Below are 144,179 nucleotides of genomic sequence, written 5' to 3'. Positions count from 1 at the left end.
AAACATAAAGAGCTAATAACAGTGTTTTATCATGTTAGCTATACATAGCAACAAAACATCAAGTTAATAATTTAAAAAAAATATACAACATCACCATAAAAAAAATCATAGTTATAATATCTGATATCAGAACATACTTAAATGTCGTTGTTAAACTGAGGTAACTTGATTTAATACGATCTTCTGTTGCGAAGACACGTATGTGAAGTGCAACATATCACCAAACCTCAAGCTATTCTCAGTCATAAACTTTCACCAACCGTCCAACGCATAACGTGGCTTCAATTCATTTAACTCCGACTTAACATCATAAACCTCCACAACTCCAACCATGTTTTGAACTTTCAAAGGATGAAGATCAACAGAAAGACCTGCTCGCCTGTCAACTTCAACAGGAAGATGCTACATGTATTGTGTAGAAAAAAAATAATAGTCAGACAAATAAACATAAATCATTAGTTTGTTATAAAAAATGGTATACCAGCCTATAGTCTCCTTTGTGGTCAAAATGAAAGAACTCAGGGTCGAGAAGATGTCCAGAATGTTTTTTTGCAGTCTTCGTAATCTTATTTCTACAGTTAAGCTTTTTCTGAATGTTGGCGGCTCTCTTCCCCTTGATGAAAAAGTAAACATATACATGTGAATTAAAGGAATGTTGAATATATGCACAAAAAAACAGTTTATATAAGATATACTAATTAAGTGGCGATATACTAATTAAGTGGCGAGTATAGATAACTTAACTTTGTGAGCAGATGAAGAACATCCAATATGATCACTTGTGTCGACAGGTAAGGCAGCATTTCCTTTAGTCCTATTCTTGACCGTCTCCTTTCTCTCAGAAGTAACTTTACCTTTCTCCTTAACCTGTTGTCATAGAGTAACTTTAATAACCATATTAATATAACAATCTTTAAGATGGTAAACTTACATCTTGTGTTTTATTCATTCGTGAAGACATACGTCTCTTCAACGTGCATTCGGCATTGGTTGGTAACTTCTTCTAAATAATACATTATTGGATAAATGTAACATCAGTAAACAACGTTACTAATAGTTGTAAAAACATTAAATTCTTATATGTGTTAAATTAAAAATAAATAATTTTAATAATTTAGTAAGTACCCGAGTAACGGTTCTTCCTTCAGCTACAGACACAACTTCTTCATCCTCATAGATGTCCTGGTCAACATTAATGAAATAATTAATATAATGCTAAAATAATTAAAACTTTTACTGCTAATGCTAAATACATACGTACCTTGAATACATTCTTAACATAATCAGCCTTCGATATCTCAAGTACACTATCATCGTCAGATTCAGGTTTCTTCAAAAAGCAAATCTCAGTCTCATCTCTATAAATTACTACCTCAAAAACAACATCATCAATTCTGCTAAACACAAGCAAATAATCCTCAAGTATCCCAACATCGTTGCACATTTCAGGCCATCCTCTAGCAAATACAAAGTTTGTATCAACCTTAGACACCTCAACATTCCAATAGGAACCCTTATAAAAGATTTGAAATTTGCCACTTGGTGGGCTATTTAGGTAAAATTGTTTAGAGAAGCAGTCTTTGATTACCTGCATAAAATTAAAAATAATGAATACTATACGTGAAGTATGTAACTTATGAGAATAATTGTTAACACGTTTAAGATGCAAAAGGATTCAAGTTAAGATCAATAGTCATACCGTAAAACCAAATCTTGCATAACAATTAAACATGAAATAAGATTCACCACACATGCCATCAACAAAACATGAAAGTTCAAGCCCAAGATCACCTAACGGTCTGAAAACCAACAAAGTATCCCTCGGCAAATTGAGATCTTTAACAACACTGTCCCAACCGTCAGTTATTATTGGCATTGAATTTTCTGTTCTGACCCTCACAACCCATTTTTTACCAGACTCATGATAGATTCGCAACTTATTTTTTTGCTAACTATCTCCCCACTTTTGATTAGCAAAGGCTCTAGGTACATCCTGTATATAATTTTTAAGTAGTGTAAGAAAATATAAACCATAACAACTGTTAAATATATATCTCAATAAAAATCAATTATATCTATAAAAACATGTCATACCAGTTTCAAATATTCTGGGTTATCAAGTATAACAACCCTCCAAAATATTCTCGACGCCCTAAAATATATTAAAATATCCATATATGTCTCAAAATACACCCCGTATGTGAAAACCGAGCCAAAAATACAATATATCATTAAAAATAAAATAAAAATCAAAATTTTATGTCGCTCGCGGGCCGCGTAGACCCCTTAGGGATCTTACGCGGGGCGCGACAGCTCCAAACTCAAACGAAACCCTAGCGTGCCACGTGTCATCATCGTGTCAACCCTAAACTAAAGGAATCAACAACCCTAGCCCCTATTACTCTACTACGCAGGCCGCGTAGACCTTGGTCTCACCTTACGTGGGCCGCGAGAAACCCAATTTCAGCCCCTATAAATTTGGAGCTCGGGCCTTCAGTCGAAACTCGCTCACGATCTTTTCTTTCTCTCAAAATTCACACAGTAGGCATAATTCTCGGGTATAATACCCCCTAAATAGCGAAGTTCTGCTCCGATGTAAGTATCATAACCCCTGGATACGTATTAGATACGCTGCCCGATTGATCTAGGGTTCTGTAACGGCTGTCGTGGTTCTGCCCGACGTAGTCGTTGGAATGCCGTCTTGGGGAGGGTATTACTAATGTTAAAATGAGTTATTATACTAACGCGTGTGCATTTGTATAATTTATAGATAAGCACCAGGAAACCCTTACAAAAAACCTAAGACAACAATGTGAGTAATCTCCTTTTTGCAAATTGTTTTTACAAAACCTCACACGATCAATTATATATTAAGCAGTTATTGAGTATTTGTAAGGATACAATTATCGTCGGTATGTTGGGGTTTTGTATACAAAATTTGTTACTGCATTGCGAGGAGTAACATTTCCACAAGTCGGGTTGACGGTACCGTGGGTGGTAATTAGTATGACTTGGAAACAAATATAATTGCGCGAACGCCCTCAATACTGTACAATGGTCTTTATTGAACTTGATTAAACTGGGATTCACTCACCAATATTTCCCACTGAAAAAATGTTTTTAAACGCGTTTTAGGTAACAGAATGTGAAATCCAAGTAGAAGCCAGTTGGACAGCACTGAAGGCTTGGAAAAGTGGCAATAAATTTACCTAAAATAAATAGATGTTTTCATGAAAATAAAATAGGGTTTATCCCTATGGAAATGTGTGTACTTAAAACTTGGGATTATTCCCACGTGTTTAATATTATGAAAGTGCGGTATTTTACTCTGATAAAATATTTCCTAACTACGGTCCTGATGAAATTTCCACTGCCAAAATGGATAAACACAAGATACCACCGAAACTGGCCGCGATCGCCCGTTCCCGGGTTGCTAGGGGACAGGGGTTGCGACAGAAGGTGGTATCAGAGCTAAGCCACTGATTCAGCCACTGAAGTGTTCTGATGACACCAAAATATTATTCAAAGTGTTAGGAAATAAATTACGAAAATACGTGCATAATTATATTTTATTGTTATGTGTTATTTGACTATTTGTTAGTTTACAGTATGAGCGACCAAGGACCATCCGACGCGTATCGTCAGTTATCTAGTTCGCCTAGAAGCGAAGGCGCCTCTTCACAGCCTGCCCTCTCAGGGTATTCTGCTGATAATGAAGAAGGAATATTCGTGTTTAAGGCTCAGTCTGAAGAGCCATTCCCTCCTAAAAAGAGAGGATGGTTCAGTAGGGGAGCACATGAGCGTAGGAAACGAATGAAAAAGTTACAAGAAAAGAGGGCACTTGTCACGGCCCTTGGCCCCGGTTTGACCCGGTCCAGAGCCGCGAGGCAGGAAATCCCATGGTATTTAATTTAGGCGACAGCGAAAGTCTTTAATACAGGATCTTTTAATATTAAAAATGCCTGTTTACTTTATAAAAAAACCCCCGTAATTTACAATAAAGTGATTTCACTGGGAAATCTTTATTTTGCAAAACATGTTTCTTTACTTATTTATATTGAGCCACTTCTCTAAGCTTTGTAGTGCTTCACGGCACTTTTCTTTGCTCACAACAGATCACCTGAAACATGTTTGAAAAAGGTTTTGTCAGCGGGGAAATACTGAGTGAATCATTCAGTTTACTGAAAACGACACATTTGTTATAATTTACAGTATTAAGAGCGATTACAATGTTTCTGATATCAACCAACTACCCACAGTATTTGTCACTCGACCCATTGGCCCATTCGTCCAATGGTGTCTGTGACTATGGTCATATCACCCCTTGGCTAACTCGTTGTCCAATGGTGAAGATTATCAAGTAATGTATACAAAACCCCACATACCGGCTGTAACTTGGTGATTACAAAGACTTAATCCCTGTAATTATAACTTTGAAAATAACTTGGAGTTTTGTAAAATAGTTGATAAAAAGAGAATGACTCACATTGCAGATTTAACGAGCAGAGTATAAGCCTACTGATTAGCCTTATTTAACCTAATTTAAATAATAATGCACACAAACTGGGTTAGTAACTAATACAGCAGTTACGACAATTCACGAGATTAAACCCTCACAACGATTGACAAAGTGCAATACTTAAATATCCAGCAGATTCTCAACGAATGACAGAGTATAGCCCGAGTTCGGGCAGCACTCAAACATCCTGTCGAAATCACGATGAATAACAAAGTATAAACCCAATTTGAGTAGCACTCAAACAATCGTTGGATAGTTTCAATCGATCGGACGTTGAATCGTAATAGCGATCGAGTTATTACCCTGTTACTGCGGCAGCGTTTCGAGATTTGTGTGTGTTGTTGGACTGTTTCGACTATAACTCGGTGCCTACATCGACTTTTTACGTCGTTTTAACTCCAGAATTCAAGTCCCAAAGTCCCCTATTTATACACAAAATTTGACCCCCCTCGCGTGACGCGAGGGGTACCCCTATGGGTGTCGTGTAGCGCGAGGGGTCACCCTACTCCATAGGGTAGCCCTTTGCGTGTGTAGCCTTGCTGAGTTGACAGTTTCTCAAAATTCGAATTTGACAACAAGTTATTTAGATAATCGTTAGCTAGGGTTTACCCCCCCCCCCTGAGTTTTAGGGGCCCTGATCCTGATTCTGATTGTTATGAAAATTTTAGGGTTTATGTAGAACTATTTGGGTTTCTCAATTAGGGTTTCCTTATTAGATAATTAACATAATAAGTAATGTTTTTAGTGAGAGTTGTTACATTCTCCCCACCTTAAGAAAAATCTCGTCCTCGAGATTTATTGGAATAGGTGAGGATATTTCCGCTTCATTTCTGATTCTAGTTCCCAAGTGTATTCTGGTCCTCTCTTTGAATTCCATTTGACTTTGACTAGCACTAGTCGTTTGTGCTTGAGAAATTTAACTTTCCTGTCTTCTATCTGTAGTGGTTTTTCTATAAATTTTAACTTTTCATTTACCTCTACATCTTGAAGAGGTACTACCAGGGATTCGTCAGATAAACATTTCTTGAGATTGGATACATGAAATACATCATGTACTCCAGCTAGTTCTTCTGGTAGTTGTAAAAAATAAGCAACTGGTCCTATTCGTTGCATTACTGGAAATGGTCGTACGTATCTTGGACTTAGCTTTCCTTTCTTACCGAATCGTACTACTCCTTTCCAAGGAGAGACTTTCAAAAGTACTTTGTCTCCGACTTGAAACTCTAGTGGCTTGCGGCAATTGTCTGCATAGCTTTTCTGGCGATCTCTAGCAGTGTTCAGTCTTTCTTTGATTTGAGTTATCTTGTCTGTCGTCTCTTGTACAATTTCTGGACCTGATAATTGACTTTCTCCTATTTCTGCCCAACAAACTGGAGTTCTGCACTTGCGTCCATACAGTGCTTCGAATGGGGCAACTTCGATGCTTGAATGATAACTATTGTTATAGGAGAATTCAATTAAGGGTAAGTGGTTATCCCAATTTCCACCAAAATCAATTACACATGCTCGGAGCATGTCTTCCAAGGTTTGTATCGTCCTTTCACTTTGTCCGTCTGTTTGAGGATGATATGCGGTACTTAAATTTAGTTGGGTTCCCATTGCTTCCTGGAAACTAGTCTAGAAATGGGAAGTGAAACGACTATCCCTATCCGATACAATGGAGAGTGGAACTCCATGTAAGGATACTACTTTGTCTACGTACAACTTGGCTAACCTTTCCATGCTAAAGGTTTCCTTCATAGGTAGAAAATGAGCTGATTTGGTTAATCGATCCACAATTACCCAAATTGCATCATTACCTTTTCTGGTTTTGGGTAACTTAGTAACAAAATCCATTGTTATGAGTTCCCATTTCCATACAGGCATTTCTAACTGTTGTAGTACCTGAAGGTTTCTGATGTTCTGCTTTTACTTATGAACAAGTAAGACACTTAGATACGTATTCAGCTATGTCCTTTTTCATTTCTATCCACCAAAAATTGTTTCTTAAATCTTGGTACATCTTCTTGTTTCCTGGGTGGATGGTATACCTAGATTTATGAGCTTCTTCTAAAATCTTATTTCTTAATTCCTCCTACTTAGGTACCCAAATTCTTTTCTTGTGGAATCTCCAAATTCCATCGTTTCCTTTTTCTAGTTCCTTTTTATATCCTTTCATTCCTTCATCATCGTCTTTGATTGCTGTTTCTTGAACTTTCTTCAATTGCTCCATTAAATTAATTTGTAGATTTAATCTGAGAGCACGGACTCGCTTTTGCTTTTCATGATATTTACGACTTAAGGCATCTGCAACTACGTTCGCCTTTCCTTCCTGATATTGGATATCACAGTCGTAATCGCTTAGGATTTCCATCCATCTTCTTTGCCTCATGTTTAATTCTTTTTGCCCAAATATGTACCTTAGACTTTTATGATCTGTATAAACAGTAAATTTACTTCCATACAGATAATGTCTCCAAATCTTAAGGGCAAAAATAATGGCTCCTAATTCAAAGTCATGCGTTGTATAATTCTCTTCGTGCTTCTTTAATTGCCTGGAGGCATACGCAATTACCTTCTTGCGTTGCATCAGTACACATCCAAATCCTAATTTTGAAGCATCACAATATACTTCAAAATCTTCTGTTCCTACGAGCAAGGCTAAAATTGGAGCATTTGTCAACCTTTGCTTTTTTATCTTAAAAGCTTCTTCTTGTCTAGGTCCCCATTCAAACTTAACTGCTTTACAGGTTAGCTTAGTCAAGGGTACAGCTATTTTAGAAAAATCCTTAATAAATCGTCTATAGTATCCAGCTAAGCCTAGAAAACTTCTAATTTCCATAGCCGTTTGTGGGACCTTCCATTTGGTGATTACTTCTGTTTTAGCAGGATCTACGTGAATACCTTCATGATTCACAATATGACCTAAAAATTGCACTTCTTGCAGCCAGAATTCACAGTTCGAGAATTTGGCGTAAAGCTTTTCCTTTCTTAACAAAGTTAAGAGTGCATGCAGGTGCTCGCAATGTTCCTCCTGAATTTTGGAATAAATAAGTATATCGTCGATAAAGACAATTACCAATTTATCCAGATATGGTTTACAGATTCGATTCATCATGTCCATGAATGCTGCAGGTGCATTTGTTAATCCGAAGGGTATGACTGCAAACTCATAATGACCATACCTAGTTCTGAAAGCAGTTTTAGGTATGTCTTCTTCTTGTACCTTCAATTGATGGTATCCGGATCGTAAGTCAATCTTAGAAAAATACTTAGCTCCTTGCAACTGATCAAAAAGGTCATCAATCCTAGGTAATGGGTATCTATTCTTAATTGTAATCTTGTTTAATTCCCTATAATCAATAAACATTCTCATGGATCCGTCCTTCTTCTTAACAAACAACACTGGTGCCCCCCAAGGGGATGAACTAGGTTGTATAAATCCTTTGCTTAATAATTCATCTAATTGCTTTTTCAGTTCTAGCATTTCAGTGGGTGCTAATCGATAAGGTGCCTTGGCTATTGGTGTAGTTACAGGAATTAGATGAATTCTAAACTCTACTTCTCTATCGGGTGGTAATCCAGGTAATTCTTCCGGAAAGACATCTGGGTATTCTGAAACTACCGGGATGTCCTGAAGTTCCTTATTCTTAGTGTTAATGATTATACAAATCATATACACCATTTCTTGTTTTCTTGTGTTGGTGCAGTCATTTGTCGTCTTCGTCTTATGTCGAGTATCGGGTTCGTTGCCGAATTGATCAAGCATGATGTCATCATATATGATGATGACATCATATTGATGACATCATATATTGCATCATCACATGTCTTCTACAAGAAAGTCAAGTCAATCATATTTGCAAATCAGTAAACGACAAAGAAATATTTAGATTTGAAGTAGCCATTTGATGATTGGACCATTTGAAGGTCCAATGAGGTGCTTACATTTGAAGGCCCAATCACATAAAAGGGTTCGCTTGAAGGCCCAATCATAACATAGGAGGTTCGCTTGAAAGTAAATCTGTTTTGGTTCGCTTGTAAACATATTTGGAGGTTCGCTTTTAATGTAATTCATGTGGTTCACTTGTATGGTGTGTGTCATTTCAAGCGAACCAGCATCAGTATAAATAGGCTAGTTGTCATTTCATTTGGAACGATTTTGGTCAAGTGATACCGAAGTGCTGCCGGTATTTCCTCTCATTGTAAACACTGTTATTTGAATATTCAAGAGGATTAAAGTGTGAATCAAGCTGTTCTTACATCTGTTTCTTAGTTTCCGCCTCTGAAATGGATTTGAGCTCTTCCGAACGACTCGTTTAGGTCACAATCCGATCCTACATCTTGAATAACTGACCAACTTCATTACTGAAATAAATTTCAGTGGCTTTCGAGGTTTATCTCCTATAATTAAAATTACTTCTCCTGTAGGGGTACGAATTTCTACTGAATTCTTATCACAGAGGATTCGAGCATGGTTGGCTACTAACCAATCCATTCCTAACACTACATCGAATCCAACTAATTTCATAGGTAACAGGTTTGCAGAGAACTTATGACCTAAAAGTTCTATCTTTCCTTCTTGCAAAACGTTATCTATGTTAACAGAATTCCCATCTGCCGTTTCGACTGTAAAAATCTACTTAAGGGTGGTTAAGGGTAATTTAAGAGCTTGGCAGAATGAAGTATTGATAAAGCTTTGGTTTGCACCAGAGTCAAATAATACTTTTGCAAACACGTTGTGAACTAAGAGCGTACCAGCTATCACATCTGGAATGAGTTCTGCTTCCTAGGTGGTCAGCTGGAATGCTCTGGCATTCTTCTTAGTAGCTCCGTCAGCTGGCTTGCCTTTGTTATCTACTGGTTTAACCAATTTAGGTTCGGGTTTGAAATGCCCAGCTTCTCCACAGTTATAGCAGATTATAGTTTTCTTTCTACAGTTTTCTTCACTATGTCCTACAGATTTGCAAAAATTGCAGGTTGCATTGCATCTTCCAAAATGTTTCCTTTTGCAATTTCTGCAGAATGGCGGGGTTGAAGATTGCCCTGTTCCTCTTCTTTTAAAGCTGTTATTATTACCCGTACGAAATCCTTGGGTAATTTTCTGAGTCAATTCCTTCTTCCTGTTTTCATCTCTTGTGCGCACCAGTTCATCAGTTAGGGTATTAGCTAATTCCACAGCATCGTCAATAGTGCGTGGTCTCGCTGCTTTAACGATGTTACGGATTTCACTAATTAATACCCAAATATAACGGGAGATGAGCACCGGTTCTGGCAAAGCCAGTGTTGGACTACTCTCGCATATTCAAAGAATGTCGAAGTATATCCTCGACAATCTACGCCTACCATACGATGGCTTAGGAACTTATTCGCCATTTATTCCTTTTCATATTCGGGACAGAATTTTCTTTCTACAAGACTCTTAAATTCTTCCCAGTTCATATCATAGGCCATCCTTCTTCCTTTTGCTTGTAATACCGTCTTCCACCATTCTAGCGCCCCTTCTTTGAACAAATTGGACGCATACATGACCTGATCGTCCATGTCACATTTGCTTATTGCAATTACTGCTTCGGTTTTTTCAAACCAACGCAGTGCTGCAGTTGCCCCTTCATTACCTGCAAATTCTGCTGGTTTACATGCAAGGAATTCTTTGTAAGTGCAACCAGGCGTTGCAGCTTTCATTTTCTTAGAGAGTGGGGCCTGTCGTGGATTATTATCGTCATGATTGCCGCCTCCATCTATGCTGTTACTTCCGTTATCTTCAGGAGTACGTTTACTAGGAATAATTTGTTGTGGTTCAGCAGGTTTCTGAGCAGCAGCCATGATTGCTGGAATAGCATTGGCTATCCGTTGAGCAACAATGTTCTCGATATCTTGCCTAGTCATATATTTTCCTGATTCTGCTCAGATTGGTTTACTTCATTAACTGGTTCATTATTCACGTTTTCCATCTAGTAATTATTATAAGTGTAAATTATTAGTATCAAATAATTGATAATCAAATACATAGATTAAACACACAACTTTTACAACATGCATATATAGCCAAAATTGTCGATTTCTCGACTTCTATTTTTATATAGATTATATAGGCATCCATACACACTGTTTATCTTACAATGTTTTATTTCCTATTTTACAGAGTTATATTTTACTACTACTGTTATTATACAGACATACTTCCCAACTCCACTATTCTTTGATCAACTGGCAGTTTAGTAGCGACGCTCCCTCTCGTCGTATTTCCAGGAGATTTGTTCCCCCATTTCCCGGATCCTATTCCCTGTACCTATCAGTTCTTCACCAAACTGACGAAGTTCGGCTAAGTTTTCGTTACTCATTGGAGGGTTGGGGATAGGTTCGGGATCAAACTGTGGGAGAAAGGTATAAGGACTATTGATTATGTTTTGAAATTGCCAGTCGTTCGTCCACCACTCTTCCATTTCGCCTAAAGGTCGAGTGTGGATCAGAGGGCCTGGAATAGCTGGTTCCAGATTTACTGGAAGTTGGATTTCGGCCGGATAAGGGTAAAGATTGTTATTGATAGGGCTAATGACATCACAGCTTGCCAGTAGACGAACTATTTCTTCTTGGAGTGTGATTTCTTCAGTTTGTTTAGAACTCTCTCCAATTTCTATTTCCTTTTGCCTAAAATTTTCCCTGATTTCTATCTCTGCTGGCTTAGAACTCTCTCCGGTCTCGATTCCTTTTCCTTTATCCATAGGGTTTTCTACTTTTGGAAGTTTCCTAGTTACTGGCTTCCTCCTACGTACTTTCCTCCATCCTACATATCTTCTTCTTTTAGGCTTTGCTTTCCCCGGAGGTGGAGCTTGGAATTCCATAGGTTCTTCTAGATCAGCAAAATAACCAGTAAAGTCGTTGGAGACTTCGATTGGTACTGGATAGAGATTGAGATCCTGAAATGCTTCAGATAGCTCACTCATGCTGGTTTAGCATAAATGCAAAATGCACAAAAATGCTAAGTTAAAATCTTATAAGGAAATTTAAATAAACATTCTGTTTATTGCATAACGAAAGACTAACTTTACAAAGGATAACGGGAAATTTAAAACACACTAGGATTTATTTATTTATTTACGAAGTAGTGTTTTTCTAGATAGAGATGCTAATACTTGATTAGGCTTCTTGGTAGTTTAGAGGTTTGCATTCTCTGCTACGGTAGCTAACATATAAAGATCTGCCCATTTTTCATCTAATTTATCTTCCCAAGGTGGATTATTGCCTATTTCCTGGATTTCTGGATTAAACCTCACTATCTTGTATTGGGGTTTCTGACTTTTCCTAATAATCGAATTTTTTTTTTTCTCTGGGGTAAGAGGATTCTCATATTGTGCTTTACGGACAAAAATCCCTTCTTCCAGATCTGCTGGGTATTTGGAGGGAGAGGTTCCTTTTTTCTTTGGGTGCAGTATCTAATTTGTGGTAGATGGCAGAAAGTCTTTGTTTACCCATACTGTAACTTAACAATTAATCAGTTAATAAAATACATATTCACAGAATGGCAATTAGAAATTTTTAAGTATTCCTTAATTACTTTATTAGGCTAAAATCAGTGATAAGCTTAAAACAGTGGCTCTGATACCACCTTTTCCTGTCACGGCCCTTGGCCCCGGTTTGACCCGGTCCAGAGCCGCGAGGCAGGAAATCCCGTGGTATTTAATTTAGGCGACATCGAAGTCTTTAATACAGGATCTTTTAATATTAAAAATGCCTGTTTACTTTATAAAAAAAAAACCCCGTAATCTACAATAAAGTGATTTCACTGGGAAATCTTTATTTTGCAAAACATGTTTCTTTACTTATTTATATTGAGCCACTTCTCTAAGCTTTGTAGTGCTTCACGGCTCTTTTCTTTGTTCACAACAGATCACCTAAAACATGTTTGAAAAAGGTTTTGTCAGCGGGGAAATACTGAGTGAATCATTCAGTTTACTGAAAACGACACATTTGTTATAATTTACAGTATTAAGAGCGATTACAATGTTTCTGATATCAACCAACTACACACAGTATTTGTCACTCGACCCATTGGCCCATTCGTCCAATGGTGTCTGTGACTATGGTCATATCACCCATTGGCTAACTCGTTGTCCAATGGTGAAGATTATCAAGTAATGTATACAAAACCCCACATACCGGCTGTAACTTGGTGATTACAAAGACTTAATCCCTGTAATTATAACTTTGAAAATAACTTGGAGTTTTGTAAAACAGTTGATAAAAAGAGAATGACTCACATTGCAGATTTAACGAGCAGAGTATAAGCCTACTGATTAGCCTTGTTTAACCTAATTTAAATAATAATGCACACAAACTGGGTTAGTAACTAATACAGCAGTTACGACAATTCACGAGATTAAACCCTCACAACGATTGACAAAGTGCAATACTTAAATATCCAGCGGATTCTCAACGAACGACAGAGTATAGCCCGAGTTCGGGCAGCACTCAAACATCCTGTCGAAATCACGATGAATAACAAAGTATAATCCCAATTTGAGCAGCACTCAAACAATCGTTGGATAGTTTCAATCAATCGGACGTTGAATCGTAATAGCGATCGAGTTATTACCCTGTTACTGCGGCAGCGTTTCGAGATCTGTGTGTGTTGTTGGACTGTTTCGACTATAACTCAGTGCCTACATCGACTTTTTACGTCGTTTTAACTCCAGAATTCAAGTCCCAAAGTCCCCTATTTATACACAAAATTTGACCCCCCTCGCGTGACGCGAGGGGTACCCCTACGGGTGTCGCGTAGCGCGAGGGGTCACCCTACTCCATAGGGTAGCCCTTTGCGTGTGTAGCCTTGCTGAGTTGACAGTTTCTCAAAATTCGAATTTGACAACTTCTCAAAATTCGAATTTGACAACAAGTTATTTAGATAATCGTTAGCTAGGGTTTACCCCCACCCCCCCCTGAGTTTTAGGGGCCCTGATCCTGATTCTGATTGTTATGAAAATTTTAGGTTTTATGCAGAACTACTTGGGTTTCTCATTTAGGGTTTCCTTATTAGATAATTAACATAATAAGTAATGTTTTTAGTGAGAGTTGTTACAGCACTAGCAACCGCTTAAAGAGAGACGGATGCCCATGCCCAGGACATGATTAATAGGGGTTTAGCCAATTTCCATATCCTAGCAACCATAGCTGCCGACCCTAACTTGGAGCAACTGATAGCACCCCAACCCTTACTCCCAGCTCATCCAATAGAAATAGATAACCCAGAGAATCAAGTTGAAATGCATGACTTTAACCCGAAGGAGATACCTAGGGTACCAGCACCTAATCCTTTAGACCCAGATTACGAGCCATGGTGGGATGACAATAGGGATTATGTACAACGATACCCAATAGCAGAAAATGAACCCATGCCGAATCTAGGAGCTTACCCAGGTTTGGACCCTCTAGATCCCTACTATGATAACGATGTATTCATTAGGGAAATTTAAGAAAATCCTTACCTGTACCAGGAACCTGCACCCCAATTTCCAAACCCGGTACCCGCACCTGCACCCAATGAGTGCAGAAAATGTGCAAGAGCTCCGAACTTTCGAAGAAGAGATTTTAGAGAGTAGCGAGAGAATAAGACAGGTGGGAGAGCGACTCGTCTGGAAGTATGACGAGCGCAATATGGATTTCTGGATGAATCCATATCCGTGAAGGTGATAGTGGAGGTGGTAATAATAATATAATACAATACAATACAATACAATACAATACAATACAATACAATACAATACAATACAATACAATACAATACAATACAATACAATACAATACAATACAATACAATACAATACAATACAATACAATACAATACAATACAATACAATACAATACAATACAATACAATACAATACAATACAATACAATACAATACAATACAATACAATACAATACAATACAATACACTACAGTACAGTACAGTACAGTACAGTACAGTACAGTACAGTACAGTACAGTACAGTACAGTACAGTACCGTACGATACGATACGATACGATACGATGTGGGAGAGCGACTCGTCTGGAAGTATGACGAGCGCAATATGGATTTCTGGATGAATCCATATCCGTGAAGGTGATAGTGGAGGTGGTAATAATAATAATACAATACAATACAATACAATACAATACAATACAATACAATACAATACAATACAATACAATACAATACAATACAATACAATACAATACAATACAATACAATACAATACAATACAATACAATACAATACAATACAATACAATACAATACAATACAATACAATACAATACAATACAATACAATACAATACAATACAATACAATACAATACAATACAATACAATACAATACAATACAATACAATACAATACAATACAATACAATACAATACAATACAATACAATACAATACAATACAATACAATACAATACAATACAATACACTACAGTACACTACAGTACAGTACAGTACAGTACAGTACAGTACAGTACAGTACAGTACAGTACAGTACAGTACAGTACAGTACCGTACGATACGATACGATACGATACGATACGATACGATACGATACGATACGACATGACACGACACGACACGACACGACACGACACGACACGACACGACACGACACGACACGACACGACACGACACGACACGACACGACACGACACGACACGACACGACACGACACGACACGACACGACACGACACGACACGACACGACACGACACGACACGACACGACACGACACGACACGACACGACACGACACGATACGATACGATACGATACGATACGATACGATACGATACGATACGATACGATACGATACGATACGATACGATACGATACGATACGATATAATATAATATAATATAATATATAATATGTGTGTATGAAAAAAAATCATTATAGCTATGGATGCCTACTAGTAGTGTAATTTTTATTTCAGTTGTATTGTAATTTTAAATTTCAGTGTTGGTTTGTATTAGATGCATATTATATAAAAAGAGTAAGTTGCAATGCTCGACATTTTTGATCAACATGTGTGTCGTGTGATTGTTTGTATTAAATATTATTTTGTGATATTAATACGTGGTAAATGTTGAAAATTCAGATGGACAACGAAGTTAACCAGGAAAACCAGAATGATAATAACCAGAACGACAATAACCCGAATAATGAAAATTCGAACCACAATAACAATGGAAATCAAGTGGATAACAGTGACATCCAACACATAGTGGCACAAGGAATTATAGATGCAACGCCATTTATTATTCAAACTGTTAAGGAAGCTGATAATAAAAGTAAGCATAGCAGCAAACGACCAACTGAACCTGAACACAGCGTAAACAATGGACCTGTACTTCAAGCGCCCATTCCCAAAAGAAGAAGAACCATGCCTTATGGTTGTTCTTACAAAGAATTCTGGTCCTGCAAACCAATAGAATTCTCGGGCAATGAAGTACCCATTGCAACTCTACGCTGGATAGAAAAGGCTGAGGCTGTCTTAAAAATAAGCAAATGTTCGGAAGAGGATAAAATAATGTTTGCTTCTAATCTCTTTAAGAACTCAGCCTTAGAATGGTGGAATACTATCCTCCAGTCTAAGGGAAGTGATAGGGTTTACAATATGGAATGGGAGGAATTTAAGAATATGGTAGAAAGGAAATTCTGCCCTCCCAATGAAAAGGAACAAATAGCAAATAAGTTACTAAACCTTAGAATGACTGGAGTAGATAGTAAGGGTTATACTACTACATTCTTTGAATATGCTAGAATAGTACCAGCCCTTGCATCACCAGAACCAGTATTAATCTCCCGTTACATCTGGGGATTAATTGGGGAAATTAGGCATGTAGTCAAGGCAGCGAGACCCCAAACCATAGAAGAAGCTGTAGAACTAGCAAATACCTTGACAGATGAGTTAGTGCGTACTCAAGAAGAAGACCAGAGGAGAAACCTAGCTCAAAGACTTACCCAGAAATTTCGTTATGGAAATTCCTACCGTAGGAATATAGGTTCTACCTCTGCACCTTACTGTAAGGCTTGCAAGAAGAAGCATTCAGGAAAATGCTCCACTTACTGCAATTTATGTAAGATACCAGGACACAAGGAAGAAGATTGCAGGAGGAAACCTAATAATGGAATGTGCTTCAACTGTGGAGAAAAAGGTCACATCAAGCCCAACTGTCCGAAACTAGTTCCAGCCATGGGCAACAAGAACACTAAAAATGCTAGAGCATTTTTTCTGACGGCAGATGAAGCCAAGATGATTCCGGACACGATAGCCGGTACATTTTTAGTTAATGATGTTTTTGCTAAAGTATTATTTGACTCTGGTGCAAACCAAAGTTTTATCAATACTTCGTTTTGCAAACTTCTCAATCAACCATTAACTAAACTCCCACAAGAATGTCTAGTAGAGACCGCAAATGGGGAAACCATTAAGATTTCTGAAATCTTGCAGGGAGCAAGAATAGAATTTTTAAACCAAAACTTAATGGCAAACCTTTACCCAATGAATCTGGCAGGATTTGATGTTGTATTAGGAATGGATTGGTTAATAGTCAATAAAGCCAGTATTTTATGTGATCAAAAGTCAATTCAAGTAAGTTCACCAAAGGGTGAAAAGATCACAATTAAAAGAGATAAGCCATCTAGATCCACGAAATTCATCTCTGTAAATAAAACAGCAAGTTATATAAGAAAAGGATCTTTAGTGTATTTGATTTCCATAATCACTAACTCTAAAGGAAAAGAACTAAAAGATATTCCTGTAGTATCTCAGTTTTCAGATGTATTTCCAGAAGAATTACCAGGACTACCACCACACAGAGAAGTTGAATTCAGAATCCATCTGCTACCAGGGACAACACCGATTGCCAAAGCACCTTACCGTTTGGCACCCGCAGAAATGCAGGAACTAAAGAAACAATTGGACGAATTGTTAGGAAAAGGATTCATACAACCAAGTTCATCGCCGTGGGGAGCACCAATTTTGTTCGTCAAAAAGAAGGACGGATCAATGCGTATGTGCATTGACTACCGTGAGCTGAACAAGGACACAATTAAGAACAGGTATCCACTACCAAGGATCGATGATCTTTTCGATCAACTGCAAGGAGCTCGATTTTTCTCTAAAATCGATTTAAGGTCAGGATATCATCAATTAAAGGTACAGGAAGAGGACATTCCTAAGACCGCATTTAGAACAAGGTATGGTCATTATCAATTTACTGTCATGCCATTTGGTTTAACCAATGCCCCAGCCGCATTTATGGACATGATGAACCGAATATGTAAGCCATATTTGGATAAATTCATAATTGTTTTTATAAATGATATTCTTATTTACTCTAAGCGTAAAGAAGAACATGCAAAGCATTTGCACGCACTTCTAAGTTTACTAATGAAGGAAAAGCTTTATGCTAAGTTTTCAAAGTGCGAATTTTGGTTAGAACATGTACAGTTTCTTGGACATCTAGTCAATCATGAAGAAATCCATGTGGATCCCACCAAGATCGAGGCAACTACCAATCGAAAAACCCCTGAGTCACCAACCGAGGTTAGAAGTTTCTTAGGATTAGCCGGTTATTATAGAAGATTTATTTGAGATTTTTCTAGAATAGCCATTCCCTTGACTAAGCTAACCTGTAAATCTGTTAAGTTTGAATGGGGACCAAAACAGGAAGAAGCTTTTAAAATTCTTAAGCAAAGATTAACCCATGCACCCATACTAGCGTTACAAGAAGAAACTGAAGACTTTGTAGTCTATGGTGACGCTTCTAAATTAGATTATGGATGTGTGTTGATGCAGCGTCTAAAGGTTATAGCTTACGCATCTAGACAACTTAAGAACCATGAAGAGAATTATTCAACCCATGATTTGGAATTAGGAGCCATAATTTTTGCCCTTAAAATTTGGAGACATTACCTTTACGGTAGCAAGTTCACCATTTTCACTGATCATAAGAGTTTAAGGTATGTCTTCGGCCAAAAAGAATTGAATATGAGGCAAAGACGCTGGATGGAGATTCTTAGTGATTATGATTGTAATATCCAGTATCATGAAGGAAAGGCAAATGTAGTGGCTGATGCTTTAAGTCGAAAGTACCATGAAACACCAAAAAGGGTACGTTCTCTTAAATTAAATGTGCAAGTAGATTTAAATGATCAGATTAGAAAAGCACAAGAATCAGTAATCAAGGATGATACTGAAAAATTAAAAGGAATGATTAAAGAATTAGAACAAGGAACGGATGGAATTTGGAGATTCCATGAGAAAAGAATGTGGATACCTAAACTAGGAAACCTACGCCACCGTATATTAGAAGAAGCCCATAAATTTAAGTATACGATTCATCCTGGAAGTGATAAGATGTATCCGGATTTAAGAAAGAATTTTTGGTGGATAGGGATGAAAAAGGATATAGCAGCTTACGTTTCTCAGTGTTTAACCTGTTCACAAGTCAAAGCTGAACATCATAAACCCTCAGGTTTATTGCAGCAGCTAGAGATGCCAGTGTGGAAATGGGAATTGATAACAATGGATTTTGTTACCAAATTACCCAAAACAAGAAAAGGTAATGATACAATCTGGGTGATTGTAGACAGGCTCACTAAGTCAGCTCATTTCCTACCAATGAAGGAAACTTTCAGCATGGAACAGTTAGCTAAATTATATGTAAATGAAATAGTTTCATTACATGGAATTCCTTTATCAATTGTTTCTGATAGGGATACCCTTTTACCTCTCATTTTTGGGCAAGTAAGCAATGGGAACCAAGTTGAATCTAAGCACAACTTATCATCCTCAAACGGACGGTCAAAGGGAAAGGACAATTCAGACAATGGAGGACTTACTTAGAGCTTGTGTAATTGATTTTTGAGGTAATTGCGACGATCACTTACCATTAATAGAATTTTCTTATAATAACAGTTATCACACAAGTATCAATGCTGCACCATTCGAAGCACTTTATAGACGAAAGTGCCGAACCCCAGTCTGTTGGGCAGAAGTTGGGGAGAAGCAATTATCTGGACCTGAGATAATGCAGGAAACAACCGATAAAATCATTCAAGTTAAGGAACGACTGAAAGCAGCACGTGATCGACAAAAGAGCTATGCGGATAACAGACGCAAGCCGTTAGACTTTAAATTAGGAGATAAAGTATTATTAAAAGTCTCTCCTTGTAAAGGAATTGTACGATTCATCAAAAGGGGAAAGCTAAGTCCCAGGTATGTTGGACCTTTTGAGATTATTAGAAGAATAGGACCTGTAGCCTATCAGCTACAACTGCCAGAGGAAATGGCAGGAATACATGATGTATTTCATATATATAATCTCAAGAAATGCTTAGCTGATGAATCACTGATGGTACCTCTTAAAGATATAGAGGTAAATGAGTAACTTAAGTTTATAGAGAGGCCTCTACAGATTGAAGACAGGAAAGTCAAGAATCTCAAGCACAAGAGATTAATTCTGGTCAAAGTGAAATGGGATTCCAAAAGAGGACCAGAATACACATGAGAACTTGAATCAGAAATGCAAAGGAAATATCCACACTTGTTCCAGTAGATCTCGAGGACGAGCTCTAAATCAAGGTGGGGAGGATATAACAACCCTCCAAAATATTCTCGACGCCCTAAAATATATTAAAATATCCCTATATGTCTCAAAATACACTCCGTATGTGAAAATCGAGCCCAAAATACAATATATCATTAAAAATAAAATAAAAATCAAAAGTTTTATATCGCTCGCGGGCCGCGTAGACCCCTATGGGATCTTACACGGGGCGCAACAGCTCCAAACTCAGACGAAACCCTAGCACGCCACGTGTCATCATAGTGTCAACCCTAAACTCGACGAATCAGCAACCCTAGCCCCTATTACTCTACTACGCGGGCCGCATAGACCTTGGTCTCACCTTACGCGGGTCGTGAGAAACCCGATTTCAGCCCCTATAAATTTGGAGCTCGAGCCTTCAGTCGAAACTCGCTCACGATCTTTTGTTTCTCTCAAAATTCACACAGTAGGCATAATTCTCGGGTATAATACCCCCTAAATAATGAAGTTCTGCTCCGTTGTAAGTATCATAACCCTTGGATATGTATTAGATACGCTGCCCGATTGATCTAGGGTTCCGTAACGGCTGTCGTGGTTCTGCCCGACGTAGTCGTTGGAATGCCGTCTCGGGGAGGGTATTACTAATGTTAAAATGGGTTATTATACTAACGCGTGTGTATTTGTATAATTTATAGATAAGCACCAGGAAACCTTTACAGAAAACCTAAGACAGCAATGTGAGTAATCTCCTTTTTTGCAAATTGTTTTTACAAAACCTCACACGATTAATTATATATTAAGCAGTTATTGAGTATTTGAAAGGATACAATTATCGTCGGTATGTTGGGGTTTTGTATACAAAATTTGTTACTGCTTTGTGAGGAGTAACATTTCCACAAGTCGGGTTAACAGTACCGTGGGTGGTAATTAGTATGAGTTGGAAACAATTATAATTGCGCGAACGCCCTCAATACTGTACAATGGTCTTTATTAAACTTTATTAAACTGGGATTCACTCACCAGTATTTCCCACTGAAAAAATGTTTTTAATCTCGTTTCAGGTAACAAAATGTGAAAGCCAAATAGAAGCCAGCTGGACAGCACTGAAGGCTTGGAAAAGTGGCAAAAAGTTACCTAAAATAAATAGATGTTTTCATGAAACAAAATAGGGTTTATCCCTATGGAAATGTGTGTACTTAAAACTTGGGATTATTCCCACGTGTTTAATATTATGAAAGTGTGGTATTTTACTCTGATAAAATATTTCCTAACTACGGTCCTGATTAAATTTCCGCTGCCAAAATGGATAAACACAAGATACCACTGAAACTGGCCGCGGCCGCCCGTTCTCGGGTTGCTAGGGGATGGGGGTTGCGACATCAAGAAACTTGACAAATGTAGTATACATGATAAAACCTGAATCAGTAAAGATGTTGAAAGATTGAAATTAAAAAGTTGGCTTCGAAGATGAACATTAACTTTTTGTATTAACAGAGTATCTACTGAATTTAATCATAGAAACAGAGTATTAGTTAAAAATTTTCTGCAAATAATAACTATTTTAATATGTTCTCAACAAATGGTTCAAACACCTAACTAAACCCTTCTTGAATGTATAACAATAAACGTTTAAAATCGTATCTGTAGCAATATAGGATTTAAATTAGAATCGGTTAAACAATATAAAGTTCATTACAATATGAATGTACATACCAGTTGCTGAAGAAAAAACAATAAAACCTCCAGTAATTGAAGTGTAGAAGACGGAGAATACGAAAGTTGAAACCCTAGAAAATGACTGGGAAGAAGAGATTTTTGAAAGAAGTCAGATGATAGATGTTTGATGTGTAATGATGCTAAAGAAATAATGACGGTTGTGTTTTCGTTTTCCCATATTTTCAACAGATGAAAAATATTTACACACACACCCCTTATTGAATTTGTTATTTACATTTACATTGAAAACCATGCATAACACATATTGATAGAACATATAGATACATGTATAGATATTGTACGAAAATGTGTTATCTATTATAGTTAAAAGACAACTCTAAGTAAATATAAAAGATATTTAACAAACTTAATAAAAGATGTCTAAAAGATGTCTAACAAAATGTGTTTGGAAACCTCTGTTGGTCGTTGGGAACAGTGTGAGTCAAACAGTCGTTAGATAAACAGAAGTTATGAGAACAGATGATAACTTTCAGCAGTTGTTTTATTTTTAGCTAACATCTGTCAACGTCAGAACCTCTGTTGTTTTTTGTCTTTTAAATTCTTCCAAAAAACTGTTATTGACATACAAAGTTATATAATAATACTTATAGCAGACCTTATATAATAATACTTATTCATCATTAGCCCAACTACTGTTAATATCAAATCCTCTGTTAAGAATTTTAAGATTGAATATCATCTGTTGTTCGTTAACATCTGTTGACCGATAGCAGACCTTTGCCTCTTCAGACATTTATTCATCAGCAGATGCTCTCTTTTGTCAGACTTTAGCTACACATCACCTTTTACAACACTAAAATATACGGTAAATTCTTCCAAAAAACTGTTATTGATAAACAAAATTACATAATAATACTTAGGAATGACTGAAATAATTAAAATGAAGATGCGACAACAAAGATTAATACTATTAAAATTTAATCATTTAGTCAACAGTGGTAAATCAAACAGTCGTTAGCATACACAGTTGTTTCATCATCAGCAGATTTTCTCTTTTACCAAACTGTCACACCCCGATTTCCACGTGTCTCACCGGTGGGCCCGGTGGGGGATTACCGTGACGATGTTGGCAACAATATAGTCAAACCACACAATTATATAATGCACAGCGGAAGCTTAAAGATAAATATATAAACTTCAACCTCTGGTTGTAATATCAAATGTATTACAGAAGTTGAATATATCCACAGCGGATCGTAATTAAACATAAAGTATTGTTCCATCAGATACTGCAATCAAGCTTGCGAGACTTATCACGACGCTAGGGAGCTAATACCAGCCAATTTACGTTTAGGTACCTGCACTTAATCTTTTTGGGGAAAATACGTCAGTTTACACTGGTAAATACATTCAACTGACACATTTGAAAATGTTTATTTAAAATTGATTTGAATGCACAAGGCACAAACTCTTTTATAACTTGGGAAAATTATAATAAAATCTTGTGAACGTTTTACATGTTCTTTTATGCGTTCAGTAGCCCGGGTCGTGCCGGGTTAAAGATTTATAGACACACCACGTTTGCGTAAAACCGTAGTATAAAAACCAACGGCTACGTCTTTTAATTTAATGTCGACACTTTATACCGGGTGTACGCCTACACCGGGATGTCGATGGTCGTGGCCATTTCGTAAAATGATGCCAAGGATATCCGGGACAACGGTCATTAAACCCCCCAAAGGCTTATAAGCAACAAAACTGTTTAAATGAGCCGATCATATTATTTAATTAACCACCTAAGCGATGGAAGAATATAATGCTCAATCAAGCGGTATTAATATACCGTAACCCAAGCCCATATAGGGGAAATAAGTTAAAGTATTTACCTTTGCAAGTATATTTCCTTAATTGGATTAAATCACCGATAGCTTTTACTGGGGCTCCTAATCTGGAACGAAGGTTTTAATTAACCTCTTAGAATCCTAACGGGTCGTTATAATGGCCGTAGCCTAGACCGGTTGGTTCCGATATATATAGATATGGTTTAATCGCGCGAAAAGGCGAAAACCTGAGAATGGAGTGTGATTCTGACCCAACAAGTTCAGAGACTTGTTTTATATGGGTCAATGGTTCACACTCTGGATTTTGGGGTTCAAATAATATAATTTGACCCGTATCGGCTAATTTATGAAAACTAGTTTCATAAGCCGAACCGTGCGCGCAATAGGCGAAACGGTTAACCATGAGAGTCGTACGCTTATTTCCTAAGTCAATATGCCTTAAATGGGTTGTGGTATCAGTAGGATACCTTCCGTGATGCCCGTAACGAGTTTAAGTTAGTAATATGCCCCGTAGGGGCTTTTCGGTCATTTTAAAGACTTTAAAAAGGCTTTTCGAGTTCTACAGGAAATCTGAGTTTCCCGAACAGCTTATAAAGCTTAAAATACTTTATTTATCATTTAAAACCAGTAGCAACTGGAATCGGGTCAAAAGACCTTGTAGAACTCATGTTTTGGCCAAAAAGGGCATATTCGGTATTTACCGAACCGTAGCCATAACCGCAGGTTATGAGCGAGGTAAAATTTATTAAAAATCTTTAAAATTCCCAAAATATTATTTTAATACAGTGGGTAAAAGTTTTGGTGACGAAATCTTGGTTTAGATAGGTGTTATGCTAATTGCGCCGTTTATTACAAAAGTTTATTTAAATTGCGCTAATTAGCATAACTCTCATTCTAGACCTCGGATTGACGTGAAACTTTAAGGACATGCTTATAATTTAATAAGAAAGGTTTTGGTCCATTCACGTGTCCGAAATACTCGTTTTAATTTTAAAAGGCCGTTACGGTCAACTTTTAGGCGAATGACGGAATTGCGCAAAAGACTCGGATAACTCATGAACCGACCACAGAGGTTTATACCATCATGTAACCTGGTCCTAAGAGAGTCCTAAGGTATATTTATACCTCACTAAAACGGGTCAGAACTGAAGTCAAAGCAAAAGTCAAACTTTTGCGACATTCGGCTCCGAACCGGTTCAATATAGCAAATGGTCGATTCAAACGAGCGCAAACAAGTTTATATACTTAATATCATGTTTTATAAGTGTCAAAACAGGTTTCATAACATATACATTACAGATTATGCATAAATCGCTAAAATAGCTTTCGGTTGACTTTTTAACCGCACGTTTGACTCGATTTTTGACATAGTTAGAGTGGTGATCAGGGGGAACCCTTTTAGAGGTTTATTACCCACATAATTACCTACTCAAAACTACTTTTGATCCGTCATAAGACCGAACCATTTGCAAGTTATGGTAATGACAACCGTTAGTTACAACGGTTGTGTTTATGAGCTATAACTATGGAAATGTGAAACCACAAAGGGTTAGATCACTTAGAGAAGTTTAAGGCAAGACTTAAGAACACAGAGGAACACTTTAGAGCTCTTGGAATGATCAGATGAATGAGTTTTGAGGTGTGTTCTAAGTTGTGAACAAGTATGCCTATTTATAGTGCAAACCAAGCTCCAAGATCATCACACATTGGTCTACAAGTGACCATGGATGATGGGCAGGTGGCCTAGAGTGTTATGGGTCGAGCATAGAGTGCCCATGCCCCATTAATTGGTTGTTGGTCGTTCAAAGGGTCCCAAGGTCAAGTAGTTACAATGTTTCTGCATCTGGGCGTCTAATGCGGCCCGCATGGGAGTTCCATGCCGTTTTAATGCGGGTCGCCTAGGATTTGAATATCAGACGCGTAATACAGGAGGCTCGCGGCCCGCCTCAACTTAACCATAACCTTCACGCGGGTCGCGAGAAGTTAAGAGTTCAGAAATTTTAAATCTTTTGTCATGATTGCGAAATCCTGGTAATTAATAACGAAATCTTTCGTAATGATTTACCTGACCTTTCGGGTTTGAAGGGGTAACTTTGCGGTTTGGCCCTCGGTTATTTACCGATAGGGGCCTCGTGTTATTTACCCGCGCTATTAAGTCCCCGGTTAGTTAATTTAATTATTTGGAAAGCCTTAACTTTCACTGTTGACGCTTTTAACCCTTCTCATACGAATTTGAGTATAACTCTTTCGTTTTAAGACGGAACTTCGCGGAATTTATACAGTATATTCTAGTGAGCGTATAATATTGTTACGAAGCCTTGGAAACGTTAAAGGGTCACTCAGAGGTAATATTAAACATGTTGACACAGTTAACCCCTGTAGCTCGTAATCTCTCACTTTCTTCCGCGTTTCGCTTCCGTACGATCTATGATTTATTCGTTTGAAGGTTCAAGCGTTATTTAGGGTTACTATACAGTATATTTACCCTTGTTGACATTTATAACCCTCGAATTTATATACTTTCAAGGTTTGTCAAAATTAGTCCTTTATTTATTATAGACGCCACGTGTAAACAAATGACACGTGTTAACACATCATTGGACACAAAAATTCGAGGTGTTACATCCTCACCCCCTTAAAATAAATCTCGACCCGAGATTTACTCAAATAAATAGGGGTACTTTTCTTTCATTGTAGCTTCGACTTCCCACGTATATTCAGGACCTCTACGAGCATCCCATTTGACTTTTACAATCGGTACGTGCTTTCTGCGAAGCTTCTTCACCTGTCGATCTTCAATCGACAAAGGTTTTTCTATAAATTTTAAGCTCTCATCTATATGCACATCTGTGTGTGGAATCACCAATGATTCATCGGCGAAGCACTTTTTGAGATTGCAGATGTGGAACACATTGTGAATTCCATTGAGCTCTTCAGGCAAGTTCAACTTATAGGCGACTGATCCGACCCGTTCAATGACCTCAAAAGGTCCTATGTATCTCGGACTCAGTTTGCCTTTCTTGCCGAAACGCATCACCCCCTTCCAGGGTGACACCTTAAGTAATACCTTTTCACCTACTTCGAAGTGAAAATCCTTACGCTTTGGATCAGCATAGCTCTTCTGCCTATCGCGGGCAGCCTTGAGACGTTCCCGGATCTGGACAATCTTGTCCGTCGTCTGGAAAACAATCTCTGGTCCCGATAATTGGACCTCTCCTACTTCCGCCCAACAAACAGGCGATCTACATTTCCTACCATATAATGCCTCGAAAGGCGCAGCCTTTATGCTGGTGTGGTAGCTATTATTGTAGGAGAATTCGATCAGGGGTAGGTTTTTATCCCAGTTACCACCTAAATCGATCGCACATGCACGAAGCATGTCTTCTAGCGTTTGGATAGTACGCTCACTTTGACCGTCCGTCTGTGGATGGTAAGCCGTACTAAAGTTTAATCGCGTGCCCAAAGATTGCTGGAAACTTTTCCAGAAGTGAGATGCGTATCTAGTATCCCTGTCGGAGATAATAGACACAGGTATGCCGTGTAAGGCTACAATCTTATCAACATAAAGTTGGGCTAACATATCGGAGCTATACGTCTCCTTGATGGGTAGAAAATGAGCTGATTTAGTCAGCCTATCGACTATGACCCATATTGTATCGTTTCCTTTCCTGGTTTTGGGTAACTTGGTTATGAAGTCCATAGTTACGCATTCCCACTTCCACTCGGGAAGTTCAGGCTGTTGTAGCAAGCCAGACGGCTTTTGGTGCTCGGCTTTGACTTGAGCACAAGTCAAGCACTTTGCTACATGGGCGGTAACAGACTTTTTCAAGCCTATCCACCAATAATTTGCTTTTAAGTCTTGGTACATTTTGTCAGCACCAGGATGGACTGAATATCTGGAACTATGGGCTTCCTGGAGGATAACATCTCGTAGTCCTCCATAAATCGGAACCCATATACGTCCGTTCAATCTAAGAATTCCATCCTTGCTAAGAGTCAACTGCTCCTCAGTTACTCCCAGCTTTTCATTTGGATAGTTAGCTTCCAACACAGCCTCTCGCTGTGCAGCTAATATCCTTTCAATTAGATTGTTCTTGACTTCAATGCTCTTGGCATTGATTCGAATGGGTTTTACCCTTTCTTTTCTGCTCAAGGCATCGGCGACTACATTCGCCTTGCCGGGATGGTACCTGATTTCGCAGTCATAGTCATTCAAGGTTTCCATCCAACGGCGCTGCCTCATGTTCAACTCCTTCTGGTTGAACAGGTGCTGGAGGCTTTTGTGATCAGAATAAATCACAAATTTAATACCATAAAGGTAGTGCCTCCACAACTTCAGTGCAAATACAACGGCACCCAATTCCAAATCATGGGTGGTGTAATTCTTTTCGTGCACCTTTAATTGCCTTGAAGCATAGGCAATCACCTTGCCCTTCTGCATAAGCACACACCCCATGCCTGTGTGTGATGCATCGCAGTAAACTACGAATTCATCTGTACCTTCTGGTAATGTCAGCACAGGTGCGTTGCTTAGCTTTTGCTTCAGTATTTCGAAGGACTCTTGCTGCTTTGGGCCCCAAATGTATTTTTCTTTCTTCTTGGTCAAGGAAGTCAAGGGCGCAGCAATCCTCGAAAAATTTTCAATAAATCTCCTGTAGTATCCTGCTAACCCCAGGAAACTACGGATTTCGTAGGCGTCTTTGGCTCTTGCCAGTTCATGACTGCCTCTACCTTAGCGGGATCCACTTGGATACCACGCTCACTCACAACGTGACCTAAAAATTGAACCTCTCTTAGCCAGAATTCACATTTCGAGAATTTGGCGTAGAGTTTCTCACGCTGTAGTAATTCGAGAATGCAACGGAGGTGCTTCTCGTGGTCAGCTTGGTTCTTGGAATATATAAGGATATCGTCGATGAAGACGATGACGAATTTGTCCAAATACGGCTTGCAGACGCGATTCATGAGATCCATGAACGCAGCCGGTGCATTTGTGAGCCCAAAAGGCATCACTAAGAACTCGTAATGACCATAGCGAGTCCTAAATGCAGTCTTATGTACATCTTCATCTCTGACCCTTAGTTGATGATAACCCGACCTTAAGTCGATTTTTGAGAAGTAGCTTGCTCCTTGCAGCTGATCGAATAGATCATCGATCCTTGGTAAAGGATATCTATTCTTTATGGTAACTTTATTCAATTCACGGTAGTCGATGCACAACCGCATCGATCCGTCCTTCTTCTTTACAAATAGGACTGGTGCTCCCCAGGGAGATGAACTAGGTCTGATAAAACCTTTCGCCAGCAGTCATCCAACTGGGTCCTCAGTTCTTTCATTTCCGTTGGAGCTAGCCTGTAAGGTGCTCTTGCTATCGGAGCTGCTCCAGGAATGATGTCTATTCTGAACTCCACTTGTCTATCTGGTGGCAAACCAGGTAGTTCTTCGGGAAAAACCTCGGGGTATTCAGAAATGACAGGAAGATCCTCGATCTTCGGCTTAGGTTCTTCTATTATCACCTGGGCCATGTAAATTACGCAGCCTCTGTTTAAACACCTAGACGCTTTGAGCATAGATACGTCCTCGGGTAACCCGTACTGCGTATCTCCTCGAATGGTAAGCGATTCACCACTCGGAGTCTTTAGAACTATCTGCCTCTTGCCGCAAATGATTTGGGCCTGATTACGGGATAACCAGTCCATGCCTAGCACAATGTCAAAACCCGCTAATTTGAAGGGAAGTAGAGATAAAGGAAAAGAATGGTTCCTAATGGACATTTCGCATCCTTCTAGAACAGTTGAGACGGTTTCTATCGTGCCGTCTGCTAACTCTACTTCGTATTTCACGTCAAGGGTTTTGATAGGCATATTTAGTAGTTGGCAAAATTTCTGGTCTACAAAGGATTTATCAGCGCCAGAATCGAATAGTACTCTTGCAAATATATTATTTACGAGAAAAGTACCTGTAAGCACATTGTCGTCCTTAACCGCTTCCTTTGCATCCATGCGAAAAACTCTCGCATTTGACTTCTTTGTCTCTTCCGCCTTCTTGGCATACTTAGGGCAGTTACTCTTGATGTGCCCTTTTTCATTACAACCATAGCAGGTTGCATCCTTGATTTTCTTGCACTCCACAGTCTTATGATCCTTGGACTTGCATAGTCCACAGGAAGGAGTCTTTGATTGTGACTGTGAGTTTGATGCAAATATGCACTTCCCAGAGTGGGGTTTCTTGCAGATCTTACAGTTGGGCCTTTCACCAGCTTGCCCATCCTTCTTTGCCTCCGACCCTCTTTTGCCTTCACCGCTTCCACGGTGCTTCTTCCCTGATCTTCGTGAGGTATCATCCTCACGTTTTCTCTTCTCAGCCTCCTTGTTCCTTAATGTCCTCAGACGGACAGCGTCTAAAGTTAGAGACAAGGAGAGGTCAGTAACTGACCTGAAGGTCGTCGGCCGAGAAGCCTTTACGCTAGCCTTTATTGCAGGCTCTAATCCCCCAATGAAACGGGCGATTCTTCTGGGTTCTGGTGTCACCAGGTATGGAACTAGACGAGACATGGTATTGAAACTCGTCAAATACGCCTGGCAGTCCAGGTTCGTCATCACCAGTGAGACAAAATCAGCCTCTATCTTCTCAACCTCGTGCTGAGGACAGTAGTTTTCTTTAATGAGAGCAATCCTCCCATGTCATCTTGTACAAAGCAGACTTACCAGATGCCTGCACCAACGCCCTCCACCATGCCAGGGCCTCGCCCTTAAAAGACTGGGACACATACTTCACCACATCCCTCGCTGCACACCCACTGATGTCCACAATAGTGTCCATCTCGTCTAGCCAGGTGATGCAATGAACAGCACCTTTCTCCCCTGTAAATTCCCGGGGCTTACATGATACAAAGTATTTGTAGGTGCAACCCTTAGCACTGGATGCATCAGTATATTCTCTATCGCGATGAACGCTGTGCTCAGTGGACGAGTGTTTGTCGTCATCTTTCTTGGGTTCAGAGGGTGGTTTGGAGTGTGTCTTTGGTTTAGAGGGTGGCTTTGACACGGTTCTGCCTTGGGACTCAGTATATTGACGATCAATAGATGCCTGAACAGCATTGTCAATCAGAGCCTTCAGTTGTGCGCCTGTCAGATGCACTGGCGTATTGTCATAGTCATCTTCATTTGTGTGGCTGTTCTCTCCATTGGGATCCGCCATTGTAACTTGAATCTGTTACAGAAGATAACAAAATTTTATTTAGGCGATTATTATATAATTGTCTTTTATGACAATTTGTCAACCATGGTACAGAGACCATATTTGGTTAACTTATTTCTTCATTAAATATTAGGATTTGAATATATCCTATTTCAGCTATGTAAATAGTATTGGCGGCATAAAGCCTAATCATGATGATGTTTTATAATATTAGCCGAGATTTCAGAGAATCAAAGGCATAGAGAATTGAACCGTAGTTCTTTTATCTCTTTCTGACAGAGAGTCATAGACTACCACTGTCTTTTGTCTTTATAAGACAATTATTACGGCCCATAGGCACTACACCTCTAATGGATGTTTTAATATGGTTGGCCCGTAGGCACTACATCTCTAATGGATGTTTTTATAATACTGGCCCGTAGGCACTACATCACTAATGGATGTTTTTATAATACTGGCCCGTAGGCACTACATCACTAATGGATGTTTTAATAATATTGGCCCGTAGGCACTACATCACTAATGGATGTTTTTATAATACTGGCCCGTAGGCACTACATCACTAATGGATGTTTTATAATACTGGCCCGTAGGCACTACATCACTAATGGATGTTTTAATAATATTGGCCCGTAGGCACTACATCACTAATGGATGTTTTTATAATATTAATCACCTTTATTGGTGATTTAACCCACGATTTATAAATCATTTAGTTGGGTTTTGAAATCCTTAAAGGATTATTGTGTAAGAATGATGTGCGTGATTTTAACGAATCACATCTGCCATGATTGTTAACATGCGTACAGAGGTTAACAGGGAATCAAAATCTTTTTAATTAGGTCGTACCATCTTGACTGGATCTTAAAAGACACCAAGCTAGGTTTCACCTTTTTAAGATTCTTTATTTAGGCAGATCAATATAAAAGGAATGGTTTTGATTTATTTTATATATATTAAAACAAAACTCATAACATACATTCCATAATCTCAAATACAATTACATATTGCCCTAAACGGGTCTTTCAAATAGTACATACCCCCATAGAGGTTTTTAAAATAAGTGACAAGTCCACGCAGGGACTAATACAAGATAGATGTCCATGCAAGGACTAAAAATAAGTCCACGTAGGGACTGAAATACGATAAGTTGTCCACACAGGGACTTATTTCAAAGTAGAAATTACATTCGTACAACTATTAAGGGCTAATGGTCACGTTTCTTCTTTTTGCCCTTTAGTAGGTTCGCCAAGCCTTTGAGAAATCCTCGGTGGCTCTTTTTCTCTTCTTCGAACTCTCTCTCCACACGATCTAGTCGATGGAGTATTTCTTCCTGTTCAAGAGGAGAGAAACGTGGTTGTGGCGCTTGATGCGGAACTGGAGGTCTGGGAGGTATTGGATACCCATGAGCTGAGTAGTCCGGTGGTCCCATGTTTCCATGTGCTCCGTCAGGGTAGCGCGCATTATATCTAGCCGACACCACATATGGGTCGCGCTCATAGCCGTAGTTGTATTGTGCTTGTGACGGTTCGAACGGGTTGTAAGCCGTTGGACCCGTGTAAGCTGGTATGGGTTGGTCATACCCAAACGGTGGCGAATTTTGTGCAGCTGGTGCGGAGTTCGCCTCCTGTATAGGACTTGAAGGTCCTTCTTCTCGTAGTGGCGGATAGTGGCTACTACTAGAATGTCGAGGAGTGCTGAAGTGGATACCCCTCCTCCTCGTGTAGACATACGAGCATTTGTCCTCCTACGCCTTGGCGGATCAGGTATTACTGGTTGCGCCGGTGGCGGAGGTGGTGGCGTAACTGCCACAAAGCGTGAATCCTCAGAGGGATCTTGTGGATGTCGCGGTTGTTGAGATGTCTGTTGAGGTGGCGTGTAGTACCACTCATGTCGGTCAAACAACGCTTGGAAACTGTCAGGTCCTTGATAGGGCGTTCCATGGAAGGATGACCCATCAGAAACTTCTATCGGATGCGTGGGCGTACCACGAGCTGGTTCAGTAGGATCCTCATCTTCCTCCATGGGATCTTCAGAAAAGTGGTCTTGTGGTCCTAGTGGAACAAAACCTGAAGGTTCCTGTATGTAGTCAGCCGGATTAAACTGACCTATGTAGTATGGAGTAGGGTCGTCATAATTCCGGGTCGATACCGAACGTTGTAGAGGTATGAAGGAAGGTTGTGGGTTATTGGGATCATTTTCTGAGTTTGGTCCAAAGGAGTGCCGGTAGGATGGCGTCGAACTGTGCGAAGTGGAATGCCTCGCGGGTTCGTAAAGATCTCTTCGTCGTTGTGGCTCTTCGCTCCGTGTCATCGAAGGATGTCTTGTACCAGATGGTCCAGCTTCGTTATCGTGATGTGTCACGATTTCTCCTCTGCCTCTTCGTCCCCTTCCTCTTCCTCGGAATATAACAGGTGGCATTTTCCTGCTCCAAAACTTATCAAAAATTGAAATGAAAAATAAAGACAAAAAGGAGTATTAATCCGAATTTGTCCTAAGTTTTTTTGTCTAGACTCAAGTATGTGCAATTGTGTCATTGAGATTAAACACAATAGGGTAGTGTTTAACTCACCCAATGTTGGCTCTGATACCAACCTGTCACACCCCGATTTCCACGTGTCTCACCGGTGGGCCCGGTGGGGGATTACCGTGACGATGTTGGCAATAATATAGTCAAACCACACAATTATATAATGCACAGCGGAAGCTTAAAGATAAATATATAAACTTCAACCTCTGGTTGTAATATCAAATGTATTACAGAAGTTGAATATATCCACAGCGGATCGTAATTAAACATAAAGTATTGTTCCATCAGATACTGCAATCAAGCTTGCGAGACTTATCACGACGCTAGGGAGCTAATACCAGCCAATTTACGTTTAGGTACCTGCACTTAATCTTTTTGGGGAAAATACGTCAGTTTACACTGGTAAATACATTCAACTGACACATTTGAAAATGTTTATTTAAAATTGATTTGAATGCACAAGGCACAAACTCTTTTATAACTTGGGAAAATTATAATAAAATCTTGTGAACGTTTTACATGTTCTTTTATGCGTTCAGTAGCCCGGGTCGTGCCGGGTTAAAGATTTATAGACACACCACGTTTGCGTAAAACCGTAGTATAAAAACCAACGGCTACGTCTTTTAATTTAATGTCGACACTTTATACCGGGTGTACGCCTACACCGGGATGTCGATGGTCGTGGCCATTTCGTAAAATGATGCCAAGGATATCCGGGACAACGGTCATTAAACCCCCCAAAGGCTTATAAGCAACAAAACTGTTTAAATGAGCCGATCATATTATTTAATTAACCACCTAAGCGATGGAAGAATATAATGCTCAATCAAGCGGTATTAATATACCGTAACCCAAGCCCATATAGGGGAAATAAGTTAAAGTATTTACCTTTGCAAGTATATTTCCTTAATTGGATTAAATCACCGATAGCTTTTACTGGGGCTCCTAATCTGGAACGAAGGTTTTAATTAACCTCTTAGAATCCTAACGGGTCGTTATAATGGCCGTAGCCTAGACCGGTTGGTTCCGATATATATAGATATGGTTTAATCGCGCGAAAAGGCGAAAACCTGAGAATGGAGTGTGATTCTGACCCAACAAGTTCAGAGACTTGTTTTATATGGGTCAATGGTTCACACTCTGGATTTTGGGGTTCAAATAATATAATTTGACCCGTATCGGCTAATTTATGAAAACTAGTTTCATAAGCCGAACCGTGCGCGCAATAGGCGAAACGGTTAACCATGAGAGTCGTACGCTTATTTCCTAAGTCAATATGCCTTAAATGGGTTGTGGTATCAGTAGGATACCTTCCGTGATGCCCGTAACGAGTTTAAGTTAGTAATATGCCCCGTAGGGGCTTTTCGGTCATTTTAAAGACTTTAAAAAGGCTTTTCGAGTTCTACAGGAAATCTGAGTTTCCCGAACAGCTTATAAAGCTTAAAATACTTTATTTATCATTTAAAACCAGTAGCAACTGGAATCGGGTCAAAAGACCTTGTAGAACTCATGTTTTGGCCAAAAAGGGCATATTCGGTATTTACCGAACCGTAGCCATAACCGCAGGTTATGAGCGAGGTAAAATTTATTAAAAATCTTTAAAATTCCCAAAATATTATTTTAATACAGTGGGTAAAAGTTTTGGTGACGAAATCTTGGTTTAGATAGGTGTTATGCTAATTGCGCCGTTTATTACAAAAGTTTATTTAAATTGCGCTAATTAGCATAACTCTCATTCTAGACCTCGGATTGACGTGAAACTTTAAGGACATGCTTATAATTTAATAAGCAAGGTTTTGGTCCGTTCACGTGTCCGAAATACTCGTTTTAATTTTAAAAGGCCGTTACGGTCAACTTTTAGGCGAATGACGGAATTGCGCAAAAGACTCGGATAACTCATGAACCGACCACAGAGGTTTATACCATCATGTAACCTGGTCCTAAGAGAGTCCTAAGGTATATTTATACCTCACTAAAACGGGTCAGAACTGAAGTCAAAGCAAAAGTCAAACTTTTGCGACATTCGGCTCCGAACCGGTTCAATATAGCAAATGGTCGATTCAAACGAGCGCAAACAAGTTTATATACTTAATATAATGTTTTATAAGTGTCAAAACAGGTTTCATAACATATACATTACAGATTATGCATAAATCGCTAAAATAGCTTTCTGTTGACTTTTTAACCGCACGTTTGACTCGATTTTTGACATAGTTAGAGTGGTGATCAGGGGGAACCCTTTTAGAGGTTTATTACCCACATAATTACCTACTCAAAACTACTTTTGATCCGTCATAAGACCGAACCATTTTCAAGTTATGGTAATGACAACCGTTAGTTACGACGGTTGTGTTTATGAGCTATAACTATGGAAATGTGAAACCACAAAGGGTTAGATCACTTACAGAAGTTTAAGGCAAGACTTAAGAACACAGAGGAACACTTTAGAGCTCTTGGAATGATCAGATGAATGAGTTTTGAGGTGTGTTCTAAGTTGTGAACAAGTATGCCTATTTATAGTGCAAACCAAGCTCCAAGATCATCACACATTGGTCTACAAGTGACCATGGATGATGGGCAGGTGGCCTAGAGTGTTATGGGTCGAGCATAGAGTGCCCATGCCCCATTAATTGGTTGTTGGTCGTTCAAAGGGTCCAAAGGTCAAGTAGTTACAATGTTTCTGCATCTGGGCGTCTAATGCGGCCCGCATGGGAGTTCCATGCCGTTTTAATGCGGGTCGCCTAGGATTTGAATATCAGACGCGTAATACAGGAGGCTCGCGGCCCGCCTCAACTTAACCATAACCTTCACGCGGGTCGTGAGAAGTTAAGATTTCAGAAATTTTAAATCTTTTGTCATGATTGCGAAATCCTGGTAATTAATAACGAAATCTTTCGTAATGATTTACCTGACCTTTCGGGTTTGAAGGGGTAACTTTGCGGTTTGGCCCTCGGTTATTTACCGATAGGGGCCTCGTGTTATTTACCCGCGCTATTAAGTCCCCGGTTAGTTAATTTAATTATTTGGAAAGCCTTAACTTTCACTGTTGACGCTTTTAACCCTTCTCATATGAATTTGAGTATAACTCTTTCGTTTTAAGACGGAACTTCGCGGAATTTATACAGTATATTCTAGTGAGCGTATAATATTGTTACGAAGCCTTGGAAACGTTAAAGGGTCACTCAGAGGTAATATTAAACATGTTGACACAGTTAACCCCTGTAGCTCGTAATCTCTCACTTTCTTCCGCGTTTCGCTTCCGTACGATCTATGATTTATTCGTTTGAAGGTTCAAGCGTTATTTAGGGTTACTATACAGTATATTTACCCTTGTTGACATTTATAACCCTCGAATTTATATACTTTCAAGGTTTGTCAAAATTAGTCCTTTATTTATTATAGACGCCACGTGTAAACAAATGACACGTGTTAACACATCACTGGACACAAAAATTCGAGGTGTTACACAAACTTTAACTACAACAGACCTTTTACAACTCCAAATATTGACTCTCTGTAATTTGCAGGAGCACAGATTCTTCAAAAACCTACTATTAATGATCAAATTCCGAACATTTGTTTTATCTTTGCACTCATCTGTTCACCATCAAACCAACCCTTGATACTATTAAACCTCTGTTGACTCACCAAACAGATGTTCAGACACAATTAAACATCAACATTATCTGTTCACCATCAAACTTACCCTTGATACTATTAAACTTCTCTTGACTTACCAAACAGATGTTCAGACACAATTCAACATCAACATAATCTAAATCAAACTCAAACACTAAATAAGTAAAACTAAGACGCAACATAGATTCATAAGATTAAAATTTATTCATTTATTCATGACATTAAAAGTCTAATAATTTGATCACATACAGAACAACATTAAAGTTCAAATCTAACAATAACAGCAAGAATTAAGAAACTTTAGCTTCAACTCCATCGATTGCTGAACCTCTCGATGTATGTCCTTCAGCATCGCCATGAACTCCACGTCTCTATCACCGCACTCTATATTACTGACAACACAAAGCTCATGAATGAAAGTTGAAGGCATCCGCATAAGATCTCTGGAAACCTGCTCTCTAGTGAACAGGCCAACTTGCAATCCATCAAAACATCTCTTCAGCTCTTGAAGAGTAGCCCTATCTTCATACACATGTTCCTCGATTTGCCTGACAAAATGCTGCTTTAAATCATCCGATTTTGCATTTGTGAATGACGCCATTTGAATAAACTATATTACTCGACTTTCCTGAATTATGATATCTTCGTAGGAAGATTTTCTGAAAAACGGGTGAAGTGACTATGAGTTTATATACTGAAATTTGTAATTGTGAAAACGTGTACGTTTAATATAAAAATATTAATGTATATTTAAAAACAACATTCTTTTAATGCAAAAACCTTCAGAAAACCCCAACTTTTATGGGAAAACTGTAAAATTAAATACCAAGAAACCCAAGGGACAAAATTTCGAAGTTCAAAGAATAAAAGCAGATTATCACAATTACAATTAACCTCTTGATTTACCATGTAGACGCGTTTTTAAACTCTATAAAAGACCGATGATTACTTTTGATTCAAAAAATCAACAAATTGTACTAAAAATCACGTTTGGTCAAAAATTGTTCCAAATCAGAAAACCAACAAAAAATCTACATGGCAAACTTCAGCTTCTACCACTGGTCAGACACCAGTGATGTTAAAACACAATTCTCGATGTGGTCACTCAAAGAACAAAGAACAGACGAAGAACTAAACAGGAAAGTCGACATAATGAATGACACTAATTACAACAAAACCTAGAACATCATAGCATTGCTCGATGAAGTCCTCCACACTCCTCCATCAGAGTTCCAGAAGAATGCAGAAGAGTTTCTGACACGACTTCTAAAACAGGATCAGAAAATCTATAACATGCTAACTGACCTGAAATTCAAAAGAGAGCATGAAATCACATGTAGAAAGGCCAGAGTCTACGGAATCCTAGCAAGTGTTAACTCTAGCGTGTAATACTTTATAAGTATTTCATTAAATTTCTATTTTTCTATGTAGCAGTTCATTTTAATAATATAAACATGCATCTTAACATATTCTAAAATGTCAGTGTAAATAAAGACTCTCAACATCATCAACAGTTAATCAAAATAAAAAACAAACCTAAAATGCAAAGGTCTCTTCTCAACTGTTGTAGCACATCTGACTTTTCACGATAGAAGATACATATCGTCCGTTCAAGTTGCAACTCTCCCATCAAAGAAGGTAGCACATGCAACTTTTCACGATGTTGCAACAATTATACTGCAACATCGAAATTGAAAGGTTGATGTGTGATCGGAAGTTTCACTGAAATGACGATGTTGGAACAATGATACTGGAACGATAACATGTAAACAAAATCATCAAACATTCGAACAAAAAGTGTAATCGGAGAATAGCGGCTGAATCACGAGAAAGATGCATTTGAGAGCGAGAGAGAGAGAGACACACTCGCAGATATGAGCGAGAGAGATTTGAATGTGGAGCCAAATAATTATGTCTTATTTATAGGATTAGAATTAGAATATATGGTTTGAATTTTGAATGTGGAGCCAGAATTTTGAATTGGGAACAGATGTTTGATTAGAAAATGTTGATGGCAGATGTGGAGGGAACTGGATTTGAATTTATAACATAGGCTTGAATTTTGGAGATAGGCAGTGGTTTGATGGAAGGCATTTGGAATATGAATGTGGGCCACCTTTGAATTTTAAAGTCTTTTAATATTAGGCATTATGATGTAATAATGACATAAGAAAAGCCTTGTTGGACAGCCTCTCCAGCTGACACATCGGCTTTTCTTATGTCATTGAAGTTTCTTCTTTTATAGAAAGTATAGATAGATTTATATAATATATAAATATGACATAAATATGATAAATGAGTCGGGTTAGAATTACATAAGACCAAACTTGATCATTAGACATTGGACTCAAAACAAGGCGAGCTTGAATCCGGGCTTGACTACGCTCATTTACACACGTAGTTGCAAAATTCGATAACCCTTTTCTATTTCTTAAATTCTTCTATTGGCCCATACTGTTCAGTTTTGGCGTGCTTTCTTCAAGCACGGTTCATCGATTTTGTTCAAATTTGGCGTGCTTTCTTCAAGCTAAGTTCATTGATTAAGCCATTCACTTGGTGATTCAAATTAACTAGTAATAAGCCCACGCGCGTTGCGGCGCGGACACATCACAAATATCGAATGGATTAGTCCAAACGTTATGTGATGCGTTAATCATAGGAAAACGTGTGTGTTCGAAGAATTCGACTGAACTCAGTATAAGCTATATAAGCATTGCGATTGGATCAAAACACAAAGTAAATCGAATTAATACCGTGTAATCATAATGTATTATATACATATTATATGTGATATATTAAAGGTTTAAAAAAAGGAAAAAAATACAATTTGACTCCACTCTTTCTGAACAAAATTTACGAAAACATACATAAAAATAAGCATGAAAACGTTTTATATTTGACCTGACTTGTTTCCCAAAAAAGTTTACGTCGAAACGTAGACCAACTCAAACTAATACAGACACATACATAAAAATATGCACGTAAAAATGGTTTTAAACGAAAACGTATTATAGTAGACCTGACTTGTCTCAAAAAAAAATTACGTCAAAAGATAGACACACTCAAATTTATATTGACACGTACATAAATATATGCACGTAAAAAATATTTTTTTAAAGTAAAAGAATCATAGAGAAAAACAAAAGAATTTAACAAACAAAAGTTACCGATGGAAAATTAAATAAGTAAAAAGATATGGGTTAAAAACGTCAAATACCAAAGTAGAGGGGTAATAGAAACATAGAAGAAGGGAGTAAAATGGAAAGCTCCAAAAATAAAGGAAGAACTAAAGCCGGTGGGCGGTGGAAACCCACCGACTTTGGTTTTTAAGATATAGTATAATATAATATAATATGTTTTTGTTACTCTTTAGGCTCACTTCAATATTTTTAATGTTTGGTAATGGTTTTTTCAAGGTAGATAATAATTACTCCGTTACCATCATCTACTTTCTTATCAACTCATAAGGGAAATATATCAACAAATAAAAACAACCAAGTTGATGTCCCAACAAATATCGATCTTGACTTCTTGAGGATCAACCCATGCCCTTTGACACCCCATCATTTAGTTGTGGCTCTATTCACATGGGTTGGTGCCCTTTAGCAATTTAACATCATGGGTCCATCCCTATTCCCTACTCCTTCCTCATGGTCCAAGGGTGGGTACTTTGTCCAACAATTGCTAGACCATAGTACATGGAGTCTAATGGTTCACATGACCAATCTACTAATTCCATGGATTATGTTTCCAATAAGTTCATTTTTGATAGTATTTGTGTCCATCTCTTTGACAATTGAATAAGATTGATGGTTTATGTGTCAAAGATACAAAATTTAAAACAATAATATATATTTAATTTTTATTTCGTTTATGTGTTAAATCTCAATCATTGAAACTTGATATGATGTAAATTGTATGGCCAGTTCAGTATCATCAATCATGCCAAAGTTTTATTTGGCCTTGCAAAATAGTGTCATTTATGATTTATGTTTGGGATGTTTCACTAATCATTTTGAAACAGTTTTCTAGGAATAAATTGTTCAATCATAGGAATCTATATGAAACATTAACTTATGGGAGAAGCACATGATACTGATAAATAACCTTTTATGTATTATATGATTTTTGTTGTTGTAAGTTTTTTATGAATCTGACCAGGGGAGGCTTAGATGGTGTGCGGGAAGGACTTTCGCACAGGGCCCTTGATTTTCGCAGGGCATATGGTTTTTAAAAAATCCAATATATTACTTTATTAGTTATTACGGTATGTAATGTAACTCATTGGAATACTATAATTTTCTCATTTTTCGTAATTGTATTGTTTATTGAATACTACGATTTTGTCATTTTCGTAAACGCATTGTTTATCGTTAAGGCATAAGGGCACATTTTTCGAGTTCGAACATGGTATATGAATTATTAGAGACACCACTGAATCCAACAATCGAATGACACTGGTTAACCAAACATGTTCAAAGGCTGACATTAATAAATATAGATCCGTCAATGATTGTAAATATTTTCTTTTCAGATGATTGAAAACTAGCTTTTTCTAAAGAAAATTTCACATAATAGTAACAAGGTTTCTAAAATGTTCAACTAAAGACAATGAAATTGTTCCTCTAATGTTACTTAACTTTCGTTTGGTGTTCAAATATTGTACATTTTTTATCTAATAAATTTCAATAGTAAGTGGCCAATTAGAAACGTATATAAATCTTGGTTACTATATACTGATTATTATTTTTATCCTATCTGACTTAAATTAAACAATTATAAAACTTGAAAATTGTTTAATATTTTTGTTTCACTATGACCTCCTAATGTTAATTGAAAAAAACAATCACTAAATAGAATTATAATATTTTTATATGTTTCATTTAGTTCACTTTTCTTTAAAAAAACATTTCTATAAAAAAAAACATTTTTTATAAAAAAAAGTTTACAACACACCTAAATGAAATTGAGTAAATTTAAAGAAAAAAAAATTAAAGTGAACCTTTAGTATACCACTTTGGTTACCATTGTGTTAATATTATCATACATCTTAAAGCACAAAGTCGGTGGCACAGCCACCAACAAAAGACAAGACTGCCCCGCTCTTTTGAACATTGAATGATGCTTTTGGGGTATTTAAGGAATTTCAAACCTGAACACACGTGCTGGCTTCTTCAATCTCCACCGTTTCCCCTTTGTTCTTTCCTTGGTTTAGAACGGACGATGGGCTTTAGATTCACTCAAACAATACTCAAATCGTTAAGAGAAGATTAGGAGAGCATCGTGTAACACCCCAAAACCCGAATTACCTAGTTGTTAATATGTTATCACATTAAAAGAAAAAGATGTGGTAACTAGATTATTAAACCTAGTTAAATGCTTTGATAAAAGGAATAAGGATATAAATTTGGGTTAAGTATGAACAAGGGAGAAACATGAGGGGTTGAAAATGGGCAAAGAGAAAGGCAAAATATAAAACAAAATTGAAAATCACACAACCCATTTCTGGGCGTGTGTGTGTACGAGCAGAGGAGAAGAAAAGAGGGGGGAGCCCTTCTCAAACCCTAAGCAACGAATTGGAAGGATTCTGGCCGAAATCGAACCTGCATGAACCTTAATAGTGATAATCTAAGCAAGATGTAACCAAGGTATGTCTCGATTCTCAGTTTTGGAGAACAACCGTGAAGTGGATTTTGATGAATGTATGAATTCGATCAAAAATTGGCATGAATACTTGCGAATGTTATCATGTTTAAATCGAATCATGGCTGAATTTTAGTAATCTTAGGGATTTAGAAGGAAACCATGTTTATAAGTATGAGAAAAACTATGATGAACATGTGTTTAGTTATGATTTTGATTATGTTGATGCATGTGTTATGTATTAGGTTTTGATAGTAAAATGATGTAGGTGACAATATGATTTTGTTTGAATGTAATGGTTCATGAGATGAATTCGGGAAGAACATGCTTAAACCACTTGTACACTATGCTTGGAAAGTAGATCGCACACCAAGTGTTTGATGAAATGCCTAGTATAGGTTAGTACGTGTTATCACTTGTATGGAATGTTAATTAAATAGTAATGAAGGTGATTATGTATTATAAGTATGAAAAGTGCTTAGTTATGATGTTGTGTACAAAATGGCATGCTACGTGTATCGAGTAACAAAGCTGATTAGAATTAAAATTTGTTGCGCAACAATTTTGCAAAAATCATATAAAATCATAGGAAGGACCTGTGAGGTCGAGCCTTATATGCTCAAAAAGCTATTTAAACATATTACGTTTTGTGTTTGAACATGTTTGTTGAATTCGGATGTTAAACAGGCCAAAACAGTGCCCAAAGTCGGCAATACTGTTTTGACAGCAAGCTGTTTGGAAGCATTTCAGCTTCTGTGCTGATTTTGTAAAAATCATATAAAATCATAGGAACGTCCGATTGTTACGATCTTTATATGCTTAGAAAGGTCTCTGAGTGTAGATCATTTCATATTTGAACATGAAGAACTGAATCAGAAGATAAATGGGTTAAAATGTGTCGTGAACAGCTGCTGCGCAGAAAGTTGCTGCACATTTTTAGTATAAATATTAAGTAAAAATAGTTGTATTGTTATGCACACTTGTATGAATCATGAACTACTGATTTTAATAAATTATTAGTAAGTTATTTGATTGTTTTAAATGTCTAAAACACTTACCAACTAGTTTATGCATATGATTGCACCAACGGGTCGAAACGGGTTGTTGATAGAAAATAGTAGAATGGATGCGTAAAAAAAAACCAAGGTGTTAAGAAATGGTATGAAATGTTTAACATATGAAACAAGTTGCCTAACTTAGAAAATGTTATCATTCTAAGTATGGAATTTTGAAAGAATAATGAACATGATGTAAATACGTAATTATGCATGCTAGAAGCTCATGTATGACTTTTGTGATGATGGAATGATAAATTGTTAGATTGATTAGCATTGTAGTATTATGATACATGTTGAACTCGTTAAGCGATTGACACGTGAATAGAAGTGTGATTAGTGATGCGTATGATTACGTATACTAATTATTGAATGGATGTAATGGAATGAGATAATAGGAACGTGTCAAGGAGAGCTCAAGCATAGGAGGCTAACGGGTCAAGAAGTGGCAAGAAAGCGGATATGAGCACGGATGCATAAGGTAAGTAATTTCCGTAATTACTTCTTAGTTGTTTATGTAAAGTTATGTGCAACTTAACTAAGTATGCTAATTGAGGTCATATAGGAATGAATGGTATGATATCGATAAAGTGTTAAACGGATCTTAGCTTTGATCCGAGCAAGGTAGGTGCGATTAGAATTGTAGCTAAGTGATAGGATTGGTTACTTATGTAAGATAGTACTTTGTTGTCAAGTGTGAAAGCAAAGTATAGGGTTTTGTATGTCGTAGACCTTTCTATGCACAAATACCCATAACGGGTCAAAAGGAGCTTTTGGGTGAAAATGGGTAAGAGGATGCAAGGCATCCGAGAGTTCTAATCTTTTATGATAGTCGTAAGTAAAATGATTAAGTTCATATGAAAGTGAGGTCATAAAAACAGATTATGTGGATAAATGCATGACGGGTCGAAAAATTCGTAAATGAATAATAAGCCGACAACATATAAGTCAAGAATTTCCTTAACCCGGATGTTGGATTTCAAGTTCAAATGATAGAATGTTAATTTACAATCATGTAGGAAAAAACGGGAGGTTAAACGGGTAAACGGTTTAAAAGTTATGCGAGTTTTAGTGCGTTCGAATGACGAAAACAACACAGCAGAAAAATGGCAAAAGCAGAGGCCGTCGCCGACGCCCCTATGGGCCATCACCGACGCCTCGTCCTTTTTAAGTTTGCTCCGACGCCCTATTTTCCTGTCTACGGGGTTTTTAAGCTACGGGAAAAACTAAAAGCCGTCGCCGACGCCCTGTAGGGTCGTCGCCGACGGCCTCCCCATGTCTAGAATGCTGAAATTTGTTAACTAAGTTGTTTTATGTATTGTAAGCTTCGGTATATTAACCGTGGTGTATGGTAAGCCTTCTAAACCTAATTTTAGGTGTTCTCTTGATGTTTCTGGGTTCTAAACCCAAGTATAAGCACCGTATAAATAATGTACGAATACGATAAGTGAATACGATCAAGTTAAACAAGAATTGGATGCAAGTAAAATATGCGTAGACACGAATATGTAAGCACGTAAGTACGTATGCAGGTATGCTTGGTTTCTATAAGTTTGAGTAAGGATCTCACTAACAATGTGCTTGAGATTGGTAGGTAATGCAGGAATGAGAATGACGGATTCTCGTGGAATGGAAGCTGAACTCGGAACAAGAGAATCTGAGAGGATAGTCGAATAAATCAAAGTTTACGTTGTCGAATGTTATACGATTTAATTTTATGTGAATTTAGTTGTACGATGTTGTCAATGACTAATGGTTAAGTTGTATGTGATGCCCACAGGTACTACTCGGACTTCTTCTACCTCTAAGGAAGATAAGCGGGCGTGGATCGAGTCAAAGAGCAAGAATTGTACGGAAAGAACGGCCACATAGTTTGGAATACGTAATGCTTTGAAGCGTTACTTTAATGTAAATATTGTAAACCTCTTCCAATAAATGCTTAACATTTTCGTATTTGAGCTTTTATATAAGTAATGTGTCTAATAAAGAAAGAAATTTCAAGGCTCGTATTTCCGCTGCGTCATTTTAAAGTTATTACATGATTAGGGCGTAACAAGTTGGTATCAGAGCCCTGGTTTGAGAGAATCAAGTAACAGGAGGTAAATACTTGAACTCAAACCGGTGTGCTCTCGTGACCGAGAACCCGTGCAATCCAAGACTCGGTCGAGGCCTAAAGGCAAAAGCGAATGTAAGTACGTATTAGATTATGTATTTGGAGGAAACTAATAGTATGTTTTGTGAAGGGTAAGCGCAATTGTTGGAAGAGATGATCCGTGAATGCGGTCTAGGACCGGCATTGAGGCAAGTAATGAAACAAATTGACCCCAGGTACGTAAACCTAACGTATGGGCGTATGAAATGGTATGGTTAAGCAAGTGAAAGAAAAATTTTGAACAAATTATGATAACGACATGGTAAATAAGTTTTGAAAATGTTACATGAGCCGAAACTAAATTCTTCGGACATAAGGTGGCAATTACGCGAAGACACGAAACTAGTACGTTTAATGTGTACCTGGCCAATACACAAGAAACGTATGACGTTCGTGAGACCGTGATAATTATTACAGGTATGTCCGATAGAGTTTGGTAGCAGCTAGGCGTGTGGGTGAAATGGGTAGTAAGACTCTCGGGGGATTGAGAGTACTTTGAAGGAATGAAATATGCGAATGCAATGCTTGAATCCGCGAGACGGATTCAAGGAAGGAAGTATGCGAATGCAATGCTTGAATCCGCGAGACGGATTCAAGGAATGAAATATGCGAACGCAATGCTTGAATCCGCAAGACGGATTCAAGGAATGAAGTATGCGAATGCAATGCTTGAATCCGCGAGACGGATTCAAGGAATGAAATATGCGAATGCAATGCTTGAATCCGCGAGACGGATTCAAGGAATGAAATATGTGAATGAAATGATTGAATCCGCAAGACGAATTCAAGGAATGAAAGAGGTGAATGTAATATTTGAATTCATGAGACGGATTCAAAGCATGAAAGGTACGAAAGGTATGAGTAAGGTGTTCGAATCCGCGAAATAGACTTAAGGTATAAACGACTAAAGCTAGTCTACTTGAGAAGAAGTCAATAGTCTGACCATAATTATGTCACACAAGTCATAAAAGTAAACGTAAAGCAAATGAACAAAAGTATGATAGGAGTGAAAATATCCGAAGGTGTAAGGAATTACGAACCAGACAAGTAAATGTTTCTTAAGTGATATGATTCAAACTATGCTTAAATTTTCATATATATATATATATTATATATATATATATATATATATATATATATATACATATATGAATGTATTTATGTGAATGCGTTGCATGCGAGAAGGTCGAAAGGATAAACGGGTCATGCGGGTCAAATGGCGATTGCCATTTGGGCTCGTTAGTTAATGTTTTGATATTTTAAGTTTTGTACTCGTAGGTGAGCTTGATGAATGGACATGCAATGTCACTAATCGGAAAGGCATGATCTTCGTAAGGTATGGATAACAAATCAACGGAATCTACTTCCGTCAGGTATGTATAAAAAGAGTTATAACTTAAATAGGAGGTTATGACTCGACTAGAGACTGATGTAATAGAATAGAATATATATATATATATATATATATATATATATATATATATACAAACCGAAATGCAAAAATGTAGAATGAATTTCAAAATGTTCGTAATGATCGTCAAGTGGTATAGAACTTGAATGCTCGTAACTATGGAAATCCTGATAGAATGTAAGAGATGACAAGTATCGTAAGAAATACTAACCTTGATGCTCGGCTTGTTGGCCATGTTCATTTGAACAAGACATTGTAGAAAAGATACGCATGGCATAAATAATGATAGTAACCATGGAAATAATGCTTAGTCTCCGTGGTAAGTACGGATAAGTAGGTTTGAGAGGCCGTAATAATAAGTCTTTGAAAGATTATAGTACGTGTATGATAATGTATCGACCCCTCCTAAGAGCTTAAGGGTAATCAGAAGTAATGATAATAATGGAATGTTTAGGATGGCTCATAGTGAGCAAAATGAAAGATAGCATATGATGTATGAGTAGTATAAAATAAATCGATTTATTTCGATTAGCAAATATATGAATGTAATATGCTTATATAGGAAGTTAGAAACAAGCCGCAGGCTTAGGTTCGTACGACTAATAATTATATACAATTGGAATGAATTCGATGAATGAAACGCTAGTGATGATATGTGCTAAGAGCCAGTATTATAAAGTAAAAGACACTAATAAGAGCTCTGGAGCATAATTTAAACATAAGTATTGTGGATGAACAACCTGAAAGGGGTAAGAGTAGAATAGGTTTGGTTTGAATGAGAAAGGTTTCGGGGACGAAACCTCCTTTAAGGAGGGTAGACTTGTAACACCCCAAAACCCGAATTACCTAGTTGTTAATATGTTATCACATTAAAAGAAAAAGATGGCCCATGGCTTTATAGCCTAGTGGCATCTTGGTGGTGGGATAAGACTTTGGGACCAATAGGTCTCAGGTTCGATTCCCACAAGGGGGGTTTTCCCATATTTATTGGGTTTCCTCCTGAATTGGTGTATAGGCATTATGCCTAGTGGAGATGGATATGATCGGGTGGTTCCACTGGTGGCACGATGATACTCCAGTGGTCCGTCAGTGATCCAAATTTGCCGTTCAAAAAAAAAAAAAAAAGAAAAAAAGAAAAAGATGTGGTAACTAGATTATTAAACCTAGTTAAATGCTTTGATAAAAGGAATAAGGATATAAATTTGGGTTAAGTATGAACAAGGGAGAAACATGAAGGGTTGAAAATGGGCAAAGAGAAAGGCAAAATATAAAACAAAATTGAAAATCACACAACCCATTTCTGGGCGTGTGTGTGTACGAGCAGAGGAGAAGAAAAGAGGGGGGAGCCCTTCTCAAACCCTAAGCAACGAATTGGAAGGATTCTGGCAGAAATCGAACCTGCATGAACCTTAATAGTGATAATCTAAGCAAGATGTAACCAAGGTATGTCTCGATTCTCAGTTTTGGAGAACAACCGTGAAGTGGATTTTGATGAATGTATGAATTCGATCAAAAATTGGCATGAATACTTGCTAATGTTATCATGTTTAAATCGAATCATGGCTGAATTTTAGTAATCTTAGGGATTTAGAAGGAAACCATGTTTATGAGTATGAGAAAAACTATGATGAACATGTGTTTAGTGATGATTTTGATTATGTTGATGCATGTGTTATGTATTAGGTTTTGATAGTAAAATAATGTAGGTGACAATATGATTTTGTTTGAATGTAATGGTTCATGAGATGAATTCGGGAAGAACATGCTTAAACCACTTGTACACTATGCTTGGAAAGTAGATCGCACACCAAGTGTTTGATGAAATGCCTAGTTAGGTTAGTACGTGTTATCACTTGTATGGAATGTTAATTAAATAGTAATGAAGGTGATTATGTATTATAAGTATGAAAAGTGCTTAGTTATGATGTTGTGTACAAAATGGCATGCTACGTGTATCGAGTAACAAAGCTGATTAGAATTAAAATTTGTTGCGCAACAATTTTGCAAAAATCATATAAAATCATAGGAAGGACCTGTGAGGTCGAGCCTTATATGCTCAAAAAGCTATTTAAACATATTACGTTTTGTGTTTGAACATGTTTGTTGAATTCGGATGTTAAACAGGCCAAAACAGTGCCCAAAGTCGGCAATACTGTTTTGACAACAAGCTGTTTGGAAGCATTTCAGCTTCTGTGCTGATTTTGTAAAAATCATATAAAATCATAGGAACGTCCGATTGTTACGATCTTTATATGCTTAGAAAGGTCTCTGAGTGTAGATCATTTCATATTTGAACATGAAGAACTGAATCAGAAGATAAATGGGTTAAAATGTGTCGTAAACAGCTGCTGCGCAGAACGTTGCTGCACATTTTTAGTATAAATATTAAGTAAAAATAGTTGTATTGTTATGCACACTTGTATGAATCATGAACTACTGATTTTAATAAATTATTAGTAAGTTATTTGATTGTTTTAAATGTCTAAAACACTTACCAACTAGTTTATGCATATGATTGCACCAACGGGTCGAAACGGGTTGTTGATAGAAAATAGTAGAATGGATGCGTAAAAAAAACCAAGGTGTTAAGAAATGGTATGAAATGTTTAACATATGAAACAAGTTGCCTAACTTAGAAAATGTTATCATTCTAAGTATGGAATTTTGAAAGAATAATGAACATGATGTAAATACATAATTATGCATGCTAAAAGCTCATGTATGACTTTTGTGATGATGGAATGATAAATTGTTAGATTGATTAGCATTGTAGTATTATGATACATGTTGAACTCGTTAAGCGATTGACACGTGAATAGAAGTGTGATTAGTGATGCGTATGATTACGTATACTAATTATTGAATGGATGTAATGGAATGAGATAATAGGAACGTGTCAAGGAGAGCTCAAGCATAGGAGGCTAACGGGTCAAGAAGTTGCAAGAAAACGGATATGAGCACGGATGCATAAGGTAAGTAATTTCCGTAATTACTTCTTAGTTGTTTATGTAAAGTTATGTGCAACTTAACTAAGTATACTAATTGAGGTCATATAGGAATGAATGGTATGATATCGATAAAGTGTTAAACGGATCTTAGCTTTGATCCGAGCAAGGTAGGTGCGATTAAGAATTGTAGCTAAGTGATAGGATTGGTTACTTATGTAAGATAGTACTTTGTTGTCAAGTATGAAAGCAAAGTATAGGGTTTTGTATGTCGTAGACCTTTCTATGCACAAATACCCATAACGGGTCAAAAGGAGCTTTTGGGTGAAAATGGGTAAGAGGATGCAAGGCATCCGAGAGTTCTAATCTTTTATGATAGTCGTAAGTAAAATGATTAAGTTCATATGAAAGTGAGGTCATAAAAACAGATTATGTGGATAAATGCATGACGGGTCGAAAAATTCGTAAATGAATAATAAGCCGACAACATATAAGTCAAGAATTTCCTTAACCCGGATGTTGGATTTCAAGTTCAAATGATATAATGTTAATTTACAATCATGTAGGAAAAAAACGGGAGGTTAAACGGGTAAACGGTTTAAAAGTTATGCGAGTTTTAGTGCGTTCGAACGACGAAAACAACACAGCAGAAAAATGGCAAAAGCAGAGGCCGTCGCCGACGCCCCTATGGGCCGTCGCCGACGCCTCGTCCTTTTTCAGTTTGCTCCGACGCGCTATTTTCCTGTCTACGGGGTTTTTAAGCTACGGGAAAAACTAAAAGCCGTCGCCGACGCCCTGTAGGGTCGTAGCCGACGGCCTCCCCATGTCTAGAATGCTGAAATTTGTTAACTAAGTTGTTTTATGTGTCGTAAGCTTCGGTATATTAACCGTGGTCTATGGTAAGCCTTCTAAACCTAATTTTAGGTGTTCTCTTGATGTTTCTGGGTTCTAAACCCAAGTATAAGCACCGTATAAATAATGTACGAATACGATAAGTGAATACGATCAAGTTAAACAAGAATTGGATGCAAGTAAAATATGCGTAGACACGAATATGTAAGCACGTAAGTACGTATGCAGGTATGCTTGGTTTCTATAAGTTTGAGTAAGGATCTCACTAACAATGTGCTTGAGATTGGTAGGTAATGCAGGAATGAGAATGACGGATTCTCGTGGAATGGAAGCTGAACTCGGAACAAGAGAATCTGAGAGGATAGTCGAATAAATCAAAGTTTACGTTGTCGAATGTTATACGATTTAATTTTATGTGAATTTAGTTGTACGATGTTGTCAATGACTAATGGTTAAGTTGTATGTGATGCCCACAGGTACTACTCGGACTTCTTCTACCTCTAAGGAAGATAAGCGGGCGTGGATCGAGTCAAAGAGCAAGAATTGTACGGAAAGAACGGCCACATAGTTTGGAATACGTAATGCTTTGAAGCGTTACTTTAATGTAAATATTGTAAACCTCTTCCAATAAATGCTTAACATTTTCGTATTTGAGCTTTTATATAAGTAATGTGTCTAATAAAGAAAGAAATTTCAAGGCTCGTATTTCCGCTGCGTCATTTTAAAGTTATTACATGATTAGGGCGTAACACATCGATCGTAAGTTTCCTTTATTTTCAGATGCACTTCGATTACGTATTCTGATAATCCTCTTTTTATTTGCCCTATTTTTTTTTTGTTTTGATGGTTGTCACCTGCTACAGCCATATATGGAGTCCGTCTGCGAGGATTCTGATGATATTTTAGCAGGGGTTTTAAATACGTTTTGATGACATCTCTTAAAGGTGCAACTTTCCAACTACTTATAATTAGATGATGAAGAATGATAAGTGTCAACAGCTCTTTCAGGTACTATTTTTAGGAGGAGAGAAATTGGAGAATCAAGGGTCAACAGCTCTATCAAGTACTATTCTTACCTATTTGTTTCTTCTAATTTTTGATCCAGCATCCGGAAAATATGAAATGATATGTTTATTTGTTAATTTCGGTATTTGATGTCATGTCTTCTAGGTGTTTGATGAAATGCTAGATATGTTAGAAGTAAGCGTTTGTTAAATTTCTCTATTTTATTGATTCTTATGTTAACCTTTGATTTGGCCTTTTTTATGTGAATACCAAGTGTGTTGCAGGGTGTTTAAGTGCATTTTTTGAAATTGAAATCCACATCCAAACAACTTCAAATAATTTTCGATATCACCTTGCTTATTTTTTTATGTTCATGGTTGATTTGGGGTTTTGGATAGAGATTGAGATAATGAAAGAAAAGATATGTCTGGTTATAGGAATGGGAATTGTGTTTTTACAACTTTGGCTATCTCGAATTCAATTGCAAATCTTTGTGGTAAGCCAGAATATTAACATATCAATACAAATTGTTTAGATGTATTAATTTACATCTGTCGGTGCAACAGTATTGTTTGGTTTACTTACGTTTTGACCTCCACAAAAGTCTTCTGCTTCATTCAAAAGACATCACACACTTACATTTGTTACAGAGAGTCACTCAGCGGTGAGAGACAGAGATGGTGAAAGGAAAATGACTTCCATCGGCCTCCGTCGTCATAGTATATAAGAGCGAAACCTCTTTAACAGTCCAAGGACCTACTGGAAGATCATCCATCTTCTTCACCACCAAGATAGCATCACAAACCCTAGGCAATGGCAGCTAGGATTTCAGCGATCCGATTGCATGTTAGTTCTCTTTCCCTTTGCTTAATTTTGCTGTAGTAGATATGGTACGCTCATTTCCCCCCTTTCTCATTGTTCAATTTAAATCGTTTTTGTTTACATTTTGATTTCTTGAACAAAATTTCCCTAGAAAGGGGTGTTGAATTTTGGGGATGATCACATAAATCGTAATTTCAAATTGCAGCCTCCTCCTCTTAACTCATATTAAGGAAAAAATCTTCAAACAAAAGCTAATTCGTGTTTTCACCAGCACTATCCATTGTTAGGAATCCACGTTAATAAATAAAAAAATAAAACTCCACATGCTCTTTATGTTTGGAAATTAGGCATACTAAATGTGTTGTAATGAAAAAGTCTTCCAGTTGTAAACTCATTATAGTTAATACGGTAATATGAAGTGAAGAAAAGGAACGACCACCTATTATTCATGTTATCCAATTTATGTAGTTATTGCTGAAGCTCTTAAGAAGTAAACAAAAGGTTTCTTCTAATTACAAAGTTGATAAATTAGTCTAAATATATTTGTAGGAATTTGTTTAGATTGCCATGTTTCAGCATGAATCTGATTAGGAAAAAGTGTATACAAAGTTACAAACTTAGAAACGATAAATAAAAGAAATACACTTACAACAGTTGCCTTTCTGTTTGAGGATAATCACATTCGTCCCGAATATTCACAAGGTTTGAATTTTTGCGATCGTTTGTGATTTTTCAGTATTGCTATGTCTGTTGTTTTCGCTACCAGTTCTTTTTACCTTTTTTGAACATCTAGATGGTATGTCTTTCTTTCAATAAATACGAGTTAAGATGCAGGCTACGATTTGTTACTGTTGATGCCTAATTGTTATTGCTGATGTTAGTTATTGTTTTCTTTTGTGAAGTGGGTTTTTGGTAGAGTTTATTATATGTACAAGTTGCATGGAATTGTGGCAATTCCGGTTGCATCACCACCGATGAAGCTGGCTATTTATTCTCATCAGAAAGGGGTCAGATCAGATCACAATCCATTCTTTAACTGTGTTATAAATTTTCATGAGTTTTGTGATTTTTTGATATGAAAGCTCATTTTGTTAGTTCGATTGTAGTTCAATTTAAATTAAGAGTTTTGTGATTTTTTTCCTTAGTATTAATAAAACACAATTTTAAATATCTATTTCTTTAACATTTATTTACACATTCTCTAGAATCTTAAAAAGTTAGCTGCAAAACTTTTTAAAAGGTCAATTTAATGAACTCACAAATTATAAATATAATTATGTCGAAATCATCATAACATGATAAAGCATCAGCTCATCCAGGCAAAAGGCTAGGCCAGCTGGATAGATTTATAGAGGTAATTTTTTCGAAGGTACAGTCCAGTTGACCAAATTTGGGTAATCAGTCTCGAAAACATTCTTCGTTCTGATGACTCCGGGAAGAATCTGGTTACCAATATGATTCCGACAACTTTGTAATTTCTTTCGCATACCTTGCACCTCTTATATAAATTTTCTATTTTTATGTATGTTTCTGTATATACTTTGTGATGACCGGTATTTCGCTTTTGGTTTCTGATTTGGATGTACGTTAAAATCACATTAAAAAACCGCCTCTGCAACGCGGGGGGTCATTCTAGCTATAACTTAAAAGACAAAGTCGGTGGAAACCTCACCGGCTTTGTCTCCCCTGCCCCCATACTTTTACGATATTGGAATTTTTGGCCTTGACTTTGATACTTTCAAAGTTTCATAAAACGGCAAATTTAGTCCCTAAATTACTACTCCATTTTACAAATAGTTTGCTTTTGACACCCCGACTTTGTCATAGTTTCCTTTTTAGCCCCAACTTTGTTATAGTTTCCTTCTTACCCCAAAACTTTATCAAATTTTTCTTTACCCTTTCTTAGCCCTTAAGTTTAGGAAATGCAATTTTTAACCACTTAACTTTTTATGAACTTTGTAAATGCCACTTTGACCCCCTCGAGAGTTTTTGGCTTGACGATATAAATTCGAGTTAGTCAAGTCACGTATAATACGTTATGATTGTACGGTATAAATTCGATTACGTTACGTTTTGATCCAATCGCAATGCAACTATAGGATACATTGAGTTCATTCGGATACGTCAAAACGGGCGTTTTCATATGGTTAACACATCATGTAACGCTTGGACTAATCCGTTCGGTATTCGCGAAGTACCCACGCCGCAACGCGCGCGGGTCTTATTACTAGTTTTTTCTTAAAGTAAAAATTTTAAAGTATAATCGGATAGAAATTATGCATTGTCGCATTGATTACAAGTTTTCTATGTTTATGACGAAAATGTAGAGATACAATATCTTACATCGTTAGCCTTTGTTTTTTTTAATGGCAAATGTTACTTCTGTTGTGAAACTTGCCTAATAGTAAAGAAAAGAAGAAAATAATAGACAGAAGAGATCTAATATTTTATTGATTGAGATGTATATTACAAGAGATACAAAAGATTATATATAATTAAGGAAAACTTGTGGAACAAGTCTAATCTATTTTAGGTGTTGATAACCACATTAATAATAAATATATTCATAACACTCCCCCTTGGTTATCAACATAATACGCTTGATGCTGCCTCGTTAAAAACCTTGCTAGGAAAACCTGGTGGGACAAAACCATAGCTAAGGGAAAAAGAGTGCAGCGTGTAATGCGTATTATCTCCCCCTGATACTTCTGTATCAGGTATGTTGCCTCATTAAAAACCTTACTAAGAAAACCCATTGGGATAAAACTTAGTTAAGGGAAAAAGAGTACAACTTGAATAAATTTCTCCCTCATTATAATATGTATCCTTTAAGTAAAGTGTGTCCATCATCCTCGAAAGTTGCTCAAAACTTTTGTAGAATGATTTTTCGTTTGATGCCTTGAAGTGCAATCCTTTATATTGAGTAATGTTGTAAAATCTTCTTGTGAGGCTTCAAGTGCTTCCTCTTGCGAACAAATACCATAATATCCAAGACTATTTCTGTTACATTCTTTATATCTACAAGACTAACAGAACTAGCTTTTATGGGTTAGTAAAATATAGACACATATCATTCTTACCTTTAGGTTATCGACATATCTGCTTTACCATTCAAATGTCTCCTCTTTGGACATGTGCTATATCATGTTGATAAATTCAGATAAAAATAGATATTATCTTGCATAGCTAGAAAGTTAAGTTAATGCACAATTGCACTTTAGCCATGGTACTTTTGAAATGAGAATCTCTACTTTGGTAGGAGATGATAATAATCATTTTTTATAAGAAGTGTCTGAACAACCTTTAACATACTATAAGGTTGAGCTGTCTACATACTAAAATGTCCCACCAACATCTTCTAGATGTAGTTTGATAGATGAATAAAAATATGATGACAAATACACTCTTGTAGGTCCCTCGGAGGTTGAGGATAAACCTATTCCTTGTTATGTTTAACACACTAGCAAGTGCGGAATCCAAGCTAGAGTGCAAACCGTAGTTTAGATGAAAGCAAAGATTACAAAGAGAAAGAGTAGACAAGCAAAGTATCAAAGTTTTCTCTTGTATTTCAGTGGACACGGTTACAGACCTTGACCAAACTGAAATGCTCTCTTACAAGACCTTGGTTCACTCACAAATGCTCTCAATATCTTTCTAAGTGTCTGCCAAGAACTAACTGTGAAGTGAAACCCACATGGATATATATACCCATAACAGTTGACATGCACGAAGGATAAGGTATTCTGGTCGAAGGATCATCTATCGACCAGAATATCCATCGAAAGATATCGAAGGATCCATATGTACCTCGAAGGATGATATATCCTTCGAGGTCCATAAGTATCCCACGAAGGATGTCTTTCGAGGTCATCGAAGGATACAATCCATCCTTCGATGACATCCTTCGAAGCATACATAATAAACACAAAGGTGTTGACTGTTTGGCCAAGTCAAACCAGGAGGATGGTTGACTTGGTCAAACATTACATCTCAACACTTAAACAATACACCAAAAGACGTAAACACGACAAGCAAAAGACATCGTTTTATACATAACAAAATACAGACAAAGTACAGACACAAGTGCACCAACAAACTCCCCCTTGGCTGTAGCTTTGTCTCGGTCTTCGTGTCTTAAGTCTCGGACGTCCTTTCCACTGTCAGATGATGTGATGACCATGCACTTCCTGCGTTGACCAGCAGATTGAAGCAGTATCGGGCCATCCTTTGAAACTTCATAGCTTGATCTCGATCCTGAACTAAGTAGTTTATCTCATGATCCTTCAAAACAATAATATCCGATCTGGACATATTTGTAATCCACATCGGATCTATTATCCTGAAGTTCTCCTGATTATCTCTGAATAGGATCACGGCTTCACAAGTATCCGCGTCATAGACCCAGCAACGGAAGTTTCCAAGAAAGTCGGTTTTCATCTTTAGCAACGGTATCTTCTTCATCACTTTGGGAGGATCATATACTAGACGATAACGAGCTGTGTTAGTCTCTGGATCAAGTGTAAACCTGATCTGCTCGTATCTTGGAAACTGTGGCTTGTACAGAGGATCCTTCCAACCCAATCTCCTTTCCAACCTGATTTTCTTAGCGAACAGATCCACCATCTTTTCTTCGCTCCGATTGATGACATCTAGTTGGGCTAACACTGCAACATCATAATATGGAAGTGTGAGAATACTGAGGAGAGTTCTGAAATACTGAAGACCCGTTTCTCTTTTCACGACCATGCAGTGAAGATCTTTGACAAACATCCAACTAATAATGCGACCCCGAGCCCGATTCTTCTCCAGCATCATATAGTTAACCTGTTCCAAAGGAGCGAGCGGAGGAGGATTCCTAGCAAGGAAATCCGCTCGCCATTCATTCACTGTTTTCTCACGGTTTTCTTGAGCTGATGGCGAATCAGAAGAAAGATCGGCGAACTCTGCAGTCTTTTCAGCCACAAAATCATCATCAAGGGCATTCACCTCCGCATTGTCCTTTCCAACATATACAGGACGATCAGGATCAGAACTGATGAAGATTTCTTCAATTGTAGAGAAATCAGTTTGATCCTGTACCAGCGGAGTAGCATCAATCATACACACAGCAACTTCATCCAAATCAGTCAAGATCAGAATTTGTTCATCAGACATTTCAGAAATAAACTCTCCCTCTTCTAGCAGTTCACCCGTCACAGGATGATACTTCTGAGCACCTGAGGGTTCAGAGAGATCTGTAAATGTTTCTGGCTCCAGGCTGATCTGTTCAGGGCCTGCAGACGTTTCCAGTGTTTCTGTCTGTTCTGATGGGCCAGTGGTAGCTGTCGGAGGAGCAGAAGGAGTATCCTGAGCTGTACCAGATCCACCTGCAGCACCGGATGCAGTTGCACCGGAGCCTGAGGCAGTTGTTTGATCTGGATTAGCTGCATCATCATCTTGATCATCCTCACGCCTTGAGGGAACTATCCCTAAGGTTTTGCACCTTTCATTCCACAATGTACCAACCATCGAATGAACCTTATTGAAGTTTGTATACATGGGTTTGAAGGCTTCCATCAGTCTATCATCACGACTACTAACCTTTTCCCTTAACGCCTTCGCCTGAGTCTCCAAGTTAGTACTATGCCTCTTCATAATTTCCACCTCCCTATCTCGTGCCCTGTTTGCCTCTTTTAACCTTTCGATTTCCTCAGCCTGTTCCTTGATCTTAATATTCTGAGCTTCAACAATTTTACACAGATGATTGTGTGCCATTGCATCCTGTTTACGCTGGACACGATATTCTTCAATAGTTCTTGTGTGTCGACCAACTATAGATCCCAATTCACTGACTTGTTCAATCAGGAATTGTATCTTGTCAGCTTCAGAAAATCCAGACAAGGTTTCTGCCAGAGTTGGCCTTGAAGGCTCAGGTCTGGAAGAACCAGACTGACCAGCCTGACCCGAGGCACCTGTAGGACCAGAAATAACGAGAGTAGGTCGGGCATGTGTACCTGAGGTGGGAGTTGCAGGCGGCTGTTGATCAACAGGCGCCGTGCGTGTCCCAGAAGACCTCTGAGGAGAAGACATTAGCTCCAACGTCTCTTTTTCAGTAAATTGATCACCAGAGGGAGGAAACTGCTGCTCAGGAGCAGATGAAGGCTGGACAGAGACAGGAACAGAGGTGTCATCAGCAGTTTTCTTCGATGAACGAACAGCCTGTCGTTTTGCCTTCCTCTTCTTAAGAAAACCCGGAGAAGTAAGCGTATAATCTTCATCCGTGTCAGAGTCTCCAGCATCACCTGTCTTCTTGATACGCACAAATCGGGGGTTCCCGCGTTTATCAAAGACTTTCATCATCCCTGGAGGAGGAGGATTATCATCCTCAGACGAAGAATCATCGCCATCAGAACCTCCTTCCTCTTCAGAAGACGAGCTGCTTTCATCAACTATCTTCCTCGGCTGATCTACTTTACCTTTACCCTTGTCAGTCGCAACAGTACCAGACTGACCAGCAACACCACCAGCACCACCAGCACTACCACCTGTTTCAACAACCACAGCACCACCATCACCACCAGTACCAGTACGAACATCAGGATCCACAGACATTTCCTGAACCTCTTCAGCAGCAACATTGACATCAACCTCAACACGTGCTGCAGCACTAGAACTGCCAGCAGACCTTCTTGTTGCTTTGATTCCATGTTTAGCTCCGAGCTGCGTATCAGCCAAAGCGATTAACTTTGGCTCTTCATTATCAGAATCGCTCGCGTCTCGACGCCATTTGTTGTGCTGCGGTGCCTCGTAGTTAGGAATATCAAGATGACCAATAAGTTTCCTAATTGGGTCTGATTCCTTATAAGCGGCCATAGATTTGAAGATCAGCAGAGTGCGTTCGTTCATTGGATTCACAGGAAGAACATCTGCCTCGGCTTTAGCAAGATCAGGAATCTGATCATCTATCATCATCTGCAGAAACCTGGGATATAACCAGAACTTGGTGGATGTTCGCTGTGTTGCAGACGGAAGTGGCCTTCGAGCGTTTTCCTTTAGGTTGTCGAAGATATAGCGAGATATGTTAAACGGCTTGTTCAGAATCAACGCCGTAAACAATCCAGTCAAATCGATCGGTGACAAGTCATACCCAGAACGCTTGTTGCTCAGGCAATGAATAAGAATATGCAGCATGAACTTATACCGAAGTGGCATATACTTCTTGTTGATTTGATTAGCCAGAACATCGTCGCTGTACTGCAGCCTCATCAGTAACCCCCGTTGACATTGTAAATCTATAGAAGTAGGATCTTCCGGTTGATCTCCAAGCCGTAGACGTTATCTGATAGTGTTTTCAGTAATAACCACAGGTTTTTCAGCAACAGTAGCCCTGATCACTTCCTTATTATCTACCGTTTCAATCCCAGCAGAACTCCAGAATGCCTTGATGTGCGACTGATAGGCAATGTATTGCGTTGTGATAGCATAATTGATGCGCGAGCGGTGAAGGTACTCCATGATGCCAGCAAACTCCGGACTGATACTGCCTTCCGGTTGTAAATATGCAGCCATATTATGTCTAGATTCAGACATAGCCTCAACTTCCGATTTCTCCTTCTTAGTTGGCTTTGCCCGCTCCTTTTTCACTTTCGGTGCCATTTCTGCACATCACATTGACACGTAATAAGAAAAAGGTCAAACAGTCAACATTGGAATTCCACACTTAGAACATTTTCAATTTCTTGAAAAATTCTAAGTGTTAAACTCTTCGAAGGATCCAATTATCCATCGAAGGATCCAATTATCCATCGAAGGATTCAATCAAGGCACGAAAGATGGCAATCTGTTTGAAAGATGACAGATGGTTCGAAGGATGTCACTTTCCCCGAAGGATAACAACCATATCGAAAGATCATCTTTCGAAGAATCAAGAAATTTGAAAGATGTCTTGATCCTTCGAAGGTTGATCAAATCGAAGGATGATCCTTCGTGAAATCTAACATCTTTCGAGAATTACCTCGAAGGATGTTGTTCAGCACATCTATCGAGGTGATGAGTCATCATCATCCTTCGCTCCGGCAACTGTTCAACGGTGAGTTTTTCCGGTGGGGTTCTAGTGTTTTCCGGTGATGTTTTAAATTTTGTTCAAGTGTGTTTTATTCCAAAACAACAACAACTCTACGAACCATTTCACACCATCAACAATTTTACCCAACCCGGACATGAACACAGACACATTCATCAAACTTTACCATAAACCCTAACCATTCCCCTGTTTATCCCAATCCAACCATTCAGACAACAAGATTCAAATACAACATGTTTCATTTGAACAAACAATAGCCAACAAACCTAAAACTAATCATTTTCAATACTTTTGAATATAAAAACTCATTTTAAAACATGATTTTGCAAACTGAAAATATGAACAGAAACCATGATCAATGAAGATTTTATAATGTTCTTGTTCGTGTTAATGTGTGTTCTGAAAAGCATGATTATCCTACCGTTGTTTGGTAAGGAAATCCTGATATCAATAAATTTTAGAGAAATTTCAGCAGAGGTTCGAGAGAAATGAGAGGTTTTTGATGAATGGATTTTGAAACTGATAATGTCAAATGAAGAAGAAGACACTTTATATACCCTGACCTCGAAAGTCCAACCGCCTCGAAGGACTCAAGACTATTCGAAAGATGTACAGCTGTCTCGAAGGATGACCTTTGGGTTCGAAGGATCCATATATGGTTCGAAGGATCCATATATTTGAAAGATCTGGATCGAAGGATACCAGATATTTTTGACATCCTTCGAAAGGTATCTTTCGATCTAAACCATCTTTCAAAGAGTCTGGTCAACTCGAAGGATCAATTGGTCAAATCCTTCGTTGACCAAAGTATCTTTCGACTGAAACAGTTGACTTTCATTGACTTTCTTGACCATCTGATCTTTCGAGGGCCATTGCTTCCTCGAAGGATCAGATTTCCCACCAACACTTTGGATTTTTTTGGGAATTTCAATTTAAACCCTTCACATTTTGGAGGTTTTTCAGAAATGACCATTTTGAAAAATTGTCCGTTATGAAGTTCTGCAAAGGTTAGTTTTATGAAGTATCTCGGCTTGTCAGGTATCGGATCGAGCACCAACATCAGTTAATCAAAAATAATATTAAATGAAAAATCTTTTTGGATTTTGTGGTTTGATAAAATAAAAGGCAACAATTTTGATATCCTTTGAGTGTTATCAAACGACATCACCGCTAATGTCGTGCTGATATGCACCAAACGACAAAAACTGTTTAAAAAATAAAGCAGTAGAAATTAAGCAGTAAGTAAATATGTACAAACACAACAATATTTTTGCGAGTTTCTGGCGAAGAGAATCATATCAGCTTGCGGTCTTTTGTCAAAACACATTTCCTTTTAAAAATTCTTTTACAGAAGTTGATAAGTATTCTACCACAATTACCGATATTGTTGTCCACTTAAACTCAGCGATCAAGTGTAATCATAATACACTGAGATACGTTTAAGGTATGATTTATACTTACCGACCGGTGTTCATCCACTCACGACACATTCCCGTATCAAGGTATGCACGAGAGTTCATCATACTGGGGAGTATACCATTTATCATCCGTTTTTAACGTATATATTTACAATGTGAACAAGTCACTTATTTGAGTTTGAAAACAAGCCCTATGTGATAGAATCACTTATTGATGAGGAACTTGATTTTCGATGCATGAGGGCACATGAGCAAGTCCGTGAACAGGTCAGTACTTCCGTACAGCAGAGAGACGAACTTGACTCCCGGATAAATGTGATATTTTATCACTTATTTTGATGGACATGTGATTGTTTATCACTTATTGAGGTCGAATGCAGTATGAGATATGTACACGTATGTATGGTATCATGGAAGAACTTAGACTTTGTCTTTTATAGAAACAACCATGATACCCAGATGATAAACAGCATAAACCCCGAATATCTCAGAACCTCGGCAATCTATCAAACGAAATTTCGGTACCAAGACCATATGCCAATGAACGGTTCCCACGCGGTTTTCAGTCTGTTATGTTTATATCTCCTGCATACTTTAAAATGATCGTGAGTCTACCGGTACATCATTAGTAGAGCTACTTATCATTTTCTTTTTCTTTTGATTTCTAGAAACATGTTTCAACCGACCTCTGATGTAATATCACTTTCTCTTATATTACCAAGAAACTCATTTTTGTTTTTCTATTGTTTTTGTGTTTTTCTGAATTTTCTCCCCCTTAAATGCAGAAAGTAAATAAATTAAAGACATATTTTTGTATTTTTGTGGTTTTTCAATGTTTTTGTATTTTTCTTGAAACTTTCTCCCCCTAAAATTCAAAAATAAAGTAAAGTAAAAATATTTTTGGATTTTTGGTTTTTAGAAAAATATTTACAAAAACGATTTCCCTATGTCGGTTACTCTTGCTTCACCTTAATGCCGTTTACCAAAAGTAAATAATCAAATCTTGATTTATCAAATGCTTTGGTAAAAAGGTCGGCACGTTGGTGGTCGGTATGAATATGAACCACATCGATAAGTCTCTTTTCAAAACAATCACGTATGAAGTGATATTTAATATCGATGTGCTTCGTTTTCGAGTGCTGTACAGGATTTCTAGTGATCTATAAGGCAGCCTCATTATCAACATAAATAGGAGTAGTTAGGAATTCAAAACCGTAGTCCCGCATCTGTTGTTGGATCCATAGAACCTGGGAGCAGCAACTAGACGCAGCAATGTATTCTGCTTCACATGTAGACGTAGCCACACATGTCTGCTTCTTGCATTGCCAAGTGACTAGGCGATTGCCTAAGAACTGACATCCTGCTGTAGTTCATTTTCCATCTTTCTTGCAGCCGCCGAAATCAGAATCACTGAAAGCTTTGAGATCGAAGTTATCATCCTTAGGGTACCATAACCCGGTGTCAGGGTAACTCTTCAGATAACGAAAAATCCTCTTGACAGCAGCATAGTGAGAGACCTTCGGATTCGCTTGATACCTAGCGAGAAGACAAGTTGGATACATAATGTCGGGTCTTGATGCGGTGAGATACATTAAGGATCCAATCATAGCACGATAAAGTGAAGAATCCACAGCATCCCCTTCTTCATCCGGAGTAATCCCGTGATTCTGCGGAAGAGGAGTAGAAATTGGCTTCGTATCGGACATCTGGAACCGGCTCAAGATGTCTCCGACGTACTTGGTTTGATGAATAAAAATTCCAGATTCGGACTGATTAACTTGCAAACCCAAGAAGAACGTCATTTCACCCATCGCACTCATCTCGAATCGATCTTGCATCACCTTCTCAAATTCTTTGCACAACTTATCATCGGTAGAACCAAAGATAATGTCATCGACATACACTTGTACCAACAGAAGATCTTCACCTTTTTCTTTGATGAAGAGGGTACAGTCGATCAAACCTCGTCGAAAACCATTGCTGAGCAGATAGGTAGACAACGTTTCATACCAAGCCCGAGGTGCTTGATGAAGACCATATAACGCCTTGTTAAGCAGTAAAACCCTGTCAGGATGTAATGGATCTTCAAACCCCGGTGGTTGCTCGACATATACTTCCTCTTCGACTACTCCGTGTAGAAAAGCACTTTTAACATCCATCTGGTACACCTTGAATTTCTTGAAGGATGCGTAGGCTAGAAAGATTCTAATAGCCTCCAGACGAGCAACAGGTGCATACACTTCATTGTAGTCAATACCTTCGATCTGACTGAAGCCTTGTACCACTAACCTTGCTTTGTTTCGGACAACAATCCCACGGTCGTCCTTTTTGCACTTAAACACCCAGCGAGTTCCGATCTTTTTGTAATTGTCGGGCCTATCAACCAATTTCCATATGCCCAACTTCTCGAACTGCTGAAGTTCTTCTTGCATTGCTTCCACCCAGGAATCATCTTTCAATGCCTCCTTCCAAGATTTAGGCTCTTCTTGGCTAACATAGCAGGCGAAAGACCAATCATTTTGTTGTCCCGATTCTCGTATCTCAGCATACAAGCCAGCATTTTTGTTATTTCTGATTTGATTCCTTGTCCTTACACCACTGAGAACATCACCTATAATATTCTGCTGAGGATGAATGTTATGAATTCGGGTTTCAGAAACTGGAGGAACTTCAACATTTGACCTCAAGTTATTGATATTTAAATTCACGATATCATTCTGAAGCTGGTGAGTTGTAGAAGATGATGCATTTTCTTCTTGGATAATTGGTGCAGACACTAGATCCGTTGCTTCTGAAGTACCTTGAACCGGACGTAGTGCTTCACCATCATTTGCATCAACATACTCCTCATCTTCCGATGACAAATTGTAATCGACAGCATCATTAAACACCTCATTTGAAGCGAGATTGTTGACAGAAGAAGATGCTTGTGAGTCAACAATGATTGGACGAGCTAACTGAGAGCCAGTCGCATTCTCGCTTTCAGACAACATTTGAGCAATTGCATTGTCATCATCAAATGTCGGCAGATTAAATGAGTCGAAAAGACCATCATAATCGAACATCCATGGATCTCCAGAAGGCTTCGGAGGATTAGAATATCTTTGAACTCTTACTTCACCCCATTCTTCAATCCTTTTGGTAGTCAGGTTCCATACTCACAGATTAGGAGTAGCATACCCAAGGAATTAACCTTCGATAGCTTTGGCACCAAACTTCCCGTCAGGCTCAATCATGGTACATGGTGCACCAAAAGGTTCTAGATATTCCAAGACAGGAGTCTTCTTGTGTAGGAGTTCGAAGCACGTTTTTCCATGTCTTTTCACTGTTAGAACCCTGTTTAACGTGTAGCAAGCCGAGGCAACAGCTTCAGTCCAGAATCGAACTGGAAGCTGAGATTCAACCAACATGGTTCTTGCAGTCTCAATTAAGGTTCTGTTCTTTCTTTCAGCGACTCCATTTTGTTGTGGCGTGTACCGAGAGCTGTATTCATGAAGGATTCCTTTTGCAGTGCAAAATTCATCCATAACCCTGTTTTTGAACTCGGTACCGTTGTCGCTTCGAATTCGCCTCACCTTTAGATTATACAAATTTTCCAACAAGGTGATCAAATTCTTCAGAATTTCTGGAGTCTAGCTCTTGTGGACCATGAAGTCAACCCATGAAAATCTTGAGTAGTCATCAGTAACTACCAAGCAGAAAACTTCTCCGTGCACACTCTTGTGTTTGACTGGGCCGAAAAGGTCCATATGCAAACGCTCAAGTGGCATGTTGACAGTGTTAACCTTCTTCAATGGATGAGATTTCTTGGTCTGCTTTCCCTTTTGACATGGCACACAGACATCTTGAAGTTGAAAATTTTTCACATTAACACCTCTCACCAAGTTGTTTTTGACAAGGTGATTCATTTTTCTGAGGTGAATATGACCCATCCGTCTGTGCCAAGAGATCGTCTCCTTTTCAGTGGCTTTTGAAATAAAGCAAGTAACTTGTTTTGACTGAGTTATTGCTTGACTCATATCAAGGACATACAAATCATTAACTCTTGGTGCTGATAAGAGAATCCATTCAGCGGGAATCTTGAATCCTGGCTTCAGCACATAACAACCGGCATCATCAAAATGCACGGTGAACTTCTTGTCGCAGATTTGAGAAACACTCAGGAGATTGTGATCCAACTGTTGCACATAATTGATTTTGTCGAAACTCACAATTCCATTTGAGATCATTCCCTCGCCGGTGATATACCCTCCTTTGTCTCCAGCAAACGCAACATATCCTCCTCTTATACTTCGCACATCGAAAAGAAGACGATAGTCGCCCGTCATGTGCCTGGAAGCCCCACTATCAACAATCCAAAGACTATTAATAGTTCCTCCTGGAGCCGCCTGCACATGCAATTAACACATCAGTTTGAGAGGGGGACCCAAGCCTTTGTTGACTTGGGTCGTCCTTGATCATCAAGGAAAGTGATCTCAATCACTTGATGATTAGGAAATAAAACCTCTGGTGCTCCCCCTGACTTAATTACCTGTTTTTGTTTCCAAGCTTGTTGTCCCTTACCAGTATTTGATTTAATTGTTTTTGCATTTATTGGTTTTACAGTTGTGGATTTAGCTTGTACAGGTTTTTCATCCTTGACCTCTGATTTTAAGGCCTTCTCAATTACCTTTTTGTTCTTTTGTTTTACCTTCTTTTCCCTTTCTTTCAAGACACGTGGATCTTGTTTCGGGGAAACTGGTTGTTTTTGGTAATTGGTTTCTTGGGGAGCACTTGTTTTTCCTTTCAACTTTTGCAGGTATGGGCAATATCTTACAATGTGCCCAACCGTTCCACATTCAAAACACATTCTCCGCTCTACAAACCTCAGAGAAACGTGTTGATGACCAGACTGAGAACCAGACACTGAACTTTGTGATCTAGATGTGCTTGGACCTAAGTCACATCCATTGGTGTGTTGGGTATAATTGTTCTGATCATTTCGTTTTAAAATTCTAACTTGTTTTACAAAATCAATGTTAGATTTATTTTGAAATGTTTCAAGTTTGTCCGTACCCTTTGATCCAACAAAGTTCACTTTCTATTCTCTTTTCTTAACCGGAGCTCTTTTGTTTTGCACCTTTTGAACCTTAGGTTGCTCAACTTTAGATTGTTGAATCTTAGGTTGTGCAGCCTTAGGTTGAGGAGCCTTAGACTGCTCAACTTTAGGTTGTTGAACCCTTGGTTGTTCAGTCTTAGGCTGCTGAACTTTTGGTGCTTGAGTATTCTTGTTTTGAGCCCTCTTTTCCTGTACCTGGCCCTTACCCTTTCCAGAATTCACTTGTTGTTTTCGCTCAACTGGCAGTTTTTGGTTTCCGTATTGTTTTCTAATTAGCTCACACGGAATTGGTTCACATTGAGTGACCGTCACTTTGTTACCTTTGTTTCCCAAAAACTTATCAGTTCGTCCTTCAAAAATTTTCTCAATTAAATCTTGATTTACATTTTTGATTGGAAAATCTCTGTCAGAATAGATTTTGCTGTCTCCCTTGAGCGTATACAACAAGTTATTCTTTTCAATGCTCGGTACACTGGGCTTCATTGCCTTTGGTGTTTCAGCCTTACTCGGTTTCACTGGTGGATCACACAGGATGTGATTCTCAATTGGAATGTCAGGTGTAACCGAGTTAGACTGTAGTTTCTCATTTTCTTCAGATTCATCGTCCGAAGAATCAGCATCCTCAATAATCGGAGAACTCTGTTCCTTAACAGACGATGAATTTTTCACATTCTCAGATTCAGATTGCCCCGAGGATGATGTACCAGTTGTGAACCCGAGGCCTGCTGCAAAGTCATCTAGACCGAGTGGCACAGTAGGTTCAAAACGGGGCATATCCTCGTCATTAGGCAATTTGGAATAATTGTGATTCATCGGGGGAGGGCATGATTTGTAACCAATACATTTTGCATCCCCCTTTTTCCTTTGGACATCAATAATGTGATCCAAAACATAGCGGGAATTGGAATAGCTTTCCAATTTCTGCTTGATTGTTTCACATTCACATCTAGCTGTAGCTAACTCTACCATTTGTTTTTCAATTGTGTCAATCAAATTATTATTAGCATGTTGTTTTCTCAAAACAACCTTTTGAAGTTCAGAAACATCATGTTTTAATGATGCAATTGTTGCTTTAAACTCTTTTTCATTTCTTGTTAAAAACAAGTTAGCCTCAGTTGCTTTAGAAAGATCAACAATCAATTCTTGATTGTGTTTGTGTGTGATTTCAAAAAGACTTTCCTTTTCTGCATATTCAAGACATTTAGCACATTCAACAGCAGCAGAAATAGAGTCAGGTTTAGAATCACATACCTGAGAGGTTTGTCCTTCAACATGAGCCATGAAGGCTGTATGAAAAGAAAAAGATCCATCTTCAGAGAAAAATTGAGAAAGCTTCTCAGAAGTTCCAGCAGCTTTCTGGCAAAGAATAGATCTTCTCTTGCACAAAGCTTCAGCATCAGCCAATAGCTCATCAACCTCCAAATCTAAAGCCTCACTTGATAAATCACCAGCATCAAGTGATTCCCCATCCATACTTCCCCTATAACCCGAGCTATCTTCATCTTCTGAAGATTCACCAGCAGACACGGGTTCTTCAACCTTTTCAACCACCTTAGCATAACATGCTGTTCCACCATTTCCTCCTTCACCAAGCTGAAGATTCCAGTTGCAAATCTCATCAGCTTGAACAACTAATCCTCTGTGGGGATTAGAGTTTGTGGTTCCAGATGTATTTCCTCCCACGGGAACTATTTGTCTGTCAGAATTGTTCTGTTGTTGCTGAGGCTGTCTTTGATTCCTGAAAGGATTCTGATTGCCTTGCTTGGGTGGCTTCTGACATTCCCGCTTGAAATGACCCTTTTCACCACAGTTAAAGCAGGTGACAGCATTCTTATCAAAACCATACTTGGTGTTGTTGTTGCTTTCCAAGTTGGTTCTCCCCGTTCTTTCCATAAACTCTTTAGCTCTAGGAATAGCACTAGCAAGAGCCCACTTTATATCCATCATCTCAAACTCTTCTTTGTCAACTTGCTGGTAATCTTCGTTGGTTAGATTGATATTTCCAATCTGACCTGCAACCAACCCACAGTAAGCACTAACCAAGGTATTCAACATCTCCATATGCTCCTTGGCTATCTCGACACTGACTTTTGAAAAGTTTGAAGTGTCCAATCTGACAGTGTTCGGATTGGAAGTAGCTTGAAAGTTTGAAGAACTTCCATAAAATCCTTGCTGTTGTGGTTGTTGCTGTTGAGCTCTGTTAGGATCCAAGAAAGGCGGTGGTGTGAATTGTTGAGCTGTCTGTTGTTGTTGTTGTTGAAAAGAAGAATCTGGTCTTGAATACATCATTGTGTATGCTGAAGGATCAAACTGATTAGCTGTTGAAGGTCTGGTGTTGGAGATGAACGCTGTTTGAAGCTTAGCATGCTGAGAAGCTGGCTTTTCTCCAGTAATACCACCTGCAATCCCAAAATACATCTCTGGATTCTGAGGAGTGATTGTTCTTTTCGCCTTGAGCTTTTCTTCAACATCTTTGTTTTCCAACTTCTGAATTAGCTCATAAACGGTAATTGTATCCAGAACACCGTTTTCCTTGAGAATCTCAAGATAACTGCTCCACTTTGCTGGTAAGCCATCAGCAAATCTCTTCACCATTTCTTGTGGAGTGGCAGTGACTCTGAAGGCAAACATTTCACTCAACAGATGGTGAAATCTTGTAGACAACTCTGCTAGACCTTCATTCTCCATGCAGGTAAAACCTTCAAACTCTTTCTTTAGCAGCTCCTGCTTGATCTTCCTTGATTGAGCATTTCCTTCACATCTCAATGTAAGCATATCCCACAAGCTTTTAGTTGTTGTACAGTAAACGAACTGGTGGTATATGTCTCTGTGAAGAGCTTGCGTGAGAATCATGAATGCTTTCTTTTCCAATTCAAACTTCTTCTTATCATCATCAGACATCGTGCTGTAAGTTTCTGGATTTGATCCTGCAACTTCCAACTCGTTTTCAAATGGAGTAAAGAAACACATCCATAGATCTTGACCTTGCCCCTGAACATAAGTTCTCAGCCTTTCTTTCCACCATCCCCAATCATTGATGTGATTAAGTTTTGGCGGTTTTGTGCTTGTACCAGTTTCACTATCGTTCTGCATCATTGCTTGAATGCTGCTGCTTTGATTATTGACCAATGCCCATTGATTTGCAGTTATCATTGCAGCTTGAGTTGGGGCAATAGCTTGCATCCATGCAGTTTTCTTGAACTCTGGCGCAGATTGCGTGGTTGATGATTGCGTAGATGATGACTGTGGAGTCAAAGTTGTTGTAGTCCACGCAGATGGATCCCATTGACCGTTTGTTCCCATTTTATATTTAATATATTAGGTGAAAATTAATTTAAAAAAAAATTATTTTCACAAACTATGTTAAAAATTGAAGGATAACAAACTGTCGAAGGATCTAGGATCGAAGGACCTGAAAATCACAAACTGTTAAGTCTAAACAGATAAGACTCGAAAGATGCTCGAAAGATGACACTTGTTCGAAGGATCAACAGTGTTCGAAGGATCACTGTTGAGTTTCGAACAATCACTTCGAAAGATTCTCCTACACGAAGGATCCTTATCTTTCGAAGGGAAACAGTAACTCGAAGGATGTATCTTTCGAAAAGATTCCTTGACTCGAAAGACAACACACTGACTTCGAAAGATGTTCGAAGGATGGTTATCTGTCGAATCTCCTTGATCGAAGGATGATCTTTCGAGCTCGAAAGGTATCTTTCGACTGGTCTGACACACTGACAGAAAGGACGACTGGTTGGTGAAAAGGTGATGTGGTTGGTGAACCAACTTTCGGCAGAAGGGATGTTTCTGCACCAACTTTTCACCAAGTGAGATTTGACTTTCAAAAATAAGCCCAAAAAGGAAGTTTCTTATCCACAACCAAGCAACCGGAGTTTAGCCGGAATATTGGCCGGAAAATAGCAAACCTCTTTGAACAAGATTTTTAAGTTACCCAAACCTTCCCGTAACACACCCGGTTAGTTTAGAACACGTTTTTCTGGTTAGAAAGGCAAGAAACACACTAAAAACGGGTGCTAAACCAAGAAAGTTTTTGTCCAAACACAACCAAAGTCTTGCACAAACCCGGTTTTAACAAGGAAAAGAGCCACGGCTCTGATACCACTTGTAGGTCCCTCGGAGGTTGAGGATAAACCTATTCCTTGTTATGTTTAACACACTAGCAAGTGCGGAATCCAAGCTAGAGTGCAAACCGTAGTTTAGATGAAAGCAAAGATTACAAAGAGAAAGAGTAGACAAGCAAAGTATCAAAGTTTTCTCTTGTATTTCAGTGGACACGGTTACAGACCTTGACCAAACTGAAATGCTCTCTTACAAGACCTTGGGTTCACTCACAAATGCTCTCAATATCTTTCTAAGTGTTTGCCAAGAACTAACTGTGAAGTGAAACCCACATGGATATATATACCCATAACAGTTGACATGCACGAAGGATAAGGTATTCTGGTCGAAGGATCATCTATCGACCAGAATATCCATCGAAAGATATCGAAGGATCCATATGTACCTCGAAGGATGATATATCCTTCGAGGTCCATAAGTATCCCACGAAGGATGTCTTTCGAGGTCATCGAAGGATACAATCCATCCTTCGATGACATCCTTCGAAGCATACATAATAAACACAAAGGTGTTGACTGTTTGGCCAAGTCAAACCAGGAGGATGGTTGACTTGGTCAAACATTACATCTCAACACTTAAACAATACACCAAAAGACGTAAACACGACAAGCAAAAGACATCGTTTTATACATAACAAAATACAGACAAAGTACAGACACAAGTGCACCAACAACTCAAACCACAAGTCGAGTTATAATTAGAATGTGCTAGGGTCATTAAAAAAATTCCCCTACTAAAAGCTCGTTAGTTTCTCTTCATAATGCTCAGACATCATCACTGTAAATTGTGATTATAGTGAACTTTTAAGAAAGAACATTTGATAAAGATGGATAATATTATCAAACTTATATTGCTCTTTATCAGAATATATCCTGAGTTGTACAACACTCAACTTGACTATTTTAGTTCATACTATCTTTAACTTTATAAAGATACATTCTTGAAGACTTGAAATCAATGCTTCAGGCATTTTCAATCATATACATACTTCTTTCAACTTTGAAAAACAATGTATGTGCATTCCTCTTTAGGAGTTCTATTACATATACCTCCTCATTGATTTCTATATCATATGCAAGGATGTCTTGGATATTTAATCCATAAAGTACCATGCTTATACATCGTACATTAAGATGCCATAATAACCAGGCACAAGTTTTCTATGTATAGTTATTGGTGCACAAGAATTATGTAACGCCCAGCATCCCTAAACCTTAGACACTTGGCAAGAATAGTCCCTGAACTTCTAATTAGTTGTCAATTTTGGTCCCTGTAGTTTTTTGGAGTTGATGTTCTGACACTTTTGGGTGAATCTTGTTGATACTTGATGCATGACACTATGATGCTTGATTCTTTATTCTAGATGCTTGATTCTTGATGCTTAAACTATGAGACTTGATACTTAATCTAGACACTTGATTCTTGATACTATGGAAACTAGATTCTTTATGATTCTTGATACTTGATACTTGGACTCTTGATTCTTGATGCTTGAGAAACTATGATTCTTGACTCTTGAAACTTATTTGGTGCTTGACTCCTTAGACTCATGAAACTTGATTCTTGGTTGAACGAGAGATTGGAGCCTTGTCACTGGCAGAATCTAAGAAACTTGGAAACTTTTGGTTTGAAATGTAACCTAGATACTTTACCCAAACTATACGCAACGCAACGCTAAATATAACTCACAAAACGAATCTAAGTCAGGATCGCGGAAAGAAGGGACTGGCCAGAGTGGCCATCCGATCGGATGTCCACCCGATCGGATGACCACCCGATCGGATGTCCACCCGATCGGGTGACCACTCGAACGACCAACCACCCTATCCACCTTGCATCGTCCTAATGCAGTCTCTGTCACACCCCCAAAATCCCACTTGCGGAGTACTACCGCTTGGAGGCGTGACTGACCAGGATCCAGCCACCAATCATACTGAACAAGCATATAAACAGTTATAAAAGTTTAACCATCACGATTGGTGTTTCAAAACAAACAAGTTAAGTTGCAAGCGGAAGCATAAGTTTAAAGTTATAACATAAGTTCAAAAGTTTCAAGTTTTAACACGTAGCAATCCGTGTCCCACAACGATCCTCCTCCATGCAAGCTCCCACTGAGTGCCTATGGTCCTGCAAAGCATGTAGTAACGAGTCAACAACTAGTTGAGTGAGTTCACGGTTGGGTGTTTGTTTTAGTTATTCCGAAAACAGTTTCCTTTAACTGGCATCCTGCCGTGGGGGTTACCCCATAGTTTAAAAACGTGACATGTTCATTCCCAGTTACTCCGGCGCTCCGGCCGTGGGGGCTACCCCATGTTTCGTTATCAGGCATTTCGGCCGTGGGGGGCTACCCCATGCGTACACTAGACTCGTTACCATATCGACTGCTGACTGTAGTCATGTTTATGTGCCCTAAAAACATCAATGTCTATCATCATTGACGTGCCCCAGATCCATTAGTTCACGCCCGTCCTCTGCGGCACGGTGTGAGGCTTGTCAGACCTAAATAGCGCTATCTAACTAATGACCCGCTCGCCATTGGCCCGGCGATTAGTCGATACAAAAAGGAGGGATTTCGTGATAGAGTTTTAGTCTAGTACGTTTATCCGTCCATCCGGACGAGGAATCACATTCCTGAACCACTGACGTCCTACCCAAGGAGGACGAGGAATCCACGTTCCTTAATCCCGTTCCCAACCCAGGGAATCCCATGCTTTGTAGAGGGTGTGAACTCACCTTGGTTTGCTCGGCAGTTAAATCACAGAAAGTCAATCAAGTCGCAAGTAGTCAATAACGTCCTAACACGGATATCATGTATAATCAGATTCAAACCAAGCAGTACACGTACAGTAGCAGTTACGGCATACAGTTTCTATCATGGCATTTTAACAATAGTGCACAGTATCACATTTGGCCCACAAGTTCTACCTAAGCCCAATATACGTATTAACAGTTAACACAGAAGTCCATAAGGCCGGCCCATTAACTAAGGCCCATAAGTGTGGTCTCGAGTCGCAACCGGACTCGCAAGCATGGTTTCGAGTCATGCTGTGTGTGCTGATCTCAGGTGGTTGCGAGTCGCAACCGGTGTCGCAACCGTGGTTTCGGCTTGTCATGCTGAGGTCTCGAGTCGCAACGGGACTCGTAACCTGTGGTTTCGGCTTGTCCTGTTATGGTTGCGAGTCGCAACCGCGTGGTTTCGAGTCATCACGCTGTGGTTGCGAGTCGCAACTGGGTGATTGCGAGTCGGTATGCTGTCGTTTTCATGTTCACGTGTTGATGCAGATGTAGTCAGCCAAATGGTACAATGTAATCAGGCCCTAAATCAGGAAATAACCAATAGAATCCCACTAACATTTTTCCTAATCAGGCTATTAGTCAAAGGTGGATCAAAATCACAAGGGTTTTCAATCTTCAACTATCATTCAAAGTGTTCTTCAAATATTCAAACATATATTCATCAAGTTCATAGCATTTTTAACAATTATTCAACCAAACTATGAACAAGCATCAAAACACTTAGCATAACATACAACTCGGTTTTCATATAAGTCCGATTTTATGGCAAGTGTAACCCGATTTCATGTTTATCAACATAAGTGGTTCAAACTTCATTTAGACACAAAATATCACACTCATTATATAATATATGTTACCCGGTTATGAACTTTGTGCACATTAAAATCATTATATTCATACAAACTTCTTGATAAACAATCATCTCATATAAAAAGAACAACTTAACCATCAAACTCAAACACTAAGCATAACATGAATCATCAACATTCATACATTACAAAACACAACAAAAATCAACCATAAACATGATAAATACTAACCGGTTGGTGATGTGTGTGTGTGTGCCGATCCAAAGTCCAAATCCGAGAGTTCTTGTGTCAACCGCTTGGATCCGAGAGTCTTGGAGGTGTGTTTGTGTTCTAGAGTTCTAGTGAGAGAGAAGATAGGAGAGTGTGTGTGTGTTTGTTCAACAAATGGTAAAACTAACTAAGGTGTGGTATTTATAGTCAAGTTCCAAGTGTGTGCCCCAAAGGGCTTATAAATCGGTTAAGGGAGGTCACGGCCCAAAGGCCCAAACCGGCCTAAGGTTTCTCGGCCCAAGTTCACTCGAGACCTCATGGTCTCGAGTCGGGTTCTTTGTGGTTTCGTGTTGGGTTCTCGGCTCACTTATAATACATATAAATATATACAATGCACACATAACAAGCACATATCATGTAAAAAGGTTCACGTTTATCATTAAGTTTAATCAGTTAACTAGTCACATAACGTACAAGCAAGTCACATCACGACACAACGAAAGGTTCTAGATTTCGAGTTGTCACATCATCCCCAAGTTGAAAGAAATTTCGTCCCGAAATTTGATGGCACTCACTGAGGAAGCTAGTCAAGTTGCATGGTTTTCCCGGTTATCCTGGGGTGTCACATCCACCCCCCGTTGATCTGGAATTTCGTCCCGAAATTCCGTAGCTTCAGCCTCAGTAGCGTTTGTACTATTCTCGAACAGTTGGGGATACTTTTGTTTCATCCGATCTTCGCGCTCCCAGGTGAACTCTGGGCCGCGACGTGAGTTCCAACGAACTCGAACAAGAGGTATTCTAGTGCTCTTGAGGACCTTAACATCCCGGTCCGTGATTTCGACAGGTTCTTCGACGAATTTCAACTGTTCGTCGATCGTGAGTTCCTTCAGAGGAACTACGTGCGTCTCATCTGACAGACACTTCTTCAGATTTGACACATGGAAAACGTTGTGAACTGCACCGAGTTCTGCTGGTAATTTCAGTCTGTAGGCCACCTTGCCTATTTTCTCAAGGATTTCAAAAGGTCCAACGTATCGTGGGTTAAGTTTGCCTCGTTTACCAAAACGAACAACACCCTTCCAGGGTGAAACTTTGAGTAATACCCGCTCCCCAACCTGGAGCTCAAGTGGTTTCCTGCCCTTATCGGCGTATGCCTTCTGACGGTCACGAGCGGCCGCCATGCGTTGTCGTATTTGAGCAATCCGCTCAGTAGTATCTACCACATGTTCTGGACCAATGATCTGACTATCCCCCACCTCTGCCCAACAGAGGGGTGACCGGCATTTACGTCCGTACAATGCCTCAAACGGAGCAGCTTTAATGCTGGTGTGGTAGCTGTTATTATACGAGAATTCCACGAGTGGCAGATGTCTTTCCCAGCTGTTGCCAAAGTCGATTACACAAGCGCGAAGCATGTCTTCTAAGGTCTGAATAGTGCGTTCGGACTGCCCGTCCGTCTGTGGGTGATACGCTGTGCTCATATCAAGACGTGAGCCAAAAGACTTGTGCATTGCCTGCCACAGTTCCGAAGTAAAACGTGCATCCCGATCAGAGATGATAGAGGTGGGCACCCCGTGCCTCGAAACAACTTCCTTGAGGTATATCTCCGCTAGAGTGGAGAACTTATCTGTTTCTTTAATTGCCAAGAAGTGTGCGGATTTCGTGAGTCGATCCACGATCACCCAGATAGTATCGTTTCCGCGCTGTGATCTAGGTAGGCCAGTAACGAAATCCATGGAAATTTGCTCCCATTTCCATTGTGGTATCTCTGGTTGCTGAAGTAGGCCTGAGGGTTTCTGATATTCCGTCTTGACTCGCGCACAAGTCAAACACTTGCTGACGTAAGTTGCTATGTGGGCCTTCATGCTAGGCCACCAATACGTAGTCTTAATATCGTGGTACATCTTGTCCGAACCAGGGTGTACCGAGTAGCGAGATTTGTGCGCTTCATCCATCACAAGTTCCCGTAAATCGCCATAGAGTGGGACCCAGATGCGTCCTGTTACATAATAAGCACCGTCTTCCTTCTGTTCCAAGCGTTGCCTCGACCCGCGTAGGGCTTCAGCTCTAACGTTCTCTGGTTTCAGTGCTTCTATCTGAGCAGCTTGTATTTGCGAAGGTAGACTAGAATGGATCGTGAGTTGTAAAGCTCTTACGCGCTTAGGCGTAGTGTCCTTTCGACTGAGGGCGTCTGCCACAACATTGGCCTTGCCCGGGTGATATCTGATAGAACACTCGTAGTCATTCAGCAGTTCGACCCATCGTCGCTGCCGCATATTCAGTTCCTTCTGCTTGAATATGTGCTCTAGACTCCTGTGGTCGGTGTAGATGGCGCACTTAGTTCCGTACAGGTAATGCCGCCATAACTTAAGTGCGAAAACAACAGCTCCCAGCTCTAAATCATGCGTAGTGTAGTTCTTCTCGTGAACTTTGAGTTGTCGTGAGGCGTAGGCTATGACTTTATCTCGTTGCATCAATACACAACCAAGACCTTGAATTGATGCATCACAGTAGACCACAAAATCATCTGTGCCCTCTGGCAGTGAAAGAATAGGTGCACTACAAAGTCTATCCTTTAGATGCTGAAAAGCTAACTCTTGTGCATTTCCCCAATGATAGACAACGCCTTTCTGCGTTAGTAAGGTGAGAGGCTGCGCGATCTTAGAAAAATCCTTAATGAATCTCCGGTAGTAACCTGCCAATCCCAAAAATTGGCGAATTTCCTTTGGTGTGCGGGGCGCAGGCCAGTTCTTAATAGATTCCACTTTGGATGGATCAACGTGTATCCCATCCTTGTTCACCACATGCCCTAGGAAATGGACCTCTCGAAGCCAGAAGTCGCATTTCGAGAACTTCGCGTAAAGCTGTTCCTTCCGAAGGAGTTCCAGAATAAGTCGTAGATGTTGTTCGTGCTCCTCTTCGCTCTTAGAATAGATCAGGATGTCGTCGATGAAGACTATAACAAACTTATCCAGGTACGGCTTGCAAACTCGGTTCATCAAATCCATAAAAACTGCCGGTGCGTTCGTCAGCCCAAACGGCATGACCAGAAACTCATAGTGCCCATATCGAGTCCTAAAGGCCGTCTTAGAGACATCCTCTTCTCGAACTCTCAACTGGTGATATCCCGATCTCAGATCGATCTTTGAGTAGTAGCTCGACCCCTGCAACTGGTCGAACAAGTCGTCAATGCGCGGTAGAGGATAACGATTCTTCACAGTCACCTTGTTAAGTTCACGATAGTCGATACACATTCTGAAGGTACCATCCTTCTTCTTCACAAATAACACTGGAGCTCCCCAAGGCGATGAGCTAGGACGAATAAAACCTTTATCCAAAAGTTCTTGTAGTTGCGTGGAGAGTTCTTCCAACTCTGATGGCGCTAAACGATAAGGTGCACGGGCTACAGGCGCGGCTCCAGGAGCTAGTTCAATCTGAAACTCGACTTGGCGATGGGGCGGAAGGCCAGGTAATTCCTCAGGGAATACCTCAGGATAGTCGCGTACAACCGGAAAATCTTCTAACTTCTTCTCTTTTTCTGTGGTATCAGTAACTAGAGCCAAAATCGCAGTGTGGCCCTTTCGTAAGCATTTCTGGGCCTTAAGAAGAGAGATGATGTTCTCAACAGCACTTCTCTTGTCGCCACGAATCATGAGAGGTTCACTACCTAAACCAGGAATACGAACGATCTTCTCGTTGCAAAGAATCTCTGCTCGGTGTTGGGACAACCAATCCATCCCAATGACAACGTCGAAACTACCCAAGACAATAGGAATAAGGTCAACAGAGAAGGTCCGGTTAGCGAGAATAAGCTGGCAACCCTTGACTACGTGTGAGGCTTCCAAACTCTTACCATTAGCTAGCTCTACAGTGTGCTTGTCGCTCAGGGGTGTAGGAATACGCTTAAGCATCTTACTAACTTCTAGTGACACATAACTAGTATCGGCACCCGAATCAAATAAGACTGTAACATAAAAGTCGTCGAGAAGGAACTTACCCGTCACCACGTTGGGATCATTCCTTGCTTCACCTTGACCAATCACGAACACTCGTCCCCTAGCACCATTGTTGTTGTTGTTCCCATTGTTACCATTCCCCTGATTGTTGTTGTTGTTGTTCCCATTGTTACCATTCCCCTGATTGTTGTTGTTGTTGTTCTGATTCAGTTGGGGACAATCCTTCTTGAAGTGGCCTTCAGCTCCACACTGAAAGCACCCTTTGTTGTTACCCTGCTGCTGTCGCTGGTTCTGCTGAGGTTGCTGACGATTCTGATTGGCGGGGTATGCGCTCCTGCAATCCTTTGCAACATGACCAGGCTTATTGCACCGATGACAGTTGCCCCTGGTGCATGGCCCACTGTGGTGTAGGTTGCAACGATTGCATTTGGGGTGATTCCCCTTGTATCCACCATGACTTTGACCACCGGACGATTGCTGACTAGGGCTCTTGTGATCGTCCGTCTTTCTCTGCTGAGACTGAGATTGCACAGAAGTTGAACCCTTGCTTGAAGTTCCATCCCATTTCCGTTTATCCCCACTAGAAGCACCCGAAGTAGTTGCAGCACCTATACGTTGCGGTAACTTGTTCTGCTCCACCGCTTGGTCAGTGAGACGGTGAGCCAATTGTACAACCTGCTGGATAGTAGTCAAGTTCGCTGAAGTCACATGACTTTGGATTTCTGGCACCAAGCCCTTGAGGTAGAGTTCAATTCGCTTATACGGAGGATCCACCATAGTAGGACACAACAAGGCTAGCTCATGCGATCTCTTAGTGTATGCCTCAATCTCTGACCCCGACATCTTGAGATTGTAGAACTCATCTTCCAGCTTGTGAATGTCGTCACGACTGCAGTATTCCTCCCTGATCATTTCCTTGAAAGTTTCCCATGGGGTGGCGTTGGCAGCAACCAACCCTAACATCTGCACTTGAGCTTTCCACCACGTGAGGGCCAAACCCTCGAGAGTACCAGTAGCATACTTTACCCTGCGCGCTTCAGGGCATTCACACATTTCGAACACAGACTCCAGTTTCTCAAACCAGTGTAGGAGACCTACTGCTCCTTCAGTGCCGCTAAAAGTCGTGGGTCGACAGTCCATAAAGGTCTTAAAAGTGCACACCGGTGCCTGAGCATATTGACCTAAGGTAGGTGAAAGAAAGACAGAGTTTAACACAAAGGTTGGTTCACGAGAGTAGGATCCAAATGATCCTAGAACAATTCCGGACTGCAGGGTATACCTCCTGCGTTTGCAGCTGCAAGCGCTGCGGCAACTCGCTCGTTGATCAAAGCCGTCAACTGGGCTTGTGTCATGTTAACGCGTCCAGACATGGTTCTTCATAATAAGAGTAATACGTGTGAGAGAGGTTCGCGAAAGTACGATAGTAGGACAGAGTAAGCACACACGTGTTCAAACAACAGTATTTATACTAATCAAGCATACCATGAGCAAATGTACTACGTAACTAACAAGTAGGCAATATACACACATCATATTACCTAGAATGTCGAGCCTTGCATGAGGAGCGAAGTGTCGTTGTGGACCGTTGAGCACTAAACCGGTTATAGTCTGGTTTTAACAAAAACGTTTCTCCTTTATTAAAACCAAGTTCACTATAACCAATGGCTCTGATACCAATCTGTCACACCCCCAAAATCCCACCTGCGGAGTACTACCGCTTGGAGGCGTGACTGACCAGGATCCAGCCACCAATCATACTGAACAAGCATATAAACAGTTATAAAAGTTTAACCATCACGATTGGTGTTTCAAAACAAACAAGTTAAGTTGCAAGCGGAAGCATAAGTTTAAAGTTATAACATAAGTTCAAAAGTTTCAAGTTTTAACACGTAGCAATCCGTGTCCCACAACGATCCTCCTCCATGCAAGCTCCCACTGAGTGCCTATGGTCCTGCAAAGCATGTAGTAACGAGTCAACAACTAGTTGAGTGAGTTCACGGTTGGGTGTTTGTTTTAGTTATTCCGAAAACAGTTTCCTTTAACTGGCATCCTGCCGTGGGGGTTACCCCATAGTTTAAAAACATGACATGTTCATTCCCAGTTACTCCGGCGCTCCGGCCGTGGGGGCTACCCCATGTTTAGTTATCAGGCATTTCGGCCGTGGGGGGCTACCCCATGCGTACACTAGACTCGTTACCATATCGACTGCTGACTGTAGTCATGTTTATGTGCCCTAAAAACATCAATGTCTATCATCATTGACGTGCCCCAGATCCATTAGTTCACGCCCGTCCTCTGCGGCACGGTGTGAGGCTTGTCAGACCTAAATAGCGCTATCTAACTAATGACCCGCTCGCCATTGGCCCGGCGATTAGTCGATACAAAAAGGAGGGACTTCGTGATAGAGTTTTAGTCTAGTACGTTTATCCGTCCATCCGGACGAGGAATCACATTCCTGAACCACTGACGTCCTACCCAAGGAGGACGAGGAATCCACGTTCCTTAATCCCGTTCCCAACCCAGGGAATCCCATGCTTTGTAGAGGGTGTGAACTCACCTTGGTTTGCTCGGCAGTTAAATCACAGAAAGTCAATCAAGTCGCAAGTAGTCAATAACGTCCTAACACGGATATCATGTATAATCAGATTCAAACCAAGCAGTACACGTACAGTAGCAGTTACGGCATACAGTTTCTATCATGGCATTTTAACAATAGTGCACAGTATCACATTTGGCCCACAAGTTCTACCTAAGCCCAATATACGTATTAACAGTTAACACAGAAGTCCACAAGGCCGGCCCTTTAACTAAGGCCCATAAGTGTGGTCTCGAGTCGCAACCGGACTCGCAAGCATGGTTTCGAGTCATGCTGTGTGTGCTGATCTCAGGTGGTTGCGAGTCGCAACCGGTGTCGCAACCGTGGTTTCGGCTTGTCATGCTGAGGTCTCGAGTCGCAACGGGACTCGTAACCTGTGGTTTCGGCTTGTCCTGTTATGGTTGCGAGTCACAACCGCGTGGTTTCGAGTCATCACGCTGTGGTTGCGAGTCGCAACTGGGTGATTGCGAGTCGGTATGCTGTCGTTTTCATGTTCACGTGTTGATGCAGATGTAGTCAGCCAAATGGTACAATGTAATCAGGCCCTAAATCAGGAAATAACCAATAGAATCCCACTAACATTTTTCCTAATCAGGCTATTAGTCAAAGGTGGATCAAAATCACAAGGGTTTTCAATCTTCAACTATCATTCAAAGTGTTCTTCAAATATTCAAACATATATTCATCAAGTTCATAGCATTTTTAACACTTATTCAACCAAACTATGAACAAGCATCAAAACACTTAGCATAACATACAACTCGGTTTTCATATAAGTCCGATTTTATGGCAAGTGTAACCCGATTTCATGTTTATCAACATAAGTGGTTCAAACTTCATTTAGACACAAAATATCACACTCATTATATAATATATGTTACCCGGTTATGAACTTTGTGCACATTAAAATCATTATATTCATACAAACTTCTTGATAAACAATCATCTCATATAAAAAGAACAACTTAACCATCAAACTCAAACACTAAGCATAACATGAATCATCAACATTCATACATTACAAAACACAACAAAAATCAACCATAAACATGATAAATACTAACCGGTTGGTGATGTGTGTGTGTGTGCCGATCCAAAGTCCAAATCCGAGAGTTCTTGTGTCAACCGCTTGGATCCGAGAGTCTTGGAGGTGTGTTTGTGTTCTAGAGTTCTAGTGAGAGAGAAGATAGGAGAGTGTGTGTGTGTTTGTTCAACAAATGGTAAAACTAACTAAGGTGTGGTATTTATAGTCAAGTTCCAAGTGTGTGCCCCAAAGGGCTTATAAATCGGTTAAGGGAGGTCACGGCCCAAAGGCCCAAACCGGCCTAAGGTTCTCGGCCCAAGTTCACTCGAGACCTCATGGTCTCGAGTCGGGTTCTTTGTGGTTTCGTGTTGGGTTCTCGGCTCACTTATAATACATATAAATATATACAATGCACACATAACAAGCACATATCATGTAAAAAGGTTCACGTTTATCATTAAGTTTAATCAGTTAACTAGTCACATAACGTACAAGCAAGTCACATCACGACACAACGAAAGGTTCTAGATTTCGAGTTGTCACATCATCCCCAAGTTGAAAGAAATTTCGTCCCGAAATTTGATGGCACTCACTGAGGAAGCTAGTCAAGTTGCATGGTTTTCCCGGTTATCCTGGGGTGTCACAGTCTCACCCTATAAATAGACCTGTCACATCACCATTTTGAGTGATGTGACAGCTTTGCTCGACTAGACACGCGTACTCTTCAATTCTCCATTTTCTTGCTAACTTCGGTACGTTTTAGACTAGATTCTTGTACTTTCTTAATCTACACATCATTCTCTTCATGATTCTCACTTGAAATCACACTTTTCACCGGGAAATCTCTCGGATCTGAGTTCTTGAGGGTGATGTCATCATGGAGGTTTGTACAAACTGAAATGTGATGTCATTCTAGGTAAGTCCTAGCTCAGATCTAAGACGATTCATGCGTTTTTACACTAAATCTAACCTAAATCTAAGCTAAATCTAGACTTTTTCCTATAAAACTTGAGTATCTTCATCTTTTCCTCAAACTTTTACTTTATTCAGTGGAAATCGGGTCTAAACTAACTGTAGATCTGATGAATAGTCTAGAGTTGGTATTAATCCGGGTTCTTACCGGTAAAAGACGAGCATGGCAACAGATATCAACATAAACCCATTAGAAACAAACGACTGATCGAATATGGGTGATTCCCACTCAATCGGAGCCTTGGGTGCTACTGGGTTTTACCATTGTCTCGATACGTGTCGTGCCGTCACCATTAATCTAGAAACTTAGAAATTTAACATTTAACAAACATATTAAACAAGAACAAGGGTCGCCTGAACGAGTGGCAACCCGATCGGACAACCACCCTATCAGGTGACACTTGCCTTAGTCTTGAAACTTTTAAACACTTGGTAAACAATCAAAACTTGGAAGTCTGATCGAATAGCAACCCGATCGGACGGCCATCCGGTTGGGAGGACTAGGATACCTACACTCGGATCAAGTGGCAACCCGATCGGATGGTCATTCGATCGGGCAGCCATCTGCCTACTCTCATACGAATGTCATCCGATCGACTGGTAATCCGATCGGACAACCGTCCGACCGGACAACCATCCGATCCAATGACCCATTTGACACTTTGAGCAACCTCGTTATTCTGCCCAACTCTTATCATATTGTAATCTAATCAGGCTAATTCTAAAAAGAGCTCCCTTTGATCCAATAGCATTTTATACTGTTAAGCAATCACTGTGAGTATACTCGATCCCCTTTTATTTTAAACTTTTGGGGGGTAACATGTATTCTATGAAACTTAAACTTGAATATTTGAAACTTATACTCTATCCTATGTGAAACTTGTGATTCTTGATTCTTGACTTTTTGTGATATGTGACGTTTAATCCAGAGTGTGTAGTTCCGCCTTAACAATAGTAGTGCTATAGGAGATGCACCTCTCCCATTAATCTCGGGGAGTATTGTTAGGAGGATCCTAGTTTACCTTGAGTCTTGGGTAAACACTAAAGCATTGTGATACTTGGGCTATCACTGCGTGGACTGCGACACTAGCACGGCTGAAACTATTTTATTGTTTACATTATGGATACGAGTTATTTTAATATATTATTCTATTATCAAACTTGTATACTCGCCAATACTTTTGTATTGATATTTTAATACATGTTGCAGGCTGATAGGATGCTTGGAATGAATGGAATTCAGCTCGGAGATGCTTAGAAACGTCTCCTAGTTAAAATTAGTATTTTGAACAATTTGAACAATTTATGATTTGGGTTTGTAATGTGATGCTTGTGATGACATTGTTAGACATTTGCATGAAATCAATTAATCTCTATTGAAACTATAGTGTTATGGAATTCTCATGAGCAATCTGAACGCTTAGTGCTCGCACCTCGATGTTTCCGCCATCGGTTGGGGTGTGACAGATTAGTATCAGAGCCATAACTATAGAGAATTAGGATAAGTAGGAATACTTGCCCTAGTCTATAGTTCTAGGAATCTTGACTCTTATTTGTTGTTTAAGACTTATGTATTCTACCGTTACTGCTTCCTAGCAGCACTTGCTTCTGTTAAACTTACATGCCTTTCCTAAGGCTAACATAATATACACTTGATGCTTTGAAAACACTGTTCACCGGTGTTGTATCTTGCACGGGATTTGCCTTCAAGAGAGGAGTGACATCCAAACCTTGATGGAAAATTTCCATATTATTCTAGTGGGTCTTATCTGCGGATAAGTACCAACGCTATTAGGGTACGATGTTGTCAAGTTAGAGGTGAAACTTAGATCTTGATAACTAGTCCCACTCCTTGATTTTTATGTCTCGCCAGAGTCTCGAAATTCCAATCAATTAGGGACGTGGAATGACTAAAAGGACGAATATCGTAGGCCTAACATCGATGACGTATTGGTCTAAGTAAGTCAAGACACGTCACCTCAATTCGAAAGGGGTTCGAATCACTTTGGTTAGTCACCGTTCTTCTACCCGGAAGAATCTTATGTTTTATGAGCCTATCTTGCTTTTATGTTACCTCGATTTTATGCATGTGGTTTTAAACTCGATTCTTCGATCATTTGGTATGCTTTTACACAAATCACACGTTGTCCGCAATCTAAAACATAAATTCTAATCTCAGATCGAACTAAATTTATGAAGCTTTATTCTATGTGCAATGTATGTGATAATGTGATTGTAATACATCAGACGTAACATGGCATGGAGTACAAGGGGAAAGTGACGTGTCCGAAACATGGTGGATACGCCGCTGGTACTTCCTATATATAAGTGTTTCTGGCATGTTACCAACTTTCGTACCAAGTGCCATGCGAAATTTAGTGTCTGATATGGGAATCCAAAGCTATGGAAGGTCCATTTGTGTATTCTATGAGAAACTTATGTGAAATCTATCATGTATTCTAGTGAAATCTGTCATGTACTCTCGTGAAATCTATGTGTAAGCTACGTATGTGTGATGGAGAAACAAAATACGAAACGTAGCCTAGCGCCGAAGACGAGGGGGAAAGTGGCATGTCCGAAGCGTGGTGGATACGCCGCTGGTACTTCCTATATATAAGCGTTTCTGGCATGCTACCAAACCTTCGTACCACGCACTAAGCAAAATTCGTAGTTTTGTTAGGCTCGGGTTGAGTGATTGAATCTACCTTGTCAATCCATGTGGTTGAATCTATCTGGTTAATCTATGTCTGAGAAGCGATGAAATCGAAAGCGGTGGTTAACGAGGCATGACACCGACGGTGAGACGGACGTGGCATGATTGAAGCATGGTGGATACGCCGCTGGTACTTCCTATATATAAGTGCTTCCGTCATGTTGCTGAACTTTCGTAACACGTGCCATACGGGATTTCGTTGTTTGTGGGTTGTTAACACGAGTCTATGTGAAACTATGTGAATCTATTTGGAGTCTATTGAATCTATTGGAGCCTATTGAGTCTATCGAATCTATTGAAGTCTATTGAATCTATGGAATCTAAGGGGATCTATTGAAACTATTGAAATCTATTAGAATCTACTTAAGACTATTTGAATTTATTTGGATTAATCTAGGATGAGTGTGGATATCGACATGTGAACATGACATAGAGTACGAGGTGGAAGTATTGTGTCCGAAGCATGGTGGATACGCCGCTGGTACTTCCTATATATAAGCGCTTCCGACATACTGCCAAGCTTCGTACAACATGCCATGTGAGGGTAGTAGAATGTAGTGTGTAATCTATTGGAATCTATTGGTTTAGTCTACGTGTGTATTGTGATAATGATGAGTGTATTGTTTGGCAATTGCGACACGTAACATGACGCCGAGTGCGGGGTGGAAGCAATGTGCCCGAAGCGCGGTGGATACGCCACGGGTACTTCCTATATATAAGCGCTTCTGACCTGTTGCCAAACTCCGTATAACGCGCCATGCAAAGGTTGTGGATTTGCGGTATCTATGAGAATCTTGTGAATCTTGAGTCTTAGTCTACTGTGCGTGAATCTATGTTAACCTATGATAATTTAGACTTATACGATCCTCTTATTGGATCTTTAGGATGTCTTCTCGAAAGCTATCCGACACTCTCCGGAAATCCAGAGAGAAGTCTCAGAAAAAGATGATGTCATTCATGGCCGACCAGATTGCCCGAGTCATGCCAAAGATCGTCTCTGAGCTCCAAGGATCAAACACTCCTCCATCCTTTGTGGACTCAAAGGCCGAGAAGCAAAAGCCTACTAAGTTCAACTATAAGCATTTCATCTCTTCCAACCCTAAGTCTTTCACAGGCAGTGACGGGGTGACTGCTATGCTCGAGTGGTTCGACAGCATCGAGGTTACCTTCATTAACAGCGAATGCCCAGATCATCTGAAGACTATGAGTGCTACTGGAATGTTTCAAGGCAGAGCGATGGAGTGGTGGTCGAATGAGAGAAACATCCATTCAAACGAAGAGGCCTATGCTCTTCCATGGGCTGAGGTGCGAGAACTAATGATGCTTGAGTTCTGCCTTCCTAATGAACAACTGAAGCTTGAAGAAGAGTTTTGGCACTTGAAGCAGATTGGTGATGACAACCTGGCTTATACTACCCGTTTTAAGCAGCTGAGTCTTATCGTTCCTCACTTTTTTTCGACTCCTAAGCGAATGATAACCAAGTACATCAATGGTCTACCTCCTACTATGCGTGATTCTATTGAAGCAGCTCAACTAGAAACTATTGAAGAAGTCTATCGTCTAGCAGCAAGTTTGAACAACAATCGTTTGCGTGATAAACAGTTCGCTACTCCTGCTCCCTCTAAGTCTGCGAATCAAGTTACCCAGCAGCCAGGCGGCAACAAGAACAAGAAAAGAAAAGCTTAGGGTTCCGGATGTAATGATATTACTCCTGCTACAAACCCTGCTGCAAAACCTGCTCCTATTACTGCTGCTGCTAACCCTGCTGCTCCCGAGGCTAAAAAGCAATACACTTGGTCTTACCCAAAGTGTACCACTTGCAACTACCATCATCCTGCTGCTTCTGCATGTCATCTGTTCACCAACTGTAATCGCTATGGTCACACGACTCCTTACTATCATCAAGCTAACCCGGCCCCGCAAGCTCAACAAGCCCCAGCTCAGGCAGCTCTACCTGCCCCTCCAGCTCATCTACAGAATCCTAGGCCAGTTAACGCTGTTCGTGCATGCTACAAGTGTGGAGATACTACCCACCTACGTAACCAGTGTCCTCAGCTGAACCAGGACCAGCAGCCAGCCGCTCGTGGACGAGCGTTCAATCTCAATGCAAATCAGGCTCGTAATGACAATGACGTTGTCAATGGTATGTTCCTTGTTAGTAACCTTTATACTTTGATTCTATTTGATACTCGTGCCGATAAAAGCTTTGTGTCCGTGGAATTTGAGTCTTTGATAAACTATACACGCTCCAAGTTACCTGAGTCATTCTCTGTTGAGGTCGCCAATGGTAAGTCGATTCTTGTTAATTCTATCGTGTGTGATTGTTCCCTGACTCTTAACGATCACGTGTTCTCTATTGATCTCATACCCATGCGTTTGGGTAGCTTTGACGTTATTATCGATATGGATTGGTTGCGTAAGAACCATGCTGAGATTGTTTGTCATGAGAAACTTGTTCGTCTCCCTCTTCCTTCGGGTGATACTTTGATCGTTTGTGGAGACCGACCTTCAAAAGGACTGAGATTGATGTCACGCACACAAGCGAGCAGAAGCTTACGTAAACAGAACCCTGCCTTCTTGGCCCACGTAGTGGAACAAAAAGGCAAGGGGAAGAACATAAGCGACGTTTCAGTGGTGTGTGAATTTACTGATGTCTTTCCTGAAGATCTTCCTGGTCTTCCTCCTCCCAGATCCGTTGACTTTCGTATTGATCTCGTACCTGGTGCGACTCCTGTCGCCAGGTCTCCCTACCGTCTTGCACTTTCTGAGATGCAAGAATTATCTAGTCAATTGCAGGAATTACTCGATAAGGGTTTTATTAGTTCAAGTACCTCCCCGTGGGGTGCTCTCGTACCTGGCTCCTGTTTTATCTAGTCAATTGCCCAGTGTCTTTGATCAATCTGTCATACAAGTCTTGAAAGGGACGGAGCCTTTGCGGAACAACGGAGGCTTCGAAATTCTTGTGGGTTTGACTGGAGACACCTTTGATGGCCCTTGACTTGCTTGTGCCTCATATGGATCAACAAGAATCTCGTCAACGAAATCATTAAGTGTTTGAATTTCTTCTGGTATTGTTTCGGGCATTTCAGACGGAGATATTTCCTTACGCTTCAGACTTTTCTCTCTTTTCTCTTTCTCTTGCATTGCATGAATGGCTTTTAGATCTTGAATGTGTTGACGATGCTCTTCAGTATCACCACAAGTCTTGAAACCAAGTGGTGATTTCTCCCGGTGAGGTCTCAAACCTCCTCTAACTCTCTTGTGTTGCAAATGACAAGGGTTTTCTATTTATAGTCACACCCCTTGTCTTGCAAGCACACACGGTCAACCGAATAACCCTCTCGTTTGACCACTTCAAACGAGCGGGTCTATACACGTTCGATAGACCGTGTCACTAACTATTACAAATTCAGCGTAAAATAATAACTAATCTATTCGACAAGCATCGGACACAAAATCTGCATCAACAAATTCCCCCTTGTCCGTTGCTGTCGAATGCTGAAAATGCAACTGCAATCGATCTTCAGTCAAGTATTCATCTTCTCTGTGTTAACAAATTCCCCCTTGACCGATGATCCAAGTAAGTAGTATCTTGATGCTCCTTGTATAATATTTCCCCCTCAAAGTACGCGCATCCGTGTTGGGTGTTGTGCAATTTCCTCAAAAGGCTCAATTGACCGATCTTCCGCTGATCTTCCAATACTCCAACCGGCATTTGATAAGGGTTCCATTCTTTAAAAACTGCATCAATTCTTGATCTTCAAGCATACTACATTGATAGAGATTTCTGGTGAACTGTCTTCTGTAAACCGTCTTTGTGGAATCGACCAAGTAATGCACTTTAATCTTCAGCATCAACACTCAGGAAAGTTAGCTAGACCAAGTGTATCCCTTGCAAGCTCAACCAAACGGCACGCTTAGTTGAACTACATCCAGATCTCATTGTCTCGCCTTTGTGAAGTTGACCACGTAATGCACTACGGATCTTCAGCATCAGTACTCAGGAAGTCAGCTTGACCAAGTACATCGTTTGCAAACTCAACGAATTGAGTTACCCCCAGATCCCTGTAAAATCCCAAAGAAACATCAAACCCAAAACCGAATCCTGCAGGTCTTCAGCCTTGAACTATCAACTTCCATAAAGATTCCCCAGGTCTTCAGTAAACAGCGCTTTGACACTACTGTCGACTTTAGATACCTGTATGTTTCCGTGCAAAACTCTTCACGCTGGCTGGAGAATTAATTAAAATTCTCAAATATGTGTCTGTGCAAAACATTCCACGCAGAACCGTGTGTATCACCAGAAAATCACAAACTCTACCACCTATGATTGCGTTTAGAAATTTACCGAAGAAATTCAACATATGAACATTTTTATCCCCCCATTTCTTTGGTAAAATCTCTAAACCTTAACAGATTCTTTCCACTTCAAAGAAAACTGTCGTCAATTTCACATAACAAATTCTCTCCACTGAGTAGAATTTATCTTCAAATGTTCACCAATTCCCTCCACTGAGCGGAACTGTCATCAATCTTCATTGAATGTTCTCGGTTCCGAAAATTCACGAAAACGACTTTCTTCTTTGCATATTCTAGTTGAATAAGAACGTCCCCTAGTACCCCGTATGATCCGACTTGTATCCCTCCAAAGACTTTGTGAACTCGTTAGGACCGGTATTGACGTTCTAGGTTCATACGTTCGTTTTCAAATGCGAGAATATGACAATAAACAAAATGCTTTCGAACATTTACGAATAACCGGTAACAATCATAAATATTGACGTGCGGAAGCGAACATACCGTGTTGTTTTTGGCCCATAATAGTCGCGTTACCATTTTTGCCATTTGCATCGGTAACCGTGACTACCCCACATTTTTCAACAATCAAGTTTTCATCATCTCTTGTTTTCATCATGCCGCATCATCCCGCGCGCTCCCAAATTCGTACGGATTTGGCGTTGAAAAATAGAAGCACGATTCAAATAATCTTTGCGGACACCCGACCAATATGAGAATTAATCCATCACTTCCATCAACCACTAGCCCACATTGATTGTATAAGAAAACTCTACACTTTGAGTTTGGCCCAAATAAGAGATATCACCACGCAATCATGGCCCACTTGTAGTGATAACCTTGACCTTATACTTGAATTGCTCGGTGTTCACTACTAAGTCCAAATGATGGAAGTTTATCTAAAACATCATGGCCCACTGTTAATTAGATGGAGCTAATCCTTACATAGGAATGAGACCCACAAAAAATATTTGTTGGGCCTAATCATAAGGTGTGTGGCTCGAAACACCAAACAAATCCAACATAAACAACCTTACTGCAACTTTATTCAACCAGCCGACATACATATCCTGGATCAAAAAAAAATCACTGTCTTCGTCTCCACACAGCTTTCTGCGATGAACAAAAGGCAGCCACCAACCTCGTCTTCCTCTCTGCAAATTCACGAAGGATATATCTTTCGTGATGATCCTTCGTGATCTGTCTTGTCAATCTTTCGAAGCCCAAACAGCATCCTTCGAAATCTGAGGATGACCCTTCGAGATTTGTCTAATCTTTCGAAGTTCCTTATGACCCTTCGAAATCTGGAAATGTGATCCTTCGAAATCAGTTGATGTTGATCCTTCGAAGCACAACAAATCTGATCCTTCGAGGAAAGTGAGATGACCCTTCGAATTCATTTGATCTTTCACAGAATTTGAGATGACCCTTCGAAGTAGGTAGATGATCCTTCGAAAACAGTTTGATCTTTCAAAGGATTTGAGATGACCCTTCGATACATTTTTCATCTTTCGCAGTTTGAAGGTGTCAAGAACATCAAGAACACAGGAGGCTGTGTAAATCTGCAGATTTATGAAAACACTTTGTAGATAATTTTTGATGATGATAACTTGAATGTTTAGGTGAAAAACATAAAACCCAACACTCGTTTCAGCACAGATCTGAATATTCGGGTCCAGATCTGAGTTTTTCTTGATTTTCACCATTTTTACATCTTGAACAAAAAGCACTAAAATCACAGATCTAGAGCACATGTGACTTAGTAAACGGTTAGATTTACTAAATCGGGCACCATGGCTCTGATACCAATTGTAGGTCCCTCGGAGGTTGAGGATAAACCTATTCCTTGTTATGTTTAACACACTAGCAAGTGCGGAATCCAAGCTAGAGTGCAAACCGTAGTTTAGATGAAAAGCAAAGTAACAAGAGAAAGAGTAGACAAGCAATATATCAAAGTTTTCTCTTGTATTTCAGTGGACACGGTTACAGCCCTTGACCAAACTGAAATGCTCTCTTACAAGACCTTGGTTCACTCACAATGCTCTCACAATATCTTTCTAAGTGTCTTCTGTGAAATGAGCCCCAACATGGTATATATATATACCATAACAGATAACATGCACGAAGGATGATGAGTTCTGGTCGAAGGATCATCTATCGACCAGAATGTCCATCGAAAGACTCCGAAGGATCCATACATACCTCGAAGGATGATATATCCTTCGAGGTCCATATGTGTCCATCGAAAGATGTCTTTCGAAGTCATCGAAGGATACATAACATCCTTCGATGACATCCTTCGAAGCATACAAATCTTACACACTAAGTTGACTGTTTGGCCAAGTCAAACCAGGAGGATGGTTGACTTGGTCAAACATTTAGTCAATCACTAAAACAAACATAACAAAAGACGTAAACACAACAGACAAAAGACATCGTTTTATACATTACAAAATACAGACAAAGTACAGACACAAGTGCACCAACAAACTCCCCCTTGGCTGTAGCTTTGTCTCGGTCTTCGTGTCTCTAAGTCTCTGACGTCCTTTCCACTGTCAAATGATGTGATGACCATGCACTTCCTGCGTTGACCAGCAGATTGAAGCAGTACAAGGCCATTTTCTGAAACTTCATAGCTTGATCTCGATCCCGAACCAGGTAGTTTATCTCATGATCCTTCAGAATAATAATATCCGATCTGGACATGTTAGTAATCCACATCGAATCTATTATTCTAAAGTTCTCCTGATTATCTCTGAATAGGATCACGGCTTCACCAGTATCTGCGTCATAGACCCAGCAACGAAAATTTCCAAGAAAGTCGGTCTTCATCTTTAGCAACGGTATCTTCTTCATCACTTTGGGAGGATCATACACTAACCGATAGCGAGCGGTGTTTGTTTCTGGATCAAGTGTAAACCTGATCTGCTCGTATCTGGGAAACTGTGGTTTGTATAGAGGATCCTTCCAACCCAATCTTCTTTCCAACCTGATTTTCTTAGCAAAGAGATCCACCATCTTTTCTTCGTCTCGATTGATGACATCTAGTTGAGCTAACACTGCAACATCATAGTATGGAAGTGTGAGAATACTGAGAAGAGTTCTGAAATACTGAAGACCATTTTCTTTTTTCACGACCATGCAGTGAAGTTCTTTGACGAACATCCAACTAATAATGCGACCCCGAGCCCGATTCTTCTCCAAACTCATATAGTTAACCTGATCCAACGGAGCGAGCGGAGGAGGATTCCTAGCAAGGAAATCCGCTCGCCATTCATTCACAGTTTTCTCACGGTTTTCTTGAGCTGATGGCGAATCAGAAGAAAGATTGGCAAACTCTGCAGTCTTTTCAGCCACAAATCATCATCCAGAGCATTCATCTCCGCATTGTCCTTTCCAACATATACAGGACGTTCAGGATCCGAACTGATGAAGATTTCTTCAATTGTAGAGAAATCAGTTTGATCCTGTACCATCGGAGTAGCATCAATCATACACACAACAACTTCATCCAAATCAGTCAAGATCAGTATTTGTTCATCAGACATTTCAGAAATAAACTCTCCCTCTTCTAGCAATTCACCCGTGACAGGATGATACTTCTGAGAACCTGAGGATTCAAGGAAATCTGCAAATGTTTCTGGTTCCAGACTAATCTGTTCAGGCCCTGTAGACGTTTCCAGTGTTTCTGTCTGTTCTGATGGGCCAGTGGTAGCTGTTGGAGGAGCAGAAGGAGTGTCTTGAGGTGTACCAGATCCACCTGCAGCACCAGATGCAGTTGCACCGGAACCTGAGGCAGTTGTTTGATCTGGATTAGCTGCATCATCATCTTTATCATCCTCACGCCTTGAGGGAACTATCCCTAAGGTACTGCACCTTTCACTCCACAATGTACCAACCTTGGAATGAATCTTATTGAAGTTTGCATACATGGGTTTGAAGGCTTCCATTAGTCTATCATCGCGACTATTGACCTTCTCCCTTAACGCTTTTGCCCGAGTCTCCAAATTAGTACTATACCTTTTCATAATATCAACCTCCCTATCTCGTGCCTTGTTTGCCTCTTTTAACCTTTCAATTTCCTCGGCCTGTTCCTTGATCTTGATATTCTGAGCTTCAACAATTGAACACAGCTGGTTGTGTGCCATTACATCTTGTTTTCGCTGAACACGATATTCTTCAATTGTTCTTGTGTGTCGACCAACAATAGAACCCAATTCACTGACTTGTTCAATCAGGAATTGTATCTTGTCAGCTTCAGAAAATCCAGATAAGGTTTCTGCCAGAGTTGGCCGCGAAGGCTCAGGTCTTGAAGAACCAGACTGACCAGCCTGACCCGAAGCACCTGTAGGACCAGTAATAGTGAGAGGGGGTCGAGCATGTGTACCTGAGGTGGGAGTTGCAGGCGGCTGTTGATCAACAGTCACCGTGCGCGTCCCAGAGGACCTCTGAGGAGAAGACATTAGCTCCAGCGTCTCTTTTTCAGTCAGTTGATCACCAGAGTGAGGAAACTGCTGCTTAGGAGCAGATGAAGGCTGAACAGAAACTGGAATAGAGGAATCATCAGCAGCTTTCTTTGATGAACGAACATTCTGCCTTTTTGCCTTCCTCTTCTTAAGAAAACCCGGAGAAGTAAGCGTATAATCTTCATCCTGGTCAGATTCTCCAGTAGTACCCGTCTTCTTTATACGCACAGATCTGAATATTCGGGTCCAGATCTGAGTTTTTCTTGATTTTCACCATTTTTACATCTTGAACAAAAAGCACTAAAATCACAGATCTAGAGCACATGTGACTTAGTAAACGGTTAGATTTACTAAATCGGGCACCATGGCTCTGATACCAATTGTAGGTCCCTCGGAGGTTGAGGATAAACCTATTCCTTGTTATGTTTAACACACTAGCAAGTGCGGAATCCAAGCTAGAGTGCAAACCGTAGTTTAGATGAAAAGCAAAGTAACAAGAGAAAGAGTAGACAAGCAATATATCAAAGTTTTCTCTTGTATTTCAGTGGACACGGTTACAGCCCTTGACCAAACTGAAATGCTCTCTTACAAGACCTTGGTTCACTCACAATGCTCTCACAATATCTTTCTAAGTGTCTTCTGTGAAATGAACCCCAACATGGTATATATATACCATAACAGATAACATGCACGAAGGATGATGAGTTCTGGTCGAAGGATCATCTATCGACCAGAATGTCCATCGAAAGACTCTGAAGGATCCATACATACCTCGAAGGATGATATATCCTTCGAGGTCCATATGTGTCCATCGAAAGATGTCTTTCGAAGTCATCGAAGGATACATAACATCCTTCGATGACATCCTTCGAAGCATACAAATCTTACACACTAAGTTGACTGTTTGGCCAAGTCAAACCAGGAGGATGGTTGACTTGGTCAAACATTTAGTCAAACACTAAAACAAACATAACAAAAGACGTAAACACAACAGACAAAAGACATCGTTTTATACATTACAAAATACAGACAAAGTACAGACACAAGTGCACCAACAAGGATGGTGCCTTCCGTATGTATATCGACTATCGTGAACTAAATAAGCTTACCGTGAAGAATCGTTATCCGCTCAATGATTTGTTTGGCCAACTGCAAGGCGCGTCCTATTTCTCGAAGATTGACCTACGTTCTGGATATCATCAACTACGTGTCCTCAAAGATGATGTTCCTAAGACTGCGTTTCGTACTCGTTATGAGCACTACGAGTTCGTGGTTATGCCTTTTGGCTTGACCAACGCACCTGCAGTGTTCATGGACCTTATGAACCGCGTTTGTAAACCTTATTTGGATCGTTTTGTGATAGTCTTTATTGATGATATTCTTATTTATTCTAAATCTAAGGCGGATCATGCTCGCCATTGACGTCTTATGCTTGAACTTTTACGTGGTGAACGTCTGTATGCTAAATTTTCTAAGTGCGAATTTTGGATTAACGAAGTGCAATTTCTAGGTCATATTGTTAGTAGTCAGGGTATTCATGTTGACCCTTCTAAGATCGAGGCAGTGAAGAACTGGTGTATGCCTAAATCCGTGTCTGAGATTCGTTCTTTCCTAGGACTGGCGGGTTATTACCGCCGATTCATCGCGGATTTTTCTAAAATCGCTGTTCCTCTTACCATGCTAACCCAAAAGGAGAAACCTTTTGTTTGGGGTCCCGAACAAGAGGAATCCTTTCAGACCCTTAAGAATCTTTTGTGTAATGATCCTGTGTTAAATCTACCTGATGGCAATGATGATTTTGTGGTATATTGTGATGCCTCGAACCGTGGATTGGGCTGTGTGCTCATGCAGCGAGATAAGGTTATTGCTTATGCCTCTCGTCAGCTCAAGGTACATGAGAAAAACTATACTACTCGTGATCTGGAGTTTGGTGCGGTGATTTTTGCGTTAAAGATCTGGCGACACTACCTGTATGGTACAAAGTGTTAGAGCTTATGAGATCGTTGGTACTTGTGCTGGATGAGTTTGATAGTAGTTTGTATGTATTTTGAATGTTTAGGGGGTTATTTTGTAATTGTCTAGAAGTTGTGATCCTGACTTGGTGTAGTTAAGATTCCAGCAAATTTATAAATTTGCTGGCAAGTCAGGAGTCTACTATAAATACCCCAAGCATTATAACTTATTCAAGCTTTTGGCTCTTGGTTGAATCAAGTGTTGTTTACATTCATATTGTGTGCTTAAATCTGATATCCAAGGTTGTTCATTGCTTTATCTTATTGTTTGGATTCAATACAAACACTAGTAGTATTCATCAATCCATTAGCTTCATCTTCATTCTTGATCTTTCTTGACTTTTCATAGTTCAAACACTTAATCAATAGGTGTTTTGGACTAAAACAACCAACCACTGTGATCCGGATACGTTTTGGGATCTACAATTTGGTATCAGAGCCTTTGTGCTCTTGGTTGTTGTGTTCTTGTTGAGATTTTTCATTGTTTTGAAGGTTTTTCAAAGTTTCAAGGTTTTTCAAATTTTTGGGCTTAAAATGGATTGATTTGGTGTGTTTAATCGATAGATTGTTGTTAATACTTGATTAGGGAGTTATCTTAGTCATTTTGGTGCATCAAAACATGGTTTTTGGGCTGTTTTTGAGTGATTAGAGGGTTTTAGTTCGTGTTAAACCCTCTGGTCAGCGAATTTAACTTGAAGACAGCGAAGAATTTTTGAACACAGCGAACTTATTTGTTGAAGATAGCGAACTCAGCGTTGAATATAGCGAATTAATTCTAATCGTTGAGTGTTATATCGCATAATCATCAATTTCGCCGACCATTGTTCGAGCGAAATTGCTGATCATCAGCGAAATAGTGCCAATTGTCCCTTAAGCGAAATTATCGAAGGCGACTTCGAGAACCGCGATAGCGAACCTCAGTGTTCTTATCACGGTCACTGGTGAAATTAACCTAACCCCTGTTTGTGTTTGATTTGTCAGCGTAGATAAGTTGATCGCTCGTGCAGGATTCATAACTTACCAGCGAAGGATAGCGAACCAGTCAGCGAAGATCATCGATCAATATCGCTCATTGGCGAATTTAAGCTCCTGTCAGCGAATTTAAGTCTGTTTAGCTCACGTTTGTCAAAAACAAGGAAAAATGTCGCTCAATCAACTAAGTCCAATTGCTCAAGCGGAACTTGAAACTGGAACCACCACTCGCCCACCAAAGTTGAAAGGGGCGGAAGACTTTAGCACTTGGAAAACTCGCATTCAATCGTTCTTCGAGTACACGGATTACAATCTGTGGCTCTCTGTTACCGCTGGACCTCACATTCCAACGGTAGTTAGAGGAGATGCTGTTGTTGCTAACAACAATGCTACTACCTTCACTGACGAAGACAAGGCTCTCATTCAACGTGATCGTCGGGCACACGCTGCTCTAACCATGGCTTTATCAACAAACGATTGCAACATGTTTGAAGAACACCGAACTGCAAATGCACTCTGGAATGCATTGATCGAGTACTATGAGGGAAATGAAGAACTGATCGAAAGCAAGAGAGATATGGTGCAGAAGCAATACGACATGTTTTGCGGAGTCCGTGGAGAAAGTTTGTCTGATCACATTAGTCGCTTCCTAAACATGATGACCAAAATGAAGAAGGCAGGAAATCCTGTTACCAATCGCGCTGCAATAAAGAAGCTGCTTGATTCGCTCCCCAAGGAATGGAGCCTGCAATGTATGATGATCAAGAAGGATTTCCTCAACAATCCTAATCCTGTCACTCTGTCAGATCTGATCAACACCCTAAGAGCCTTTGAAATGGATGTTAACAAGAGAGAGATGAACACTGCTGGATATCAACCTAAGGCAACTCAACCTTCAGCTGGATTGAAGAATGTGGCATTCCTCGCTTCAGGGGGCATCACTCCACAAGCTTCTGACTTAATTTATGCAAACGCTTCCGCAAGCGCATCTAAAGCTCCACAACTTGTTGAGAAGACTATCACTGTTGATACTCAAGCGTTGAAAGTATCCACTGAAAATGTGGCACTCTTCAACACATTTCTGAGCAGCTACGAAGCCCTAATGTCTGGGGAACTGAAGAAGGAGATGTTTACTGCTGAAGACATGTATCAGGTTGATCCAGATGATATGGAAGAAATGGATCTGAAATGGCAAATGGCCATGATCACTCTGAGGTTAAAGAAATTTCAAGACAAGACAGGCAAGCGATTGGGTCTTGGAAAAGCTGGCTTTGACAAATCTAAGCTGAGGTGCTACAACTGCAAGAATCTAGGACACTTCAAGCACGACTGTCCGTTGTTGAAAGAAGGAAACAGTGAAACTACTCCTGCTGTTAAACAAATCACTGTTGAAGAGAACAAAAACAATGCATCTCCCAGCACGCCAAAGGCTTGTTGAAGACTATGATTGGAGTGAAGAGATCACTGAAGCAAAGGAGCAAGTCAACAAAGCCCTAATGGCCAAGATCACAGGTGAGTCATCCGCTAGGCAGTTTGAGAAGCAGACAACAAGAATCCCAACTGGAGACAATGATGCTGACAAGGGATTGAAAAGTATTCTTTCTTCAGTGAAGCCTGGTGATCAAGCTGAAAAGGATGCTGCTAAAGAGACATCTGAGAAAGGGAAGGATAAAGTTCAAGCTACAGCCATGAAAGCAGATTCATCAAAAGAAAAGGCTGACAAGGACTTGGTAAATAGTATTCCACTCAGTTTTAAAGAAAAATTATGCTCCGAAGCATGCGTTGATGTCGTGGCACATTATAAATTCTTAAACCTGGAGTTTGAAAGGCAAAAAGACAAAGCTTTAAAAATTAACAACGAGCTTAAACAGAATGAGGCTGCATATCAGAGAAAGTTGAACTCAACTTTGGCTGAAATGCAAACCCTTAAAGAATTTGTGTTTAGAAAAGATTTTATCATTAATGATCTTACAGAAAGATTAGAAAAAGCTTTAAATGAAAAGAACAAACTTCAAATTATAATAGATAAATGGAATGTCAGTCAAAAGGCCTTTACTGACATCAAAAATTGCCAACGACCAACGTTTGTGAAAGATGGGATTGGTTATAAGGATAGGCACGGAAATGAAAGAAAACTTTTCTTTCCGCCTCACAGCAAAAACTACGTGCCTATGCCTACTCCTCATCCCGAAAATGATCTCATAAATGAAAAGGCCTCAGTTGAACAAAATGAATTTTATGAAAATGAGACAACTGCTAACTGCTCTAAAAGCAATGCAGATTCCGTTGAGTGTAAAGAAGATGTGTGCGATGATGATGGAGACTGCGGAGGGTCAAAAATAGGAATTGGTTATTCAGGCGACAGTTATTCCACCGTTAACTGGTTCGTCTGGAATTGTTCTAAAAACAATGTTAAGGATGAATGTAATAGTTTAAGTAGGTTGGATGACTGTAATGGCCAAGTGCCTAAAACTAAATCTGTGGATGACTGTAAAGGCCATGTGCCTACATTTGAGACACGTGATCATGAACCTTATGTGTCTGAATGTCATGATTTGAATTATGCGTGTTGTGATGATAATGTTGCTTGTGAATCTCCTGTATTTGTGCCAGAATTAAAAAGGAATAGTTTTGGAAAATTCCTTACAAAGGAAATTCCCGAATTTATTCCTTGCAGAACAGGTATGACAGAATCGGAAAAGAACGTTACTGAAGATCAAGATAATGTAGATTCAAGCGTCATTACCACAGAAGACGAACAGACATCAGAAAGTTCGCATTCAGAAACCTCAACTGAAGATCAAGCAACTAGTGATGAAAGCTTCGAATGTTCAAGTTATGAAGCAAGTGAAGAACAAAATTCAAGCGAGGACAACACGTCTGAAAGCTCACTCGATTCAGACAGTGATGAAGAATATCCAGAAGATGAAAGCAGAGTGGACAAGAAAATGAAGAAAGCAGAAAGCTCAAGACTCTCATCACATACATCATCTTCTCACACCAAAAGACCCAGACATAAAAGATGTTTTCGCTGTGGTCATTTAGGACATACAGCGAAACATTGTAAAACCAAAAAGTTTCCTAAACCAGAGCATGATTTTATTACAAACGTCACGCAGCAACTAAATTATCTTAAGAAATCTGTTAAAAATCTGGTTGATTCAACTGCGTATCTTTGGAAACAAAAAGAGGTCAAAGTGGGTCAAAACCACGATAGATTCGAAATCAAACAGATCTGGGTTCCTAAATCAAACTAACCTGTATATTTGTGTATTTGTGTATATCAGAATAAACTCCAGAAATGGCTTCGAATGCTCATGGAATACATCTGGCACGTAGACAGCGGATGTTCAAGACACATGACTGGATTGAAGGAACTACTGAAAAACTTCCGCTTTATTGATGGTGACTTCGTGTCTTTTGCTGGCGATGAAAAGGGAGGAAAGATTGTTGGAGTAGGAGATGTAGTGTCCGAAGCCCTCACGCTGGAAAATGTCAACTATGTTCCTGAGCTGTGCTATAATCTCATGAGCGTTTCTCAAGTGTGTGATAAAGGAATCTCGGTGCTGTTCAATGACATGGAATGCTTGTTCCTGAAGCCCGGTTATGTTGTTCCTGCAGAAATGATCATGCTCACTGCTCCAAGACAGAACAACACATATGTGCTCAACATGAAAAACGCCAAGACAAATGACAACTTGACATGCTTAATTTCTAAAGCGTCAGAATCGGAGTCACTGCTTTGGCATAGACGACTGGGGCATGTTAACTTCAAAAATATGAATAAACTATCTAAAATGAACTTAGTTAGAGGTCTTCCAATCAAAGAATTTCCATTTTCTGAAAAATGTATTGCATGCGCCCAAGGAAAGCAGCATAAGAAACCACACAAGTCCAAAGCAGTGAACACGATTTCTGCACCACTTCAATTGTTGCACATGGATCTTTTCGGTCCTATCAGTGTTAAAAGTCTTGCTAAAAGCTCTTATTGTTTGGTTCTAACAGATGATTACTCTCGGTTTTCATGGGTATATTTTCTTGAAGCAAAAAGCGAGACAGCTGAAGTGTTAAAATCATTCATTCCCCTGATAGAGAACGTGATCAAGCTGAAAGTGAAGTTTATAAGAAGCGACAACGGGTCTGAATTCAAAAATCAGACCTTCATATCATTCTGTGCAGAAAAAGGAATTCATCTTCAATACAGTGCAGCCAGAACTCCCCAACAAAATGGAGTTGCTGAACGCAAAAATAGAACGCTGATTGAAGCTGCAAGAACCATGCTGGTGGACTCCAAGCTTCCAATTATCTTCTGGGCTGAAGCAGTTAATACGGCATGCTACGTTCTGAACAGGGTACTCATCGTGAAACCTCATGGAAAGACAGCATACGAGCTTCTCTTCAAAAGAAAGCCACTCATAGATTTCTTCAGGCCATTCGGATGTTCGTGCACTCTATTGAACACTCAAGAAAATCTCGTCAAATTTGAGGCGGTGGGTGATATCTGCTACTTTATGGGGTATTCATCCACACAGAAGGCTTACCGTGTTTACAACAAACGAACAAAGATGGTGATTGAATCGTACTACGTGGACTTTCAAGAAGGAAACTACACCAACACTGGCAGCACTCCTGACTGGTTCTATGATGTGAATGTGATCTTCAATAACTTTGAAATTCCGGAGATTGTATCAGATCCTGACCCAGTCGAAGACACTCAAGTTGAACCATTGTTTGATTCGTCTGACATTGGTTTGACTCCTTTTACCACCCGCTTATCTCCATCATCCGCTGATCCGATTCTGGCTGTAAATGAAACAAACGGTGACACTTCGCCTGAGAACACCCAAGACAATGGTGCTTCTTCTTCACAGGCGAATGTGAATGAACCAACTCAAGAAGATGATCCACCAGTAATTTATGTAGACGAACACTTCACCAACCTTCCGCAGCAAATCGAATCTCTGACAAATGCCGGATACAAAACAAATAGAAATCATCCTCTTGAAAATGTCATCGGCGCTGTAGAAGAAGGAGTACGTACTCGCGGACAGTCAGCAAGCATCAACAAGGGCCTCTTCGCAGCTTTTCTATCTCAATCGGTTCCACGTGACATCGAAGACGCTATTCAAGACTCGAGCTGGTTTCAGGCAATGCAAGAAGAATTATCTCAATTCAGGAAGCTCAAAGTGTGGGAACTTGTAGATCTACCTGAAGGAAAGTTTCCAATTGGTACTAAATGGGTCTTTCGAAACAAGATGGATGATCGTGGGGTGGTTATCAAGAACAAGGCTCGATTGGTAGTACAGGGTTTTCGACAAGAAGAAGGGATTGACTACGAAGAAGTTTTTGCTCCAGTCGCACGATTGGAGGCAATCAGGATATTCCTGGCGTACGCCTCTTATAGAAACTTCAAAGTCTTTCAAATGGATGTCAAAAGTGCGTTTCTGTACGGGAAGGTCAAGGAGGAAGTTTACGTATGTCAGCCTCCAGGGTTCGAAGATCCTCACTTCCCAGGTCGCTACTTCAAATTGGATAAAGCACTCTATGGTCTTCATCAAGCTCCACGCGCATGGTACGAGACTCTGTCCACATACTTGCTGGAATGTGGATACACCAGAGGAACGATTGACATGACTCTCTTCACCAAGAAGATAGGTGAAGATGTTATGCTGGTTCAAATCTACGTGGATGATATTATCTTCAGGTCAACCAATGAGGCTCTGTGCAGAGAATTCAAAACGATCATGAAAGCAAAGTTCGAGATGAGCATGATGGGAGAGCTGAATTTCTTCTTGGGATTAGAAGTGAAGAAAAAGGAGGACGGAATTCTTATTCATCAGGCTAAATACATTCGGGACATTCTCTCGAAGTACAACATGAATGACTGCAAAGTTGCAAGCACGCCATTCGCCTCGCAAACAGAACTCACTCTAGATCCTCAGGGAAAGCCAGTGAACAAATCCTTCTATCGCTCAATGATCGGTTCTTTGATGTACTTGACAGCCAGCAGACCTGACATCATGTGGGCAGTTTGTCTTTGTGCTCGTTTCCAAACAAATCCCAAGGAATCCCATGAAATTGCAGTAAAGCGCATCTTCCGCTATCTCAAAGGAACTCCGAAACTAGGGCTTTGGTATCCTAAAGATAGTAATTTTGATTTAATTGCATATTCTGACAGTGATCATGCAGGTTGCAAAGTAGATCGCAGGTCCGTATCAGGAGGATGTCAATTTCTGGGAAACCGGTTGATTTCATGGCAAAGCAAGAAGCAAACAACAGTATCCACGTCAACCGCTCAAGCGGAATACACTGCGGCATACAGTTGCTGTTCACAAGTCCTTTGGATACAAAATCAGTTGTTGGATTACGGAATCAACATCATGAAGACTCCGATATTCATCGACAATGAAGCGTGTCTGGGAATTGTGAAGAATCCCGTGCACCACTCAAGAACCAAGCACATCGAAATTCGCATTCACGCAATTCGAGATGCTTATGAAAAGGGATACATTCAAGTGGTGCCGGTGGATACAACACAGCAACGGGCCGACATCTTCACGAAAGCGTTTGACAAAACTCATTTTAACCAGTTGGTAACCTGGTTAGAAATGGTTAATTTCCTTGACTGGAAATGATCTTGTGTTGATAATAAAAAAAAAAAAAAAACTTATAATTAAAAGAAATATAATAAAGTTTTTGCTTGTTGAAAATAAAACTAGTATTGAAAGACGTCGCCCACCAAAAAGATTTTCTGGTTAAAATTTTATTTTCGGGCAAATGGACTCACGAAAATAAAAATTTTAGGGGGGATATTCAGAAAATCCTTAAACAGATGCTTATGTCAGACTCCCGGTAGAGGAAGTGATAGAAAATTGCTAACACTTTGTCATTTCTTTGAACAGAATAATATCAGGGTACCAAGCAACGACGTGTCGGTAGATTCAGCAACACCGACGAGTAAACTGCTGTTAGGGAGCCAAACATAATGTCTACACAAGAATTCTGGCTTTTCTCAGGCATTACGTATCTCAGTGGGTAACACGTTGCGGCATATGGCTTAATGGTCTTGAATCTTCCGTTGACGGATTGCCAACGTCTGAGATTTCGGGTCTTTATATTGGTATTTCATTCGGAGGATATCATAGTTGCTCTTCTGCTGTACGGTGGTACTGACCTAGACGCTATGATATTCTCTTTAATAATAAGTGCCTTAAAAAAAAAAAAAAAGGCCAAACCCTTTCTAATAAGCGCCATTTTTGGCCAAAATCCATAATAAGCGCCATCTTTGGCCAAATCCTTTAATAGATCAGTTTGGCAACTCTGCTGTACGGTGGTACTGACCTGTTCGCCGAACTATCTATCTTAACCCTCGATAGTTCCTGGAATCTCTGTTGTACGAAAGTACAGACCTGATCTCCGTTCTATCGTTGAAAAGAATGAATACAATATACTCACCCGTTATGAGGAATCTTTGTGCATACCTTGATCGCAGGGGTATGTCCTGATGTGGGACTCACGAGGGCGTAATGATTCTATTTTCAATAGCTTGTGTGGGGGCCATCGAAGACTTGTCAATATTACCGAAAACATGATAAAACACGCTCTCCGAAGGTATGTAGAAAGAAGGATGCATGGATTTAAGCGGACAAACATACTGACTGTTTTTCTTGTGCCCTGGTTAGTAATATAATAATAATAATAATATATAAAGAATTTGGCAAGTGTTGGCAGTATGATTCTCTGCAGGTAAGTTCGGTAAGTGTCAGACATCTCAAGAAATTCTGAGTTAAATTAATCCTCGCAAAGCAAGAAAATTGAAGTTCGGAGTCAAAATGGCCCAAATTTTAGTATTTCTGTGAATATTCCGTAATAATCAAGGTTTTAAACGAAAATGGGCACGTTTCTCGAGAAAGTTTGAAATCAACAAGCGAAATCAAATTTTGTCTCAACATATCTATTAGGCGGCGAAATTAAGATACCAGCGAACTTATAAGTTCGCTGGTTATCTTTAACCGTACATATATGTACAATTTTTTTACAACTGTTAATATTCAAAATTTTACTTCATCGCTCCTACTTCTCCCATCGCCGGTCTTCTCATCTTCCTCATCTCGTATTCTCCGATTTGTTCATAAAATCAACACAAGTTTCACATCTTAGTCAAACATCATCAGGTATGTTATCAATTATCTTTCATCTTATCGCTATCTGTTGTTCGAATCGAAGGAATCTGTTTAAATGAGTAGGTTTGAAGTTTCATATAATTCTAAACCTAATTTGAAATCTGAAATCTGTTAATGATATTTGTTCCTTTGATATGATCTGTTTTTGCATCTTGTTGGTACACAATGAATCTGATTTGATCGACATATGTTTTGATAAATATCAGTGTCATGTTAGTTAAAACAGATTAAAGGGTTTTAAAAAGGGTTTTATAAGAAAATTTTGAATATGGCGAAATTAACATAGTGCCAGCGAAGATAGCGAAATTAGGTAGGGGAAGACCAAAAGTCTCGAACGCGAGTTCGAGCAATCAGCGAACGATCTATTTCGCTCGGGTAGCGATCTAGATCGAAACCTTCGCTGGTAAACCGTTTCTGGAAAAGAAATGCTGTCTTCGCTATGTTCGATAGCGAAGTTATCCTTGAATTCTTGTCTGATCCTCAGCGAACATAGCGAATTTAGTAAGGGTTATCGGGGTCGGTTAGCGAAGTCAGCGATGGTCGTTCATCGCTCACTGATCCAATGCCTGATCTCGGTAACCTGTGTCAGCGATGTGATATCTTGACCTGGCAGCGAAATTATCAAGCTGTTAAAATTTTTTTTTATTTTATTATTGATAATTATTAAATTGTATATATCAATTGTAAATACCATTCTACGTATAGTTCATTGCATATTTACTCTTTCTAACTTGCCTCGTTTTCTGTGCAGCATGGTGAAAATTCTAGAATGGGATAAAACGCTCAAACACAATCAAAGCATAGATCTCGATGCAGTGCCTACTGATTTTGAAGATGTAACCAGATGGGTACGTAACAGCAGGATCGGATACGCTGTGGAGACCTCTGTTGCAGTCTACCCAATACACATTCAAGACTTCTGGCAAAACGTGAAGCTGGAATCCATCAACAACAAACCAGGGATAGTCTCAACTGTTCGTAACAAGAGAGTGGAAGTGACAGAAGACAGGATTCGTCAAGTTCTAAGGTTTCAAGACAACAGTGAAGATCCGTTAAGTCTTAGTCAAGATGATATCCTTGACGGTTTTAGAGGGATGGGATATGTTGGAGACTTCCGCAACAAGAAAGAAATCAAGAGAGGTGGACTCACCCGAGATTGGAGATTCATTGTTCATGTGATCTCTATGTGTCTAGTTCATCGAAAGGGTGGTTTTGATGGGTTAAACCTGGAATGGTCGGCGGCCATGTTGAATTTATGTATCAATCAGAAATTCAATCTCTCGGGCCTAATATTCAATTATATGCGTGAGAATGCAAATGGTGCAACGTGGGCGATGTACCCGAGATTCATTCAACTGCTCATCAACGATCAACACAAAGATCTGCCAAATGATGGAATCACCTACAAGTTTCATGTGCCCACAAGCCGACAGTACACCGAAATAAAAACCAACGAATGGGTTCTGCTGCATGATTGGATGTATAGAGCTGAAAGATTACCAATCGTTAAGGCAGCGTATCAGAAATACAAAGACGGTGTTAAAGCTAAAAAGGAGAAAGCTGCTCAGGCTCAGGCCGAAGCAGCTGCCAGAGAAGAAAGAGGCAAAGGGAAAAGAATAGAGAAACAACCTGCTGAAGGAGAACCCCCAAAGAAGAAAAAGACAACAGAGGGTTCTGAACATCTTATGAGTTCAGCAATAAGGGCAGCAGATACTGAAGAGCATCGTCAACACATTCAAGATCTAAAAGCCATTCATGCAATGCAAGAGAAAGAGAAAAGAGAGAAAAGTCTGAAGCGTAAGGAAATATCTCCGTCTGAAATGCCCGAAACAATACCAGAAGAAATTCAAACACTTAATGATTTCGTTGACGAGATTCTTGTTGATCCATATGAGGCACAAGCAAGTCAAGGGCCATCAAAGGTGTCTCCAGTCAAACCCACAAGAATTTCGAAGCCTCCAGTTGTTCCGCAAAGGCTCCGTCCCTTTCAAGACTCGTATGACAGATTGATCAAAGACACTGGGCCTTCAGTGGCAAAAGAAATCTGTTTATTAAAGAATCAAGTGAATGATACTAACATCCTGAGGGAAAAACTCAAAGAACAGAGGAAGAAGAACAAGGATATGACGGCGTACATGGCCAAGCAGGCCAAATTTATCAGATTCCAGCAAGCTGGCTTGGAGAAACTCTACAGGATGATGCGAGGGATATGTGAAAAGACGAAAATCGAGCCGATGTTCAGTTTCGACGAAGTTTTTGACTTTGATGCTTTTATTGAAGCAGAAACAGCTCGTAAGGAAAAGGAGGCTGAAGCAAAGAAGAGGCGGTTAGAGCCTGTTAACAAAGTATCGGAAGGTGATGAAAGTGATGAAGAAGAGATCGATCGGGAAGATATGCCATCAAAATTCATTGAATGGGGGCTGGAGGATGAAGTTTTATATGAGCAAGAGAATGGAAAAACATTTGCTCCTGAGCACCCGGAGTGGTTCAAAAAGGAGAGAGAAAGACTTCCCGACTTTCATCAAGTCATCAAAGTTGAAAAATCTGAAGCCACCGATAAGATTATCAGTTGGAAGTATGATAATCTTAGAGGAATGTTCGTAGTTAAAAGACGTGGTGGGGTAATTCAGTACTTTGCAACTGGATTTGATCTCTTTACACTTCCAAGATGGGATCTCAGGGAACTCGGGCGTCTAGATTTACTGAATCACAACGAAAGAGGAATAGGAAGGGACTTTGAACGCATAATTGCTAAAGAATGTAACAAGGGATTTCAAAATCACGTCCCTCAACGTCCCAGGCGCAGAGTGTCCAAAACAACCATAGATCCAATCACTGGAAAGGGGAAGGTGACGTGGGTGATAAACCCAGCTAAAGTTGTCACTCGAATCAAAATCCCAGAAGATGTTCCGGTCGCTCTCACAAACTTCAAGAAATGGTTCTATGATAGTCAAACTGGTGAAGCTGTCATCAGATCAAATGAAAATGAAGATATCCGTATTCTGGATCCAATGGATGTCTTCATGTTTGGGCTCTCTGATCTGACACTACTAAACGCCAACCGTATAAACGTGGGAGCAGGAAATGCTAACTTGGAGGAGGCGGCGTTATTTTCGAGAGCGGTGGAGCGGGCATGGAAACTCAAAAGAGATATGCTGGATGTGGTTGACAAGATAGAAAAGAGAAAAGAAAAGGCTGCAAAGAAGAAAGAAGCAAGAAAGAAAAAGAAACATGAGCAAACGAAAGAAGGTAGCTCTGCTTCAACAGCTGATCCAACCATCATCACATCTCAAGCCACACCAACACCTCCGGCCTCATCCACATATGAGGCCGCTAAGGAGGACCAACCATCAAGTGAAGCTAACATTACTCAGGAAACTCCGGAAGCACCAACGGAGACTGTTGCACCACCAGAAACGATAGTTCTTGAAGAAAATCCAACCGAGTCAGAAAAGCAAGCTACGGAAGATCCAGCGGTTACTACGGAAGAATGAGACGACAAGCACGCAACGATCTAGGGGGGATATTGTTAGAGCTTATGAGATCGTTGGTACTTGTGCTGGATGAGTTTGATAGTAGTTTGTATGTATTTTGAATGTTTAGGGGGTTATTTTGTAATTGTCTAGAAGTTGTGATCCTGACTTGGTGTAGTTAAGATTCCAGCAAATTTATAAATTTGCTGGCAAGTCAGGAGTCTACTATAAATACCCCAAGCATTGTAACTTATTCAAGCTTTTGGCTCTTGGTTGAATCAAGTGTTGTTTACATTCATATTGTGTGCTTAAATCTGATATCCAAGGTTGTTCATTGCTTTATCTTATTGTTTGGATTCAATACAAACACTAGTAGTATTCATCAATCCATTAGCTTCATCTTCATTCTTGATCTTTCTTGACTTTTCATAGTTCAAACACTTAATCAATAGGTGTTTTGGACTAAAACAACCAACCACTGTGATCCGGATACGTTTTGGGATCTACACAAAGTGCGTGGTTTTCACGGACCATAGGAGTCTTCAGCATATCTTTGACCAAAAAGAGCTGAACATGCGACATAGGCGATGGGTGGAATTACTTAACGACTATGACTGTGAAATCCGCTATCATCCTGGCAAGGCGAATGTAGTAGCCGACGCCCTTAGTTGTAAGACCCATTTCAAGGCTATTCGTATCTCTAGCGATCTACATGCATGTATTCGTGAAGCTCAGTTTTCGTCAGCAATTGAAGGAAGTCTAACTGTTGAAGTTCATGGCGCTAATGTGAATCAGCTTGAAACTAAATCTGATGGTCTCCAGTACTATCTAAATCGCATCTGGGTGCCAGATCGCGATAATCTTCGTGAGCTCATTATGACCGAGGCTCACAAATCTCGTTACTCTATCCATCCAGGTGCCGATAAGATGTACCAGGATCTGCGTACGACTTATTAGTGGCCTGGCATGAAGAGGGACATTGTTGTATATGTGTCTAAGTGCCTTACCTGCTCGAAGGTAAAGGCAGAACACCAACGTCCCTCTGGACTCTTAGAACAACCCAAGATCCTAGTTTGGAAATAGGACAGTATCGCTGTGGATTTTATTACTAAGTTACTCCGTACCTCTAAACGTCACGATAGTATCTGGGTGATCATTGATCGTTTGACCAAATCCGCTCACTTTCTTCCTATTCGTGAACATTATAGAGTGGAGGAACTTGCTCGAGTCTATACTGATGAGATTATATGCCGTCATGGCATCCCTCTTGACATAATCTCTGACCGTGATGGTCGTTTTACTTCGCGTCTTTGGCAAACGTTTCAGTCCGCTATGGGTTCGCACTTGAATCTTAGCACGGCCTTTCATCCTCAGACAGATGGACAGACTGAGCGTACTATTCAAACACTAGAGGATATGCTCCGTTCTTATGTCATCGACTTTGGTGGTAACTGGGATGTACATTTACCATTGATAGAATTCTCGTACAACAATAGCTACCATTCCAGTATTCAGATGGCTCTTTTCGAAGCTTTATATGGGCGAAAATGCTGATCTCCTCTCAGCTGGCATGAGGTTGGGGAAAAGCAGTTCACTGGCCCTGAGATTGTTCAAGAGACAACGAACAAGATTCTTCAGTTTTGTGATAACTTGATCAAGGCTAGGAGCAGACAAAAGAGCTATGCTGATAATAGGCGGAAACCTCTGGAATTTGCTGTTGGTGACCAAGTTCTACTCAAGGTATCTCCCTGGAAGGGAGTAGTTCGTTTTGGGAAGAGGGGAAAGCTTGCTCCTCGCTATGTGGGTCCTTTCGTGATACTTGAATGGATTGGCAAGGTAGCATACAAACTCGACTTGCCACAAGAGCTAAACAACGTGCATCCAGTGTTCCACGTATCTAACCTACAGAAATGCCAAGCCGACGAACGACTGCAAGTTCCTCTTGAAGACTTGCAAATAAATGAGGTTGTTCAATTTGTGGAGAAACCGGTCGAAATCATGGATCAAACTGTCAAGCGTCTGAGGCGCAGCAAAATTCCCATTGTTATGGTTAAATGGGAAGGAAAGCGTGGCGTCGAATTAACTTGGGAATTGAAAAGTGATATGAAGGCCAAGTACCCGCATCTCTTCAAACAGTCTTCTTCTAAGATTTCGGGGACGAAATCTCCTAAAGGAGGGGAGACTGTAACGCCCAACATCCCTAAACCTAAGACGCTTGGCAAGAACAGTCCCTAAACATCTAATTAGTTGTCAATTTTGGTCCCTGTAGTTTTATGGAGTTGATGTTCTGACACTTTTAGGTGAATCTTGTTGATACTTGATGCTTGACACAATGATGCTTGATTCTTTATTCTAGATGCTTGATTCTTGACGCTTAAACTATGAGACTTGATACTTAATCTAGACACTTGATTCTTGATACTATGGAAACTAGATTCTTAATGATTCTTGATACTTGATACTTGGACTCTTGATTCTTGATGCTTGAGAAACTATGATTTTGACTCTTGAAACTTATTTGGTGCTTGACTCCTTAGACTTGTGAAACTTGATTCTTGGTTGAACGAGAGACTGGAGCCTTGTCACTGGCGGAATCTAAGAAACTTGGAAACTTTTGGTTTGAAATGTAACCTAGATACTTTACCCAAACTATACGCAACGCAACGCTAAATATAACTCGCAAAACGAATCTAAGTCAGGGACATGGAAAGAAGGGATTGGGCAGAGTGGCCATCTGATCGGATGTCCACCCGATCGGATGACCACCCGATCGGATGACCACCCGATCGAGTGACCACTCGAACGACCAGCCACCCTGTCCACCTTGCACCATCCTAATGCACTCTCACCCTATAAATAGACCTGTCACATCACCATTTTGAGTGATGTGACAGCTCTGCTCGACCAGACACGCGCACTCTTCAATTCTCCATTTTCTTGCTAACTTTGGTACGTTTTAGACTAGATTCTTGTACTTTGTTAATCTACACATCATTCTCTTCATGATTCTCACTTGAAATCATGCTTTTCACCGGGAAATCTCTCGGATCTGAGTTCTTGAGGGTGATGTCATCATGGAGGAGAGTTGGTATTGATCCGGGTTCTTACTGGTAAAAGACGAGAATGGCAACAGATCCCGACATAAACACATTAGAAACAAACGTCTGATCGAACAGGGGTGATTCCCACTCAATCGGAGCCTTGGCTGCTAGAGGGTTTTACCGTTGTCTCGATACGTGTCGTGCCGTCACCGTTAATCTAGAAACTTAAAAATTTAACAAACATGTTAAACAAGAACAAGGGTCGCCCGAACGAGCCCGATATCGGACAGCCGTCCGATCGGACAACCACCCTATCAGGTGACACTTGCCTTAGTCTTGAAACTTTCAAACACTTGGTAAACAATCAAAACTTGGAAGTCTGATCGAATGGCAACCCGATCGGACATTCGTCCGATCGAGCAGCCATCCGATTGGGAGGACCAGGATACCTAAACTCGGATCAAGTGGCAACCCGATCAGATGGCCATTCGATCGGGCAGCCATCTCCCTACTCTCATACGAATGTCATCCAATCGACAGGTAATCCGATTGGACAACCGTCCGATCGGCAACCATCTGATCCAATGACCCATTTGACACTTTGAGCAACCTCGTTATTCTGCCCAAGTCTTATCATATTGTAATCTAATCAGGCTATTTCTAAAAAGAGCTCCCTTTGATCCAATAGCAGTTTATACTGTTAAGAAATCATTGTGAGTATACTCGATCCCCTTTTACTTTAAACTTTTGGGGTGTAACATGTATTATATGAAACTTAAACTTGAATCTTTAAAACTTATACTCTATCCTATGTGAAACTTGTGATTCTTGATTCTTGACTCTTTGTGCTATGTGACGTTTAATCCAAAGTGTGTAGTTCCGTCTTAACAATAATAGCGCTATAGGAGATGCACCTCTCCCATTATTCTCGGGGAGTATTGTTAGGAGGATTCTAGTTTACCTTGAATCTTGGGTAAACACTAAAGCATCGGGATACTTGGGCTATCACTGCGTGGACTGCGACACTAGCATGGCTGAAACTATTTTATTGTTTACATTATGGATACGAGTTGTTTTAATCTATTATTCTATTATCAAACTTGTATACTCTCCAATACTTTTGTATTGATATTTTAATACATGTTGCAGGCTGATAGGATGCTTGGAATGAATGGAATTCAGCTAGGAGATGCTTAGAAACGTCGCCTGGTTAAAATTAGTATTTTGAACAATTTGAACAATTTATGATTTGGGTTTGTAATGTGATGCTTGTGATGACATTGTTAGACATTTGCATTAAATCAATTAATCTCTATTGAAACTATAGTGTTATAGAATTCTTATGAGCAATCTGAACGCTTAGTGCTCGCACCCCGATGTTTCCGCCATCGGTTGGGGTGTGACAAATTACATCCTTAAGATGTTTCAACTAACCTTATAAGCACTTAAATTCTTTACGATACTCATCAGGAGTTCCAATTATATTCAACGTATTCAAATACGAATTTGTATACAACGATCATATCGTCCTCGAGAACTCATTTTACATGATTTTTGATAAATGAAATCCTTAAGGGACTTTCATGTAAACTTTTAGTATCAAGTGATATATAACATTTATAAGACGCATATCAATTCTCTTTATGTTACCAGACTAATAAAATATTGGAAAGTTATTACATCTACCACTAGAGAATGTGTTTCATTATAATCAATCATGGGTTTTTGCGAAAATCCTTGGGCATCATATTTGCCTTATCTCATTTAATTTGATTTTCACATGATTCGCATAAAAGCCCCATTAATATCCAACATACTTTACAAATTTAGTTGTATGGACTGTTGGTCCGAAAACTTTCCATTTCAATAGAGAATTTAAATCCGCCATACTTTGTGTCTTCCCATTTTGGCCAGTCATTTATGTATTTTCATTCATAGGCAGATCTTAAATCTTAATCCTCTCATTCATAGGCAGATCTTAAATCTTAATCCTCATCATTTCAAGCGCTATATTATATACAAAAGTATAACGACGTCGATTTTGTTTCGATCCAATACATATCTTAGACATGATATAACTTATCGAGATCTCTTTATTTTCAGGTACCTGAGGTTCTTCTTGAACCATCATGTTTATTGTCTCTTCAGGAGACCATTTTAATATAACCTCGACTTGACCATATTAATTAGTTGCTCCAACTTTCGAGGAATTTTATTATTGGAATCGACTGGTCTACCACGCTTCAGATGTGCAATAGACTCATTACAAACACGTGGTGATTGTCCTTCTGGGACACTCATCTTAATTGGAGCATTAGCAGATGGTATATGTGACATAGTCACCGTTTTTAGGTCAGTGAATGCGTCTGGTACTAGATTCGCTAATCTTTGTAAATGAGTTATTCTTTGAACATCTGGTTCATACTTTTAGTTTTGAGGATCAATGATAATTTATACCAATTCATTTCTTTTCCAACTACTTTTTATCTCACCCTGCTGTTAGGAATGTTAGTCCATTTTGATGGATATCAATTAATTGAGCCATAAATAAATATCTCGTGAAAGGCAATATTCGTTATCATATATTCCCAACCACCTTTTAAGGTCCCATCTTTGTGCGTAGTGGTGGATCATTTTCAACATATACCGCACAACCAAAATCTTAGAAGGGACATCTTTGGTTCCTGACCAAAAACCAACTATAAAGGGGAGAAATTATTAGAACATGTTGGCTTGATGTGAGTTAATGTTGTTGCATGTAAAATTACATGTACTAAAATAGAAACTTGAACTATTGCTCTCGTAATCATTAACTTTGCAATAGGTTGTAGACGTTTAATGATTGTCTTCAACAAAAAAAAAACACTTATTTTAGTGATCTTAATAACTTGAAAATAAATTTCACAGTTATAACCGAAATAAATATGCCAATCTGGAACAATGTACTTGCTATATCATTAGCGAAGCCATAAATCACACAATTCTTAAGTTGTGTATTCGATAACCATTTAGACGATGCATCGATTTAAAAATGTCACACCCCGACCACGTAAAACAACAAAACGTGGCGGAAACGTCGGGGAGTGTTGTCACAGAATCATTGTTTCACAACCATGGAATAAATAATTTCGTTTTATTGAATTATTGAACTAAATGTTTTGCTACAAAATTTGATAAATACAACTATTATCTTTCAAGTTTTAAAGTCGCTAAGGCCTTGTCCATTCCTACGTGAGAATACACCAATATCATCATCAAGCATCATCAACTATTGTACCTGAAACACATGTGAAAATAGGCACGTCAGCATAAAAATGCCGGCGAGTACATAGGTTTTGTATGAGTTTCAGATTCATGGCTCGTTTTACATGTTGCAATACTTATTTAAAAACCTTGTTTTGAAAAGTATAGTATTGCGACACAATTAACCAACTCAAATCAAATTGGTTTCAATTTATAAAAATCTCGTAGCCATGATTCTTAACCCCAAAACATTTGTTTAATTAAATTCAGATTGTAAATCGTTTTTGGAATAAAAACTCGAATAATATATATATATCATTGGAAAAACCTTGTAATATATCTTTGTTTCAATAACCTTGCCCAAGTGATCTAGTTAACGCAACAACATATAATGTATTAAAAGCCCTTATATATAGGAAGTACCAGCGGCGTATCCACCATGCTTTTAACACATTACACCTGCCCCGTTACCTAATCACTTCCCTAACCCAACGGTTCAAACAGATTTCAAACGGTTCATGTCAATCAGCGATTACAAACGGTTCACATAGTCAAGTAGTCACAAACGGTTCACATAATCAAACGGTTACTAACGGTTCACATAATCAAGTAGTCACAAACGGTTCACATAATCAAGTAGTCACAAACGGTTCACAGGATCAAACGGTTACAACGATTCACAGGATCAAACGGTTACAACGGTTCAAAATGTAAAACAATGTGTCCATATGCTGGATGAGCATATGCGACAAAATGTAATATACGGAAATCAATATGCTAGCATGTTAAGTGAACATACATAGCAAAACGGAATAAAATCATGTACTAATAGTGTACTATTGAACATAGTAATTATATGATATAAAAACATGGGAAACATGAAAGTATCAAGCAGGCACATGTGTTCCACCCCAAAACAGTTTGAAAACAGTAAAAGAGGGGTCTATGTACTCACTTGAGGGTGCTTAGAAGTCTTAGACAACAACCAAGCAAGCTAGAGGGATCACGGAATCAAACAGCACCCTGTATAGGTAACTATGTAAATAACCGGACCTAAATCGGGAGATCGGATAGAATGAGGTCTTGTAAACCAAATGAGTGTTGGAACTCATGTGATATGGTTTAACAAAGCCTACATCCTAAAAGGAAACCTAACCTAAGTGCTTTCGACCCGTTACGACCCGTTTAGGTAGCTTACACTACTTTAACGCGTCATTCGCGTAAAACGCGTTCGAGACGTCTAACTAGTCCTATGACAAGTATTATATGCCTAAACATGTTTAATTATGTTGCATAATCAGTTAGGTGACAAATGTTTAGGTTACATATGCTTAAAATCAAATTATGCATGAAAAGGGCATTTTGGTCATTTACCTAAGGCATATAATCTACCTATCATACAACTACTTAAACTAGGTCACCATAAGATATAACCTCGGAAGGTTATTCCCTTACAACTACGGTCACTAAACATGCTTGGTCGAATCCTAATGATCGACCAAACGGGTCGAGTTCGAAAGTCTAAGCGGTGGTTTAGACCGCTTAACTCACGACCCTAAACAAGCACTAAACTAATAGTGACGAGTTAAACATGTCAAAACATGTTTAACCTACTGATTTGGTATCAAAACAAAGTGTTTTGATACCTAAAACTAGTTCCGTTGCAAAATGCGTGCTAAAACGCATTTTGACCGAAACTTAGACTCGTCACTACACCTAGTTAACGTGGTAATCAGTGCGTATAGTCACTAAGTACTATAACCAACGTGATTACGCTCACGTTGTGAAGTTCAAACGAACTTCTCGTTGACCAACTCGTGGTCAAAACTGAAAGTCAAACTATATTTGACTTCCAAACTAGGAAAGAAATAAAAAGAATGAAAGAATACTCACAATGGGTCCTTGCTATCTATTCTACAAGAAAACCAAGTTCCCAAATAGATTAGAAAGCTCCAAACACTAGAGGGAGCCTTCCAAATCAGATGAAGAAAAAGAGATGAAGGAATGAACAAAGAACAAGTGAAATGGTTGGGCTATTTATACTTGTTGGAGGTTCACAAGATCATTACACATGTTTGTGTAACCTCCAAGCATTAAATCAAGGCCCTACAATTGTCACAAGCAGGTACAAAGCCTTGGGGAGGTGGTAACTTAGTTACCACACAAAGAATTTGCATAAACAGCCCCTGAATTAGCAACAGATTGCTAAAAACAACTTTTTGGTCGCTGGGCATCTGAGGCGGCCCGCGTAAGAAATGGGGAGGGGCTTACGCGCCCCGCCTGAGGAAAGTTTGACAGAAATGTCAAAACAGGTCCCTGCACTTCAGAAACTTGGATTTCGGCTGATTTTTGACACGTTTAAGCCCCGTTAACCTCATTTCAAGGCTCCAAAATGAAGTTAAAGTATTGGGAACTCAAAACATGCTCAAAAATATCTCGGATGTCGGTTCGTTTGGTCGTACGGTTGCGTTGTTCGGTTAATTACGACGGAAGTCGTAACGAACGCAAAAACGATCCAAATTGAGCGATGAATGGAATTTTATCATGCCAATCACTAAAATATAATATTTTAATGATAACATAAATTTTTGGATGACCGGAAATATTCAGAACGTAAGATATGCGCGAAAATGCAAACTTGTGCACTTTTTGACGCTTTTAGTCCCTGAATGAGCATAAAGTTTATTTTAGCACACCGAACCCCTCAAAGCCTATTTCTAAGCTATGTAAAGGATATTTAAGGTGTGTTTTAACTTATGGTCAAGTTCCGGATTGTTCATTACAGTACAAATCGGCATACTTTCGCAGTTTGTCGAATTTAGTCCCTGTAAGCGAATAAACTTGATTTCGACATACCAAACCATCCAAAACTTATTTCTAAGTTATGTAAAGGTTATTTATGGTATGTTAAGCATATGTCACTATTCCGGAGTGTTTGTTGCATTAAACTGGTTATATTTACGCATTAGATCGCGTATAACCTTCTAGAAAGCGATTTAAAGCCCGAAATCGAACAAGAATTGATATGTGCAAATGATACACATATTTTCACAAATCCCAAGTATGAAACACAAAATTTCATTGGTTTGGAATTTGTTTGACGGTCACAGTGACACAGGTGTCACAGTCTCCCCTACTTTAGGAAATTTCGTCCCGAAATTTATTCGTAGGAGTCTGTCTGTGACTTTGTGTCAAATAACCACTAGAGATATGCAAAGAATAATCCTATCATTTCCTTAACAGACATTCTTCAGAAACGAAAATGAACAAACAGAGTCATTTTCAACAGATGGTTCCTCAGAATCGGAAATGAAAAGGATAATCAAACGGATATTCATTTCCTTCAACGGATATTCTTCAGAAACGAAAATGAACAAACGGAGTCATTTTCGACAGATGCTTCCTCAGAATCGGAAATGAAAAGGATAATCAAACGGATATTCATTCCCTTCAACGGATATTCTTCAGAAACGAAAATGAACAAACGGAGTCATTTTCAACAGATGCTTCCTCAGAATAGGAAATGAAAAGGATAATCAAACGGATATTCATTTCCTTCAACGGATATTCTTCAGAAGCGAAAATGAATGGATGATCCATTTTCCTCAACGGATTCTTCATCAGAACGGAAATGAAGGATTAAACAAACGGATATTCATTTCCATCAACGGATATTCTTCAGAAGCGAAAATGAATGGATGATCCATTTTCTTCAACGGATTCTTCATCAGAACGGAAATGAAGGATTAAACAAACGGATATTCATTTCCATCAACGGATATTCTTCAGAAGCGAAAATGAATGGATGATCCATTTTCTTCAACGGATTCTTCATCAGAACGGAAATGAAGGATTAAACAAATGGATATTCATTTCCATCAACGGATATTCTTCAGAAGCGAAAATGAATGGATGATCCATTTTCTTCAACGGATTCTTCATCAGAACAGAAATGAAGGACTAAACAAACGGATATTCATTTCCATCAACGGATATTCTTCAGAAGCGAAAATGAATGGATGATCCATTTTCTTCAACGGATTCTTCATCAGAACGGAAATGAAGGATTAAACAAACGGATATTCATTTCCATCAACGGATATTCTTTCAAAAGTGAAAAATGAATAGCTAGTTCATTTTTCTTCAACGGATGCTTCATCAGAATTGGAAATGAACAGGGTTCACTCTAGACACAATAAAAACTCCTTGTGGTTTCTGTGCACTAAATTTCATAATTATGTAGGCCTCCATAATTACGTAATTCCTTGCACAGTCCGCACAGTTCATTTCATAATGTGTAGGGGAAGAAAATCAAACCTGTGATGAGTGTGGCTAGACTACCATAGGGTCTTTTAATTAAATCGACAAATGATCTCTTTAATTAGACCACTCAAGGAGTCTTTTAAGCTATTTCATCACATGATATTCCTAACAAGATTTTTGGATAAATCTGTTTAACTAGACCACTCAAGGGGTCTAATTATGGAATAGTACTTCATAACCCAAGGGACTTAACTACAATGTAGAAGTCCATTAAGGATTTAAGATAGTACCTTTGGATATCCTACTATGAATCCCTTATACGAAGATATGGAAGATTCTACGAGGATTTGGATAACAAAAATTTGGATCACACAAAACATAAAAGGGAACACATAAGCACATAATCACATAATTGATTATCTTGACCTTTAATTTGTTATCTTTGAACACGGATATTTAAAGCACACCAGGAATCAATTCGTGGATTTCATTTGGCACTTTAATCATTAGAATCTAACTATGGAGATAGAAAGATCTTAATAGGAATTCGGATTTATCCTTATTGAATCGTAATATACGTATTAAGGCATACGAATAATTCAATTTAGGTCTCCGATTGATTGATAATCATCCATAAGGATCTAATTATGAGGATAGAAAGATCCTATTTTGGAATTTGGAATTTTGTGTAACGAGAGGTGTTCCGACACCTTGCACTAGGCGTGCTTAAGTCGATACAAAAGGTAGAAAGTTCATGAGGTTGAGGCGCTAGATATGCCAAGGCGACATATGAAGCAGGATTTGAAGGTTTGAACAACAGGAGGATTTATAACAGCTTTGCTTTGGATTGCAAAGCAGCACATGTTAACCAAATGTCCCCATCGTCCACCGTGGGTACACTTGAAACATGGTATTTGATTCGGATGATGACGGCTAAATTGATTGCACCAAGGAGCAGTTCCCTTATACGGTTTCATCCCTGAGGCGAGTCATGGTGGTAGCTAAAACAACGGTCCTCTGGAGTACGACGCCTATTTGCTGGGTACTGCAGCACCTAGTTCGGACATTTGAGTCTTGAAGACAATGGAAGGCATAGGAGGAAACAAGCGAAAGATAGTCAAAAGAGAATGACAATGCGTGAAGATTGTGACCATTTGTTTGTTACCAAAGGCAAACAAATGAGACAGTGACTAATCAAAGTAAGCGGGTCAATATAATGTATCGCGAAGACATGCTCGCCTATAAGTGGATACTCACCCCAAGAGTTCCCAGGTAAGAGTGACTGGTCCGATACTGCGGATTTGTACGAACACTCTAGCCTTAGAGAGAAGACCCAGGGTACAGGCATCCACCCTTCTAGTTCGCACGTGTTCACATTATAAGAACCAAACTTTGACGGGATCTTTGAAAACTTAAAGGGTTCGAAACCTTATATCAAAGGGTTCAAAACCTAGTAATTAATCATCCTAGAACAGATGATTAATTTTCAAAGCGGATTCGAATTTTGTGTTCTCGTTGTGGTTATCACCTAAGGATAGGTGACGGTATTGTTTTATGACTAAACGCAAGTAAACTCGCGTTAGGGTCCTAGGAAGGTTATAGTCTAGGTCAAAGCATTACTAATAACCTAATTCCCTATAACCATTGGCTCTGATACCAACTTTTCTGTCACACCCCGACCACGTAAAACAACAAAACGTGGCGGAAACTTCGGGGAGTGTTGTAACAGAATCATTGTTTCACAACCATGGAATAAATAATTTCGTTTTATTGAATTATTGAACTAAATGTTTTGCTACAAAATTTGATAAATACAACTATTATCTTTCAAGTTTTAAATTCGCTAAGGCCTTGTCCATTCCTACGTGAGAATACACCAATATCATCATCAAGCATCATCAACTATTGTACCTGAAACACATGTGAAAATAGGTACGTCAGCATAAAAATGCCGGCGAGTACATAGGTTTTGTATGAGTTTCAGATTCATGGCTCGTTTTACATGTTGCAATACTTATTTAAAAACCTTGTTTTGAAAAGTATAGTATTGCGACACAATTAACCAACTCAAAACAAATTGGTTTCAATTTATAAAAATCTCGTAGCCATGATTCTTAACCCCAAAACATTTGTTTAATTAAATTCAGATTGTAAATCGTTTTTGGAATAAAAACTCGAATAATATATATATATATATATATATATATATATATATATATATATATATATATATATATATATATATCATTGGAAAAACCTTGTAATATATCTTTGTTTCAATAACCTTGCCCAAGTGATCTAGTTAACGTAACAACATATAATGTATTAAAAGCCCTTATATATAGGAAGTACCAGCGGCGTATCCACCATGCTTTTAACACATTACACCCGCCCCGTTACCTAATCACTTCCCTAACCCAAAGGTTTAAACAGATTTCAAACGGTTCATGTCAATCAGCGATTACAAACGGTTCACATAGTCAAGTAGTCACAAACGGTTCACATAGTCAAGTAGTCACAAACGGTTCACATAATCAAACGGTTACTAACGGTTCACATAATCAAGTAGTCACAAATGGTTCACATAATCAAGTAGTCACAAATGGTTCACAGGATCAAACGGTTACAACGGTTCACAGGATCAAACGGTTACAACGGTTCAAAATGTAAAACAATGTGTCCATATGCTGGATGAGCATATGCGACAAAATGTAATATACGGAAATCAATATGCTAGCATGTTAAGTGAACATACATAGCAAAACGTAATAAAATCATGTACTAATAGTGTACTATTGAACATAGTAATTATATGATATAAAAACATGGGAAACATTAAAGTATCAAGTAGGCACATGTGTTCCACCCCAAAACAGTTTGAAAACAGTAAAAGAGGGGTCTATGTACTCACTTGAGGGTGCTTAGAAGTCTTGGACAACAACCAAGCAAAGCTAGAGGGATCACGGAATCAAACGGCACCCTGTATAGGTAACTATGTAAATAACCGGACCTAAATCGGGAGATCGGATAGAATGAGGTCTTGTAAACCAAATGAGTGTTGGAACTCATGTGATATGGTTTAACAAAGCCTACATCCTAAAAGGAAACCTAACCTAAGTGCTTTCGACCCGTTACGACCCGTTTAGGTAGCTTACACTACTTTAACGCGTCATTCGCGTAAAACACGTTCGAGACGTCTAACTAGTCCTATGACAAGTATTATATGCCTAAACATGTTTAATTATGTTGCATAATCAGTTAGGTGACAAATGTTTAGGTTACATATGCTTAAAATCCAATTATGCATGAAAAGGGCATTTTGGTCATTTACCTAAGGCATATAATCTACCTATCATACAACTACTTAAACTAGGTGACCATAAGGTATAACCTCGAAAGGTTATTCCCTATACAACTATGGTCACTAAACATGCTTGGTCGGATCCTAATGATCGACCAAACGGGTCGAGTTCGAAAGTCTAAGCGGTGGTTTAGACCGCTTAACTCATGACCCTAAACAAGCACTAAACTAATAGTGACGAGTTAAACATGTCAAAACATGTTTAACCTACTGATTTGGTATCAAAACAAAGTGTTTTGATACCTAAAACTAGTTCCGTTGCAAAATGCGTGCTAAAACGCATTTTGACCGAAACTTAGACTCGTCACTACACCTAGTTAACGTGGTAATCAGTGGGTATAGTCACTAAGGACTATAACCAACGTGATTACGCTCACGTTGCGAAGTTCAAACGAACTTCTCGTTGACCAACTCGTGGTCAAAACTGAAAGTATAGTTTGACTTCCAAACTAGGAAAGAAATAAAAAGAATGAAAGAATACTCACAATGGGTCCTTGCTATCTTTTCTACAAGAAAACCAAGTTCCCAAATAGATTAGAAAGCTCCAAACACTAGAGGGAGCCTTCCAAATCAGATGAAGAAGAAGAGATGAAGGAATGAACAAAGAACAAGTGAAATTGTTGGGCTATTTATACTTGTTGGAGGTTCACAAGATCATTACACATGTTTGTGTAACCTCCAAGCATTAAATCAAGGCCCTATAATTGTCACAAGCAGGTACAAAGCCTTGGGGAGGTGGTAACTTGGTTACCACACAAAGAATTTGCATAAACAGCCCCTGAATTAGCAACAGATTGCTAAAAACAACTTTCTGGTCGCTGGGCATCTGAGGCGGCCCGCGTAAGAAATGCGGAGGGGCTTACGCGCCCCGCCTGAGGAAAGTTTGACAGAAATGTGAAAACAGGTCCCTGCACTTCAGAAACTTGGATTTCGGCTGATTTTTGACACGTTTAAGCCCCGTTAACCTCATTTCAAGGCTCCAAAATGAAGTTAAAGTATTGGGAACTCAAAACATGCTCAAAAATATCTCGGATGTCGGTTCGTTTGGTCGTACGGTTGCATTGTTCGGTTAATTACGACGGAAGTCGTAACGAACGCAAAAACGATCCAAATTGAGCGACGAATGGAATTTTATCATGTCAATCACTAAAATATAATAGTTTAATGATAACATAAATTTTTGGATGACCGGATATATTCAGAACGTAAGATATGCGCGAAAATGCAAACTTGTGCGCTTTTTGACGCTTTTAATCCCTAAATGAGCATAAAGTTTATTTTAGCACACCGAACCCCTCTAAGCCTATTTCTAAGCTATGTAAAGGATATTTAAGGTGTGTTTTAACTTATGGTCAAGTTCTGGATTGTTCATTATAGTACAAATCGGCATACTTTCGCAGTTTGTCGAATTTAGTCCCTGTAAGCGAATAAACTTGATTTCGGCATACCAAACCATCCAAAACTTATTTCTAAGTTATGTAAAGGTTATTTAAGGTATGTTAAGCATATGTCACTGTTCCGGAGTGTTTGTTGCATTAAACTGGTTATATTTACGCATTAGATCGCGTATAACCTTCCAGAAAGCGATTTAAATCCCGAAATCGAACAAGAATTGATATGTGCAAATGATACACATATTTTCACAAATCCCAAGTATGAAACACAAAATTTCATTGGTTTGGAATTTGTTTGACGGTCACAGGTGTCACAAAAAACTAAATGGTATCATATTGGGATATGCTTATCCCTTAATCACTTCCAAAATATTTAGGGACACACACCCTTAATTGGCAAATATATAATTTCCCTTAAGAGCAAATAATTCATGATATTAGCTGGAAAAATCTTCAAGTTCTTTATTATGTTTCACATCATCATTGACTCGGCGTGGTCTAACCGGTCATGCCAATCAAATATCATGTTTCATAAACGTCTAGTTTATGATCGTAGATGTATTACTTGCACGTATGTAATACAAAAGTAAGACACGAGAGAGATATCTATTGAAACTATCATGTTATATCACTATCATTGTTTCCACATGTTATTCGCATATTATCACTCCCTTATATTGCCACTTCTAGTGGTCGATCTAATTATGTCTATCATTACAATGTTAATAGTCGGTCTAACTATTAACTTGGCTATCTTCATTTTCTGACAGTTCGACCTCATTACAAGTTTCTCAAAACATTTTCAATGATAGTTATACAATCACATTCACTTCAGGTGAATGGAGTAGAACCAACAAAGATTCATGGTTCCATAATATTGCGACTTTAGCATATTTGAGATATGACAAATGGAAATTGTTTGTTCTGATTTTTCCTTATAAGTAATCTTCTCTTTACATAATACGAATAGAGAAGTAACTAAATGTTCGAGTTAAATAAGATTTATCGATTAAATATCTTACGACCTTTTATAACTTGATAATGAGATTCTGGGAGTATGACAATTTGGATGTTATATCTAAACATATTAACACTCATTCATGATAGTGATAATAAACCATAGTTGTGGTTTAGTTGTTCTCTCAATCCTATTACATAAATAAATGATACCGTACTAAATATAAGGCATACCATAAAATCATATTATACAATACATGATGATATAACATGTCACCATATAAAACGAGTTATGATAAAACTTAATGAAATTTTCTCATCACTTACAAGCAAGTTTAACCAATCATAAGTATATCTGCAACTTAAAACATAAACAAATATCAAACTACCATAAATGTTGGATGATGTGTTCTATTGACAAAAGTAATATAATACTTGATGTATGTTTAATATTAATATTAGATAAACATTACTTAGTTAAAGAGATAGATATTAATTCAATCTTTTTTTCTCAATCGATTGTTTATAAATCCAACTTGATGAAACTATTGATTTAGCATGTAGGTTTAAAAATCCTTTTGCTAATTTTAAACCTAAGCATTTGTCGAAGTCTTTGCAAATTTTATACTGTCACGGAACAACAATCCCAACAAACTTAATACCCACGCCACTTAAAGTGATTTTTTTTATAATTTAAATAATTACAAAACCATGCCATTCAAACAATTATAAACTTTTTACCATTTACGAAAGAAATTCACATATATCCTATTATAAGAAAGGGTATATCTAAAATAATAAAAGGTTGAGTTACACAATCATGACCAAATCAGAATTATTTTTCTTTCGAAGCCTAACGCCTGAAAACCCGGCAACTATAATTATTATAGCTACAAATATTGAATATGTAAAGAAATAATAATACAATTTATACATATATTTGTATCGTATAGAAAAACATAATCATAAGAAAAATATCTCTTATTTCAAAATTGATATTTACATTAAAATTCAATTTTTCGAATAATCTTAATTGTTAAAATTGATATTTATAACAATTAAGATTGTATATAGCATCTCTAAGTTATTTTAGTTATTCTCTATTATATTTTGCTTTAATGGTAAAATAATCCCCTTGTACGTTATTATTTGTAAAATAATATTCCTTAATCATAAAATAATATAGCAATCAGCTATAGTCGATTATTATGGCGGAGAGAATAATAATAGTCGATTATTTTACCAAGGGGGTATTTTATTATACTTTCATATATCGGTACGTTATATGATTATTTTCCTATTAATTAATATTATTTTATTCAATTATAAATAAATAAATCTCATCGTTTATGAGGGGCATATTGACAAAATTAATGTACATGAAAACTAGCCATAGTAAATTACTCACATAAAAATCAAATTCCATATCATGTAGTAAATGATTAGAATAATACCTTGAACGATATGAACCAATTAGTTTTGGTGGGTAACGTTGCTCCGCTAGAAATCCGGGATGACCGGGGTGTTGCGGATCTGCGATGATTTCGTCAACGGAATAGAACGCTAGGTACCTCTTCTATTTGTACCTAGAGAGAGTGAAACAGTTTCTCTAAAACGAAATCAACGAGCGAACTCGTGCTGATAACGTGTTATGAAACTAGCCTAATAGCAAAGAAAAGAAGAAAATAATAGACAGAAAAGATCTAATGATTGAGATGTATATTACAAGAGATACAAAAGACTATATATAATTGAGGAAAACTTATGGAACAAGCCTAATCTATTTTAGGTGTTGATAACCACATTAATAATAAATATATTCATAACAACTTCTAATTTATTTTACATTAAAATTTAAAACTACTTGTTTGCCATGTTTAAATTTAGAACCCCTTTTTAAGAGCCAAGTGTCCATTTTAAAGGTATGTTTAGCATGAAGTTTTTAGAAGATTTTAGCTTTAAATTTTTAAGAAAGTTCCTATTAACGGTATGTTTGGCATGAAGCTTTTGAAAGCTTTTAGCTTTAAACTTTTAAGAAAAAGTTCCTAGTTAATAAAAAAGTCTTTTTTGGTTGAAGAAGCTTGAAGCTTTTAGGTTAGAAGCTTGAAGTTTTTGGTTGAACGCATATACTAGTAGCGTTTAGAAGGAGCTACAAGCTATTAGGGAAAAAATGACTATTTTAACCTCTAAAGATAATGAACTTTTTAATGCACAAACTTTATAAATTTTTAGTTTTGTCCATTTTGGTCATTTTATATATTTTATTAAAAGCCCCAGCTACTCTGCCAAATCTATTATATATAATAAATGAAAGGTATTTGGGCCACGTGTCACTTAATTAGGGCATCCTCAGTTCTCTTTTCCCGCCCAACAGTACCACTGCCCTTTTCCTTATATATCTCTCTTCTCACTTCTCCTCTTTCTTTACAAACTAGGTTTTTACAAATGCCCAGGGTTCCTTCTCTCTCTATTTTCCGGCGATTCAAATTTCACAAACGATGTAAATTAGATTTTGGCGTACATCCTTCATTTGTTCATCCGTTACTTCATCAAAAGGTTTGTTCTTCTTTTTTTATTGAAATACTTTCATGAATTCCTCTTATTTACAGTAATCCTTTGTGTTTTGGGTCTTTTCATGTAACCATTGCTAGTGTTTCGTTCGAGAGTTAGATCAAGAGATGGGGCGCCGGCTAATGGTTCTGCGGTGTTTCTCTTACAAGATTGTTTCATCTTCAGGTTTGATTTGTATGTTTATAGATCTGTGTTGATTTTTCTTAATGGTTATGATATGAGTACAACATCTGTTGATTATTGATCTGTGAATATGTTCACCGATTATTCTTTTTGAAATTAGGGTTTCATCTGTTGATTTTTGTTGATATCTGGTTTGCCATAATCATGCTATGTGTTTTTATTTTTGTTTTTTATTAAAGTTTTGTTATCTGAGTTCTGACTAAATGATGATTGTCAATGATCTGTTGCAGATGATAATGATGATGATTGTTCTACGGTTGTTTCCAGTATTATTGTTCCAACATCGTTTAAAGTATGTGTTTTTTGCTACTCCGATTTTCAAATTTGAGTTTTTAATTTTGAAGTGATATACTCTAATTCTCGGTTTATATTTCAGTCTAATCACAGTTGTTTGAAATTGATACAATCTGCTGCGGGTTATTATAGGTTTGTATTCAAAGAAGCATAAAGTTTAATTAAACACAAAGAAAGATTATTAAATTTATAGGTAAAATAATTTTTGCTTATGGCAAAATGATGATTATAATTGACTTGTGCAGAAGATGATGATGTAGAACCCACAGTAGTTCCTACTAAACGAAGAAAGGATCTGCTATTGTTTTAAGATAAGATTTTATCTTACTAGAGTAATGGTGTTTCCAGCCTTTTTGTATTAAAAGAAGCATAAAGTTTGTTTTAAAGGAGCTCTTTATGAACAAAGTTAAGGATTAAGTATATGAGGAAAGGGCTACTCTTCAACAGCTGAAGAAGCGTTTTCATGTACTGCATTTTGATCATCTGATTATTGCAGATGATGATGTTTTGTTTCATGTTGTAAGAATCAGTGAATTCTCATATAATAGATTGTTTTGCCCGATTAGATTATGTGTTAAATTATAGTTCTTTAAGTCATTGTTTCATTTTCTTGAATTCTATGTAATTTTGTAAAGAAGTACAACAACAAACAGTGATTTTAACATCTGTTTGCAATTTCGTCAATAGTAATGGAAACACATGTTAGGTTGAACAGTTTTAACCGAACAGTGGTTTTAAACCACCATTTTAAGCATGTTCCTTCTCCAAAAAAAAAACAATATTTTAACCCAACAGTCGTTTCAATCCCCTTCAACCTCCACAAAAACAATTTTAACCCAACAGTGGTTTTAAACCACCAGATAAACATTTCTTTATGGGAAAACACCTGTTTATGGTCAAACTTCTGTTTATGGGCTAACATCTGTTTAAGGTCAAACTTCTGTTTAAGTCCAGACAACTGATATATAAGGCGAAACATATGTTTCTTCAAAATCTGTTGACCATTAACTGTCCAAACATCAGTGTTTAAAAAACTGTTGGGTATCATCTGATAGGAAAAATAGCCACTGCTCACTTTTTTATTGTTGACATCTATTGATATTGACCATCAGTGGTTTTCCAAAAAAAACAGCCACTGCTCACTTTTTTGTTATTGATGGTGTTAATTAGTGATAGATTGAAATTATCAAATAAAAACTAGAATTACAATGAAATTACCATTTTACGTCATCGTTACATACCAATGAGGTAAGATTTCCTCCAACATTGTTTTGATCATAAAATTTAAAATTATATTAAAAAATAAAAAAAAAATTCTTGATGACTATTTGTTGCAAATCAAATCAGTAATTAATGCTAATTTCTTGAGCTTTGGACATTTAAAATATGCAAAATGTGAATTTCAAACTGACGGTTATTATGTTTTAAAAATTAGAAAAGTCATCATGTCAGTTGCTTTCAAATCAGATGAGTAATTACTGATAATATCAGTAATTACAGAAAAGTCATCATGACAATTGACCTTCTCTCTCTTTTTTTTTCCTACTTTGCATAACAATTCAAATATTTAATATTTAATATTTTAATAAAGGAGGATATAAGGATATATACTACTGTCGATTACCAATAAACATCAGTTCCCAATAAATAAGATAATTTAATAATTATCAGTTCCCACATTCAAAATTCAAAATTCAAACCGTATATTCTAATCCTATAAATAAGATATAATTATCTGCTATCACATTCAAATCTCGCTCGCTCGTATATGTGTGCGTATCTCTCTCTCTCGAATGCATCTTTCTCGTGATTTAGGCGCTAATCTTCGATTACACTTCTTTGTTCCAATGTTTGTTGAACATGTTATCGTTCCAGTATCATTATTCCAACATCGTCGTTTTAATGAAGTTTCCATCACACATCAACCTTTCAATATCGATGTTGCAGTATCATTGTTGCAACATCGTGAAAAGTTGCGTTGTTCGATTTTCGTTAAATCGAAAGTCAGGTTTTCTTGCGTCAGGTTTGTCATTGGGATTTCTTCTTTTATAGAAAGTATGGATAGATTCGTGCAATATCATGAAAACTTAGATGTGCTACAACAGTTGAGAAGAGACCTTTTCATTTTAGGTTTGTTTGTTATTTGTGTTGTTAGTAATATAGAGTGCGGTGATAGAGACGTGCAGTTCTTGGCGATGCTGAAGTACATACATCTAGAGGTTCAGCAATCGATGGAGTTGAAACTAAAGTTTCTTAATTCTTGCTGTTATTCTTAGATTTGAACTTTAATATTGTTCAGTATGTCATGTAATTATTGGACTTTTAGTTTTAAGGTCATGAATAAATGAACAAATTTAATTTTATGAATCTATGTTGTATTTTATTTTTATTTATTATTTAGTGTTTGAGTAAGATTTAAATTATGTTGATGTTGAATTGTGTCTGAACATCTGTTTGGTAAGACAATAGAGGTTTAATAGTGTTAATGCTTCCTCTCAAAGGGTTATGTTGTGGTTATAACAGCTGATCATGCTAAGGACTGTTATACTTAACCACTGCTCCTTATAAAGACTGATGTTCTTAAAGGCTGATGAGGCCTATCCACTGTTGAAGACAAAGCCATGTTAAAGACAAGCACTTATGTACCTAAAGCCTGATCAATCCGTATAAGGAAAACCACTGCTCAGTAGCAGCAGTGCTTCATCATCTACAGTGGATTCAACTTTAGTATTTATGTAACAGTGTTTCTTTTGTAACAGTGTTTTCTGTAGCAGTGGTTAGCTATATTTTATCTTTCGAGGCAAACCCTATTCAAACTCAAAGACGAACCACTGCCCAACAAAAAAAGTGGTTCAAATTAAAAGCAGATATTCTACCTTTGTTTATGTTAACAGTATTTATATGTAACAATATTTATCACATCAGTGTTTTATACTCTGTTAGATTGTTAGATTTTATATCACTGAGATGTTTATATATAACTGTACTAGGTTTTTACTCGGGATTGCTTCCCAGGCTCGGAAAAGTTATTTAGATTAATTACTATTTGTTATTAATACGACCACATTACATCAACCATCTTATTCTATTCAACAACATTGTCTTAAAATCACCGAATTAGATCATGAACCCATATTATAGATCTTACAAAAGCAAAACAGGATAAGATGTTGACCAAAAATTCAAACAGATGTTGACCAAAAGTAAATCAGATGTTCAATAAAGACTGATGTACTTAAAGACTGATGTACTTAAAGACTGATGAGAGTGTTCCACTGTTGAGGACAAAGCCCTGTTAAAGACGACCACTTATGTACCTAAAGGCTGATCAACGAAAGGAAAGCCACTGCTCAGTAGCAGCTGCGTTTCAGCAACTACAGCGGATTCAACTTTATTATTTATTTATCAGTGTTTCTTATGTAACAGTGTTTAGTGTAGCAGTGGTTCATAAAGTTTATCTCTCGAGACAAACGCTATACAAACTCAAATACGAACCACTGCCCAATAACAAAAGTTGTTCAAATTAAAAGCAGATATTCTACCTTTGTTTATGTTAACATATTTATCACATCAGTGTTTTATACTTTGTTAGATTGTTAAATTTCAAATCACTGGGTTCTTTATATATAACGGTATTTATCACATCACCCTAGCATGCTAACTGATTATATGTAATACTTTATTTTAAAAATCTCAACATTCATCTTAAAAATAGTTAAAATGAAATTTTTTTATGAATTATAAGCATTAAAATGTTTTCAGGCTATCCACTGATAACTTAAAGTCTCCCACTGTTTTCATTGTAATCATTGCAACCACTGTTATTATTCCATCAGTGTCTTTATAAAACAACTGTGTTCCATTACTCATCAGGGGTTGGCTCGTGGACAATTCATAGCCTTCAGATCTTTTGTAACCGCTGCCACGTCAGCATTCACTTTTTCTGCTATAAAACCCTGATCAAAACCCCCCAAACAACTTTTTAACTGTCGAATCGAATTCATTTTTCCTTTTACAAAGCAGTTATCCTCCATTTCTCTCAAATTCCTCATCGTCCTTCTTCCTCAAATGGCAAAATCAAGGTCTTCATCAGTTAAAAGGAAATCCAGTCAAAAGGTCATAGAAATTCGATACAAAGCTCCCCATAACTACTTGGGTCTGTTGACAAAACCAAGTAACACTGAAACGTTCAATTCCATCATAGATGCCCTTTCGTCTTCAAAGTACAAAACTTTATTGACTTCTGATGCTCCGATTTACTTGGCAACCCAGAGGGAATTTTGGAAAAATGCAAAACTTGAATATCAATATAAAACACCCATAGCGATCAATTCCACGATAAAGGGTGTTGATGTTAAAATCACACCACAAACCATCTCTGAGATGTTTGAACTCAATGATCTTAAAGGTAAGACTTCTTTCCCTAAAATAGAGTTTCAAACAGATTTTTTAGAAAGAGGGTATGCAAAGCAAATGAAAAAAGACACTTTGTAAAAAGGCAGTTTTCCCCCTGCCCCAAGGTTTTTGTTTCATACCCTCTTAATGTGTGTTTCTAATAAGACCACTGCTTTCAATGAAATTCCATAAAAGATCCAATACCTGGCATATGCTATCTTGCATGGGGAAAACTTTAACTATTCACAGGAGATCTTTAATGACTTGGTAAAAAATGTTGATAGCAAATCATTTTTACTATTTCCAAGGTTCCTAAGCTTTTATTGTCAAAAGAAATTTGGAAAGGATGATGCTCATGTACTCATCCAGGGTGAATCTTTTCAAATAAATGGTCTTACAACGTTAACATTTACAAAGCTATCAAAAGTGTCCAAAACACAAGCAGAGGCTCCTGAGCAGACTTTAGCAGCTACCACTGTTCCTCAGGCACCTGCTGCTGAGCCCACTGCTCAAGGTGATCACAGCAGCAAAACAACTGCTGTGAAACCCACACCTAAATCCACCAAAAGACCAAGACAAAAGAAAACACAAAAGCCCATCAAACCTAAAACAAAGGCAACTCTGGAAGATGAGATCCCAGAGCAACTGCCGGTGAAAGCACAAAAGTCACCAGAAACCACTGCTGCTACTTCCTCACAACAGATGGTAGAAATATCTCAACCAGAGCCTCAAGCTCCTCCTGTTTCTTTTCAAAAAGAACAAGTTGTAAGAATAGGGACATCAAATGATGTTGCTTTAGACTCAGTTGAATCCATCATCCCCAGCCCACTGCCCGGGGCAAATCCTCTTTCCACTCCCATACTCACTGTTACAATTCCACCACATACAAAACTTTTGTTGGATGCAGTTGATATAACTCAGATAGCAATCAGTTCCTCTCAACCACCTATCACTGAGAGCATGCCACAGAAAGTGACTGAGTCTGAGCTCCCTATCATTGCTAACCCACCAAAAACACCTGAGGAGGTTAGCAATGATAGGGAGCTCAGACTCAGTCACTTTCTGTCAGTAGTTCAAGTGAAGCAGCTACTACAAGTGTTGAACCCACTGGTTCACACTTGGACAATAGTTTCATTAATCAGTCTTCCTTGAAGGCAATTTCTTCTATGGGAACCTTTCTAAATACTGGTGTGTATCCTGTATACACTGGTGAGCTTAGATTGGTAACCTCTGCTGAGGAAAGAAGTCCCCAGTTCCAAGAAAAAGGGGCAACGGGGGATGACTTTTAGGAAAGTCTCCCTCAGTCAACCACTGTTACAACCACCTCTGGTGGGAAATCAGATGATCCCATTAAATTGGATGATGGTTTAATGTAACGAAAATTGATGGAGAGGGTTAACAAACTGGATACATTTGTTGCAGAAATCAAAACCATACTGCAACAGTTGTTACAAAAACAGCAGGCACCACCTGCTCCCACTGACCTTTGGGCATTATTTCAACCTCTGCTTCACCAACAAAGGCAAATGCTGAACAACAACATGAAATTCAGCTTCAAAATATCAGAAATATCATGGAAACCAGGTTCAAAGACACCCAGGCAGATATAAAAACCCTGAAGGCTCACTTTATGAACACCACTGGCACTGCTCCTCCCTCTATCATCTTTGTGGACAAACCACCACCAAATAATGCCAAAATGGCGGAGAAAATGAGGCAGTTGAAGAAAAAGGGATATGAAGATGGTATGTACATTGCACCAGATAATTCAACAATGCTTGCACACATCCCCTTGCCAGATGGTTCCAAAAAGGTTGATGTAACCTTAAATGCCATTGTTGATGCAAAAGCAAGGGTGAAAAAGGATATGCAGGAAAAGGATAAAGGAAGGTTTGAACAGGAGAAGAGAGTTTTTATGGAGATGAATGAACAGGGTATTTCTGAGCCAAAGGATCTAGAAAATCCTCAGCCCATAAGAAAGTCTACTAGAAAAGTCATACAACCCAAAACCACACCTCCCAAATCCACAAAACAAAATCCCAAACCTTCCAAAAGCTCCACACATCAATCTTCCTAACCAACAGATGTTAAAACACCTGTTGTATCAACAGTTGTTGCTTCTTCAGTGGTTTCAACATCTGTTATCCAAACAACTTTCACCACTACCACTTCAACACATACTACATCCATTGCCTTATCCCCATTACCAAAAATCCCTTCACCACCACCAATACCACCTACTAAAAGGCAGAAAACAACAGTTGACACATCATCCGTGGTAATTGCAACAGTGGTTGAAACCCCAGTTGTTTCAACAGCTGTTAGTCAAACACACACCATCACTACTCTAACACCACAAACAAAACCATCATCACAAAACTCACCACGTGCCTTAAAGCAAAAGACAACTGTTGATACATCAACAGTTGTAGTGACAACAGTGGTTGAGACACCAGTTGTTTAGACAACTGTTAGTCAATTACCTACCACTTTTAATGTAACGCCCGGCTCTTTTGTACTTTCCATTTATAGAAAGTTTTGTTCATATTTCTATTTATGGAAACCTTGTATTCTTGTAATCCTTCTTTCGTTGTAATCATTGTTAAACCGAGACTTGGATCATTAATGAAACTTGTATTTTGTTACATTTATGTTGTACGCACTCTATATATACTCGTATATTCGATTTGGTGAATCAATTGATGCTTAAACGTTATTCTCGGAAACTATGTGCTAAACTTGTAATTAAACTAAACTTATGCATGGAACGTGTTTTGAACGTAAACGATACTTGTTTATGACACTTATATGCTTAGATATACTTGACTTATTATCGTCGTACTTGATTACACCTTATACTATGCTTTTATATCAAAACAAGTCCCTAAACTATCAAAAATGCATCAAAAAGGATCGAACATAAACTACAGGGACTAAAGTGTAACAAAATCAAACTTGTCAACATTGAGGCGCCGCGTGACGCCAAGGCCCCTCGCGTCACGGTAGGCCCTGTTTTCGGCAGAATGTGTGTTTCTTCAGTTTTGTGCACGAAATCCAATTCTCCAAACTCACCCAATCACCTTTAATCCACCTCTAATCACCTCCAATCACCTCTAACCTCACATATTCCCTCTTTTGAATCTTAGATGTCTTCTCGTCACTCCAAAACGTCTAAGAAGTCAAAGTCTCACTCCACAAAGAAGATGATGGCTTTCATGTCCGATCAATTTGCGCGCGTCGTCCCAAAGGTCATTTCTGAGATCCGAGCCTCTGAAACTCCTCACTCTTCCGTCGACTCTAAGGTCGAAGTACGCAAGCCCATCTCGTTCAACTTTAAGCACTTTTCGTCGTGCAATCCCAAGCCATTCACTGGAAATGATGGGGTGACCGCCATGCTCGAGTGGTTTGATAGCATAGAGGTCACGTTCATCAATAGTGATTGCCTCGAAGAGCTCAAAACGCGAGTGCGACGGGGGTATTCCAAGCCCGAGCTCTTGAATGGTGGACGAATGAAAGGAACATCCGTTCGAATGAACTGGCATATGCGTTGGCATGGGAGGAAACTAAGGCCCTGATGATGGATGAGTTTTGTCCTCCGCATGAGCAACGAAAGTTGGAAGAAGAATTTTGGGCTTTAAAACAGATTGGTGATAATAACCTAGCTTACACCACCCGTTTCAAACAACTCAGCTTCATTGTCCCTCACCTTGTTATGACCCCTGAACGCAAGAAAAGCAAGTATATCAATGGGTTACCCCCTAGCATGCGTGATACGATCGAGGCAGCCAAACTCGATAGCATCGAAGCTGTTTACCGCTTGGCCGCTTCCCTAAACAACAACCGTGTTCGAGATAAGCAAGCCGCAAACCCCGTTTCTTTCAAGATAGCCAACCAGATTACCACTGACCATGAAGCCCAAGCAAATGGTGGCGAAGGAAGAAAACGAAAGTTTCAACACACAGAGTCAGTCAACAAGGTACGCGCTTGCTACAAGTGTGGAGACACTACTCATCTTCGTCCTCAATGTCCTCTATGGAATCAAGAACGAAAGCAAGCCCAAGACGACAATGAAGACGTGAGGGTACGCTTTTTCGTTAACAACCTTATTACCTCTATACTCGCGTAAAACTTTGTATTTGTTAAACTTTCATCTATGTCATTTCCAGTCAAAATTTCTGATGGCAAGTCCATCACCGTTGATTTTATTTTCCGTTATTATTTCCTCGCGCTCAACATCCATGTTTTCTCGATCAACCAAGTACCCTCATCTTTTCCTTACGTCTTCCAAAATTTCGGGACGAAATTTCCTAAAGGAGGGGAGACTGTAACGCCCGGCTCTTTTGTACTTTCCATTTATAGAAAGTTTTGTTCGTATTTCTATTTTTGGAAACCTTGTATTCTAGTAATCATTCTTTCCTTGTAATCATTGTTAAACCGAGACTTGGATCATTAATGAAACTTGTATTTTGTTACATTTATGTTGTACGCACTCTATATATGCTCGTATGTTCGATTTGGTGAATCAATTGATGCTTAAACGTTATTCTCGGAAACTATGTGCTAAACTTGTAATTAAACTAACCTTATGCATGGAACGTGTTTTGAACGTAAACGATACTTGGTTATGACACTTATACGCTTAGATATACTTGATTTATGATCGTCGTACTTGATTACACCTTGTACTATGCTTTTATATCAAAACAAGTCCCTAAACTATCAAAAATGCATCAAAAAGGATCAAACATAAACTACAGGGACTAAAGTGTAACAAAATCAAACTTGTCAACATTGAGGCGCCGCGTGACGCCAAGGCGCCTCACGTCACGCTAGGTCCTGTTTTCGGCAGAATGTGTGTTTCTTCAGTTTTGTGCACGAAATCCAATTCTCCAAACTCACCCAATCACCTTTAATCCACCTCTAATCACCTCCAATCACCTCTAACCTCTTCCATTATAAATACCCACCTTCTCCAACCCATTTTACACTTTCACAACTCTCTAATCTTCAAAAAATCACTCTTAATCTTCTGTAAATCTGAGTTTTGGACAGATTCTTGCATCTTTACAAAAGTGAGTGTAACTTGCTCATTTCTCAACCAAATCACTTGGTTCTTCTTCCTATTGCTTTGTTATATCCTTGGGTTTGATTCCTTGGTTTTTCCTTGAAGAAATCATGCTTGGAATTGCCCTAGAAAGGACCGAAACTTTCTCTTTTGTTTTAAGTTATTCAACAACTTGTTATTTCTTATCAAACTTGGGTCTAACTCATCTCAAACCAATGTCCTAATGCTTACAACACTTTAGTGGTTGGTTAGGCTTAAAAACAAGGTTGAGACACTTAAAAATCAGAGGATTAAACCTCATAAACTTGGTGTTTTGTTTAGGGTTTTAACCCACAAGTCATGTCAAACTTAGACTTTGATGCATGAGTGATTATGGAACAACTTGGGTTGTCCAAACATACAATCCTCACATGATTTGATGATTTCTATTAGTTTAGTTTATCTTACATGCTTGTATTAACCTTAGTTCATGACCCTCCTTGGTTGTTTTTACATCAAGTGTAGTGGTGAACTCAAAGGGGCGCCTAAATGGAAGCTTAGTCTTCCTACCCCATACATGACATCCTTGTAACTAGAGGTGCCTAAATGGAGATTTAATCTTCTACCTCCTACTTGTAATATTGGACCTAAATAATATATAATATTTATCCTAATTATAAGCACATACCTATTCGAACCTTTGATGTTAAACTTATGTTTATATGTTAAAGAAGTAGAACATCATCCAAGACCTAAACCTTAATATGATTCTAATGGGTTTACTACCCATGAAAAAAATTAAATAACCATATTAGTTACCTAGTGTCATATGATGGTTATAAGGTTTAAAAGATGATTATTTTTATATACACATATATTTTCTTTATGCTAAGTTATTCCATATTCTTAATCTTCCGTAAACGCCAAACTCACACACCTACGTTTCCTCGTGTAGAAGGACTAGGTGCTCCAAGCTAAATCATCCACCAAACTTACTCTCGGATCTTCCAAGTCAAGACTTATAAACCGTGAGTATACTCGATCCCTTTTTCCCTTTTCACTTTGGGATGCAACATGTATGTCTATTCAAAACAACTTTTATGCTTAAACAAAACATACTCTATCTATGAACGAAACATGAACTATTGTGAATATTTGCTATGCTTGTATGCTCTATGAACGATTTGGAACGTTATATGCTCATTAAATTTGCTAGCCCACCTTAACAATTATAGCGCTATAGGATTGACGCCCCGCCCGTTATTCTTGTGGGTATTGTTAAGCTAAACTTTACCACCCCGCTAAACTTTTGGGATTAGGCTTGTTATGCGTTGTATTCTTGGGTTTGATCATATTGTACGCCAAAAATTGCATTGCTAGTAAATTTATTCATTATGTAACATGTTGGATATGAGTTTTTATTCTATTATGCTATGTAAATAAACTTGTATACTCGCCTTTGCTTTTGCATTGAAGTCTATTTTAATACATGTTGCAGGCTAATTGTTGAAGTATGGACAAATGATGAAATGAGATTTAGGGTGGACTAGATACACACCTAGATTAATATATCTTTTATTGTTATGATTTATGTTGAAATAATGTTGTTACCTTTATTTGAATTTTGTATGACTTTGGTATTGGAAATGAAATTTGAATTTAATTAAATATTGTCACATAGTGTTATGAAGTCTCTTGCAATCTATACACACTTCGTCTCATCCCGATGTTTCCGCCATCGGTTGGGGTGTGACATTTAACAATCCTTCCCAAGCCATAATTCTGTTTGCTCCAAAACCTCAAATAGAAACACCTCCTCCTGAAAGTGTGTATACTAGAAGAAAAAATCTTCAAGTGCATGATGATGACATACCAGCACCTGATCCTGCTTCATTTGTAGCTTCTAAAATCACCAAACCTGAATCTTTCATTCCTCCAAAATTGGTCAATCCAATCAAAGATCTAATAGCTCTTCAAGGATATGACTCTGCAGATACTATCCCAGCAGCTGCCAGTTATCCACTGGAAGTCCATGCAGTAAAGAATGAAATGAGGCAGCTCTACACAGTGGATGATCCTTCAAAAAGGAAATTCCCTTCTCTGCTTGGTTTTAGAAATCCAAAAAACATGGATGAATATCTAAAACTAAAAGCTAAACAAGCTCAAATAATAGCTAGGGTTGAATGCGAAGGAGAAAATGACAATGTGTATTCAGGTCATTATCAGTTTTTACTCACGAAAGTCAAGCTCATGGAAGACTATGCTAGAGATTTGAGTAAAGAAATGTCAAATTTACCACCAGAACCTGGCCTGCAAAAAGATGTGAGAAAAGACATTCTGGCACTGATCATGAATGAGAAGTTCTACCCTGCCAAGGAAGAACAATTCCAAGATTGGCCACTTGTTGGTCTCAAAGCAGAACTCAATAGAATTGAAAGAGTAAAAAGAGATCCAAGCATGAAAAGGTCAGCACCAAACTACCGTAAATACAAAAAGGCTATTGATGATCTTACCTTGGAGTATAAAAGAAAGAAACAAGAGTTGGTTGATGCAAAGGTTGCACCTGCCAAGGCCATAGCAAAATGGACAAGGCAGTACACTAATGAAGCTTATGAAAGGCTGAGAAAAAGGAGAGAAACAGATCCTAGCCTTCCAAAGAAGCCTGATTACAAAACTATTAACATGTCAAAGAAGCAGGTCCACATTTCTGATCCACTGTTCACATCATCAGATACCTATGTCGTTATGTTAAACCAAAGAAAGAGGCAAAAGTTGACTGATGCAGAAGAGAAAGATCAAGAAGCTGGATATTTTAAAGAGGCTATGAAGAAAATGGCACTTGAAGATCATACATTGGAATCCAACCACTGATGAAGCATAAAAATTGAAGCTCAAACTACTAATGGGATCCAAGCATTGTTGAAGATCAAAGCATTGTCATTCAAGGTCTGATCACCCTTTGAAGATAGCACTGATCCTTAACATCAGTGCTTAGATTACAACAGTGGAATGAAGAATCAATGTTTATGTATCAGTAGTTTGAATATAATCAGTGTCTGTAGTATCTGTTGTTATAGATTCAGTGTTTATGTTGAACATTTGCTTTACTTTTGGTCTGTTTGAATTTTGGTGAACATCTTATTTTGTTAAGAAGTACAAGAACAAACATTTTTACAAAATCCCAAATCACCCGATCATTTAAATGCATTGAAGTAAAATTGGAAACGATGTTATTCATGTGGTCCTGTTGTGCTTTTGTTTGATCTATAATATCGGTTCATGATCTATTTCTGTGATTTTAAGACAATGTTGTTGAATAGAATAAGATGGTTGATGTAATGTGGTCGTATTAATAACAAATAGTAATTAATTAATCTAAATAACTTTCCCAAGCCCGGGAAGCAATCCCGGGTAAAAACCTAGTAACAAATATATCTAAAAAGCTACAGGCACTAGCTACCAACTACAGATACCGGCTATCAACTACCAGCTTCCAGCCACCAACTACTTTTGCCAAACATACCCTAAGTGAATTAACTCGGCATTTGTCCTTATTAATATTAGTACTTATGTTATTTTTAATTAACCAACTTTTACAAGTTCATCATTTAATTTAATTTATTGTATAAATTTTGTTAATCTTTTATAATTTTCACTTTTTTTTCAGGTATTCATGTTTTATTCAGATATTTCACTTGCAATTAGCCAAACCGATTATACGTAACGGTATTTGCATCCAACTGATAAAAAAATATTAGTAATTTACTCCATAAGGTTTTTAATAGATATCATTATCATTATTATTGTGACAACTCGAATTTCCAAGATTCCTATTTCGCATTTATTGCACGTTCATGTATTGTTTAGTTGTTTAATTGCACAAGTAATTGGCTATGGAACTGTAACGTTTTGATACAATGAAGTATATTGTGTGATTATGCATGGTTATGTGTTAATTGTGAAAGACTTGGTAAATATATAAACTTGGTGGTGAAATTGTGGAATTGTTTGAGATGGTATGCTTGTGTAAAATATGATACTTAGGGAGGTAAAGAGTAATTAGTGAAATCCTAGAGATTTATAACCCTAATCCCTTTTCACTAATCATTTGACAAAACCAAAGCACGTACTTCACATTCTCTGGCAATCATCACCAAATCATTGGCAAGATATTCATCACTCTTGATTCCACATTTCTCTAGAATCAGTACAAGGTAATTGTTAATGATTGTTTGTTGATTATTTGATTGATACCAATTCTTAATTCTTGTAATCCTTGCAAACCCTAGTTCTTCATATAATTATCCTGTGATTCTGAAATATTGTGATAATGATGATGATGATTAGTTGCATGCTTGATAGATTGTTCTTGTGATGATCATTGTTGTTAAGCATTGATCGATTGATTATGATTCTGCCGTTAAGCGAATGAAATTAGGGTTCTTTGTTCGTATGCGTAACTGTTATTCATGAAACTGATGTTCTGCTCGATGATTGTTGTTACTTAGTGTCCGAATTTTTATATCATGAATGTTGTCTGAGGTTTAAACAAGCACAAGGTCCGACCTTTAAACCTTAGACATAATCCGAGTTTTTAATGCTATTAACTTGTCCGACTTTTATTGATGTTGTCCGAGTTTTGAATCATGATCTCTAGTCCGAATTTTTAACTATAAAGGTTGAATGGTCTGAGCTTTACACTTGAAAGCATGATCCGAATTGCATAGGTGGTGTAGTCCGAATTCTTTTAACACAATATACATGTCCGACTTTTAATTGTAGTGTTGCCCGAATTTCATGAGGACCTTGGGGTCCGAGTTTTAGGTAGTTCCCCAGTCCGAGTTTTGTTAAAGGATTGAGATGTCCGACCTTATTTTGGCTTCATGATGTCTGAGCTTTTGCAAGGGGGTGTTAGGGTCCGAGTTTTGTATAGAGGGGAGGGGTGTCCGAGCTTTAACCCACCCCTTACATGGTCCGAATTTTAGATGGGCCTCCCAAGTCCGACTTTGTGAATAGAGGATCCCTTAGGTCCGATTTATTAATGTGATAACATGTCCGAGTTTATTAATGTGTTACATGTCCGAGCTTTACTAATGTGATAACATGACCGAGTTTTGATATCATAACTGTTATCCGAGCTTTGTGAGGAGATATATTGTCCGACTTGTAAACAGGGGAAGCCCCCCCCCCCACACTTGTCTGAGTTTTAAGAAGGGCAAGGCCCTGTCTATTTTGCGTATGATTAATATGAGGCCATGCATTGTATGTTAACTCATGATCTCATCTGTTAAGATATGCCTGTAACCCTGTTTAATGTGTTAACCTGGTAGAGCATGTTAACTGCCTGTTTATCCTGTCAAGTATGAAACTATATGGATTTGACT

This window comes from Helianthus annuus, chromosome 9 (genome assembly GCF_002127325.2).
Source record: "Helianthus annuus cultivar XRQ/B chromosome 9, HanXRQr2.0-SUNRISE, whole genome shotgun sequence".
NCBI classification, from domain to species: domain Eukaryota; kingdom Viridiplantae; phylum Streptophyta; class Magnoliopsida; order Asterales; family Asteraceae; genus Helianthus; species Helianthus annuus.
Note: the sequence above shows the minus strand (reverse complement) of the source record.